This window comes from Uloborus diversus, chromosome 4 (assembly GCF_026930045.1).
Source record: "Uloborus diversus isolate 005 chromosome 4, Udiv.v.3.1, whole genome shotgun sequence".
Lineage (NCBI taxonomy): Eukaryota > Metazoa > Arthropoda > Arachnida > Araneae > Uloboridae > Uloborus > Uloborus diversus.
This window is the reverse complement of record NC_072734.1, coordinates 160909209-161053387: the sequence shown is the minus strand read 5'-3', so window position 1 is coordinate 161053387 and position 144179 is coordinate 160909209. Positions and strand designations below refer to the sequence as shown.

The 144179-nt window shown below is 32.3% G+C and overlaps 3 protein-coding genes across 3 annotated transcripts; 1 reads left to right on the top strand and 2 right to left on the bottom strand.

Moving 5' to 3' along the window:
- The first annotated feature begins 14007 nt into the window (after positions 1–14007).
- LOC129221395 (zinc finger protein 347-like) lies at positions 14008–17380 on the top strand. The gene is made up of 2 exons (XM_054855866.1): positions 14008–16003; positions 16163–17380. Exons 1-2 carry the CDS (start codon positions 14008–14010, stop codon positions 16954–16956), a joined length of 2790 nt encoding a protein of 929 aa, XP_054711841.1. The 3' UTR covers positions 16957–17380.
- Positions 17381–28828: 11448 nt separating this feature from the next.
- LOC129219871 (RING-type E3 ubiquitin-protein ligase PPIL2-like) lies at positions 28829–91293 on the bottom strand. The gene is made up of 16 exons (XM_054854182.1): positions 91081–91293; positions 81856–81905; positions 80852–80966; positions 80011–80062; positions 77749–77892; positions 76156–76245; positions 75970–76042; positions 73887–73993; positions 66959–67079; positions 63513–63709; positions 55317–55468; positions 51750–51806; positions 43330–43399; positions 33858–33920; positions 33619–33746; positions 28829–28979 (listed from the first exon to the last, which is right to left on the bottom strand). Exons 1-16 carry the CDS (start codon positions 91110–91112, stop codon positions 28889–28891), a joined length of 1542 nt encoding a protein of 513 aa, XP_054710157.1. The 5' UTR covers positions 91113–91293; the 3' UTR covers positions 28829–28888.
- A 19420-nt stretch (positions 91294–110713) lies between these two features.
- Positions 110714–142458, bottom strand: LOC129219962 (phosphatidylinositol transfer protein alpha isoform-like). Its single transcript, XM_054854280.1, has 11 exons — positions 142320–142458; positions 142068–142098; positions 139651–139814; positions 135423–135514; positions 129312–129319; positions 125508–125585; positions 122355–122435; positions 118378–118455; positions 114794–114889; positions 111578–111700; positions 110714–111494 (listed from the first exon to the last, which is right to left on the bottom strand). Exons 1-11 carry the CDS (start codon positions 142334–142336, stop codon positions 111450–111452), a joined length of 813 nt encoding a protein of 270 aa, XP_054710255.1. The 5' UTR covers positions 142337–142458; the 3' UTR covers positions 110714–111449.
- Positions 142459–144179: the final 1721 nt, after the last annotated feature.

Genomic DNA, 144179 nt, shown 5'->3' with positions numbered 1-144179 from the left:
CTAGAAGTATAAGTATCTTGCCAACCCGTAAGAAACTTCTGTGTTTATTTATCTCTATATATTTTTTTAAACTGAGGCTTGCATGGGTTTCTGTGTATTTCTTTTACTTACAAAAGTTTGGAAGTTGCATTTGGGCGTGCTTTAGTGAGGTAATCTTAATTATAGGCGGCTGGTGCACCAAAAAAGGGGGAGCTGAGGGAGATGCATGTAAAGTGGGGGCTGTCCCTACAGATATCCTTTTTTTATAAATTGAAGTTTAACTTTATTATTGATTAAATGACCTCTAAAACATTCGGGCATGACATCAAAAATCTAGACAGGTGGAAACAGTAGACTCCTTTCTTCCAATCAAAACTCCATTTTACTTTTTAGGAACTTGAGAAAAATACAAAACCCACCTTATTAAGTTAGTTTTCATCCTTTAAACATGTGAATCAATATATTTTTTTTTTTTTTTTTTGATTGATCATTAATTTTGGAACTTTTTTTAAGAGGGAGGGGCACTTGCAAGTATGAGCAGTTTATGATTTTAACAGCAGTGTAGTGTATGTCTCAAAACAGGGAGCACTGAGACATGATCCAAGCAAAGCAGTACTTAAACATATCCTATATGTTATAATATATAAACAGATTTCACTATGAAAAAATGTTTTTTTTAAATATTTAGGATTATAAACAACCCCTAACATTCCATGTTTGGTGTTGCTTTGTATTTAAAGAAACGTGTTTCTTTGCTTTTTTGATAAAATTGCTTAAATCTGGTGTTGCATACTTACACTTTTGTTGTATTATCTTTTCCTCCATATACAAGTGAACATAACAAAATATTATTTCATTTCTTACTAAAACCAACAATCCACTTATGTTTTTGGAACAACTCCGATCATGGCCAGGTTCATGTGGAGCCTTTGGCGTGCACATTTAGTATTCAAATAGGACGTTCCTCTCTTTGCTTTTCATTCTGCAATTCCTTCATTCATTACATTAATGAATTTTGCAAAAAAAATCAATAATTCACCTATCATCACTATGCGTTCGTCTCAAACATCAACAATCAAAATTCAATGAAAATTTTGAAGCACAGTAAAATGCAAACAGTTGAAACTGTCAGCTGTATCATTAAAACAAAAAATTGGAACTGTATGCTGCCATTAACGCAAGGCAATTTTTGATTTTCAGCTTCTTGAGAGGACATGCCCAGTGCCAGGCTCGGTTCTATACATTTTGAGGCCCCTGCAACAAAATCTGTAGGCCCTCTCCCCAGAGACAAGCAGTGTATATTTGCAACACTAGTAAGTCAACATCCAAGTCCTTATAAGCGGCTCTGTGTAGGCCCGATACTGTGTACCCTCAGACCATGCAGTTAGGGGGGGGGGGGCGGTAGATCTCCTTAAGGGCCTAAGAAATTAGAAGAAAAAAACTCGTCTGAGTAAATCACTGTGATAGGAACAGGGTATCCTCATTAGTGTATATTTGCAACATTAATAAGTCTTACGGCTAGGTTTTTTTTTTTTTTTTTTTTCAATTTCTTGGGCCATTAAGGAGGTTTCCCCCCCCCCCCACCCCCACTGCGTGGTCTGAGGCTACACAGATCTAGGCCTACACAAAGCCGCTTATTAGAACTTGGATGTTTGCCAGTTCACATGTGAAACTGGCCTTGATTTTTATGTTGAACAATTTATGTTAAACCTAAATTTTAAGGCCTGGGTTAACATAACATTTTTTGATTTTTTTTTTAACCATAAAAACACAAAATAATACACTATGCCTATTCTTATAGCAGGGGTGCCCACCTAGGGGGTGGAGGGTGGGTCATAATGCAGACTTGCTCCGTTGAAATTTTTAGGGGGTGTTTTGAAGGCTATTTTTCTCTTTTATAGTGAGCTCCCAGTTAAAATAGCTTGTTTTTACAACAAAAAAAAGCTATTTTAAGAATCGAAGAACAAGAAAGCGTCTTAAAAAAACTTTAAAACGTGATAGCACATAGTCAAAGGTGCATAGTGTGTAACATGTGCCGACTTGAACACTTAGATACTGTAAATTATGATTGAATCTTGATTACTGAAATGTAGTCTGTTATCTAGATTAATGTTAAATAATGGAGTTGGTGGTTTATTAATAAAATTTAACTCCTTTATGTGTTAATTTATTTATTTGGAAGATTGTCTTAAAATATTATGGAACATTATGGTTTTTGTGAACCAATTTATTTCTTTGGCAGAATTTTCATATTTTTATGTAACTTTTGAAATGAGGCGCAAGGATTTTTGAAAGTTTGCCTGGATCACGTTACTGTTACTCTGCCAACTTTTGAAAAATTGTAATTCATAACAGGGTTGGGGAATTTTTAAAAACTTTACTAGTCAAGAATATTATTAGCCATTCAACAATATACAACATATTATAATCTTGGCAAAAAAAGAATTTTGTAAGGTGGATTTGAAGTCCTTAAAAACATTTTTTTAAAAACTCTCTTAATCAAACAAAAATTTTATCCTATTCTTTCTTTCATAACTTTTATTAAAAACTTGTATGTTAAAAGAAGTCAAAGTGCAATACTTGTTAGTTAACAATTCCCATTACACTATGAAAAAATGATGTTAGAAAATGTTTTTATAAAAAGTCACAATGACAAATATAATTATGTATATTTAAGTGAAAAAAGAAGAAATAATAATAATAAATAAATAATAAATAAACGCACTAAAATGACTGTAAAAGTGCCATAAACTAAAAAGTTCTGATTTAAAAGAATCAAATTTTTGGGGTTCAAATTAAAAACCAGAATGTTTTAAATGATTGATTAACCAACATTTGAATGCACAAAAACTGCAAATTACTGGAGTTGCAACGAACTCCTTTTTCAATGCAAAGAAGTGTGAGCTTTTGGATGAAAAGTCGTCTGAGGAAAGCAACACAGTGGAACTTGAAAAAGGTGCTCCTTGCAACCACGTCCTTGCAACACGTCCTCCCACACATGTCTGCAGTAATTTTTGTGCATCAAAACATTGGAAATTCATTTATTTAATATTCAAGCCCAAAGGTATTTATTTGTTACTTAATTAGAATGTTTTACTTCTGTTGTTTGTAAATTATGTATTAAGAATTTTTTATTAGTCCTTAATCCATATGGGTTAAATGCCACTATTTATGCTTTATACTTTCAAATATGGCAATTGTGATTTATATGCAAATGTCCATAATACGTATACTTTTTTTTTTTTTTTAAGAAAAAACAACTGATTAACTTAAAGTACACTCGACACGTCTGAAAAAACTCTCCCCAGTGGTGAGTAAATCGTACAATGCTACGACTTTGCTCATTAGTATTCTCAATGCATGATATTTAGTATGAACAAAAAATCTGAAAAAGCAAACTGACCTTTATGCAGAATTATAACTTTTAGAAACACAAAGTAATCAAAACCTGACTGCAAGCAGAACCAGATTAAGGCACAGGCCCAGGACACCAAATTAGTAGCCAAAGTTTTTTTTTTTTTAACTGTAGTAATTTTATATGGCACTGTAGCAAAATATAAATTTAAACCTAGGGGAAGAAAAACTCAATATTCTAATCTCTTTGGTAAATCCCAAAGCTGAATAGGCTTAAATAGAAATTTACAACAAAGGTCAGAGTTGTAATTCTCCTAAAATACCTTTTTTTTTCAACTGTTCTAAATATCCTAAAATGTTTATTATTTTACCCCACATCTCTTGTGTAAATAAAAAAAGGTCCTTTTAAATGGATTTGATCCACACCTTTTAAATGGATTTGATAAAACAATTTGAGTGCATGAAAAGACAAACAGTACATTTAAGCCCCTTTTTTCATTAGTAGCTATTTTATCCAGGAATTATTCTTTTTTCTGAAACAATTAAGACTATCTTAAAGGATTACATTAAAAGGTGTGTGGAGGAAATATAAAATGGAAAAAGAAAGTTTAAAAATAAAAATTGCCTCAATCATCAATTCTTGAAAAAACAATGAGGCTTATACACACATATATTTATTATGTGAAAAAGTAAGATGTTTAAACACTACTTATATAATGTATTTTCTTACTACTATTATATATGCGGAAGTTTGTCTGTATGGATGTTTGTTACTCTTTCACGCAAAAACTACTGAATGGACTTTGATGAAACTTTACAATAATATAGCTTATGCATCAGAATAACACATAGGGTAGTTTTCACCCCGTTATGGGGGAGGGGGCAAAACCTCCCTAGGGGCGATAAAAACCAATTTTCGTATAAATTCTCTAAATGAGGATGAAAAAATACTTGCACATATTAATATTATATGTCTATCGAAAGCTCTGATTTTTCTTCTGAAGATGGCACCTGTTCCAAATTTCTAAGTAGAATAAAAAACGAGTTATGAGCTTTTTAGTTCCATGTTCGAAGGCTTTCCTCAGCACAATATAGTATTTAGGGTATCATCTCAACTCCCTGTCGATAGCGACAATTGTATTGTTGACTATTTTTACTTTTTGTCTGACTGTTCAAGGCTTTTCTCAAGTTAAAATTTAAAGTAAGGTTTTTTGTACAAGATAGGCAAATAATGCATGGATTTGGCTGATTATTTTCCTGCTTTACACGCAACTTTGAAGCAATTAATATATTTTTTTTAATTTGTGTTGACTGGGTGCTTGATCGAGCAGCAGGAATCTCGCCAAACTTTTTTTGTGGAATCATTTCAATAGCTAAGGCGTGTGGTAATTTTTTCAATTGACGCTGTTTTTGAAGCTAAAAACTACGCGAATACTGTTTCTCGGTTTTCCCCATGTAACCAAAATATCGCCCTTTCTTTATTATTTCTTTCTTTATATTATTTGTTGACATGTAAAATGATCCTGCAGCTAAATTAATCAAATCCATAAAGAGCACAAGTTTGCGTACAATTTCAAACACAATTGCCAAACTTTACTACTTATTTTGGAAACATTTCGGATAGCATCATTTCATGGTCACCAGAAGTATATCAGTATTTGGCGACACTATCTCTTCTATAAAATTACTAACACACAGTTTTACAAAATAGCGAGGGGGAGACTTATCCAAGGTATCCCAAAACGATTACCGCAAATTTCGTAACATTTTAAATCGCAGTAAGGGATTACGGGCGGCTACATTTTTTAAAAGTTTGTACTTCTATAGCAATATAGAGACGATTTTAGAATATGTTTAAATCAATTAGTTTGAATTCTGACATTTTGAATTCAAATTATGTATTTCGCAATCACGAGTTGCAACAGGACCCTATTCATTAGAGTTATTGTTTCTAGAAACGGCTCCTGTCCCCCAAGCTTGCCCCTCCTCCTTGGTGGTTACGTGTGTATAGTTGTGTGTGCGTAGGCATGCGTGCATGCATGTGTAGGCTTGTGTGTCTGCATAGACCTGTGTGTATGCACGTAAACATGTGTGTACCGGACATGGATTCCTCCGACCAGGAAAAGCGGATAGCTCACGACCGGGGGACAACCGCTGCGCCGCCTGCAGAGGCCGGTGGGCGGTGGTGCTGCAGAGCTGCTGATCTAAGCTGAAAAAGGAACCACAACATCAAGAACGGTCAAGTGAGAACAATAAGCAAGCGTGATTGCTCAAAAAAAAAAGGTAAATCATTTTAAACAAGTGAAGTTTAATTCCATATTTTGGAAATTCCTCAAATTTGTAGATTCTCAAATGTCGTTTTTTCGTTTCTAAAAGAGAGCTACTATTTTGTCCTTCGTATTTATTCCCATTTAACTTTTATGGGTAAGGAAAAAGCTCGATTTTTAATCACGACAAAGTGGTGTGTTTTGAGTTATTTCAGTTACAGAAGAAAACGAATAAAAATAACTATATTGTTTCTCACAATTATTACACACCCAGACAACACCAGGTATTTTTGTTATGTACAACAATCTGGTAACTAAATAAAGAAAGTTATTAAATAGAGTCTGCCCCCCTACCCCCAGTTACCATCGAAAAAATATTTATTTTTACCAGGAAAGGCCAAATACATGCAAAACATTTTCTTTGTAGCATCTTCTGTTCGGAATTAAAATTCCTTTTTTTATGAATATAGATTAAGCAAATATTTTACGCAGTTTCATAAACTTGGCAAGTCTCTGGCGAATGTATGGCACTGTGGTCCTTTTTCCGATAAATAATGGATTTAGATTATTTTACATTTTTACGCTGCTTTTAATCGCAAAAATAGATAATGAATCAGATTGCATTCGTTGAAGAAAATGAATTTAATTGCAGAAAAAATGACATTTTAAAAACTTATTCGATGGGCAGAGTTTTGATAGCGCAATCGGGACGAGTGTTCCAACATCTTGGCGCTACAGCCAATACAAAATTTGCATTAAAATGTAAAAACTTCGCCAAACTAATTTTGGTAAAAATATCATTAAATACTATGTATAGGGTATTGCAGTAAAAATTAATTCACCAAATTAGTGAAACAACATGCTCAATTAACATTAAAACTGCTATTAAAATGTAAATTAATCCACCAAATCCATTTTATATCTCCTCACCAGGCAACTACGCTAGCGCATTGGCCAATTTTTCAAAATTTTAAAGAAACTTTTAATTTTATTTTTTATTTATTTATTTTGTGTGTGTGTGTGTGTGTGTTTAAGAATTAATGGTGCTAATTAGAATTTTGTGGAATTAATATCCCTACCTTAATAGCGACAATAGAAAGTATTGTTCTTTCATTCTTTCTTTTTTTTTAATTTGTTTTTCATGCTATCGGGCCTGTACTGATGAAGATTTTTGGAATTAATCATGAAGTAGATCTTCAGAGGTAGATGTTATTTGAAAACGCTGATATCACCATTCTAATAGAGACTTTAAGGAATGTTTCTCTTTCCGAAATGAGAAGTTTTTTGTACTATTGTCCTCATTTAAATGGGAACTTTAAAAAAAAAAAAAAAACTGTTGTGCTTACTCTGATTTTAATGGTATTTTTATTCTGAATTTTTTTGGTATTTTAATCAGGACTGTTTGCGTTGTTAAGAAACAGTTGATTTCCTTCATATGGGGGATTTTAAAGGTTTGATGTTCTCACTCTAAAGGGACATTATTAGAATCTGGATTTGTAGTGACTGTTGACCCTATTTTGAGATGATTTCTCCGGTAAGAAGCTATACGATAATTTAGATAGCAGGTGTAGCGCTGGACACCATTTGACGGGGATGTGGATTATAAGGGATTGACTTTATTTAAGAATTGTTGACCTCACTCGAAATGGAATTTTTGAGAATTGCCCAAACTAACTTCTTTGCAACTCCTAAACGCTTTCCTGATTTCTCTTGTGTGATTTTTTGGGTGTCTTCCCAGTTTCGTCGACATTTCATTCCCTCCCCCTCCCTTGATTTTCAGTTTTCATCATATCTTTTGATATATTAAAGGGGGGAGGCCATTTTAAATGTCGGCGAAACTGGGGAGAAACCATTTTTTGGTAACTATTTGACCTCTCCCTGTGTTGACCATTAACTTGAGCAAAGCCACGGGTTAAAGCTAGTTATACATACAGTGGCGTAGCTAGACCCGACTTTCGGGGGGGGTTACTTCTTTTATATATATATATATATATATATATATATATACACTGGTGTCCAAAAGTTAAGCATAATTCATAAATTGCGAGAAAAATCTGTAAATTTTCATAAAATTAGATAAAGTTACTTATGGAGATTCATTGGTTGAAGAAGAAACAATATATTTATACAAAATAGTATAGTCAATGGTGCCATGCGCGAATTAGGTGCGCGTTTCGGAATGTGGATAAAAGAGCTCGCACGCTTCAGAGAGTTCAGGCGCGTTTCATGCAATTGCTGTACCAAGAAACATTAGATCTGGTGAAACAGAACTAATAATGGCACAAAGACACCAATTGGACATTTTTGCGAAAGGAAGAATCGTTGGAATGCTAGAATCTGGACGATCACAAACTGAAGTGTCTCGTATTCTTAATGTGCCTCAGTGTGTAATCTTGAGACTGTGGCAGATATTTTCAAATACGGGAGATGTTAACCGCCGACCAGTAACAGGTCGACCAAGAGTCACAACCGCAAGCCGAGATCGTTTTCTGGCAACTTCTGCACGACGTCATAGGGACAGCTGTGCCAGAGAACTGGGTTCGGCGCTCAGTGCCGTCACAGGAATAACAATTTCGAGGCAAACTGTTTACAGGAGACTCAATCATATCGGTCTGTATGACAGAAGACCAGCAGTTTGCATTCCTCTCACATCAGCGCACAAACGCGCTCGTTTAAACTGGAGCTTGCAACATCGGCATTACACAGTGATTCTCGTCAGGTAACAATCTGGAGAGAAAAGGGGACTCGTTTCTAACCTCAAAAAAAGAGAAAGACATCACTTTGCGTCAGCAGAAGTAATGGTGTGGACGGGCATTATGTTGGATGGCCGCACCGACCTCCATATTTTTGATACAGGCTCAGTCACTGGTCAAAGCTACAGAGACGAGGTTCTTGAGCCTTATGTTCGCTTGTTTCGCGGTGCTGTTGGTCCTGAGTTCATATTCATGGACGATAACGCGCCATGTCACCGAACAGCTGTGGTCGATGACTTCCTCGAATCAGAAAATATCCAGCGTATGACGTGGCCTGCGAACTCCCCTGATCTGAACCCTATCGAGCATGTCTGGGATATGCTCGGGAGACAACTTGCAGCCCGTTCGCCCCCGCCAAGCTCCGCTCCGGAGCTAAAAAGAGCTCTCCAGCATGCTTGGAACTGTTTAAGCCCACAACTCATCCACCACCTCATAGAAAGTATGATTAATCGTTGTGCAGCGTGCCTGGCAGTTAGAGGTGGCCATACACACTACTGAACTTCAGCATCATCTTTTAAAGAAAAATTTTTGTGCAAAGAGTAAACTCCTCATATGCCTAATTTTCATTTAAACTATTTTTTGGGATGATAAAAGTAAATATTACCGTTTTTTTGAGTAGTTTCCTTATTTTGTAGCCGTGTTGTACTCGCATATCACGTTTCCCCCTATTTCGATGTATATTTCTCACATTACTCACATAAATAACAATTATGCTTAACTTTTGGACACCAGTGTATGTATAATCGCTTGGAATTTTTCCCGTTTCTTCTTTTTTTTCTTTCTCTTCTCTCTTCTTTTTCTCATTTTTTTTTGAGACTAACTTTTCGGGGGGGGGTTTTGTCCCCAAAACCCCCCCCTTAGCTACGCCCCTGTATACATAAATGGCTACTTCTGTATGTATGTATGTATGCCCGGGGTAATCTTCAGAACTAATGGACCGATTTTAACCATTTTTTCACCATAGATAGCTCAGGGGCGGATCTAGAGGGGGGCCATAGGTGCCTTGGCCCCTCACAAAGCCTTGTGATTATAGGAATTTTTTTAAGAAAAAAAAGAAATAAATATTATGAGAAGATAACAAAATTTAACACATGTGTTTTACTGAAAAAGAAGTGTAAGCGGTAATTGGGAGATAAATTATATCTCTATCCTCAAAACAAAACTTTTATTTCCAAAATTTTTCTCTATCTTTTACATCATTTCTTGATTCCAACTACAGACACTTGGACGATCTCTAAATGCTGCTGTTCTCAGAGTATACCTATTGTTCACAAGACCAAAGAGAGCCTAAATTTTCGTTTTTATGGCTTTAATTTCGAAACTAGGGGGAGAACCCTCTTTTCCCACGCCCTTTCACAAATGCCTTGATATGTAGCAAAAAATTGCATTTTAAGTCTTATATTTGGAAAAAATGTCAACGGAAACTAGCTTATCCAGCCCTTATCGCTTAAAAGCAACTTAAATGAAATTTTTTGGGACTTCAATTACAAACGATTTTTGATAGGAACCCCTCCCTCCCTAGTTTATATCGTAATGCTAGCTTTAAAAGGAGGTTTTTGGTGGAGCTCACGAATCTTCCATCCCTTTCTAAAATATGTATAAATATAGTTAAATTTCGAATTTTTAGAGCCTCAAAGGCAAAATATTTCCAGGAAGGAAGGATTCTACGCATCTTCACACTTCCTTTAATGTAAGCAAACATTACCTAAAGGTGCATTTTTGGGCTGGACAGCTGAAGAGCTAGAAGAGCACCCCTCCTCTTCTAACTTCTCAGTGTATAATGCCAGAATATTTTGGTTTCTAAGTTTTATTTTCAAAAAGTATTTTGGGGCCAGCGCCCGAAACCTGACCTCTTTTTCCGTACATGTTCAAAAACAGACAAAATGCGTTTTTAGTTTCCTAATTTTCAAAAATTACTCGGAAATTTAAATTTTGAAACATATTTGAGGGAGATCCCTAAATCCACCCCCTCACCTAATGTCTTGATACCCCGAAAATTGAGTTTTTAAAACTTCATTTTAATAAAATTTCTGGGGAGTTCGGAGTTTGTTCAAAAATTTCGGATGGCCCCTCCCAAAACAATCGGCTGGATCCGCCACTGAGATAGCTACATTATCAGGGAGCAATTTAGGCTATAATTTATTCCTAAAAAACTTAGTTTTAAAACATTATGATGGAAAACAGTAAATATCATGTAATTTCCCCGTTAAATGATTAAATATAAAACCCATTGTTACGAAAATTCGTTGCCTTGCAACAGCAATATTAAAAGTAATCATAACGAAAATTTTGAATCAAGGCTTCTCCAGAGCAAACATAAGTTTAAAGTCATTTAAACATTTGGAAACTCTTCTTTTTGCACACTTAGGGAAACATAGTACAGAGTTTTTTTTTTTCTTTTTGTGTGTGTAAGTACTATTTAATTAAATAAAGCGCATGTTTTTTTAGTGATCTTTGTTTTTGTTAGTTCATATTTTGGAAATTCTTTAAATATTGATATGCTTCAATTTGTGCTTTCGTTTCTAAATGAATACTCGCTGGTTCTTTATATTTATTGCTATTTTACTTTTATGGGTAAGGAAGAAGCTCGATTTTTAATCACCTCAAAGCAGTGTGTTTTGAGTTCTTTCAGTTAAAACAGAAAACAAAAGAAAGTAGTGATTGTTTCTCACAATTATTACTGACCCAGGCAACGCCGAGTATTTTTGCTAGTATTGTATAATTGTACAAATCAGTAAATACATATAGACTGAAGGCAAAAAAGCATGCTTCTGTTTAGAATGTTCCCTCAAAAATTCTTAGGGGGAAGGGGAATACATTTCTTAACCTCATAACTACCTGCTTGAAAATAATTTATTAAGTTTTTAATGTTTTTTTAAAATAACCTTTTTTATTTATTTTCCTTTTTTTTTTTAAAGAAAATTATTAACCTTTTTTTACGAGGCAAGTCAGCTAATGAAAGAAAAGTGAGCCTTTAGGCGCTCGAAAAAATGTCCCGTGCGTAACGCTAAGTTTTTTATTTTATCCAAGTAACTATTAATTAAATATGGGATTAACTGTTATGCTTTGATAGTATTTTAAAACATGTATTATTCCCCAACAGCATCCTTTTTTGAAGGCTTTGGTTAGCTGGAAAAAATAAAAAACTTAGCGTTACGCGCGGGATATTTCTTCAAGAATCGCCCCTTTGTCTGTTTTTAGGGGACTTTTTTCCCCGAAAAAAAAATTAAAAGAAGAAAAAATCTCATCCATATGATAACGTTTTGTAAAATTTGAATTGAGGGGGGGGGGGGCAGCAAGAGTTCAAAACTAGTGGTTTGTTATACTCATGAATTTCTATCTGATGAACAAGTGTGTCTGCTTTCTTTTTTTTTCATCATATTAAAAGAGAAAATTCTGCGTTGAAACGCAAAAAGGGGGTAGGGGATTATTACAACACCTTAAGGAACAACACCTGATTTTCGTTTAAGGAAGAGAAATGTTATGTAACTTTTTTTTTTCTTTCAAAACAAAACGCCGAACCCTGTTTTATAGTATTATTACAAATTTGTCCTCCCAACTTGCACATAATCCCCCCTCGTCCCTCAAAAAAAAAAAAAAAAGCCTTTGTACGAGGAGTTTTAGTTTTTTTGTTGACAGTTTGTAAATGAAGCCATTAGATGGCAGCACATAACATTTCGAAGGGTTTTTCATATCGAATGCCAACCATATTTGCCAAATGGTCACGTGATGGAGGGCCCGAAACGTTTTTATGCTGCTAGAGTCCCTATGAAAACGTAGCTTCAATATCTGTGACATGATATAAGGGACTTGCGATTATTTTTGTTCCTTTTGCCTTAGATGCATTTCGCACGTGCTATTGTTACTGAACAGCATATTTGTTCTTTATGGTTTAATAATTTAAAACTTCACAATTATATTTACTTTCACAAGTTACTTTTGTAGAGAATACAAGAAGAAAAAAAGACTTTCAAGAAATTTCATCTTTACCGTGGTGTAGCCATATGAGTACAAAACTCCCCGCCCCCCCCCCCCCCGTAGCGCAACAAAATTACATGTATGAACACATATGAGGTAGTGAGAAACAAAGGGATGCAAGTGGCAAAATTAAAAATTTGGAGATAACTAGTACAAATAATATAGAACTCCTCCTCTGTCTTGTGGCAAGAGATTGTACTAGTAGCACTGATAGGTGCTGCTGTATAGCATGATCTAGAAAAAAATTTTTAATGAAAGCCTACCTAGGATCTGATCTTTAAACGCGTTTTACTCAAAACTTGAAGATGTCCACTTGCATCTCTTTGCTTCTCACTGCCTCATATGTAATTGCGCTTTTCAGCCTCATTGAATTTCAAAATTTTCATATAACCGGGCAGGGGGGGGGGGAATAGTGAGGGGGTACCACATCCATAAAAATTTCCCTCTACGTTTGCATCTTATATTCCTACTTTTCGTCTCTTTGTTCAAATTTCAGTGTAGTTTGACTGAAACCTACACCACCACACACGAACCGCTTTTCCTTATCAGAGTCTAAACATTTTCAAAATGACTATTAAGCCGAGAATAATTTGTAATCGTGTCAAAAAAAAGTTCTTCTATCAGAGTATACAATATAGAAAACATTCCACGCTTCTAAAAACGAACCTTCATATTATTAAGGAAAAATATGTCATTTTTGTAACAAACAAAAAGAAAAAGGAATGAATTTAAAATAAATTGAAAAGTAATTTTCCTCCTAAATATATATCCTTTTCATTAATTTATTTTTTTTTAATCGCGCTCTTACTCACAGTGAGTTTTAAATTGTAATTATTAATCAATGGTAAATATTCTGCGAATAATATTCTGGTTTTGAAAAAAAATTCTCATTCGAGATTTGTAAACAATTAGAGTGAGATGTCTACAGTGCGCACTCGCCAGACCAAGCTGGAGTTTAAAAACATATGTAAGTATTTGCATTCTTTTTATTCGAGGTGTCTTGGCCATTTAATTCCTTTCTTATTTTTTTATCATTTTTACTACGGAGCATAAAATAGCTTGAAAGTAAAACCAACCAATCACCGAAGAGGAAAAACTATCGAAAGCGCCATTAACATAAGTGTTAAGCCTAATAATTAAAATGTCAAAAAATAATTTTTGTAGATTTTTGTCACAAATAAATTTTTTATCTTCACACAAACACAAATATTTAAAAAAAAATCTCCTTTGCCTTTTCTTTTTCCTTAAAACATGTTTTGAACGCATTTAAAGTGGCATTAGCTTCAGTGAACAAGCGAACCAGCTAGTTTTTTTCAAAGCGTTTTTTTTGCCCATTTGATGGCTTTTATCGATATGGTGGTGTAGGGTGCCATTGGTTTTGTTTATGTGTAGTGGCTGTTATTTTTGTTCATTATGTGACTGAAATGTTTGTAAACACTGTTTTCAACATGTTTTTTAAAACAATAATGCGTTTTTTAAACTTTGAAATGTGCAAAAAAAGGAAATTACCGACGATCAAGTGTCTTGAGACTTAGGATTCTTTCACCCATTGTTTATTGTGTATCGCGGAATTCGCGAAAAAAGTTTTTTTGTGCTTTCATGTTTGCCTGTGTGCTGAAGAGTAATGATTATCGGTTTAGAATTCCTAAAATAGAATTTTTAAGAAAGAAATCAATATGGAACATAACTTTTTACCTTCGGATTTGCCGACCCAAGTACCTAGCTTGGCTGCCGCTATTGCGATGAGCTCATGTGCTTATGCTTATAGCATATTCAGTGATCATCCGATGATGGAAAAACCCCCTATGCTCTCTATACCTAGCAGTACAACACGCACAGAAGGTGAAGTACCAAACCAAAATTCTTACCTCATCACTACTGCCCCTTCCAATGGCAATATTACTCGTGTGACTCAAGGTTCCAATAGCGGTGGTCCATCAGATAGAGAAGACAGTAAAAAAGCGAAAATATTTCCCTGCGAAGTTTGCGGGAAAAAATTTTCGCAGAAAGGAAATTTGAAGAATCACATGTTCTGTCACTCAAAAATCAAGCCATTTAATTGCGAAGTTTGTGGGAAAGGTTTTACCCAGAAATCAACAATGGATTATCATCGAAGTATTCATCAAGGATTGAAACCTTTCAGTTGTGAAATGTGTGGAAAAAGCTTCACTCAGAAAGGTAATCTTAAAACCCACCTTATTTCTCATTCTGGTACAAAACCATATTCTTGCGAAATTTGTGGTCGAGGTTTCGCTCAAAGAGGGAACATGAAAACCCATTTAAGAACTCATTATGGTGAAAAACCTTTTGAATGTGAAGTTTGTGGGAAGCGTTTCACGTTGAAAGGTAATCTGAATACACACATATTATCTCATAAAGGTATAAAGCCTTTTTCATGTGAGATTTGTGGGAAGACTTTTGCACAAAAATTGAGTATGGAATATCATATGAATAGTCACACGGGGAATAAGCCATATAAATGTGCTATATGTGGGAAATGTTTTACTCAGAAAGGAAACATGAAAACTCACATGCGATCACACAGTGGAGAAAAACACCATGCGTGCCAAATATGTGGTAAATGTTTCACCCAGAAAGGTAACATGAAGACCCACATGAAGTTGCATTGCCGTCCGCCTGATGTTGATAAGCCTTATCAATGTGGTATATGTTGTAAATCCTTTGTTACACGATCTAGTTTAGAGTGTCACATGGCAAATCATGTGAATAGAGGAATTACTGGTCCTAACAAAGCTGCAATTGGTACTACTACGACAATATCTGTTAATAGACGCGGCAGGCCACCGAACGATCTTTCTATTAAGCAGTTGAACGAACACTTAGCTAAGCAGGCAAATGATCTATCAATGAGACAGATGAATGAAACAATATATAAACAAGAGAATGACATTGGGTCTAAGCAAATAAACGATCTTTCAGTTAGACAAATCAGTGAACAAATTTGTAAAACTGAGAACCCTGTATCCTTAAGGACTATTAATGATCATTTAATAAAAGCAGGAAATTCAACCTTCAGCAAGCCAAATGATCATTTTAAGCAAGGTAATGAATTATTAGGTAGAACTTTAAATGACCATTTTAGTAGATCTGGAAATGAAGCTTTGTATCGTTCTTTACATGAGCACATGGGAAGACCTGGGCATGATTTCTTAAGAAATTCTCTAAATGGTCATTTGGGAAGACTTGGCAATGAACATTTAGAAAGATCTTTAAGTGGTCAGTTGGGAAGATTGAGTAACAATTATTTGAGTAGTCCTACCAGTGAAGCTATGTCACGTTTGAATAATGAACAAATTTTAAAGCAAAATGAATACATGAGACGGCATGTAAATGAGCAAATGTTGAGGCCTAATGCGGATCACTTGAATAGACTTAGTAATGAGCATCTTGGTCGTCCAAATAATGAACATATGATAAGATCTGTAGAACATCTTGGTAGACCTAGTAATGATCATATGGGAAGACCTACAAATGAGCATATAAGTCGACCTAATCATGAGCATATGAATAGAACCAACAGTGAACATTTAGTTCGGCAAAATAATGAACATATTGCAAGACAAAATAGCGACCATCTCGGGAGACAAAATAATGATCATTTAGGGCGGCAAAGTGCTGATCATTTAGGAAGACAGAGTGCTGATCATTTAAGTAGGCAAAGTGCTGATCATTTAGTAGGAAGACAAAACGCTGATCATTTATTAGGGAGACAAAGTGCTGATCATTTATTAGGGAGACAAAGTGCTGATCATTTATTAGGGAGACAAAGTGCTGATCATTTAGTAGGAAGACAAAGTGCTGATCATTTAGGAAGACAAAGTGCTGATCATGTGATGAATAGACATGAACACCTGGCAAGGCACAACAGTGAACATTTAGGTAGGCCTTCAAACGAACAGATGACTCGACAGAATAATGAGCACATGAGTAGAACATCTCTTATTGAAGATCATCTGGGAAGACAAGGAGAACATCTAGGAAGACAAAATAATGATCATTTAGGTCAAACAGGAAATGATCATCTTGGCAGCTTGAGTAGCGATCATATAGTAAACGACATGAGCAGGCAAAATGGTGAATTACTAAGTCGATCAAATGAGCACCTTGTCCAATCTAATGATCATTTAGGAAGATCTAATGGTGAACATTTGTCAAATAGGTCAAGCATCGATCATATGGGTAGGCCTAATCATGAACATTTAAATAAGACTCCAAATGAACTAATGGTTAGCCCTAATCACGATCATTTCAACAGCACGAGAAACGAACATTTTGATCAAGTCAGTAGTGATCATATAGATACAAGTACAACAGAGCATATGGCAAGTGTAACGAAAGATCACTTTCCTAGACCAAGTCCTGATCATCACAATAGAAATGAACTACTTAATAGCCCCCATAACGAGCATTTAGTACGACCGAGTAGTGCACATCTTGTCATGACGGACAATGAACATGCTTGTAGCAACGGTAGTGATCACTTAGATAGGCCATCAAGGAATGCATCTGTTGATACCTCAGTGAATGAAAACATGTCTGAAAATGAAAATGAACTCATGAGGAACCAAGAAAATGAACTACCTGTGCAACTATCTCAAAATTGAGCTGTATAATATTAGATTTATTAATTCACGCTTTTCGTATCTCATTGCCTGAAATTTAAATTAGAAATCTTCCATCTGAGATAGGTTAACGTCTTTTATCCTGTATGTGTTTGTGTAAGTCTTCTGCTAACAAAAGCTGAATTTAAACTCTCAACTCAACAGATGCAAATACGGAAATCATTGCCACTACACATAACACCAAGAGCCACAGGGACTAATAGAACTTGTAGTTAACAGCCATTTAACTAAAATCCTGTTTTGTCATTCAGATACAATTTTTTATACAGAGCTTATCACACTAGATAATGATATGCAATAATTCATAAGCAACATACATTATTTTATTTACTTCTATTTTAAAATAATGTATTGCATAGTTCCATGATTATTCATAAATACCAACAAGCCGAATATACATTTGTAGAATAGCTCATGTCTTTTAGTGCTGACTAATCATTTATTTTGGAAGCCATAATAAAATAAGTTTCCTATACTCCAGCTTCTAAAATACATGATTGAATCAGTATTTACTTTTGTAATATAGATAACTACTTGTTAAAACGATGGCTCAATGTGAAAGGACTCAGCTTGCAGTGGAAAAATTGGTTTCCTTAAAAATTCAAACCAGTGATTTTAAGTTTTATTCTTTTAAACCTTTTTTTTTTTTAAAGGAGGGGGGTGGGGTGATAAATATTCATTTATAATTATGCTGTAAAATTTTTTGCAAGGATTTTAAGGAATCTGTTTTCAAATATACTTAAAATCATACTTTACATTTGAAAATGTATAGAGCCGCAGGAATAAATTTTAAAGCATTTATTTTATATTGTATGGGTGTCCATAGTAGCTATACATTATTAAAAATAAGCATCATAATCACTAAGTTGGAAGAAGTTCTTTTAATTTTTTTTCTGCTCTCTGTTGAAAAAAAAAGATGTTTTGTTTTAAAAAAATATTCTTTGTTTGAAAATACTTGATTTTTTAAAATTTTCTATAAATTATGTGAATTTGTTTATGCAGAAATATTTTTTTGAAAAATATTGATTTTTCTACTGTACTTTTTGTTTTTCATTTCCTGTGAAAGTTTTAAAAAATTGGGATATTTTCTCCCGGGTTGTGTTTGACGACCCTAACCGGTCGACCAGTGAGTAACCAGTTACTAACCGAGCATCCTATCATCTACCGGTTACCGTTTTAAGCTGTTGATTGGTTCTAAAAAAGCAGTCGAAAACTTTGTACTATGGAATGAGTAAAACGGCAACAACATGCATAAAGTACAAATATCTGTTGATTGGTTGATTGAAGCACATGATCATTAGCTGTCACGTGATCGGTTAACTGGTTGCTACCGGTTGAGCTTGTCGAACGCAAGCCAGGTTAATTATGTCAGTTACTGTAATACCAGTAAATACTGTATTTTAGGATTTGCATGGTACCAGAGAATTTACATGGCATTTTATTTGGGCTTTAGATAGGCCCGGATCTGAGTACCGGCTAATCCCGCTGTGCGGGGGGCCCAACAACCCAGGAAATTGATAAAAAAAATTGAAAAAGAGCTAGCGCTAAGACTTGTTAATGTTACAAATATACACTGCTGGCCTCTAGAGAGGGGCCCTACAGATTTTGTCACATGGGGGCCCAAAATAGATCAGACATACCGTGCCAGTTCTAGGATTTTTCTGACCCAAGGATAAAATCTTGGTACTGCCTTTGACCCTGCCCAACCCATCTGCAGTTTGTTGTTTTTTATATATTAAAAGTTTTTATATTGAGTTCAAATTAAAAAAAAAAAACACAGAAATGGGATGAATTTGCAACCCTACAGCAGTCAAAGCCCATTGCAAAAGCCCGGCCTGCTCCTCTCCAGATTCTCCCCATCACTGTTTGTATAGTTCAGAATCAAACAAGGGACAAGCTTTTATTTCAAGTTTTGTTGATAGCTCTATACTTTAGGAACTGTATATAACCAGTGGTGCCCGCCTAAGGGAAAGGGGGTGTTGTGGTACAGACTGTGTCATTGAAAGGGGGGGGGGGCAGATTGATGGGTATTATTCTTTTTAGGGGGCTTTTTGGTAATGGGGGGAGTGCACCTTTGCTCTTAAAGTGGAATGGGCACCCCTGATATAATGTAATAAAGTGTAATTTTATTACATTAATTGTGATACTAAAAACTATAACAATTAATTGCTAAACTGTTTTATAATTACTAAACTTTTGTATTGTCACCACTTAAAGGTAAATATTCAAAATAACCATTTGCAGTGTCTTTATAAATTAAATTTAGATATATTTAACTGCTTTTTACAAAAGCGTTAAAATCCTACTGCTTAGATAAAAAGCTAGTATGTTGTGGCCATCACGAAACTTTCTTCTATATTTTTCTTTTTTTTTCTGATCCCTCCCCATGCTTGACGAGGAAGCAATATCCCCAACAAAAACAAAATTACACATGCAAAAACTTAAGGACCATCTCAATGTCTGAATTATTACAAAAGCTAAGCAAAGAGCGAAAATTGAAAGTTATTTTAAAAGCCTTGCTTGAATTATTTCCAAATATTTTATTTGTTAACAAACATAAAATGGCAACAGTTAAAAATTTTAAATCATTGAGATAATATTTCCGATCATTTCCATACAATTAAAATCACGAGAAATACGCAGACGACAATCCATTACGATTTATCTTTCTTATTGTTGCATTAATAAAGCTATTTTTATTCGCCAAAAAAAAAAAAAAAAAAAAATCAACACCTCTAGGAGCGATTGGCGTCAAAATTGAACCAAAGCCTGTTTACATATGGATTCACATATATTCCAAATTTCAACCAGAACGTAGCATTACTTCTTGAGATAGGGCACTCACAATGGAAAAAAAGAACGGGCGATTGCGCTACCCCCTTTTTAGCTGTTGACACCAAAATAAAATCAGTTCTTATACCCACTAAGGGCTACTTGCCGATAAATTTTTTCTTTCATTCCGTTCATTATTTCTTGAGATACAGCAGTCAGAATTGACGACAAAAACGTTCTATAGCTCAACCCCCGTTTGAGTTATTGACACCAAAATTGAATCAGCACCTGTTCCTGTTACTGGCAACATATGGACCAAATTTTGTTTGATTCCGCCAGTTACTTCCTGAGGAATAGCAATCACGCGTAACTCAAAAAACGTCCCATTGCTCCACCCTCCTTGGAGGAATTCGCGCCAAAAACCAATGGGCACAAGTTCACATAGGAGCACATATGTGTACCAAATTTCGTTCGATTTCATGCGGTAGTTTTTGCTGTAGAGCGGCCACAAAAAACTGGTCACACACAGACGTGACACACACACATACACACACACAGACAGACAGACATTTTCCAAAAATAGTCGAAATGCACTCAGCACACCTCAAAACGTTCGAATCCGTCAAAATTCGGAATTCGAAAATTTGCACGAATCCAATACTTTCTTCTATATATTAGATATAGAAGAAAGTAAAAATTTGAAATGTATTAAACATCTTTTTTTTTTTATATCAAGTATTTTTTGTTGAAACAAAGATAAAAATTTAGTGATGCCAAAAATCAATAGTAGCTAAGTTGACACCCATGAGAAACAAAAATAGATTGATCAGAGTGGATTCAGTTTGATGCCCCCCCCCCCTCCCTTTAAGTGACAAAAATTAACCTAAAACTGGGTTTTGAGGATCTCTATTTCAAAAACTTTGCCCACGAACCCCCATTTTTGCTCTAAAATGACACTTATGACCCCCTCCCCTTGAAACCAGCCGCTGTATTTATTTTTGTACTATAATTTTGCCATGGGCAGTTAAAGAGCAGTAACTTCATGTCATCTATTGTACATTAGTTTTACTGTACTTTTCTTTGAAATATATGGTATTAGTTCCACGGGATTCTTTTCTTTTTGGAATTGTTTCATTTGATGCAGTGCAGAAGAAATAGTTCCCCCCCCCCCCCTCCCCGAGCAAATATTGATGTAACTTTGCATAAAAGTAACATATGACTTATTCTTCCAGAACTGTGTGCTCTGCTCAGGAAATAACACTTATATTCCCGGATATTATTTAATACATTTTTCACTTATTTTAATCTGCATTAATAATCTTGTGAATATTCAATCATTTTTTATTTTGGTCTAAAATAATTGTGTGGTTATGAGAGTGTTTATTGTTTTTTTAATTAAAGATGGTTTATCAATTAAAATCAATTTAATAATGAGGAACAGTGGTCTTAAAACTTCATATTCTTCATTCTACACAAAAAAAAAAGTTGGATATAGTAATTGGAGAATATTTATCACTAAAATTATAACAGAACTTGTTTGCGTTATGCGGTTCAACAATCCTTGCTAGGCAGACCAACATTTCCCGTGCATAGGGCACGTTGGTCCACTTTATGAGGTTCGATTAAAAATTAACGATGAAAAAAACTTAGTAAATTCGACATTTTCAAAAAAATCAGAGATGACCAGAAATGTCCAGTAAAACTTTTAGTTAAAAATTGAACTATATGCATTAAATTGTTTGATGAGATAACAAAATTAAAAGTAAAAAAGCATACCAACATCTTTCCCTATATGCCATGACCCCCGCCCCGCCAGTGTGAGTAGTGGCAGCAGGCCTGTTTATGGAGTTCAGAAAGGAGAAAAAATTGAAATGATGAGCCAGATTGGCTGATCTGAAAAATTTGAAAAACAAAGTATGATATTGATTTAAAATCTGAATTTAATGTTCTTCCTTGCCAGAAAGTAAGTTTGCATACAATGTCGCTGATGATCAACATATCAATTCAAAGACTGCTGAATAAAATGGCTATCAACAATTTAAATAATGTTTTATGAATAATCTAAAATTTAAAAGAAATATTCAAACCATTTGATTATGTTATGTAGAATTAATCCTCTTTCTGAAGTAAATTCTGATTTTGCTCTTCATTTGTTTGCTATTGTGTCTATATTTATATATTACATGTGTATGTGCCCAATTTCACGACATTTTTACTTTTTCCTTTTCAAAGTTCTTTTTCATTAGCTCAGCATCAAAAAGTCTAGCATTGGTTAATATTTTCTTATTTTACATACTTTTATACAAAACAGTCATAAGCACAATATAATTATTCTCCGATTTTATAATTCATTATTAATTTTATAAAAGTTGTGTGACAACTGAAATCTCAAACTGTCACACACTTTACAAGCTCTATAAAACTAATAATTAATTATAAAAAAACTGAGAATAACTATATTGTGTGTGTAATTATTTTATAAAAGTATGTAAAGTAAGATAATATGAATTGATGCTTGATTTTTTTAATGCTGAACAAATGAAAAAGAACTTTGAAAAGAAAAAATAGTGTAAAAATGTATACAATAAACGTTATGGTGGAATAGCCTATATTGGTCCTTTTTTCTTCTCTAAACTACAATGGACACCCATAAAAGTTCTTACATGCATTTTGTTAATACATTATAATGTGGTGATTTTGTTATGATAGGCAAATATTGATTATCTCAATGAAATTTGAACAAATTGTTTTATGACATATTTATTTGTTTCTGTTGTTTAGTTAGTTCATTACATCATTCTGTTGTCTATCTGTGTTGCTTCTATTTATATCTAACATTTGAATTTTATTATTGGAGGTGCTGCAAATGTTAATTTTTGATTTATGTTGACTATGCTGTTTAATTGTTCTCAACCTTTATACGACATTGTATAATTTTGTGTGATTAAGTAATTATATATGGTTAGTAACTAAATGACTGCTAACATTTGCTATGCAAAGTTGTTGTAGTGTGCCATTATTAGATTGTCAGTTTCTACAGGGTAGTTAATGTTATATGGAAATAGATGTGTTAGTAGTTTACTTGCTGCCGGTGTACTGTATATATTATGTGTATTTGTCATAGCAACATACGTTCAAAGTATTCTACTATAATACTCATTACATTTTGGTGAAATTGAAACGCAAATCCTTTGTAAAGTACAACTTTTCTCAACTATTTATTTCATTTACTTTCCTATTCTGTAGCGAAAAGTTTTAAACTGTTATTTTTATTACTATTTTCCTGTTGTAAAATGTATGTATTTTATCTTTCTTCAAATTAACATTTATATTATTTAAATAACAACTTGTTTCTGTAAAATGTGTTCAAATTGTAAAATTTGAGAGTATTTTATAAATTTTTCATCTTTGTTTCAATTTACAGTATGTTAAATGTTAATACAATATGTATTTCTTTCATACTTATTTTATTATCAAAAGTATCAATATTAATGCTGGCAATACTTACTGATACTGTATTGTAAAATGTTATATTTGTAATATTTCATTATTTCTTAAGTTTTTAGAACTGAAGATACAATTTAAGATTTAATTAAATTGGCATATCTTGTGAAAGTTTGTAGTTATGTATAGTCTAACATCTAAAAATAGCTCTTAAAATCATTTTTAGAGAGTAGCTCATTTTGGGACACGATATGCAAAGCAAATTTTTTATTGCTAAATCAAATAAATTCTTTGAAGATGATTTGGTAATTTGGCATCAATTACATGCAATTGCTAAATCAGTACATGTGATTAGCACATTTTTAAAATTTTCTTGCAGAAAAGGTCATTTTTAAAGCCTTTCATTTTACTTTACATTGACAAATAAAGGAATTTTTGCCGGCAATCGTGTACATATGGCTAATAACAAAGTGCTTATTATTTTACATTATCAAAAAATTTTGAGCAAGTTTAAGAGAATTGAACTATAGTTTAAATTGATAAATATTTAAATTGGCCTTTTTTTTTCAACTTTATTTTGAAAAACAATATTTTTACTCAAATCCATACAAAAAACGTACATCCAAATTAATAACGGAACTTAAATTTAGGTTCTTGGAACAAAAGAAAAACTTGTAAGTAAGACGGTGAAATCTCACACTCAAATTTCATGAAGAAATTTTTTGAATAAGGTTTTTAGCAATTGATAAAATATTTACCAGAAAAAAAATGATTGAAACCTGCTTTATCAAAAATGAGTTTCTTAGATATAAATTATACAAGAATAGTTTTCTCTTTATTTCCAAATCTATTCCTATGTTTCTTTTGATTTTTAGTACTTTCGGTGGGGGGGGGGGGGGGGGGTCTGAAATTTCTCAGATCCCCCTTTTTGAAAATAGTTCTCAGATCCAACTTTTTGAAAATAGTTGGAGACTCCAGGAAAATTGGAAAGTCTTCCATGAAAACTGACAATTGTAAAGATGTATGGAAAAAACACATCATGTCATACAAACTCTTACAGTGTGGGAATTACACAAAAGGCTGTAACAGCCATTCAGTATTGTTGCTTTTGTCGCTCGCAAATATCAAATTCTTGTAAACATGTATAGAAAAAACACAACATGTCATGCAAATTTTTACAGTGTTATTACACAACAGGCTGTAACAGCCATTCAATATTGTTGCTTTTGACCCTCTCAAACATCAAATTCTTGATGAAATTTTGCCCATCAATGTCAATTTATTTTATCTTTAAAGTGATACTTTCAGATGCCCAATCTTTATTTCTTTTACTGTGATTTATATTGTTTTTTTTTTAACTTTTCAATCAACCATTTTAATTCACAAGACCTAAATGTTTACACTTCTGTGTGAAAGAAATTGTGAGAACCTGAAGTGTAAAATATAATGAATGCTTGGTGCTGGGGGTTCCAGAAGCTGCTCTTTCAGCAAGAAATGCTCTGAGCTTTATAGTGCTAGATAGCAGTCACGGTAAAGCAGTTAATCTCAAATACCAATTGATAATTTATTGTGACTGTTATTTACTGCCCTGAAGCTCAAAACATTTCTACTTTGAAAAGAGTTAAATGCAAACTAGAATATGCATTTTTATATCTTTTTTTATTTTCACTTATCAGAATAATTGCTGCAAAATCACAATTTTTTACTGTAAAATTTTAAAGTGAATAAATGAAAATAGAAATAATTACATATCTTGAGTCTGATATAGACTTTAAAATTTTTGTAAAATGTTCCTATTTTTAAGTCAAATCTTCCTAATTTTTATTCTTATGGTTGGCATGTGTCGGCTTCTCTTTTATTAAACAGGAAAAGGTCACCATTATATTTCTCAAATATTTAAGTCGAGGGCAACTCAGGCTCATTTTGAAAAAGTAAGATAGAATCTTACTAAAAGGCACTATGCTGGAAATACAGTTATAAAAGCATTTATATCTGACCGTTATTTCATACAAAACATTTCTTCATTTTTATGTTCAAACCTTCCAAACTCGCTCGATTATTTTTCACTTAAGAATAATTTCTTTCAGCGCATATTAGAATCAGGAGGAGGAGAGGGGATTGGTCCTGTGGTCTTGGAAATACCTTGCTGTTTTACATTTGGTACTGAACATATATTCCCTAGTATATTAATTACTAATCTTAGTGAGACTGATTGGAAGAAAGAAAGCACATATTGCATCCTGGCGAAAGAAGTGACACAACTCTAAATTTTGGATAAAAGTCCTAACTGTTGGTTTTAAATTTAAATTCAATGCTTTTTCTTGCTACAAAACTCACATAAAGTTAGCTTACATGATATGCTACTACTAAGCTATATCAGCTTAAATGCAATGGTTTACTAATGTAGTTTAATGGTCTAAAACTATCAAAACAAACAAACTGAAACGTTGCCTCTGGTGAATACGTCAGGTGAACACTGGAGTTCAGCACTTCTGGCGCCCAATATGGGCGATGTATGTAGTTTTCCCAGTTACATTGATTAACAGGGAAATTTCATTAATAGCTACATCCAAACAAAGGTAAGCATTATCTAGTACGGCCATATAGTTCAGATTGTGATAGAAAGTACTTTATTCATTCAATAAAAAAATATTCCTTCAATTTATGTGTTACGCCATTTACCTAATCATATGAGTGCTACTTTCTGAATTTCTCGAGTTACTTTTTTGAAAGTTGTTACTTTTGTTACTTTTTTATTGCAATTTTTCCTGTGGCAACCCTGTCCAAGAAACATTTACCAAATCTGAGACAAGTACAAAATTTATTGTATTAAAAAATAATTGTTTACTTTTAGTGAGATAATGGTTAGCAGTTGTTGAGAATTTGAATAAAGGCATGGGGGGAGCAAATCAGCAAATGAAAAATTTTCAGAATGATGGAACATTCAACAGAACATTAAAAAAATATTAGACTTTCTCAAAAGTACATACTTTTTTTTTATAAAAAGGGAAAATGATGTGTGACTAACTTTTTTCTGTTTAATTACTTAATCGGAAAGAGATTTCGACTTGTTTCCACCACTTTGCCAAGTTTTATGATTTATGTCTTTTGATTTTGTATATATTGTTCTTATATGTATATTATTTCTGTGTTTATAAAAATTTGGTGAAAACACCCTCCATAAAATTGCGATGTCACATGCTTCCATCCCCCCCCCCTTAAAGCATATAACTGCAATCTTTCTGTTTAAAATAAAACCTATAAAATATAATGAAAGTTTACTAGTTATAATTAAATAATTTTTAATTTAATTTGTCACATATATTCCCTCAGAAACTTTTTTCATAGGGAAATGCACCAACTATTCACTTTACAGTAATCAAAATTATTCTATAATTCTGTTTGACTTTTGATAATAAAGGGCCATTTCACAGAGAAATTGATCTCCTGCATGTGCAAGCTCATATGTTTCATTAAAAATAATACTGTAAAAGCAGGGGTCTGGCCAGAGGATATTTGGGTCCGTTAACGGACCCTTCACAAAAATCCGATCAACCAAAACGGACCTTTCACAAAATCCCGATCAAACAAAACGGACCCTTCACAAAATTCTGATAAACAAGATCGGATCTGTCACAAATTGTTTATTGCAAGAGCAGATCTGAAAGCAAAATAACGCATATTTCTGTGTATAAACCGATAATTTTTGGAACCTTTTTTTAAGTCAAATTAGAGGGATCAGCTTAAACAAAATTCGCTAATTTTGAAAAAAAAAAAAAAAATCAGCACTCTTGGGATACTCCTGCAAGCAATAAATAATTGCTACTGCCAAATATAATGGTTGTTTGTTTTATCACAGCTAATTAGCAGCGGTGTTGTTGTAAACTTTTCTGAAAAGGCATAAGTCTCTTTATTTCTGTTAGAACTCCCATTTCAAGTTTTTAAAGCAAAATTCCATTTTCTGTTATGAGTCAAAAATTAAAATGCTGAATAGATGGTTTATTTTATTTTTTGGGTCAACTGTGTCCACAGATATTAATGATATGTTTATCATAGGACTCTAAAATGCAATTTTAAAATAATTTTATCAAAAATATTTCTTTTAACAAGCCGTTTTTATACTTTTGATGTCTTCACTTGATCACAGAATTGCGATCTCTTTGCATCCGCTATGGGAATCAGATTTTTCGAATTTTTGATGATTATTACGCTTTGTTAAGAGGTAAACAATTGAAATGTCTTTTTAGTTTTGTTAAAATCACGGAATTTATAAGTTTTAAACGAAATTCTCTGCCTTTTAAGAGTGTCTTGGGTCAAAAAGTTGAATGCTGAACCCTATTCTGAATTTTATTTTATTTATTTATATTTTTGTTACAATTATTTTAAATACTGTACAGAAATATATCTAGTATAATTCAACATAATGTAGAATGGTAGATAAATATTGATACTTGAAAGAGCGATGCCCCCCCCCCCTTGCCAAATATCAGAAAAAAAATTCAGAATGATTTTCTCGACGCAGAAGAGGAAAACGCTCAACTTTAAGTTTAATTGATGCAGTTTGTGCCATCTCTAAATTCGAAAATTTCGTTTTAACAAAAAAAAATTTTTTTTTTTTTTTTTTTTTTTTTTTTTTTTTTTTTTGCGAAATTTTTTGATTTTTCACAAAATTAATTCATTTTTCACAAAAAAATTTTTTTTTTCACAAAAAACGGACCCCGTGAAAAATCCTGGACAGACCCCTGAAAAGGGATATTGAACAAAAGTTTGTTGCTTAAGAAATCACAAACGTGATTTCATAAGCAAAAAATTTTTGATTGTTATGCAAAATTGCTTAAACTGAAATATCTCTTTACATGAAATACTTGCTTAATCCCACGAGTGAGTTAACAATCACTTAATAATTTATCCTATAAGATGAAATCCGGTTAACGTAATTTATCGTGGTCCGATGAATTTTGTGTTAACAAGGCTTGACGGTACTACTTTTTAATGAAATGGATGAGTTGTATGTGCTGAACGAAATGGCAACTTTTGTGTGGAATGGCCCTAAAAAATTCGCCCGAATTCGTAGAATATTTCAAAGTATAAATTGTCTTTAAAGTTTTGTAGGAAGCTTTGCATAACGTGCCTCCTTTTCTGTGTATTTGCTTCACGTGCATGGAAAGCAATTTATTGTGCTTGTAAATATCCTTGTCTGTGTGGTTTTTTGTACAATGTTCATTAACAAAAATCAACTTTTTTTCCATTGTTTCACAGCAGTATTGTAGTTCAATAATTTTGTTTAGTAAGTGAGTAAACAAGGTGTAGTTTTTATATTTAAATTTGACATTTGGTTATTTGGGTTGTTATGTTATTAAAATTGTTTTGCTTTGCATTTTCAAGATTCCTTTTTTCTTTTTTTTTACCGAATGCACATTTTAACTTCTTTATAAAAAATATTTGAAGTCCTTATAAATATGATAAAAGTTAAAATTTAGTAAAGAGCTATCTGGGATTAAAGTGCAGATGGAAGCATATAAGATACCTTTTTTTGCACTTGACTGTAATGAAGTTATTTTGAAAGTCAGAATTTAGAAGTTTGAAAAGGTTTAGTGCAATACAAACACCACAAAAAGGAATGAAATTAATAAGTACTTAACACACCAAGAAAAATGAATAAACATGTTTTATTAAATATGTACAATTTACATAGAATTTACCAAGAACTAAAATCCCCAAAGGAACTTCCTGTGATATTCTTTTTCTTTTTCACTTGGTTTGATGGTTCAGCATCTTTTGCAGCTTGCCTGTTAAGGGGGGAAAATAATAAGAGTATAATTATTTTTTAAATGCATTTTTTATTTTAGAGTCACTGAGATCAAATAAAATTCTTTCTCATTGTTAAGCTTGTAATTTTAAAAGATTTTTTTTTTTTTTTTTTTTTGAGAAAATAACAATGAACGCAGATCATATGTAACTGAAACAATGCTTTCTTAAGCAGATGTGTACATATAAAATCATTGCTGTTAAATTTTAATTTTGTAACTCTTAGAATATTCTTTAATGCAAGAAAGATTTTTTTCAATCTGATGAATTATTTTCTAAGTTATGTCATTTTCTTTTTAAACAATATCACTTAAGTAATGCCTTGAGTTCATTTAATAAATAGTAAAGAAAAAATAATTGGTTATTTTTAAACTATTAAATTTTTTGTTTAATATTTTAATAAATCATAGCAGTGGTGAGACCTAGAGCTGTTTTTTTTTTCCTTTATTTGTACTGTTAACTGTGAATCTCCCCCCCCCCCCCGTTCTTTAGCGGTACTCGGAACCAGACCCATCACCCAGCTTTAAAATGTAAGGTTTTTATGTATAAGAGGTGGTTTTATTTTTTTTCTGATTTAATTTGCATTGAATGCATACCCTTTGCCTCCTCACACCCTTGAAAAAATTCAATACTATTGGCCTGCTTGGAACTAACTACACAAAAAGAACTACCAGCAATCTGTAGATGAACAGGGTTAAATAGGATGCCTAGTATAAAATCCAGTTTGAATGAAAAGAAAATACATAATTTATTAAACCCATATACATATGTGCATAATTACACTGTTATGACTATAAGATGAGGTGTGTAAAAACAGGTCAGAGTGGGGATTAAAAAAGAAAAAGAATTTTAGGACAACGAAGTTTAAAATATTTAACGAAAACAAACCTCTATTTGAAGCATAAAAACTGCCCCCCCCCCCCTTCCGCCCCCAATAAAAGCTATATGTAGTTCATTTATTTATTTATTTATTTTCGTAAAGGAAAATCCGGAGCGATTCGATTCGCAAGTTTGTTTTATCATAAAATAAGTACATTTCAAAAGTTTCCAAGATCAAAAAAAATGTCAAACATAAAAGTCTTTGTGAAATTAAAATTATGGGGCCTAAATTAAGATTACAATCGCTAGTTTTGAACTGTAGCTGCCATACTTGCAAATTCTAATTCAATAAAATATCATGAGGATTGAATATATATATTTTTAGGTATAAAATTTCATTTAAAATCAGACAGTTGCTCCCTTTTACGAGCCCACTTTCCTGTTCTAAAAGAAGGGAGGTTTAATAGCTTGTAAAATAAAGCTAAAAAAAAACCACTCTAATTAAAAAATATAAACTTATAATACAAATTTTTTAAAAATGCATAAAACGAGTTCTTTCAATAAAAATTCAAAAACATAAGATTTTAACTGAAGATTTTAAACTTGTTTTTAACACTTAATTTAAAATGTACTTTTTATGCCTTTTAATTAGCTTCAATATGAAGATATACCTGTGATTCTGAGTTTAAATTTGAATAATGAGCTATTTCTATCGGGGAGGAGGAGAGGATTGGCCGACAACTCTTGAGAAATTTTCATATATGGCTCTTTGGACTGAAAGTTTGGAGACCCTGGTGTAGATGATGGAGTGTTTATAATAGAAGCTTTTATGTCTTTTCAGTGAAAACCTATACTTGACTCGTCTTGTCCCCACATTGAAGGAAACAGCCTCACTTGTTAAGATCATAGATGTTGATTCCAGTGCCTCAGCTGCTTTGTTTGAAATCAGTTTTGTAGCTTGCTTTTCTAAGATGCGTTTGCCCCAAATTTCTTTCTTTGGAGAAAACGAGACCCTTTTGCGGAACTCTCCAGCAACATTTCCTGAAGGGAGTTCTTCAAACAATAAGCCAGCATTCTTAATTTTGGCTTCTTTATTTAATTAACAAAGCAATAAAAAGCCTATTTAGTACATACATATAAAAAGCAAAAATTGCATTAGCTATATAATATCCTAAGCTAATGCAAAACACAACCTAATTTACCCCAAAAAATTATTTTTTGCAGTTTTTACTTCAAATTTTAGGAAATTATGTTGAAAATGTGCTCTATATAGTAGGTTAAAAAATATCGTGCGCCTGAATTTTCTTGAAATCAAAAGTTTTTTGTGATGAACACATTTAAACTTCTATTGAAGAAAACATTAAATTGCAAAAATTCTGTAACTTCAAAGTACAAGTTGCAGCTAATTTTACATATAAAATGATGCCTGATGTCAATAATACATAAAAGTGACAACACTGAAAGAAAATATTACTTCTTTTTTTTTCCAATGACTCTTCTACTAAAACTTCAAATTTTAGTCTACTATTTGCCATTTCATACACTCAGATAATGGTGACAAAACCACTAAATTTCTTGACAAATTATTTCAACCACACACGAATGCCGTAGGTAGTTTAATTTGAATTGCATGATGTTAACATTAAGTGAACAAGAAAGAGTAGTAGAAAAAGCTTGAAATGATTCCAGGAGAAACATTCTTTCTTTCTTCTTTTAACATTGGGGTAAAAAAGGAAAATTTCAGGATATTTAGGAGAAAGTTCAAAATATTAGGTAGTTTAGGACAGCTTTCAAAAAAATTAGGACAACTCTGGCCCACCAAGTGTCAACAATTCACATTATTGCTAGTTCAAGCTAAATCTTAATGCCTAAGTAATGAGGTTTTCATGCAAGCTCACTTGCTGCATGACCCCTACATGGAAAGAACTAGGAAATAGTACAACCAGGATGAAAAAGACATGGTACGATCTGGCAAATAGGCTTGTAATAAATGAGGGTTCAAGCAAATACAAAGGTAACAACCTGCAACAGGCAGGCAAATCCAAACATATTTGAATCAATTTTATTTCAGAAAGGGCATAGGTGCCCTTTTTTGCAAAACCAATTTTTTTGCAAAATTGAGTTAGCTGTGGTTTTACCATATTTGTATGAAGAGAAATTGACTAGTGTAGAAGGGAAATAATTCCTTGTACAACAAAGCACTTTATGGAGAGGCCACATTTTTTGTTTAGTGCAGAAAAATCTGCACTAAATGCGAATGAACAGTAAGATGCAAAGTGAATATATAGCAAGATCATAGACGAACAAGATTTTTTGGTGTAATGAAATAAAAACAAATAACTCCTCTAATCCAGCATTATTACGGTAATGGTAGGTCTTGTGGGGGGGGGGAGTGATTGCACCTTCCCTCGACTTTGAAAAGTAAATGATTTTTCGCTAAGTGGGCGTGGTTTTCATTACCTTCTAATAAATTTTGCATTGACTATACACCCTTTACACCTCCCCCCCCCCCCCCCCCCGGGGAAATTAGAAATCAGGACCTGAATAGAGATACGACAGAAAAGTATCTAAATGAGAAGGTATTTTATTAACATCATTCTAAGAACTGCAAAAAACTACGCTTTCAGTGAGGTATACGGCTGGTCAAAATAAGAATAACACTGCGGAAGACTTTTTCTAGAAATAATACTGAAGACATTTAATAAGCTTGCTCATGACTTTCCTCTGAGAGGACATTCGTTTGTCCTTTGCGACTGGAATTTCGGATAGTAAAACGAAAGTTAAATAGCTATGACAGGTATGTGAAATCCAATCTCTTATAAGTGAAATTCTGAAATTTCATCAAGATTCACTGTCAAATCTGTTGAAAACAATGAAATCTGTAACTGCCAAAACAGGTGCCCTTTTTTTTATGAGGACATATCTCTCAAACTGACATTTTGGAAAAAGATTCTACTGGGCGACAAATGTTTTCAATTCTCAACATTCATGATGTTTAAATATTTGATTGAACACCAAAGGAATGGTTTCAAGCTAGCTTTTTCATAGATGGTTTTCAAGAGCATACTGCAAAGTAGCGCTAGTTGGCTGAACTTACTTTGCCAATATTGAGTACAAAGGGAAAATTTTCATAATGTAGGTAGAAATAACAGATATCAAGATGATTATTCTGGGCAATTTTGAACACAATCATATTAATATGTACATCGAATTTGGTACACAAAACTAGATAAGAAGGATAGAAGATTTCCATGGAGGATGTATTTGATGAATATGAATAGTTTTATACACATGTGAACTTTTTTCTCAGTTTGTTAGTTTTCATTTTTTTTAAAAATTTTTTACATCTTACTTTATTATTTCACAAAAACAAGACGAGAGAAAGAGGACAATACAAGATGAATTTTCTTAAGAAAATTAATTTATGCATACAGACATTACTAATTATTTTCTTATACTATTTTTAAGTAGCACAAATTAGTTTGAACTAAATCTTTCACTTGATTTACGTTTTCATCACTCAGCCTTTCAGGTTTTTGATTGCAGAAAGGGCAAAAGTCCAATTTTTTTTAATTTTAATTAATTTCAGTGACGAAGTGAAATGTAATTTAAGGTTGCAAGTAATGATTCTACTTGCAACTAGATTACTCAAAAATTCTTATAGAATTTAGTTTATTAATGAATGAAATAAACACTTTTTATGGAATACTAAGTTTCAGTAGTGGGACTTATGCCCTTTTTGAAATAATCTATTCATTTATATTGTGTCAGTAACATAAGGTAAAAAGTAACATTTCTTACATTTGTGATGTACCTATGTACTTTCCAATGCCATTATGATAGACTTTTAGTTTCTTGGTCTCTGGCTGTGTATTTTTTTCCTGCTTTTTGGTTAATTCCTCAGCTTCTTTTTCTCTTAACTTTTCAAGCTGTAAAATTTTTTAAAACATAATATCAACAAAATCTCTTAAATTAGTAAATTAGTATTGAAGGATGAAAAGCATTTCCATCTATCAATAGTTTAAGAAGTGTAAGGTTACCTGGTCATCTGCCTCTTGAAATGGATCCACAAAAACATGAATTTTGAGGATTTTAATTTCTTCCTAGGAAAATAATTAAACATTATTATTTACAAAAAATCAAAATTGTTCAAACATTACTAGATAAATACTTAACATTTCAAATAGCAGATACTTTAGGGTCATTCCATACAGATTCAACGGATGAGTGTGCTCGACCATTTTTAATTTTTTTGAAACTCATATCCCAAAAAGATGCATATGAATGATGTTTAAAACCACTTTTATTTTTTCTCTAATCTTAACCCTTGATTTTTTAGTGGTCATCAAAAGACATTTTCGTAGTCAAAAATGGGACTTTTAGACCTTTGCATTTTGGCCCAAATCAAATTTAATAGCAATCATGGCAGAACATTTTACATGTTGATGCTAAAGTACATAAGATAGTAGTCTCACACACTGAGTTATGTAGCTGTAACTTAATAATTAAAATAATGACAGCAGGCCAAAGTTCAAGGTCAAATGTAAAATTTTTACTCATTTCAAAGGGTTATAACTTGCTTAAGGGATAAAAACACAAAGTGAAATATGGCAAAAACTAATCACTGGAGTCACACTAATGAGAAAATATAGCTGTAATTGTGTGTTTGTTTACCCTTTACAAATTACAGCCCCTCAAAGATCAGAAAATTTAGAAAAATGACATTTTTAGACCCCTGTAAACCAAAAGGGGGTGGAATTAAAAATAAATTTTTTTTGCCAATTAAATATTCAATTCAAGTACTATACATGTTCTACGTATTGTTTTGTGTATTTGGTTTGTAAAAACGATGCAGGTCTTTGAAATTGAGCACTTTTACTAGTTAGTTCACAGACTAAAACATAAAAAAAAAGTGAAAACTTCATTGCACCTTCTTAAATTACATATATTGTCCTCTATATAATATATTATACTGAAGAAACATATTGTAAGTATAAAAATAATTATTTTAGTTTGACAACTTAAAAATATTTGGACATGAATAAGTAGTTCAGATTTGATTGACAGCTTAAGTAGTTAACTTATAGACTAGACTGATAATCAACACACACAAAGTTTCAATACATACAAATATACGCTCTGTATATTAACAGATCCAAATTGCCTTAAACATATGCAAAAACATTATATATACAAAATTTAAATTTTAAAAAGTGCATTTTTTATTTTTTGTTTGAGTGTAGTTTTGAAAAAATGAACTCATCTAGTAGTCCTATAGCTGTAATGGTGACTCAAGTATATGACGTTTTGGAATGCATTACCAATGCACATTCATAATTTGATACTTTGAAACTGAACCAGGACCAAGACAATGACAGGGGTTCTAAATTTAGTGATCAACACAAGCTATATAATAATCTTTTTGACAATAATGGGCATCTTCTTTTGATAGTCTTTTTAGTAACACACTATTTTTCATACCTATTGCTAGGGGACAATAATATTACTGTGATAATATTTAAATAGGGTGGCATAAAGCAGTGATTAGATGTTGTATAGGGAAGTTTATTTGCATAGTCAAACCTTTCTTGCAGCATTTTTTTCAGCTAGTTTAATATACAGAGTGATCACAAGAATACATACAATGTTTAGTAGCAAAAATGCAGAAGGTATACATTTCTGTAGGAATTAAAATGACTTCTAGTAGTTCTCCTTGCAAGCTAGTCTTAGTAGCATCAATTCTTTTTACGATTCCTCTGATTCCCTTACATTGTCCATTACCATGTGATATTGCATAGAAATGCCATTTAGCTCTCAAGTTGACATCCGTTTCGTGATTACATAAATTAACAAAGTTCTTTCTATTTTTGTTGTGTATTTGAGTAAAGTATACGCCACATACTGTGTCATCATCAGAACTATAGTACTACTGAGTGAGTTCATTTTCTTAAAACTGCACCGACGCAAGAAATGAAAAACGCACTATTTTTTCCTTTCAACTATGTAGATAATGTTTTTGAATGTGTTTAGGCAAGTTACATAAGTTAATGTACAGTTACATAAGTTAATGAGTATGTTTGTATGCATTGAAAATGTGTGTGTGTATGTGTAGATTATCAGTATAGTCTATGAATTAACTACTTAAGCTGTAAATCAAGTATGAACTACTCATTCATGTTCAAATATTTCTAAGTTATCAAATTAAAATATTTTTTTTATACTTACAATATGTTTTTTTAGTATAATATACAGTAAAACCTCTCAAGTTGACCACCTTTGACGTTGACCACCTGTCTAAGTTGACCGCTTTTGTCAGGAACGGAATTAGTCCTATCTCATATAATGAAGGAAAACCTCTGTAACTTGGCCACCTCTCTATCTTGACCACTTGTCTATCTTGACTATTAATGAACACCAAATTTGATTTGGAGTATTGTAAAAAACCCTTTGTAAATTGACCACTAGGCAAATGCATTAGATTGTACTAAAAGTTTCATCAGTTATGCCTCAAATAAGTAACCAAACATTTTAGAAAAACCTATGAATATTTATGTTTCCATCGAAAAACATTGGACTAATGTTATGTCCCAGAAAATGCGCCAAACTTCAATAAGGAGTTATTTTGTTACAAAGTAGATTACCATGGACACAAATGTACAAGAAAAAAATCAAATGAAGAATTTGAGTCACTTTTGACTTGTTATGAATCTTTAGTAATTGTTAGTATCAAGTAAGTAGTTTTTCATAAGCAATGGGGCAATTTATTTATTTATTTATTTATTTATTTATTTTATTTATTTATTTATTTATTATTTTTTTTTGGATCTATTTGCAGAAATTTTAAATTTGTATGATACTTTACGCGTCATTCTGGTAAATAATCTCTAAAAATATTTAAACAACTTTTTTTCTTATTGTTTTAAAGTAATGTTAAACGATGAAAGTGAGTTTAAAGTATATTCCAATTAGTTAAAAAATGAATGCATGGACAAGAAATGACAAAAAAAAAGTTTTCATTACTAAACTCTATAAGTTGAACACCTGTCTAAGTTGACCGCCAAAGTACTGCACTCCAAGTAGTCAACTTACACAGGTTTCACTGTATTATATAGAGAACAATTTACGTAATTTAAGAAGGTGCAATGAAGTTTTCACTTTTTATTTCTGTTTTAGTGTGTGAATTAACTAGTAAAAGTGCTCAATTTCAAAGACCAGTATCTTTTTTACAAACCAAATACACAAAACAATACATAGAACATGTATAGTACTTGAATAGAATATTTAATTGGCACAGTTATTTTTAATTTCATCCTCTTTTGGTCTACAAGGGTCTAAAAACGTCATTTTTGTCATTTTTCCGATTTTTGAGAAACTAATCTGTAAAGGGTGAAAAAACACACAGAAACAGTTACATATTCTTATTAGCATAGTTCCAGTGATTAGTTTTTGCCGTATTTCATTTTGTGTTTCAGTCCCCTACGCGAGTTATTCCATTTTGAAATGAGTAAAATTTTTACATTTGACCTTGAAATTTAATTAAATTATTTTAAATATTAAGTTACAGCCACATAACTGAGCTTGTAAGACTACAGGGTTCGTACGCTCCTTACAAACTCCTGCTTTTTAAGAAAAGAAAATAAGGGCCCTTAAAACTCCTGAATTTTGCAATTATCTCCTTACAAACTCCTTATTTCTTGATGCTACATGACCTTAAAGATTTTTTTTCTATCTTCTATCCTATACGAGTGATTACGTTATACCGAATTTTACTGGAATTCTGCTATTTTTCCGTCTGTTAATACCGGAAATCCGATTTTTTTGTTAGACTCATGGTTGCCACACTTCCGTCCAAGGGACGGAATTCCGTCTTTTCAAAAATTTCGGCCATCGGATTTTTTTTTCCATGTTCAAAATGATTTTTATAGATGAAACAAATCTTTACTTTTGAATCTCTCACTCTCAAAAAAGGTCTTATTCTTCTGAGGACAACTGGACCATCTGCTAAAGTTAAAAAGATAAGCTGTTTTTTTCCCCAAAAAAATAATTAAAAAAGTCACTCAATCTGTTGATTTCAACAATTCTTATCTTAATCTGGAAAATTTTATTAAAGTTTTTATCACAATGCATCTTATAGCCAAGAATCTCATACCTGAATTTTTTTTAATTACTATTTCTTTGTATGAAATATGAACTATTTATGTAACATGAACTATAAAATCTAAAGCTTTTTTTCTGCAGTATCAAATAGTAAGATTTTTTAATGTATTTTATTATTAAGTTCTTTTTCTGCTTTTACCTCCAAAAAATCTTCGACAATGATATGTTATTTTTTTATTTAGGTTTTAATTTTTACTTAATCTTACAATTTGGTTTTTACTATATAGTTACTCCATCAAAAATTAGCATTATATATGTCTAAAACATCAAACTAAGCGCTAACATTTTGGTGTCGCGAAATGGAGCCACGCGCTTTTCAGTCCTGGCCAATTTTTAGAGTGGCAGCCATGGTTAGACTATTTTCTTCCCCACATCAGAATTTTTTTCCAAATTTCTGACAATTATGCTGTTAAGTATTAACAATATAACACCTTGTAGACTTGTTAAAGTACCATTCTAAATTTTTTTGCTTTAATAAATTCTTTTATTTGCCGTTTTTAGACTTTTGATGCTTTCATTTTGATTAATGCAATCTCTTTGCATCCGATATGAGAACCGATTTTTTTTATTTTTGATGCTAATTATGCTTTTTTGGAGGGCAAATAAATGAATCCTACGAAAATCATGAAGTTAAATTTTCAAGCCAAATTCTGTGTCCATTATGAGAGTCTAAAAGTTAAAATCCAAATCGCTGGTTTAATTTGATTGTTATTAATAATACGTTTATTGTAGAGCTACAAAATGCAATTCTAAAATAATTAACGTAAATAAATTCCTTTATGTGCCGTTCTTTATACTTTTATCATATTCACTTTGAAAATCGCTATCTCTTTGCATTTGCCACGGGTATAAGATTTTTTTACATTTATGATGCTTACTACGCCTTGTGAAGAAGCAAAAAAATTAAGTTCATTTTTATTTTTATTAAAATTATTAAATTCAAAAGTTTTTAACGAAATTCATGCTCTTTAAGAGAGTCAAATGTCAGAAAGTTAAGAACGGAATCACTGGCTGAAATTTATTTTTGTTTCAACTTCTTTAAGTGTTTTAATACATACATAACATCTGTAGTTGGCAGGGTTTGTAATTTTTTTTTATTTAAAAAAAGGACTTTTTTATTTAAATTGTTTGTTTTATTTTAAAAATTTGTAGATATTAATTACTTAACATGAATAAACATAACATATTTTATATAATAGATGAAAGAGTAACTTAATAGCTGAACAGTGACACCACTATTTCCTAGAATTATAATTTTCATACTTTTTAGAAGAAAAACTCTTAAAATTTGTCAGTTTTCTATGTTTATCAGTGCAGAGTCACACAAAAGTTTTGAAATGGTCCACAAAATTTTGATCTATTTTGAAGATTAAAGTAATCTGCACATTTTTTTTTCAAAAGGATCCATAATATTTTAATTGAATTTTCAGTATTTCAATCTTGTATGAGTAACCTTATGTTTCTATGCCAAAATCAAACACAAGCTTCGCCGAAAATTGTTTGTTTTTTTGGCCTCTATTACTTTCAGTTGGCTTATTATAATTCTTATTTTAGCAATTATTTTATTTTTTAAAGTCTTTTTTTTTTTGGTTAAGAAATAGTTAGTACCTGTTTTGTTTTTGAGCAAATACTCATTTTCTAGCAATATCACTTATTTTGATTAATTTTCAAAATAAAACATATTTTGATGGTTAGCCCCCCCCCCTCCCCCGTTCTTGAATTTGTTTCGGAGACGTCTAAGAAGCAGTAAATGCATATTTTACTATAAATTTAGTATTTTTGTGCATTATTTCAATATATTGTATGAAAGCAAAAATAAATAATATTAGAGTTGTGCATATTTTTTCTGTAATATGTTTTAAAAAATGCATCTTTAAACAGGAAACTAGTCCTTAAAAAATGAACTCCTGCAAAACTCCTTACTTTTAATTTTCAAAGTAGAGTATGAACCCTGGACTATCATCTTATGCACTTTAACATCAAAGCATAAAATTAACTGCCATAAATGTAATTCAAATAGATTTTGGTCAAAATGCAAAGGTCTAAAAGTCCCATTTTTGACTACGAAAATGACTTTTGATGACCTCTAAAAAATCAAGGGTTAAGGTTAGAGAAAAAATAAAAGTGGTTTTAAACATCATTCATATGCATCTTTTTGGGATATGAGTTTCAAAAAATTGAAAATGGTCGAGCGCACTCATTCGTTAAATCTGTATGGAATGACCCTTTAAAGTAGTAAATTCAAATTATTATGAAATAATCCAAATCAAAGTTAGAAACAAAAATAGAGGTTTTGCTTTGCAAATTCAGTAAAATTTGCATTAACTGGTCAGTTGATATTTTCTTGTAAATATCAAAGCAGATCCACTGTGATACATTGAATTGTTGATTGCAGCAAATGTAATTTTAACAAAAAAAAAAAAATTAATTAACCTGAAGGTCTAACTCTGAGAATTTCAGCGAATTTCTAACTGGTAATATTAAACAATAGCACATGAAGACTAATTTATCAAAAGGGAACATATCCAACATTCATTTTCCAAAAATGTTCAGGAGGTGAAAAAAAAATGAATTAAACAAAATATAGTTTTATTATATTTTCTGTGCATATAATTGAGTGCAAAGGCATAGCGGATTATGTCTTTGTGTAAGAAGTTTTCATACGTAAAAATAAAGGAGATACCTCCTTTTTAATTTTGGATATGTGCCCCTTTGAACGAAAACCTGAGTGTTGATAGCTGCAACTTCACCAAAACCCAAAAACATCACCACCTAATGTTCTCATATCGAAGTACTTGAATCTAAAATTAGTGGATCAAGTGTTCGTGAGCCTAATAGAACAATTGAGGTAGTGAGAAGCAAAGGGATGTAAGTGGCAAAATTAAAAATTTGGAGATAACCAGAACAAATGGAAGATGAGCCCCTCCTCTGCCTTAGGGCAAGAAATAGTATTAGTCGCCCTGGTGGGTCCTACTGTATAGCATGATTTGGAAAAAAAATTCAATGAAAGCCTACCTAAGATGTAATCTTTAAACGTGTTTTACTCAAAACTTGAAAATGTGCACTTGCATCCCTTTGCTTCTTACTGCCTCAATTGAAGTTTTAATTGTCATAAATTAATGAACTTCATTCGTGGGATTGGAAAGTAAGAATTTTTCTTAGTTTTTTACTTCATTAGTGTTCATAACTGTACTCTTTCATACAATCTAGGATGTAGTAAAATAGAACAACGATAAAAAGGTAACAAAAGTAAGAAGTCTACCCCTGAAACACCGATTAAAAAAAATTCAGAACATTCACATTATTTTTGGTAAAATTCTCAATGCTGAAAAAATTTCATTTTCTAAAACACTAAAATAATAAAGGTAGACTATATTTTTTATGAGGAAAACTTTCCGATTTGTGAAAACCCGGTTCTGGTTAAATTAAACATGTATATCAATGACTTAGTCAATACATTTTCCATCAAGTTCATGGTCTTCAGAGCTTTTTTGATGACACGTTTGCCGAAGAACACTAAGTAGGGATTCAGATTTTGGATATGTGCTCCTTTGAAGAAAAAAGTTTTCATTCAACGGGAAGGATTTTTTTAGTCAACATATGTTCCTTTTTTGTTTGAAATGGCTTGAAAAAATTGTAAGGGACGGATTTGTTACCTTTTGATTGAAAAACCAAATTTTATTTTTTTTTTGTCAACTATGGATTTGTCCCACTTTTAATTCTAGAGAATAGGGGATTTGATTGAGTTCATCTGAAAGATATAGAAAATGCCAAAAAATAAAAAGAAAGAAAAACGAGTTTTTTTTAGAAAATGGATAAGTTGACCTTTTGATAAATTTCTCCTTATATATAATACTCATACCTATATAATAATTCTAATACCGAATGAGCAGTTGAATGCAAAAGGTGAGAGATTACGTTTTAAAGGATTTAAATACTACATAATACAATAAGTAAATTATTCAATAACGAAATTTTAAAAATTCCTCATGATTACTAAAATACTTTTATTAACAAGATGTCTCAAAAAGTAAATGAACCTAATTTCCCATACACTACAATGGATATTTTGACATTAGCTCTTTCCCTCTCACTGACTCTTTCGATTTACTCTCCAACTTAGTTCAAATCTTTTACTTTAAAACAATTTTCATACATAATAAATCTCCAATCTTTTTTTAAACAAAGACAAACAAAACAAAAACAGCTGCTATAAAAATTAAGTGAGAGTGTCTCAGGAATTTGAAAAAATGAATGTTCAAAGCTGCCTAAAAAATAGTAAAACACACCATATAATTTTTACATTGTAGTTATGCATTGCAATAAAGTTTTAAGAAATATTGCAAAAACAATATAACAAAGTAAGAACTTTGAGAAAGAAAAATTGTGTGTGTGGTTTTTTTTCCAGGGGGGAGGGATATACTCATTATTCTTTTCTTTTTTTTCAATGAAAAAATGTCTTGTAAGAAGCCTTTCAGCAATAGTAGTTGCAAATTCATCCATCAAGGATTAATTACTGATATCTTTTTGTGCATAATACGTTTTGCATTCAGCATTTGCATTGAAATTTCAAAATGCATAACTAAGATTGTTATTCCAAAATGTACTTAAAAAAATTTCTCTGAGAAGAAATACTAAGTTTTGTGCTTTGTGTTGAGTTTTTTATCTAACGATTTTTTTTAAATACATATTTTTTGTCACTTATTTTGTGCAAATCGAAATTTGTGGAATATTTTACTTTTATGCAGCATTTTTTCTACCAGTATAAACTACTTCAACCGCAACCCCCTTAAAAAGGCTTACGGCTCCTCTATTTTCATATTTTTTCATGTGGCCGCCTAGATTTTTTCTATAGCACACAAGGGAGGCCACATGGGCCTTTTTGAGAAACCTTGCCTTAGATATATGGTTCAGCTCAAGATTGTTGGCGCTCGGCTTTGGACGAGTACAACTCAAAATTGGTTGAAAATGAGATAAGCATGGGTTACTGTAATTGAGTATTGGCAAAACAAGTTTTTCTTGTGAAGCATTGTTGTTTGTTTATAATAAGAAATAAAATTTAAATGAAAACGCACTAAACTTCCTGATAAGGAGCACACTGAGGAAGTCTTGATTCCATTATCGCATTTACTGCCTCCTCATTTTCTATGAATTCAATGTTTTTGATTCTTCCACTGAGCGCCATGAATGCCAAGCCCCACTATTGATATATTTTAACGTAGCTCAATGTAATTCTTTTAGCCATTGCTCATTAATACTACTATGTAGATAATAAACAAATATCCATGATGCATTAAAGTAATAAAACACAAATACATCAGTAAAAATTGAGTAGAAGAGGGTTAAAAATATTACCAACGGTTTATCATTTTTATCTGTTAGAATTTTCTCCATTTTACTCAGTGTTTCTAATCCACCAACAACCCTGGAAAACAAATTGGAAAACAGTTAGTGCAATTTCAAAGTACATTCACAGTAATGTAGTATATTATATTTAAAAAAAGCATCACTACAAGTAGCATGTTTGTGTTTAGCAGGGGCGGATACAGACTAGCATTTTAGGGGGGGTGCCATAAAAATTTTGTTGGATGAATTAGCCGACTAAACTGCAATATTCGGCAAAGAGTCGACAGAAGCTTGGATGAAACACATGATGACTCGCAGTGCGTTTAGTGGCTCAAGTTTTTGAACGTCTCTTTTAAGTGAGAGGTAAAATTAGCGAAGTTATATGAAAACTTTTGCTATAAGACAGTGATTTGGTGAAACCAGTTAGCACTCACTTCCTGCTGTAATGAATCAAATACACTGATACATTGACCAACCGTTAATGTAGTTAAATTGGATACCGCAATACACAAATCAAAGACATTGTCTTTTGTCCGAAATTTGCAGTTCTTGAGCAAAAGCCAAGCATGACACCCATAAGAAAAGAAAAATATTAGAAAAATGATTAGAAGGTCATGAGGTTTGAGGAGATCTTTTGCTAAATGTCCACAATTACCTAAACTGTGTAAAACTAACTGCTCTAGAGCCATAGCCTGCGTTTCCATCAATCTCATTACTTTTGGGCAAAACCCCCTTCCCAACCCATACAAACCAAAGGGCACACTTTTGTGTACCAAACGATAATTTCTTATTATTATGTGACTTTGCAGTACAATGGTGCACTGAAAAAGCCGCCAGCAAAACTCACGCATCCTTTTAGAGCTGTTGAAAGACTTGATAGTCTATGATAAAACACTTAATATTCTACAGATGTTTTGGTGGTTAGTTTTTTATATTTAATTCTTGTAATAACATACTTCTGTGTAATGAAGTGAAAACAATGTTTGCAAGACTGTTTTATAACCTTTAATCTTTTTAGAAACTTCACAAAACTAATCTTACAATATAATCAGAAAATAAATTCAAATAATTTTTACCTACTATAAAACAAAAAATAAACGTAACAAAAACTCTTTAAACCAACATTTGCAAAAAAATATTTTAAAAGCTAATACGTTTATATTGAAAACTCTAACTTGAAAGTTTAAAGAATCTTTATTTTTGCGTATTATTTCGGAAACTTAAATGCCGCAGGAGAGCAAAACCTTTATTTGACGATTATTTCTGGCTATACTACTCACAATTTTCAACTTGAAATAATTTTAACATTTTTTGAAGAAAATTATAAACTTTAGGCTTCGTGCAAGACACCTAAATATTTTTTGATTCGGATAAATTTTTTTATGTAAGATGTGGGTCAGTAGGAGCAACTTTTTATCAACATGACAAATTGAATTTCGAAAAAAAGTTTTTTTCGATACGCCCTAACCAACACACGAACGCCATTTGAAGAAAACTTTTAAGCACTCATTTGAGTTTATAGACAGTTTTAAATTTTATCTAGGTCAGGTATTCATAAAAGGCAATTACATGTGAAAATGACAATTAATATCTCAAACCTAATGTGTTAATACATACTTTTATCATACATAAAAACTTATCATAACGATTCATATATATTTTTACAAGAAAGTGAGCAAATTGAAAGTAGGTAATTATGCTGAAAAAAAAACATCTTTATGCATAAAGAATAGAAAAGCTTATTTTTTAATAAAAATATTTTTGAAAAAAAAAATAGAACAGACTTCAAAACTGCAGATAAAAATTGCTTTTATTCCAAAAAATCATTTAAAGTTAGGAAGAAAATATTTATACCACTACACAAATATGCTGTTGTCAATGTGCAATGTATGCACTTAAATTTATAGCTGTACATGAATTAAATCTACAAATGATTTTATCTATCATTTTTGCGCCATTTTCAAAAATTATGTTTAAAAGTACTATCAATGGTGTTTGAAGAATAAAATTATTTTTCAGTTTTTACGCCACTTTTGATCTACTAAATAAATTACTCATAAAAATCAATCATATTTTTTTCAAAAATAAATAATACTATTGGAATGTAATTAAGAGGTAAGGACAGCCATAAGGGTGGGAAGAGGAATTTCGAGAAGAAGTTGGATGGGAGTCCTGCATGCCAGTATTTTACCCCAGGGCCAGGTATAGGTTTCAATGTCCCGGCCGAAGAGCAACTGTCTTAAGGCAGGAGATACTTTTGATTGAATTACCGATATCCATTAGGTAATCCAGTATGCCCAGAGTCATATTTGTGAATCAGGATCCAGGGTTCATACTCTATTTGGATGAAAAAATTCCATGACTTTTCCAAGACTTTTTCATGACTTCAATGAAAATTTTCATGACCTCGTTATACGAAGAGAATAGCACTATTTAATCTCAAACTTGATAATATTTGGAAATGAGCATTAGCAAAACGTCTATATGAATGCCACAACCTCATTGAAGCACTTACTCGTAATGGAAAAAATATAAGTGCACACTTAAAAAACTAAACTATTCTTTTTTGTCTTCATCATATAAATTTAAGTAAAGTAAAAATGCAGCGAGGCGAATATGACGATGCTTAAATGTCTGATATTTTTTTTTAAAAACAGGCAGAATGATATTGAATGGGACAAAGGTTGAATGAGTCATCACTAAGTTTCAATAAATTTGCTTCAAAAGTTACCTTTTAGTGTCAACCTTTATATTATATTTATATTTAGTGTCCTTAGCCTTTAATCATCCACGTAACTTGACAGTATTTTGGTTCTTTGAATAAAGCCACATAGTTTGGTCCTTTATGTTTCTAAACTAGAACTTTTTTTGAAAAAACCATTCATTAATGAATCAATCTTCTGATTCAAAAGTATATTTGTTTTAATTACAAATTTGCATATTTTCAAATGTATATAAATTAATAGGTTCAGAAATTCCAGAACACATTTAATTCCCGACATTGAAGGTAGCAGTGGGTCGTATGGATTAGTTTTGTGTGCCGTATGTTGGGCACTACTGTTTTAGAGCATTAGAATTCCTTTTTTTCTGTATTCTATCGCCTGACTTAAGATCTTTATTTTCTAAAACATTCAACAAATTAAGATAAACTCTGATAAATTTAATAATAAAGTCCTTACGAGTGATGGAATCGAACTCGCATGCAATTGAATTGCTTTTTTTTTTTTTGAGTGGGCATGGCAAAACTAAGAACGTGAAATTTTGCTACTACAGAATATGAAACATAAGAAGTGTTTAAAATAACAGTAAATTCAATATAAGTGATGTCCAGGCAGTAAAATCACATCGCAAAAAATGGCAAGCAGCTGCGACAGGAGTGGATGCAATGAGATTTCTAAATTCAGATTTGATTTTTGGATCGTTCAATTTTCGACTTTTAATAGCTTTTATGTGCTATACTGTTAAATCACTCAAGATTTCTAATGCTCCTTTAGCTGCTGTTCTTTTCTCTTTGTCCAGGAAATTTTTCCATGACTTGAAATAAATTTCCATGACTTTCAATGAAAATTTCAATTTTCCATGACTTTTCCAGGTCTGAAATTCTGTTATTTTTTTCCATGACTTTCCAGGATTTCCATGACCCGTACGAACCCTGAGGATCTGACATTGGTGATGATGTTTATTTGCTTGGATGGAGCCAGACATAATTACTGCTTTGTTGGAATCAATATAAGATAACCACTTTGAAGTTTTTTCAGTGATGTATAATAGGAAGGATCATTAGAGACGGAAATGTTCATAACCCTGTAGTTGTAGTGCCCAGGGCCGTCTGAAGAGGGAGACGAGCGCGGCAAACGTCCCCGGCGCCACAAAATGAGGGGGCACTGCAAGGCACCCATCATTTTATATATCACAGATGCACACTCATAGACACACAAAATAGAGAATCATTGCAATGCTTCTCTATTTTTTTCCTAGGGTATGAAAATAGTCCTCTCTTTCCATCTCCAAAACATTCGTTTCCTTTGTATCATTGAAACAGATACAATTTATGAGAATATAACTGTTTATAATCAAACAAAAGACCCTTCTCCTTCATCTAATTCCAAAGAAATTTCTTGGAATTCTGCCCCTGCATGCAATGATGTAACCAGAAAAAAGTTTTAGGAAGGCACATTGATTAAAAAAAAAGAAAGAATTTTTTTTTTTTTTTTTTGATCTGATAGGAAAGAGAGGGGGATAGAGGGGTCTCAGCAAAAGTTTCTAGAAATTGAAGCCCCTTAAAACGCGATTGTAGGCCATGTTCATTGACGCTAGGGTAAGGAGACTGTTTCCAATCTTTTTTTCTTTTTTTTAAATAAATAAATTGAAATCAACTTCTTCTTCCCCTCTGCTAGTTTTCGAAATTAGAGTATCAAAAACGCAACTTTAAACAAACTCTGAAGGTTTTATGAAAAGGAGGGGCTGGAGTCTCACTCGGAAAAAATTTTAAAATTAGTCCAAGAACTTAAGCAATGTTTTATATTAAGGGGCTATTCCACTTAAAAAAATTTAAGTGTCATTCAAAAAACCCATTGCTTGTGATATTAAAGAAAAGTGGTATGGGAAATCTATCCCGAATATTTTCTTAAAACTCAAGTTTTAAAATGCAATTTTGTTAAATGCCATATTTTGGAATATTAGGGCCAGTAATGTTTTGAATTTAAAGCTCCAAAAACGCAATTATGAGCGATTTTTGATGTTGTTGAGTATTTGGGAGTTTTCTCATAAAACTTACAACTATTTGATCAAATGAATTTTATCTTTGTTTTTAACGTACGTATATGAAAGCTGGTATTAAATTGGTACAAGTTAACTAAAAAACTCTTGAAAAGAATCATTGGATGAGTCCAGATTGAAGTTTAATTTTGATGTAATTTACTTTGATAAATACATTTTCTATTTATATTATTAATTATTTATTCGTGTTCCTAGTTTGATCAGTATGAGTAACTAATTCAACTTTAATTGATAATTTTTTATCTTGTGGGATAACATTTTACTAGATAAATATTTGAATTTTGGCAATTTCCATTATTCAAATTTTTTTTTTTTTTTTTTTGGATTATTAATGTTTCAAATATTAGAAACAAATTCATTATTTGTGTTTTAATTTGTATTATGCATAGCCATCTGATTGTTCTGTCAATTAATATGTAGAAAATGCAAGTACGTGTTCACATGTGTGATGCACTAATGTTATAACTAACTTGATTTTTCTGTGTGTATAGGGGAGAGGGGCGCCAGAAAACTTTTGCCCCAGGCACCGCCAGCTCTTCGAAGGGCCCTGGTAGTGCCCTGTAATTTCTGTGCAAAATTTCAAACCCTGGGAAAATAAATATTTTCTATTTTTACAAAAGCTATAATTATGAAAATTTGGTTAATCCTTTTTAAAGAAAATCAGTATTTTTGGCTTAAAAAGAAATGTATAACATAGCATTTTAAAGATTGAATACTGAGCAGTAACAATTTCATATAATAAAAATTATGTAGCTTGCTTTTCAACTCTTTAAATATACATATATATATTGAACTTTAGATAAATTTCTTCAGTTTATTAAAGTTTTTTTTTTTTTTTTTCACTATCATTTTATGCCTTCACCAGTAAGAAAATCAGATTGAGCAGATTCCAGTTAAAATTATTCTCTGTATCAAACTTGCCTGAATACATATGCAAAATACATAAACTTACTCTTGGCTATAGGGGAAAAGAAGGCAATGCAATGAATCACTTACTACCAGGGCCGTATCCAGAGGGGGGGCCTGACGGGCCCGCCCCCCCCCCCCCCGAAACCCGAAACGTTTTGTACCGTGAAACAGAAGGTTTTTTTTTTAAATTCCTAATGTCAGAAAAGGAAAATAACAAAGTTTTTTTAATTCTTAATTTTGCTACTGTTCAAAATTTATAATATTTTGCAGAAATACAGAAAAAGCAGTTCTAGTTCTCATTAGCTTCAAGACATACTTCAAATTTAGACCTTTAATTAGGACTTCCTGCTCTCTTTCCCAATTCAATTCAGGGCAGTACAGGGTTAAAGCAGGCCCTTTGTCAGTTCGGTAGACTTTTCAGTTTGGTAGACTTTTCAAGTCTACCAAAGTCTTTTTTTGGGGGGAGGGGGCCCTCCGTATTGTTTACCCATATTTTCAACCCTAGGTTTAAAAATATTGGGCCCTATTTAAGCTCGGGCCCGGGCGAACAGGTGTTCCTTCTCCCCTCTGTGCACGACCCTGCCCTCCTCCCCCTAAAACTCTTATAAAACTTACACTGTACTGATTTCGAGCCGGGGACTCCCCAAAGGCTAGGCCCCTAGTTTCCGATTAGGAGAGTATCTTGTTACCAAGATGTACCAGATTCAGCTCCTTGATACATCCTGAGTAAAAAATGCAAAAATCACGATTCTCGCGTTTTCGTAGCATAATTTTCAAGATCATTTTTGTGACTGATATGTTTCTTGTATTTATTTAATGCCGAATTCAGTATCATGGAAGTTCTTTTGTTATTGCTTGTTTTTTTTCTTACTTCTACTGCATACTGTTAATACAGTAAAACCTTTGAAGTTGACCACCTGTCTAAGTTGACCACTTTTGTCAGGAACGGAATTAGTCCTATCCTACATAATGGAGGAAAACCTCTGTAACTTGACCACCTCTCTATATTGACCACCTGTCTATCTTGACCACTAATATACACCAGCTTTGATTTGGAGTATTGTAAAAAACCCTTTGTAAGTTGACCACTTGGCAAAAGCATTAGATTGTACTAAAAGTTTATTCAGTTATGCGTCAAATAAGCACAAATAGACATTTAAGAAAAACCTATGAATATTTATGTTTCCATCGAAATACATTGGGCTAATCTTAAGTAATGCGCCTAACTTGAATAAGGAGTTATTTTGTTGATAAGTAGATTACCACGGTTACAAATGTACAAGAAAAAATCAAATGAAGAATTTGAGTCACTTTTAACTTGTTATGAATTTTTAGGAATTGTTAATTTCAAGTAAGTAGTTTTTCATAAGCAATTAGGCAATTTTTTTTTTTTTTTGATCGATTTACAGAAATTTTAAATTTGTATGATACCTTACACGTCATTCTGGCAAATAATCTCTAAAAATATTTAAATAACATTTTTTCTTATTGTTTTGAAGTAATGTTAAATAATGAAAGTGAGTTAAAAATATTCCAATTAGTTAAAAAATGAATGCATGGGGCAAGAAATGACAAAAAAAAAGTTTTCAGTACTACCATGTACCCTCTATAAGTTGACCACCAAAGTACTGCACTGCAAGCGGTCAACTTACACAGGTTTCACTGTAAATTTAGTATAAGAAAAAAAAAACACTTACTCTACTCTCTTTCATTTTCTGCACTACTTGTGATTGAAAAAAAAAAGTTTGTTTCGAGAAATATTTCGTTGCATTTATTTTCAACTTAAAACGGGTGTGTCTTACAAAGTTATAATCATTTTGTAAGACTGTGCAACCAACTTTTGAAAAGTGTGAATAAAGAGCTTCAAATAATTTCACCTGTTCGAGAGTCTTTGAAAATTATTTAAGTTTTTGAAATTCCATGAAAAGTTCTTCCATTTTGTATCTTATCAAGAAAATAAAGTATGAATTGTCCAAATGGCCAGATTATTACTCTTCCGTTCTTATTTTCTGAATGTCTACACCATTTCTTTTAAACTGTTTTGTACAATTTTCATACTGTAGGGCATTTAATGAAAAAAAAATGGGGGTAGGGAGAGTGATCAAAAACAAACTTCACTAAAAGTCGATATGAGCAGATGACGAAGTGCTTCTCTTTTCTCCTCTCTCGTTTTTCCTCTCTGTCTATTAAGTTCCATGATTTGTCGAGCAAGCAATTTTTATTTTGTTTGATCTTGATTTGCAAAAGAATGTATAACTTTTAAAAGACTTTGTTTGCCTAGTTTTTTTTTTTCATATTTTTGTGGTCTCAATTACCTAATATAAGGCCTCAAAATACAGATTTTTTTTTCGAAAATTTCTCGGGGGGAAACCCCCCCCCCCCCCACGGACCCCCTGAAATCATGGATGTTCTACATCCGACTTAAAGGGATACTCTCCTGTTATCCTTACCACTACAAGGTGAATAAGAAAAATGATAAGAAATTAAAATAACAACATCCAAACAGTGGAATCATTAAAAATCGAGACAAAAAGTCTTCTATGTTAACATTTTTATGCGTTTGTTGTGTCTATATATACTATATGTGTGTGTGTGTTAGGACAATGTGCTAATCCGGGCCCCTCCCGAAAAAAAATTCTGGATACGGCCTTGCTTACTACATCAAACAATATGAAAGGTTTGCAAGGCTTAATAAATGACAACTATTCCATAGCAAAAAGTGATACAAATTAAGTTCTTACCTTCCAAAAATAGAGTGTTTTTTATCCAAATGCTGACAAGATCGATATGTAATAAAACTGGAAAAGAAATAAAATTAGTTCACAATCCATTTTTAAAACTTAATTTGTTATTGAATGGAGAATGTATTTAATTAATGATACTCATTAGGCAACACATTAACGGCTTTTGTACTGATTTTCACATATATGAAATTCATTTACATATAATGCAGTACTTAGAGATGCAACATAGATGCAAAAACATCAATACTCAAAATTAAAAGGTTAATGGTATTGATGCTCTAACCACAAAACATAGATGATTTGAAACATCAATGTTCAGAAACGTTACATTTTAACTATACATTCATGCACAGTAACTATGCTTTTATAGGAGAACTGAGCTTGCAACCTGTAGAGTAAGGTCACCAGTAACAGACAGCTATAAGTTTGGATTTAAATAATAAGAGTTTTAGGCGGATAAAACTGATGTTGCTGTGGTCCATAAATACGGTGCAACCATCTAGTGTTATCAGAGTGAATTTTATGAGCCAGTTGGTATTTACAAGGCAGTGGTGGAAGGTTTTGAACAGACACCACCAGGTCAAATAGTGTTTCACGTTCATTTGAATTTAATAAGGCTTTAGTCCTAAAAATAAAAAACTTTGCACATTTTGAAGAGAAAAGGGAATTTTGTCCATTACTCATCCTTTCCTCATCCGATCTGTAACTGGGTATCATCAAATTTGTCGGTGTCTGTCATTGAGGTTCGGATCTTTTTTCAAAATCCAGCAAATAAAAATAGAATTAACTAATTCAGAGGATCCAGAAGCAGCCAAACGTTAGATGCAATGTAGTTGCATAAGAGAAAAATAATTTTAAAATTCTAAATACATTAAAAGGCTCAAAAAATTGAGTTAACCCAGGAGCAATGTCTTAAGTACGTATGTTACTGGTGCCGTTATCCTATAGGAGGGTTAAACTGATGTTGCTGTGGCCCATCAATACGGTGCAGACATCTAGTGTCATCAGAGTGAATTTTATGAGCCAGTTGGTATTCACAAGGCAGTGGTGGAAGGTTATGAACAGCTAATGCAAGGTCAGCTGGGTGCTTTATGTTCATTTGAATTTAACACGGTTTTAGATCTAAAAATAAAGAACTTTTGCCCATTTTGAAGAGAAATGGGGAATTTTGTTTATTACTCATCCTTTCCTCATCCTGTCTGTTACTGAGCATCATTAGATTTTTCGGTGTCTGTCACTGAGGGTCGGATCTTTTTTCGAAATCCAGCAAATAAAAATAGAATTAACTAGTTCAGAGGATCTAGAAGCAGCCAAATGTTAGATGAGATGTTGTTGCATGAGAAAAAAATAGTTTAAAAAGTCTAAAATACATTAAAAGTCTCAGAAAATTGAGTTAACCTGAGAGCGATGTCTGAAGCATGTCTGTGACTGGTGCTGTTACCCTATTTATTGATTTATTACTAAGATTTTCGAAAAATCAAAGCAGAGTTCCAAATGATAATAATAATAAATGAATTATTTGGACTTCAAATTTAGCAATGCAAGATACACTGTAAATAATACAAGATAACGCATGAGTAAATAAGTAACTCATGAAAGTATTTAAAATACAAAACATTGAAACATCTAACACAAATTAAAAAAATTATTATTATTTTTATTTATTATTATTATTATTATTATTTATTATTATTATTATTATTTATTTATTTATTTATTTATTTTTTTGTGTGTTCTGACAGATTTACTGGTTGACCCGGAAAGCTGATTTCATGAAGTCGGTGATTAATGGGGTGAGTTTCATATACGATCAGCTACATGGCTAACTGAGTAAACCAGTCGCTCTACTCAAACAGGCCCAAATTTTCATCTGAGTAATAATTTAAAAAATATATAATTATTTAAGGATTATACAGATAAGAGGCTTAAAAAGTTTTTTATTTATTTATTTTTATTTGCTTTTAATTTTTGTATACTGCCGTGCTAAGCACAGATGTGGTATCTGCAGTAGAGATCAAAATGAGAAATTGATGATTAAAGTTTTACAACTCGTTTCTTTGATTTATGACTTAATTAAATGCTCAACTTGCGGTAGTTGTTTCGTAAATAACTTATCTAAAAACCGTAAGAGAGTATTTTTGTAAAAATCTTAATTTAAAATTAAGAAATGTAGTTACCACAAATTTTCTTTTCAAAACCATTTCATATGCTAAGCTATTTTCACCGTAAGTTACAATTACTAGGCATTTTTAGGGGTATCTGCACAGATACTACAAAAGTAGCTTAGAAAAACGTCCTCAATGTATCATTAAATAATAGTGAAAACATCTGCTTTCTTTGGACGTAGCTGTTTCCCTTTATTTTGTTAATACAAATCTAACAGAATCTACCTTTTGAAAGATACCATTTTCAAAACTCTGAACAGTTCTGTAATCCATAACAATTTTCTGTTTTTTATATTCAAAGAATGTGTTTTTTTTTTATAATGTTTTATTTTCTAGATTCATTTTTACCGAGCATAGAGATAATTTTGGCAGCAGACAATACTTAAATAAAAATATTACTGGCCGTAGAATGAAATGAGTTTTTTTTTGCTTGAAAGAATTAGATATGAATATTTTACATGCATTTCATTTTTAGAATTTGCATTTTAAAAAAACATTGAAATAGAAAAAGCTTAATATTTACTTTAACAATTATGCAAAGTTGTATTAGTTTTTATTATCAACCTGTATCAACTATTCAACGGTAAACTAATTTTAATATTCTATGTTACAATAAAATGCTACATTACTAAATATGCTGCTTTACTAAGGTATAAAGGACGTATCTACAAATTACTAAGGAAAAAAGTGGTAACTGCGCAGATACCACTTTAAAGGCTTAGTATTAGTCACTTACGTTCAAATTGTCTTAGCAAACTAAGCAAATTTGCAGTTACGACTTTTTTCTTAAGGCTTTTTTTTTATTATTTCGCGTTCAAAAATCGCCAAAAAACTTGAGATTTAGATAAATTAAATTACTAACGACCACCTGGTGACAATAACTCAATTTTGATAAAATGTGCAGATACCACATCTGTGCTTAGCACGGCAGTATAGTCATAAATGAAGGAGACATAATCCAATTATTTAAATGAATTGAATAGAGGATGCTGATGAACTAGGACTAGCCTAGCTGTGCTTAGAGCCAGTTGCTGGTTGTCACTTTTGTATTTGTATATTTATAATGTAAATAAATGCTAGCAACAGTAACACTTATGTACTATCAATATGATGTTATAAATATTTTGAATAAATAAGAAGTATTAAAGTGCTGAAAATAAAACAAAAACAAAGTAAACAAACAAAAAAATACCTATGAAATGGCAAACATTATTGTAACAAGTAAAGTTGAAGTATTATGGATCAGACTGCTGGAAAGTATCAGAATTTTTTGAACATATTATAGACCCTCAATAAAACATGTAAGATATAAATTTAGAATTCCTTAGAATAATAAAGATATACTGAGTACAACTGTATGCATTAAATATTTTTAAAGATTTGGCTGAAAGTAACTTACAACTGAGATTTGTTGGTATTAGGGCCAGAATTGGCCATGCTTAAAATTCCTCTACCTTGATGGCTCAAATTGGGAGCAAATTCATCTTCGAAGGGTTTCTTCCAAACAGATTCTCCTCCTGTACCAGTGCCAGTAGGGTCTCCTCCTTGTATCTATAAAGACATAAATTTTTTATTTAAGAGGACTCATCAGACAGAAAATTTCTAGCTTTCGGAAGAGAGAGAGAGAAAGCTGTAGCGTTTTCCTTCCCCTCTACGTGGAGCGGCTGACAGGTTTTGGGGGACGTCTTCCCCTCTATGCTGTCACCGCTCAAAATTTATTGGCAGGGGAAGAGGGTCCGTGTATAGTATTGGATGACCACATACAATTTTTGCGTTGACTCTTTTAGCGCATTTTAGTTTCGACCGAAATCTTCTACACAATCGGTGTTTTGTGCCTAAATTTCCTTTCCTTATGCACTGAAACACGAAATTTTGTTAATTTTATATTCGTTATTTGTTTTCTAAATTTGATTTATTAAAATGCTTTCACATGCTACTTTTTATGCACAAGAAGGATATGCAGTAGGATCATTAACATTTCGTTTTCCTTCGAAACGCAGCATTATCAATCTGCAAATCAAAAGCATTTGCAGGATTGATAAAACAAATTATGGATCACGTTGCGATTCGAATTTGGCGCTCTTGTTCATCAAATATTACCGCATCATTACCGCCAGCACCAGGCAAATGGGCGCGAAATTCCTGCAGTCTGGCTGAACTCACCAAAATGAAACAATTATTCAAAATTTGAGGAATGTGCCAAAACAAGGCCCCCACCCCCCTCCCAATTTTAAAGAAACGACTTAGACTTGAAATGATATTTTCGAATAAAAGCAAAACTGTTACTTTTGAAAACAGTTATATTCCAGTACTAGCTCTTACCCGCGGCTTCGCTCACGTTGATGTAGTTTTTTTTCAATTGATTTAAGTTAATGGTCATTACAGGCAGAGGTCAAATAGTTACCAAAAAATTGTTTGTCTCTAGTTTCGTCGACATTTCAAATTGTCTGTCCCCTTAAATGTATCAAAAGGTATGATTAAAACTGAAAATTAGGGGGAAGGGGAGTAAATGAAATGTCGGCAAAACTGAGAAGACACCCAAAAATCACAAAAAATAAATCACGAAAACGTTCAGGTGTTGCAAAGAAGTCATGGGTAATTCCCAAAACAAAACCTATTCGAGTGAGGTCAACTATTCTTAAATAAAGTGAAACAGTTCCCTTATAATCCCGATCTCCATCAAATGCATAATATCCAGCGCTACACCGGCAATCTAAATTATTGTATAATGTATAACTTCTTACCGTAGAAATCGTCCCAAAATGGGATCAACAATGATGCTACCCGAAATGTTTCCAATAAACAGTAAAAACTTGGCAATAGGGAAGTATTCGATTTTCTAATTTTATTTTTATTTGATAGAGTAACATACATGAACATCATCTGCGAAAAAAATTTTACGATACGACTAATACTTTTTTTTTAAATAATTTTTTAAAGTTCACGCGCGAGTGACGTCATTTGCTTGTAAGTCCTTTGACTGACGTCACTGCCGCGCTACGAGGCGGCGGGGTTGGCTAGGACAAAGAAGTGCTTGGCGATCTTTGGGGGAAGGCGCGGGAAAACAAGAGCCTTCTAACAGCAGCGCGCATAAAAGGCTAGTGAAAATCCTTTGCTGTCTGTAGGGTTTAATGCATTCTGCGATTGTTTTTAATTTGATTTTCTTTGTCATGGCTAGTAGAATCAATTACAAGTATTGCTTCATTCCTGGATGCGTATCTACATCTAAAAAAACTCCTCACAAGCGATTTGTTATTGTTCCGTCCCAGCAGGATCTTCGAAAGAAGTGTTTTCAAGTGTGTTTATTAATTAAAATTTGAAAATGAAAATTTGCACTTCATTTTAATTAAAAACTATGTCAAGTGAGAAATGCAATTTGAAATATATGTTCACAACTGTTCATAAATAAATGTTTAATAAGCATATGAGATATTTTTTAAAAAAATGCAAGTAAACAAAGGAATTTAAACCCTGCACAATAAACTTAAATAGAAAGTAATAGATGCATTACTATTTCCATTTTAATAACAATGCAAAAACTATTAATACTTTCTTTTTAACATTCAAACTATCTTCAAATTTTAACTATTGCAAATTTATAATTTAAAAATACATTTTCAGTTTATCACCAGAAGCGTTTCTATACATACAAGACCTTTCTCACCTGCAAAAAGGTACTTATTTTATGAAATGAACACCATTTTCAAATTTATTATTTTTATCAAAAGAGCAAAAAAATATTTTTTTCCTTTTTTTGCTAAGTTGCACAAAAACTCAAGGATAATTAACATGTATTAGTGGATTTAAAACAATTTTCCACAAAAAAAAAAAGCAGATCAACTTTTATTGCCAACAAAGCGAAAAATTTTCATGCAAAAACTGCTCTAAAACTTAGTACTGGAATCACTTGCAGTAGGGTTGTTACAAAATGCGCGCCTCATTAAAAGCCGCCAAGTAAGAACTGGAATAGCACTCTTACATTGTAATTTATATATTCAGATAAAAAAAAACATCGACACACAAATGGAAATGATCAATCTTGATAAGGGAAACTAATGCGAATAATATGAACTGCAAACATAGACGGATATGTACGTACAATTTTAAAGAATAACAATGGTGAAACTTTGTTGTCTCACTCCCCGTACTTCTAGGACATTAAATCTCTCGTCCCTTCGAAAAAAGTCAAACACCATGAATGACTTTACTTGAGGAAGGTTATTGGATTGACCTTTCGTGAATCCTAGCCCCATGATGGAAAAAATGCTGGTTAAATGCTTTAAAAAGGCTGAAAAAGACAGTACTATTCACCTCCTGGTAGGCGCAACACGGCATGGAAATGGAGCTCTGATCGGAACAGGGAAATGACGTCAGCTGCTGACGTTTTAGGCCACACCTCTTTTTTGCGCATCGCTCTTTAAAAAATTCATAAAAAAATCAATCGTTGGTTTTAAAAATCCGGCCATAGTGAATTTTTGTGTTTTGTAAGCCTGTCAACATTGTGCAATAGTTAAAATTGGAATATTTGATAGGTTGATACTTCCCTATTGTATGAAATTGTGTGCAAAGACAAAGTAATGGAAGTTTTTGCGCTGTTTATGAATTTGCGAATTAGTTGGCGAATTATTTTACGTGTTAACAAATTTAAAGAAATGGCGATATTCGGTTACATGGTGAAAACCGAGAAACACAGTACTGCGTAGTCTTTAGCTTCAAAAACAGCGACAGTTGAAAAAAATGCCAAATGCCTTAGCTACTGAAATGATTCCACAAAAAAAGTTTGGCTAGATTCCAGCTGATCGATTAAATATACCCAGTCAATACAAATAAATAAAAAAAAACTATTAATTGCCTCAAAGTTGCATTAAAATGGGAAAAAAATCAGCCAAATCCATGTATTATTTGCCAATCTTGTGCAAAAATCTTACTTCAAGATTTGACTTGAGAAAAGCCTTGAACAGTCACGAAAAGCAAAGATAGTCAACAATACAATAGTCGCTATCGACAGGGAGTTGAGATGATACACTAAATATTGTATTGAGTTAAGGAAAGCCTTCGAACATGGAACTAAAAAGCTCATAACTCGTTTTTTATTCTACTTAGAAATTTCGAAAAGGTGCCATCTTCAGCAGAAAAATCAGAGCTTTCGATGGACATATAATGTTAATATGTGCAAGTATTTTTTCATCCCCATATTAGAGAATTTATACTAAAATTGTGTTTTATTGTCTCCCAAAGGGGGTTTTGCCCCCCATAATGGGACGAAAACTACCCTATGTGTTATTCTGATGCATAAGCTAAATTATTGTGAAGTTTCATCAAAATCCATTTAGTAGTTTTTGCGTGAAAGAGTAACAAACATCCATACATCCATACATCCATACAGACAAACTTTCGCATATATAATAGTAGTAAGATTATTTTAATCTTTTGCAATCTATATTCTGTAGCATTTGATCTATTTCAGCCTCTGCTTCACATTTTAAAAGTCGATTATGAAAATTACGTTTAAGAACTTCATTGGCCGCTGCGACACCATCGTTAACTTTCTAACCAGAAGTCAGTAAATTTAATAATCAATTAAATTTATCCTGATTTAATTAAACACACTGGTATGATAAATTATAAATTCATTTGTAGAAACGTGAATCGAAATAAAAGTAACGGAAAAAGAATGATTATGAAAATTTTTCCGCATTAATTTCCATATTTGTCAAGCTGTATGGGAATGACAGAATCCTTACCCCCCCCCCCCCCACACGCCACTTATTGAATTATCAGGGAACGTATTTTTCAGACTTGAAACATACTGTTTTAATTCATAGGGTAAATTTTAGAATTAGTAAAGCGTTCGAAAAAGAAAATCAAATTTGTTTCTGAAGTTTTTTAATCAGAGATTGCAATCTTGAATCATTACTTACCTTTTTTTTTCAATGTCCTTTTTTTCTCTTTTCGAATTTGTGCGTAGTAGTTGATTTATGTATGTTTTTAAAAGCAAGAGTTTTGAATAAATTTCAGGTTTTATTTTCAGATTTTTTGTTTACGCTAAATGTTTCACGAAAAGAATACTAATGAATCGAAACAGTGTAAAAGTTATACCATAAGAACAGTGGCACCCAACCTGCGGCTCGAGGGACACATACGATCTGTGAAGTTGATACGTGTGGCCCGTGGTCTTCTTTAAACTCAACAAATCGAAAAGCACGTTTAATGAGAACGTCAAAAATTGAGCTAAATATTCAGAATTGGTTTCTGATAAACTGATGCAATTAAAAAAAGATGCATCAAGTAATGATTACATCAATCATTGGTTTTTAATTTTCATTCCTTTTTTCTCGTTTTCACACGTAATTAAAAAAAATGTTGAACATTTTCAAATTTTTGTTATTTCCTGAACCGCTAGAATCATTTTAATATGAGGTGTGGTCTCAAGTAGAAAAATGTTTGGCACCACTGCCATAAGAGATCAAAAAATCATCAAAAATATTTTTTATTTCAGTATGAAGTATGAGTTTAATAACTTTATTTCTGGAAACACTTCTGAAAACAATTGCAAAAAAATGTCCCCTGTGGCCCAAGCTCGCTTATTATAACTCCAGTTTATTACGTTTTATCTGAAGTTTGGATTTTTAAAAATTGGAAAGTTTTGTGTATTTGCATGAAATGAAATTACATACCTTTCCTAGCATCCGTTTTATTTCTACCTACATTCGTAGCATAAGATGGGAAAACGCAGAACTTCGAGGCTGTTAAGAAACCTCTCTCTAAATGTTAAAATTATGTGCTCAAACTTCACAATCATTATTTTTTACATAGGTGAAACCAAATGGGAGAGTAAAACCAATAAAATAAAAAATAATAAAAAGGCTTATTTTGGACCACTCTAATTTACCATGCTGTTTCGTATAAGCTGAAAAAGATGCCATCATAAACAGGGGCGGATACAGAAAAATCTTTTGGAGGAGACCCGAAAATTGAATCCCCTCCCCCCGCCTTTTCGATGTTTAACAACAGAGTTTTGATGACTTTATTTTTAATGGTTTTGCGGTCAATGACTCTACTTCTAAATATAGGAATATTATGCACTAATATATTTTGAATGTGGACGGAAAACATCTTCAACGTTTCAAGCTAATTAAATACTAAACCCAATTTAATATCACCGAGATGCTATACAATGAGCGGTTTTAATTAGGAACATTGAGGGAAATGTTATTAAATAAACCCATCTCTCATTTGAGTTTTATAAATTAATTTATATTTTAACTACAAAATATTATTTTAGTAAGAAAATCATAACTTCATAAAACATAAGTTTTATTGAAGAATTCAGAAACTATTTTTGTGTGAATTTCAAAGCAGTTACTGATTGTTTTTAAAGTCATGACACAGTTGAGATAACACATTGTATTCTACATGCCGTTTCCATTAATAATCATGATTTTTCCAAGAAACTACCATCATGTGATTTCTATCATTTTGCATTTTTTATGAGCTGAAAATGAAATCTATTATTTGGCAAATAACTGCCTGGATCAAAATGACTTTTTTAGGCGAACCTGCACATTTTTTTTTTTTTAATGTTAATTATTGATTCCATAAAAGAAGAATTAGTAGATGAATGGTGATAAACATTCCCTAGAATTCGAAACCAGTGAGTTAAATGTATTCTGCCACTCTGGACCTCTGACTCTAGTATTACTTCTTTAGCAAACAAGAATGCTTTTATTCGAAATATGCTGTGTGTGTTTTGTGCCAATAACCTATATAAGAAATGCAAAAAAGAATTCAATTAAAAATAATTAATAAAATAGTTAAATTAATTCATCCCTTTGGGGGGGGGCACCCCTAAAATCCGCTACTGATCATAAACTTATGATTTGCTTTCTGACCCGCCATAACTCTTCTAGGTAAGCATATACATATGTATTTTTTTTTAATGTTAATTACTAATTCAATGAAAAAAGAAGTAATAGACAAATCGCGATAATATATAACCCTTGGGTTTAAAACCAATGAGTTACATATCTTTTTTCTTACTATCCTTAAATTCCAATAATACTCGAAAAGCAAACAAAAGTGATAAGGGTAAGTTCAAATTTTCTTCTAGGTATATTCAAATATTCTTTCCTTTTTATATAATGTAATAATTTTAAAAAATATATAGTTACATTGTGACAAAATTAATTGAAAATTATTTAATGGGTGAGTTCAATTAATTTTATCCCTTCGAGAGAAGCACGTAAACTCTCAATCTCCTCCCCCCCCCCCCCCCCCCCGAAGATTTGCAACTGCATTAAAATCGTGATGTAAATACTTTTAAAGCTTAAATTTTGTGTTTATATTATAATTTTACAAAAAAAAAAAAAAACCCGCAATTATTTATTAAAAAATAAGCAAAATTAAATTTATGTAAGAGCGTCATTTTTGCCAGGTTTTTTCCTCGCAATTCTCAAGCGAAGGAAAAAATCTTTCCAGACAGCTCTTTAGGACAGTCGATCTGTGGAGAAGCAGGTGGAGAAGAAACACGCCCACAAGTGGGGTGCTGACCGTTTCCCCGAAAAGACCATAAATCACTTGCATAGAGACGAATCTCGTACCTTCGTAAAGGGGGATGGAAATTTTTAGTTTGTGAATTGGAATAGGCTCACCATTTATTTGATTACTGTTGTTCTATTAAAGCTATCGAAAATATTTTAACATCTTTAGAAAGCTGAGATTATACACTATGCTTCTATTTTTTTAAAAATCCGAATACTCCTCCTGGTTCGTCAAAAATTCACCTTTTCTCAAAGTTCAACTTCAAGTTTGTATAAAAAAATTTTGAATTATTTTAATGAAAAACCGCAAAAATAGAAGCACTCTATAGTCGTCACAGATTAAGTCAAAAAAAAGAAAAGTTTGAAAATCTCAATTTCCCGATGAGCTATCGCAAGAATGAGAAGACATTCTGTCCCGTAGGTTAACATAGGGATTCGAAAACCGGGAATCTATCTGATGCGGCCTCTTAAGGAGTTATACCATTTTAAAGAAAAAAAAATTAATATGCATTTTAACCAGCAATAATTTCAACAGTTATTTTACTTCTATAAAACATAATAACAAGTTCATAATGGAAATTATGTTTGTAGCTGAATATGTAATAGCAGAAAGTCTAGTTTTGTAATTTTAAAGAAACAAGTTTCTTACTTTCTTGAAACATATAAGATAACAGGTTTTTGTACAATAGGGATTAGAAAATATTTAAAAACTAAATGAACTTTTTGCAATACCATACTGCTTTCAGAATAGAATACTCACATGTCAATAGCATCATTCAGTAGCTCAGATAAAAATATTTAAGGTACCAATATTTTAAAATATTTCATAAGTCTATGCAGAATTTACAGTAATAAAGAATCCCTTCTTGCATCAAAGATGTTTAGAACTTATATTTGTATGAAATAAAAACGTATTTTTTTTCAATCACACAGATAATATTTTGAAAGTTAGTTATTTGATTTATATTTGGGTTTTACCTTATAGCATACATAACACTTCAACAAGCAATTATTTTTAATTACTGAAGCAAAAGCAAATCCGAATATATACTCACCATAAAGTTCTTTATAGAACGGTGGAAAATTGTTCCTTCATAATAGCCTGATTTCGCTAACTTAATAAAGTTTTCACAAGCTTTTGGTGTAATATCACAGTGTAACTCCAAGTTCAATGGTCCCAAGTTTGTAAGAATTTGAGAATAACCCTTTTTCTTCACACGAGCATATCTTACCACAGCATCATCAAGAACAGCTAAAGATGAAAAAAATATTTTACAGTAAAGAAATAAAATGAATGTAACTACAAGCTCACCCATAAACCAATTGGGGGGGGGGGGGAGTGTGCAGCAGCGGAGCCCCTGAAGTCCCGTCCCTGTTTACCAACTCTATCATTAACTATACTGCATTCATGGGAACAAGAGACTCGACAAGGACAAGAACCTATTGCTGCCAAGCAGATGGTGAATGCCAATTAAAACTTTTTTTTATTCCAGAGAAAATCTCTAAAATGTACCAATTGCAAAACTTCTGGCAACCTATTTGTTTAATTTCCTTCTATCTTTTTCGTGAATAGGGTTTAGTTCATAGATCTCAATTTTTGAAAAATGACACCTAATGAATAAATAAAATGTTTCAAAACTTACTTCCAGGCATGAAAAAAATACTTGCTGCTAATTCAGATGAAAAAATATTTCTATTGACTAATCAGTGCTAATAAAGGGTGTCCCAAAATTAACGCAAGATTTGAATTTGCCGCCATTTTTGCAATAAATGGTTGGCAACCCTGAAAAAAGAACAATTTGACAGCTGAAAGTTTAGGGTAATCAAAAATGGAGCGTTATACAATACAATAACGCGCTTTCATTATTGAACAATTGTTTCAAAAATAATGAAAGTTGAGGCTGGTCAAGCAGTTACTGTTATTGGCGCTCGATATCGCAACACGGTAATGCACGGGTGGTTGTGGGCTTGTTGACATACACCTTTGAATTCAAATAACCCCATAAGAAGAAATTGAAAAATGTTAAATCACACAATCTAGGGTGCCAATCAGGGGCGGCAAATAGGGGGTGCGAGAGGGGGCGGTTGCACCCCCAAATTTTTCACTAAGAATAATATAAAATGGTAAAATTCAATTTAGATAACTTAGAAAATCATTTGCCTGAATTTTCAGAACAAAAAAAACTGATGGAGGATAAGTGTTTGCTTTAACTAAAGAAGTAATCTCTTCATATGGGTTAAATATTTCAAAATTGAGTAATCTATGTTATGATGGAGCATCTTGTATGAAATACCCGTACAGTGTAGAGTCTGTGCAATTTTTACGCGTAAATTCCATGTCATTTTACATAAATTTTTATGCTCATATTTTAACTTAATGTTCAGCTAGTAAGTGTTCATTGACGCCATGTACTAGAAACACATTTTAGCAACTCGGTGTATCATATGCTTTCATGGGAACATTTTGTAAAGATATGCTATTTTTGAAAAACATCTCACATCAAAAAATACTTTCACATCAACAAATGTATCTTGATGCTCTTTACTTGACAATCTCTGAGTGGCACAAGATGGTCTTCAAGAGTTATAAAAGCCCCTTGGAAGAATTACTGGAAAGCGACCTTCTCATTGATAAAAAATTTGATGTCATTTTAATATGTATGCCTTGGTCCTGAATTTTTTGTTGACTTTATTTATACTGCAGAGCGTTTTTTTGATAAATGCTACTCTATCATAAAAATTTTAATTCTCTAATCTTAATTCTTGGATTGACAATTGAAACTCTTAGTAATTTTCGCATTAATGCATACTTGAACCAGGTGTGGAACTTTGTGACAGAACTTTTCGTAACAGTTTTTAATGTATGCCAATGTGGAAGAGGTGACAAAACCCAGATGAAGTTTTAGTCAAAATATTAAATCAATATTTTGAATAAACTGATCAATTCAGTTTCTCAAGAAATTGAGACAGGATATAATGAAATATATTTATTATTGGTCTTAACTTCAATATTATGTAGGTCGGTTATAGAAAGCGAAAAAGAAAATAGTACACTTATAAGTAATAGCATGAGGGAAGAGGAATTGTTTTGTGAATTGTGATTATACTTTTTAATGACACAAAATAAATACTAGCCTATTTAAAAAGCTTTCTTGGTTATTTTAAAGAGAGGAATCTAAAGGAAATGTGCTTTTTTGACATAACTTTCTTGCTTCCATTGTTTTTTGACTGTTTCAATCAGGTCAGTCATTTGAAAGATGACTTCCATGATTAAATTGAAAAACCGATGTAAATAAAGCACAAATTTACACGAAAATACAGCATATAGCTATTTCAAGGCTACAATAATGGAGCCTCTTCATCGGTGTAAGAAACTACGCACACAACCAGAAAGTTGTAGGAGAACTGAACGTCAACCAATTTTGACTTGCGTGTCTCAGGAGGTTAGAGAATTGCCTTTGAAGCGCAATGAGGCAAAGCAAGACCTTCCTCTTTAGCTATACTGGCAATAAATTAAGTCATTGGGTATTGATTAACTATAGTTACAAAATTTTCTGTTCTTCCTGGCTCCAAAAATAGCAGATTAAAACTTTACTAAAAAATAAAAACTAGTACCGAGATATTTTGTGAGAAAACTTATAACAAAATAAATTTAAAGCTTCGGTCGAAAAAATTTTAATTGTTCTTTACAAACCTAATTATTCTTAATATTAAAACCATTTAATTATCAGTTCTTGTTAAACAATATGTATTTTATACCGTTCTGAGGAAATTCATGTTCAAGAAACTCGACCCCCCAAACGAAATGCTGAAATGCCGCCCTGGTGCCAATTCTGATCACCGAAATGAGAGAGTACGCGACTAGGAAATGCCTTATGCAGTAATTGAAATGTTTCACTCTCTCTAGCTGTATGGTACAATAACATCCCATTTTTACTAAACCTAAACTCTCAACTGTCAAATTTTTCTTTTTTCATGGCTGCAAACAATTTATGGAAAAAATGGTGGCAAATTCAAATCTTGTGTTAATTTTGGAACACCCTTTAGTATGCCAAAATATTTTTAGTAAAGGGCTCAGACAGCTGTAAGCAATCTGCTTTGCTTACATAATTAAGTAACTGATTCATTGCAAATACGTTGAAACATATCCAAAACTTGAGGGATTTAGAATCAAGCATATCTTAGGATTCTGTAGGGGGGGGGGGGGAACAATGTGCATATTTTCTTGAAATTTATCATGGAAAATTGCAAACTGAATTTAATTTCTGAATGGCTAATAGCAAAATTTTAAACAGTGGACTTCTGTAACAAATGTAAAACAATTAAGTAAAACAAATGTTAATACATAGTATGCACACTTATCTAAGAATTTCTATTAAATAGTGATAGCTTTAGCAAAATAGCTGCATTAGGTTTCCCCTGAAATTAATAGCCAAACTCAGTTCCCTAAACATTGAAATCCGAACAAGTTTAATCTTAGCATTGAAAATTAAAATATTACCAGGTTCCTGAAAGGTTGATGGATCAACGGCGGTACTTGTACTACTGGCTGCAACAGCACCTGTAGAATAATGTGCAGCATTGAACTTATCTGCTTTTACTTTTTCTTCAAGCTTTTGCTCCTGTAAACAATAAAGTTTTGATTCAAAACAGTATATGCTATGTGAAAGGAAAAACGGCACATTTTGGAAATGACCAAATAAAAAACAAAGTTTGGCATAAAAAAAAATAAAAAAAAAGGTGTTCTGCAACATATCTGGACATTCAAAAGCATCTAAAAAGTTATGCTTCTTTCTAGTAGATGTGAAGGATTATCATTTTTTAAATTTTGTGCCAGCTGATTTTAACCACTTAATAACCTAATATCTTTTGCAAAATATATCTTTTTTACTAAACACTAGAACAGCAAGTCTTTAGATATACTGAGAACCGCGAAAGAGGTCATTTTAACCTCAGATTCTAAAACAATAAAATATGCACAAGCGATTAATTTTGTTAATTGAAACATTCTTTTAAAAACTAGTAATAATTGATACTTATCAGCAGTTCCATTAAATAATTTGTACAAAGCAATAAAAGTCAATTTTTACAAAATTTTATTAAAGTAGAACTTTATTTATCCAAGCTAATTTGGACCGCTAGTGCCTCGGATGTCGAAAATCTTGGTTAATAGAAAGAAACTTGGGATAAAAACTTGCCGGGATTGCAAGTTTTAAAAATATATCATGTAATAAAAAATACAATAGAATATTTTTAAGAGATGAAAATAAACATATAAAAAGTAATGTTATACAATTAAAAAACTGAAATATAAAAGTAACTTGTAGTTAGTTCAAAAAGTTATTTTTTTTTACCATGCCAAGCTAAATACTGAAAGGTAGCTTTAAAAAAAAAAAAACTAAAAATTATTTTTATTTTCAAATTGGAAATTCATCGGTTTATTAAATGTACGTTATTTTTTTTAATATAGACTTCATTATTGGCTCGGTTAACAGAAACTTCAGTTAATCGAAGCTCGGTTAATTGAGGTTCTACTCTATTTAAAAAGTCATACTTTTGGATGTAGTAACATGTGTCTATAACAAAATATAGCATACATTTCCTATTTTAATGCATATACAGAGTATCTTGTTCAATGTGTTAGACATATATTTTTTAAAAAAAGCTATCAGTAATTCATTTTACAAATTATCTAACCCAAGTTATTGAATGCATATGAAGTTTTGAACAATTCACAAAAATGAGTTCACAAAAATGATGATGATTTGTTATTTTGAACAAATATATTTATAGTTTTATTCGTTGTTATTCTGTGGTATCAGATCCATTTACTTTTAATGTGTCACTATCTGTCATTTTCATTTGCTGTGTCACACGTTCTTTTGCCCTTTTCTTTGTTGGGAGAGGCAAAAAATGTCTTGCTGTTCTTCGAGAAATTCTTCAGTGAACTACCTGCCGCCTACTAATAAATTTTCTAGTTACAGTTTTACATAAAACCTGGGCATTAATTATCAGCACAGTGCAAAATATTACAAAAAGCTGGAGCTGATTTTATGTCAAAGCATAATAATGTTATTATTTCATGAACTCGGCCTCTTTAGAATTATAATTCTGGAAAAGCGATGGTCCATAGTCCTTTGACCACAAGCTACGCAGTTGAAGTTCTTTTGCATAATATATGTCACGCCTATGTAAAACTGATATACCTAATATCTTTCTTGAATCTGCCCCGATATGTTTTCTCTTCAGAATATTTCCTTATGAGTATCAATATTCATTCAAACAAATCTTCAAGCACTTGAAGAACTGTTGTGGGTAGCACTGCATTTAGTATGTGATATTGAGCTTCCAACTTCTTTCAAAAGTCATATACATTGTTCCTGTTTGAGGAAACTCCAAATATCCTTACCCTTAGCAGCTTCATAATTTCCAACTTTGAATGTTATCGCAGATTACTTTTTCTTTTAATTTTTTTTCATTTCCTACCATAATTATTTCTTTTCTTGGAACATTTTTTTTTAAATCTGATAGATCATCATCATTTTTGAGATGGGAAGGACCAATGTTTGTCAGAGTGTTATTAGTAATATTCTCTTTCAACCACTTGGAATCAAAACACTTTCATCATTATCATCACCTTCTGAATCATTTTTAGATAATTGTTTTAACTATTTTAAAACTTCCTGGTGTAGTCTTTTTCAGGAATTAAAGGGTGAGGAAGAAGTATTCCACAGTTATTTTTAAGAAAATATATGTTTATCGTTGTTTGTACATTAGCATTTCTTACGGGTCGAATTGACTCACATTGCAGTTGTAGGTATAAGTGCTAATAATTGGAAAAATATTTATGTTACAAGATTTTAAATCTGGCAAAATAATATTCACCTTAAGTTATTTAATTATTACTTTTTGTTCAATTGCTATTTTTCTTGAGGCAATAAATTAAACATTGTTTTGGGTCAAATTGACCTGTCCATGGTTTTAGTGTTAAATGAATACTTCTTTTTTTATCTTTTCCGCTGAAACAAATAATGTAGCCTTATTTCAATTCACTCAAAACACTCATTTTAAAACATTATTCCTCATATCCCTGATTTTATTACATCTACATAAAAAAGTATGCATATTTTGTGTCTGTGCCTTAGATGATTTTACATTTTACAAGGTAACAACGTTAATGTAAGCATTAAATAAAAGTTTTCTGAAAGAGAAAACATGCTCTTGCTAATGTTTAAAAGAAAACTCTCTTCCTTTGGAATTTCTTGCAACGATATCTGAATAATCTGGGTATTGTAAGCTAACTGAAGTCTACAGCCACAATTTAACTTTAAAAACTTTTCTTTTGAGACTGAAACAAGAGAACATCTATAATAGTATATGGCAGGGGCAGGCTCATAATTTAGGGGGGTCAGGAGGGGTCGATTGCCCCCTTCCCTTGTTAATTAATGTAAATTAACTATAAATAAATAATATAGTAAAATATTGTTGAATAAATAATATTGTAAAATTAATGTATTTACATGCAAGTGGCCATGGTGTTTTGTGATTTCTCAACATAATCTTCATTATGTATGTACTCTTTGAGCCACCTGGGAAAATTTGAAATAAACCGGCCTGGGCAGGAGTTCCCAAAGTGGGTGTCGCAGCAACCAGGGGTCAGGGGTGTCCTGCAGAGTACATTAGGATGGTTCAAAACTACATGTAAAAAAAAAGTTTCGCCTAGATAACAGGACACCCCTCAATATTTTTAGACTTGTAGATAGTAATATACTGGAAGAATTTCAGCTTTCTGATTCAGCTGAAAGAGGGTGCTCAATAGGGTGGATCAAAAAAAAAAAATTTTTCAAATCTGAATTTGGAATACCCACCAAAAGTTGTGCATGTGTAAGAGCAATGCACGTGTAAAATATTATCAAGTTTCAACAGCTCCTTGAGGGTTCTACCAGAGCTTAAATTTCTCCAAAAATAGAAAAAATGGCCAATTTTTCAAAAAATTTTATGAAAATAATAAGGTTCAAAATTTTTGTTCTAATACCATTAAAATGTTTGCTTTAAACACTCTTTCCACGTATCTTCAAAATTATTTACATATTTTGCAGTATTAGATCTGCACTTAAGTTTGTGAAATTTCGTAAAATTAACAATAACTGACTTTTTTTAAGCTTCTTTGCACATTGCAATATTTTTTCTTTTAAAAGCCAGTTTTTTTTTTTTTTTTTTTTTTTTTTTTTTGCAATGACTGCGCAAAATGCAGTTTTAAATGGAAATGAAATTTACTTTATTACATTAACAGCCCCAGCACCTACGATAAGGAGCGTAATTGCTTCAAACTGGACAAGTGGTAAATTGTCACACCTTTCTAGCAATTTACCTATTAGTCCTGATAGTGCACATGGACCAGCAGTTTCAACATCAAGGAATGCGAACAGGTGACACAAAGGCTGCTCGCATGCAGTTCGCAGATTTACCATTGGACAGGATGTCCAATTTTATTCTGTATGGCCGCAATTGCACAGTTCTTTTTTCTGGTATTTGTGGCCGTGTCATCACAGCTAAAAGTTCCTTAAGGCTTAAACAAATTTTTAGTGTGAAAATCACATTGCCGTCACGCCATGTTTTCCCCTTCCAGAAGTTGGTGTCACATGACCCAAATAAATAGAATTGGGGTTTTTCCACAATGGATTCCTCGCTTATGGTTCTTCTATGGTATCTGTCATCAACCATTTCTTTTGTCATAGTTTGTCTTTTCAGCTATTTAAAAATACTTTTCAAACCCTTTCACTTCTAGTTTGTAGATTTTGAAGAGCATCACGTACTTTCTTCCACTGTCTTTGAACTTTATTCCTATCAATGACTTTAAAGCAACCATTATTTGACACAGTACCAAAATCTTGTAACGTTGCAGAAGCAATTGCTGCAGAACATCTGTCAGAAATGCCGCACTGGTCACACACTGTTGATAGAGTTGCCAGAGAAACCATCATTTTGTTCGACTTTTGAAGTGACATCAACACCAAAAGATGTTGATGGCTATGTTGGCGAGAGTATAGCCGTTGCAAATTTTTCTTCTTCTGGAAATGAAACAAAGTTTTTGCAGCATCATCAGTGTTATTACAACATCTTGTTACCTAAGTGAAAATCTGAAAAAAATTATTGATCCTGTCATTCAATGAAATGCCTATTTTTGCCACCCGGAGAATATTCTCAATTAACAATGATCACTGATGAACGAAAGCACATCAGAGAACTCGCCTTGCGAAGAATTTTGAAGGCCAGACAAGTGGCTTCTGTTCATGAAGAAATAAGAGAATTCTATTATCCAAAGATTAACTTTAATCCATCAGACTACTCTGAAGTTATCAATCGGCAAGAATGTGCAATAAATGCCACCCCCTATTTTAGTTGGCATATCTAATGAAAGTCTTCAACAATCGATTGAAAACATCAACGCCGATTTTGCGTTCATTTTAGTTCCCGTGTCACACTCTGGTGATGGAACGCTATGTTAAGAAGGTGACAGAAGCTTCTTTATTTGTGATTAGTCAATTGGCAAGAGATGGCTTCAAAAATCAAAGTATCATGTCATCGTTTGAATCAAAACAAGATTTCAAAGAGGTTTCATGAATGGATGTGATGAACTGATTATTTTCTGTGGCTTTGACTCTGATACTTTTCAAGTCCTTCATTTTGTGAAATATTGATGCTTATATGTTTGAGCGACTGTGTGTGCGTAAATATACATTCTTCGTACACAGTGCCCTTCTCTCTATGTTTTTTTTTTAAATTAATGCAACTAAATCATTTTGATAGTTTACTTCTAATGTAAAATGAATAATACATTTATACATAATAGATGTGACTCGGCAGATGGGAAAGGTAGAATGGAACTCAAAATGCTGCCACCTCTTTTTAGTGGGTACTGGGCTGTTAATGTAATAAAGTTTAACTTCAATCCACTTAAAATTGCATTCTGTGTAGGCGTTGCAATAAAAAAAAAAAGGACTTTAAAAGAAGAAATCTTGCAATAAGCAAAAAGGTTTAAAAAATGGCAGTTTTTGGTTAATTTCGGGAAACTTTACGGCTTATGTGTGAATTTAATGCTGCAAAGACTGTAAATAATTTTGAAGATACATGAAAAGAGTGTTCAAAGGAAGCATTTTAACCGTATTAGAACAAAAATTTTAAACACTAGTATTTTCATAAAAATTTTGGAATATTAATCTTTTTTTACTATTTTTGGAGAAATTCAAGCCTTGGTAGGACCCTCAAAGAGGTGCTTAAACTTGATAATATTTTACATATGTATTGTACTTACACATGCACAGCTTTTGGCAGGTATTCCAAATTAAGATTCTAAATTTCGTTTTTTTCGATGCACTCTAGTGCTCAACCACCTCCCCCAAGTGTGATAAGTATGGGGAGGGGGGGTTAACAAACTACATTGAACTGAAAAAAGAATACTACACATTATCATATACACTAGTATGCATATACATTGCAATAAAATAATTATTTACAAAAAAACAACTGGGGAAATTAAATATTTCTAATTTGTGGCATTTTCTATGCTACGGCTAATGTTAAATTAAGGGGTCATTGAGCACCCTCTTAAAATTTGAGTAAGAAGCTAAAACTTTTACAGCATAATACTATTAGTAAGTCTAAAAAAATAAGGGGTGTCCTGGACTCTAGCTGAAAAAAAGTTTTTTTGAACCACCCTAGAGTACATAGTGTCAATCAATACAGATACAGTTGAAATCTCTTCATATGATCACGTTTAATACGAAATCACGGTTAAAATGAACATTTTATTTGTTAAGTTTGGTTTGCTATTTAATTACATTAAAAATTTCACGTACAATACCTACATTAAACTGAAAGTCCCAGCTAAGACAAACAAAAATGTCTGACCTCTTTACTCAAAATGTTCGTGGTTGAATAACAATCTTCTTTTTCAGAAATTATTCATCATTTTGTTAGGCAGTAGAAGTCCTATTGTGTATCAACAAGAAAATATTAAATATTCTGCACAGAAAATAAAGCCCATACAATTGTTTACCTGTGGACATTTCAACTTACACGGAGAAAAAACTGTTCATCTTCCATTCTGTAATTGTTGATTATCATGTTTCCTTTTCAATTGTTTCCAAAAACATTCATTTATAAGAAATAAGTGATTTATTTCTGAATGTACTAATATTTAGATTATAATGTGTGTATAGTAGTAAAAAAATATTATTTAAATATAGGTAAGCATTTCTTCATTTTTTCACAGTATCACTCATTCTTAGTTGTTTGGAATAATGGCTGATACAAACCAATTCACAGATTTTTGACATTACTCATTGACCAAGTCCAACTACATATAATAGAGATAGACTTGGGGTTTTAAAAATACATTGTGATCCAAGAAAGAAAAGGACACCAACCGCTGTCTTTTTTGCTGCTTCTCTCTTAATTTCATCTAAGACATCTTTTGTAACAGAATTAACACTCTTCAAATTACGATATTCACCGTTCTGTTGTTTTTCAGAATCTGAAAGAAATAACTGTAAATTATAGTTGCAGTCCAGAACACTAACAATCAAAGACTTTCACGATCTTTTAAGAAAAAAAGGGGGGGGGGGGACTGGTAAATAATGACCACAGTAAACTCCTGATTATCCACGAGTCACACAACAATTGGGAACAAGTATTTTGCAGTAAAAAGAAAATGCTAATGACAGGGTTTTTTTTTCTTTTGTCAAAAATGTTTTAATTTAAACTCTTTTTTTTTTTTTTGTGTTTTCTTCATCATACATACACTTGCTCTTTGTTGATGTTAAGTTCTGTATGAAGAAAATATCATGCATCAATACAGCTAAGTTTTTGAAGAAACAACTTTTACCTCATTTTAGCTTTTTTGGGGTTTATCTGCGATTTTTATTATCTGCAGCACTTGTGCTACCCAATTCGGTGGAGAATCAGAAGTTTACTGTACATAATAAAGAACATAAACATTACCTGTTTTTAGAAAAAAAATTAACAAAGTAATAAATAAAAGATATAAACAAATAAAAAGGATATAGACATCTTTTAGAAAGATGATGCAACGCAAGCACTATACGAATCATTTGTAAAATGATAATATTAAAAAATGTGCAAGAGGTCAGTTATGACATTAACCTTTTGAAAACCATTAAGCACGGAGGTAAAATATTTGGGGGGGGGGGGGAATCAGCATACAGTGATTTCCACGTCTTTGAATCATGTTTGTTCTACAGTTTTAGTTCAATAAAGCGGCAAATTCAATAAAGCAAAATAGTGTAATTATTTTTTTTAATGGGGAATTCTTCATACAATTTAAGAGGACTTTAATTAAATTTTAGTCAAACGAGATAAAGTATCTTTAAAAGTATGCTGTTCAATCAAAATATTTATTCTTCGACTATTTAAGGAATTTTATCATGAAACGCTATGAAAAAGCAATAACAAAATTCAAATATTAACTTATCAGCTAGAAAAATGTAATTATTAAATGTTCAAATAGGTAGTAATTAATTTTTGACCCTCTTTTCTCAATGTCATAAAACTACCTATAGTCCTCAGAACTTGTACATATGTTGCTCCAATGCGAACGTTACCGGTGGCAAAGCCTTGAGCGCAGAAGTCCAGCGACACCACGCATCTCTGCGTCTCACTGGTTTTGTTCGACTTTCTTGAGAAAACTGTCACTTAAAGTGAGCAACACCCTGCTGCTCCCCTCTTTTCACACTCTATTTACGAAAAAAAAAAAAATCTCATATTGCTAAAAGAAAGCAAAGAAAAAAAAAAAGACTGCACTGAGACACCACATGTTTGTGGGAAATCAGATGTTGTGTGGTTAGTCACATATGCTTGATTCATTCAAGCAGATTGATTCAAATATCTAGCAGTTTTTTAATGTAAAAGCCGGATTTTGTTCTGGTTTTAAGGATTTGATTCAAAGTGACTGATTCAATTAACCACTGATTCAGTTATCCAGCATTCACTCTATTTTTTTAAGTAATACCTTTTCTTTTACTGAAGGGAGGGGGATAAAGGTTTTGAATGTCTTGACAACATGAAAAAAATATATTAATGATTTGTAATCAATGATTCATAAAATAAACTAGAACTTAGGGGACAAACACATCCCATAATGGTCCTAACAAAATACAAATCATGCTAAAGTATTTTTCTGTAATTAAATCATTTATAGTTATAAAAAATAAGACATTTATAAAATAAACTAGAACTTAGGGGACATACACATCCCATAATGGTCCTAGCGAAATACAAATTGTGTTAAGCTATTTTTCTGTAATTAAATCATTTTTAGATATAAAAAATAAGACATTAATGAAAAAGTTAAAAAAGAGTCAAAAAAAATTTAAGCACGAATTTTTTTTCAACTCAAATTGTAACAAGAAATATGACAAAGCTGAAAGAAATTCATAAAGCAATCAAAAGCTCAACTTAACATTAAAAGCAAAACATGTTTCCAAAACTTACCATCATCAAGAGTCATTTTGTTTTTCAAGTGATGAAAATTGTTAAAGTTGAACTTCTCCAAGTTAGTAGGATCCTAGGAGATATTTTGTTGAACTTTTAACACCCCAAATTTGCAAATACTTTTTCTTAAAAAAATAAACAAAATAAATAAATTAAATTAATATCAACTGATGAAAGGGAACTTACTTGAATTGTAATAATATCATCTCTAGTAAACGGTTCATCTGTGAGCAGATCTTTAAAATTTTTAGTTTTCAAGTTAAGCTGTTCAACAGCCTTAAAATAGATGCAAAAGAAAGAGTAAACGCAAGTGAAAATAACATTTTAAATAACAATGAATGTACTTTGACCAAACATAAATGATTTTTTAAATACATTTTTATTCAAAGTAAGATCTGAATTAATGACTCCACTTACATAATGCAGAGTGTGAACATATATTTGCTTGTGGTGCACAGATATGATATAAACTATAGCGCCTACAGTAATGAAGTTACACAAAAAATTACTTTGGACCTGGTGTGTGAATTCAGAGTGACCTTTTTTTAAATTTGGCTTTATACTCTTTTATTATCCCTAGGGCTATGCCTCCTGCTTACCAACCCCATTTGCCACCTAGGGTGGCTCAATATCACCTGCGGTGAGTGACAATTGATGATTTTGAGGCTTTTAGCCCTGGATAATTTGAGGACATCCATGGCAAGGATGGGGGGGGGGGGGGGCACCGGATATATAATCCAAATATCCGGAGATATTTGGATTAGTACTGTAAAAATGATGAAATTTAATGCAAATTGGTTTCAAATTACCCCCACCCCCTCTTTTTACTTCCTTTTACAAAGTAAAGGAAGTACAAAAAAATTTTGACCCAAAAATTGGCCTTAATTTCCATTTTGCTCGTCCCCAAATGAATGTTAAATTCTTTTTTCAACTTGACCACACATGGATATGTGTCTAGGAACGTATAGACACCCGACATATCCATTTCGACGATCCCTGTATTAATTACAGCGAGTTTTCTCGTGACATTTGCATGTACATATGTATCTCGCATTACTCGAATCGGTATGTCCTAGAAAGTTGAAATTTGGTACGTAAACTCCAAGTGGGATCTAGTTGTGCACCTCCTCTTTTGGTTACATTCGGATGTACCTAAAGGGGGTTTTGCACCTTTTTTTGGGGGGGGGAGGAAATCATTGTTAATATCAATGCAAACTCAGGTAGTGTTATAATTTGGCAAGCACTTGGCGACATATCCCCAAGCTTTTGGTCACCAAGTTTTTTCGACAACTTGGCAACAAAAAATTTGGTTTCATTTTGGCCACTATTGGCGATATTTGGAGAGTTTACCATTCAATCACATTAAAATGTCCAATATTGGGAAAATTAATCTGCATAAAATGTTTTTTTGCTTCAGCTGGCAACATTTGGGGACTTCCCATAATTTGAACTACCAATAATTCGAAGGTTTTATCTAGTCCCTTGGAACTTTGTGTTATTGAGAGTTGATTGTAGTTATCGATTGTTTGCTTGATTTTGATAGAAAATCTGAACAGAAAGTCTCATTAAGCAATAAATTTAAAATTGCAAAATTTGCCAAAATATACAATATCTAAAGATTTTTACCAAATAATTAGGATATTCTTTCATCAACACATTATGGGTACACAACAATCATAAATAAAGATTTTACAAGTAAAGATCAAATTAGAATTTAAACAAGCATATATTTATTAAATAGTATTAAACTCGTATTAAATCTATAAAACAAAAGATTACCTCATAGGAAAACACATTCCCAGTTGTTTTTATTGCCACAATATGGGAATTTTCATTATAAACTTTAAACAGCACAGGGCAGTGATATTTCCCATCAGCATTTTTAGTAAAATTCAATTTTATAAGTGATTTAGAGTCCAGGGGCTAAAGAATATCAAAACACTCTGGTTAACGAGAAAGATACGTATCCAAGTCTTATATAACAATGTTTCAAATGCACAAATTACAATAAGAACTGCAAGGCACAAGTTTTGGGGCCACAAGAATTCCTCTTGGGGAAAAAAAAGCGTATGGATGAAGAGACATCCGACAAGAAAAGAATGTCGGAGTGAAAACAAAATTTTGAACAGTGAAAGAACTGTTAAGAATACTATAGTTGGGGCAAACTTAACCCGGCAGTGTTGTAATGCTGGGTTGGGACCTGGGTAGCCTTCTCAACTCTGCCAGGTTATGTTTGATCCAACTATAGTTTAAGGCATATCAGAAAGTATTTTAAAAATAGAATTCACAAAAGTAATCAGACAGTCTCTATTAGTAGTCACAGCTGTTAGCAAGTTAGATTCAGCCATAAGAAGTTCTGAAGAAAAACAGATACAGTGGAACCTCAGTAACTTGACACTCCAAGGGATCGTGAAAACATGTCGACTTAAGTGGATGTCAACTTACTGAGGTTCTGTAATTTTCATTCCTAAAGAGTTTCTGTATCACTTACTCACTAATGCTTAACGTTCACATTTATGAAAATTAATTCCAGTACATGAGTTTTTTTTCTTAAAATAAATTTTCTTTTTTAAATGAAAAGTACATAATAAAATCACTAATATTATTTGAATACCACATAGGGAATAAATCCATATTTTTTGAAAAGAGATAAAAGCTTCATGTCAGTCAGGTCTGTTAAAGATAAAAAGTTCTGCTCACACTTGTTTGAATAATATGTTATGTGTTGCTTCTTTCTCTAGAGCACTCTCCCCTCTGTACATTTACCCTACTTTTTCTTAGCCTGTTCGAATAGTAACTAACAGCAGAGAGTGTGGTGGCTGACTCCCCTGAATAAGATTTCCAAAAAAGGATTGATTGACCAAGAAACCACAGTGTAAAATTCTGAAAAAAAGTCAATATGAAAGAATGCTGGTAGCGAAAATTGGACTAGTATAGTAATTGGATGTCGACTTATAGGGGTTCCTGCAAATGTGTGTTATGTTACAGAGGTTTACCCACATTGAAATCAACATTGGGCCAACCATAAGAAGAAATGTTGAGTTATTGGGGTAGTCGAGTTATCCCTGTGTCAAGTGACCAAAGTTCCACTGTATTAATAGAGTGATTAAAAAAAGAGTGTAAGAGTGTTTAAGCAAGATATTTTTAATTAGGCGGGTGAGATGACTGTGAGGAGGCAAAGAAACAGTAGAAGGTTTGCAGGAAACAGTAATTTTGAAATCTAACTGAAAACAAGAAAAAAGAGCAACTAGAAAGGGAAGGTAATTATTGTTCTCCCAACAGAACAATCAACTGGCATTAACAAAGTGAACATTGAAAAAGACAACAAACAAGCATAGTGAAGTTCTTTCTTAAAAGTTGCCAAAATTCTTAAGTGCTTTCAATTCCAAGTTGCATTCTCTCCTATTAATAAATTGTTGTGTTCTTCCCTTAAAGATTCAATTTATCCACTTTATTGTGTGGGAGTCATAAAACACATGATTGATTTTTTAATGGAGCAATTGGCACTTTTTTTTCTTTTTCTTTTAAAAGCCTTGTTTTTTTTTTTCTTTTTTTTTTCTACTTTACTCTAGTTTTCTTTTTTTCTTTAAATCAGTTTCTTCTCTTTATGATCACAGTTTATAGAAACTTTTGTTTTAGCTTATCAGTTTTATCTAACCACCAAAAAGTATATTTTTGCTTTTTCCCATCCAATTGGAATTATTCTCGCTTTTATTTTTGCTTAAACCCTGTACTTATGAGAACGCTGTTCTTAAGATTGTTAGCATTCTCATTAGTTCTTTTGCATTAGGTTTAAAATTTTCTCATTGGTTATAAGCTCAATTTTCTTTACTATTTAAACAACTTCTTGTTTTCCCTTTTGTCAGATCTCTTTTAATGTATTCAAGCTCTTTTTTTTCCCACTGCTGTCTTTGTAACCCTTAAAAACATGTCTGCAATTCTTATTGCTATTTGTAAGTTTTTACTGCCTTTTTTTTTAAATTTATTGCGCAAAAGTAAACAATTTCATTAGTCAAATATTTTACTTATTTTCATTTTTACCTTTCCAGTAGCAGGATCAATGTGATACTTTTTAAGAAAAGGAACAATGTGCCTAAAAAAATACATTTGATTAGCATGGAAATATAAAACAATGGAATACAAAACACAATCATGAACTTAAAACAACACATGAATGCTTTTCTACAAATGGACATAAATTTATAAAAATAGATAAACAGAAGTATTTTTTTAAAAAATTGGACTTTTAAGGATAGATTACAGAGTTGTTAAAAGAAATAATTTTGAATGACTTGAGGATTAACAAATTGATTTCTTATGTGTGGTACCTTTCTTTAAGAATTAACATTAACTATGCAAAGCTGTACAAGCAAAATATTAAGAAAAAATTAATTAATTCAATCAAATTTAATTATAGCTTGCGTTTGCATACTTCAACCGGTTAACCAGTGACTATTCGTAGCGTTTTATGATAGCTACCGGTTAACTGGTTGCTACCGATGTCATCCTATTAGTCTCACCAGTTGATCTACCGGTCGACCACAATTTAAGCTGGTTGATTGGTTGATTGAAACATGTGGCATTTTTGACCACTAATAAGTATTTTTTCACTGCATGTTATTTATCTGCACCATGTGATCAACCAAAAATGTTCGATGAAGCATTGGTTGGTGAAAAACCAGTGAGTAACCGCTGACATCATTTTCTGTCATGTGATCAAACGACCAGCAGCTACTGGTCGAGGTATGTGAACACAACCATAATTAGCTAATTCATGCAAATAAAAATCATGTATCACTGAACTCAGAAAAAAATATCACTACAGGCAGTTGATCAAAGAAAAAAAAATTATAATAACATCTGCTATGTCTTGATTACTTACATTAGCTCATATATTATACCTTCTTTGGTACAAAGAGGATGTTCAAAGGGTTGCAGTGATAGTGAACAATGATCAAATGGAAGACGTCTAAACTCAGCTCCACTAGAATTGGCAACTAATGCAAGAATGAACAGAGTAAAAATTTATTAGCAGCATTATTTAAATGTTCAAGAGAATAGAAATGGAATTACAGTAAGGAACCCCAAATCCGGACTGTTCCGGACTATGACCTTTCTGAGTTTCAGAATTTTCTGGACTTTAGAACTTAAGAAATAGAGAACACTCTCCTGTCGTGCAGTATTTGTCACATTTTTCCTGTTTTTGTCTAATGTTTGCGATAAATTTCTTTTATTTTGTGATCAATCTGAATGAAAGTGTATTTCATTATTTTAAAGCAATAGTCGGAGATGATTTGCAGCAGCATATAATCCGTGGATGCTGCTTTTTTATTGCTATGCGATGTGCAGATCAAAATAAAAAATATCATTCTTTTACGGGAAAAATTTTTTGTACTTTTGTTCAATAGACTTCGTACTGCTTACTTATGAGAAGATAAAAAGAATTATTGTTTACCAAAAGTAGATGTTAAAAGATTGTTGCATAATTACAGCAAAATGCTTTTTAAGCATAACACATGACATTGAGAAAATGTTTAAAAGGAAACGTTGAACTGAAAGTACTCTGTTTTCAACAAGTGATCATCGACCGATATCATTCTTAAACTTTTAAAACTGAAAAAATATATATATATATTTTTTGATTTTTCAATTTTTTTTTTTTTTTTTTTTTTGAGTTCCGGATTTCGAAATTCTGAATTTGGGGTCTAATACTGTATAGTAAAATCAATTTTTATTATAACGTGTTAATAACTTCACATAACATGAAAGAAAAAAAATCTAGCTTAACAGTTTTATATGTAATTGCATAAATCCCTAATTCTTATTAAATGTTGTTTTTTTCCCCCTTGCAATGAAATTTTTTAAAAAGTAAGGTATTGTGCTTACCAACTTTTTTTCCACCATAGAACTGATTCCATTCAGTGGCAGTCAGATACCTGCAAAATAGAATTTATTTTTTCTCATTAAAAGAGAAAATACACAATATAAAATCTCAGTATAAAAGTCTAGCTGGTCATGATGCATTAAAATAATTTAAGACATTTTCATATCTATATATATAATTCTCTTACGTGCCGGCAAATGAAGGGGTGAATTTCTAAACCTCTGTTGGCAACACTTCGCCGATAAATCATGTAAACAAACTTCTACGTTGTTTTGAAATCTTGAATCACAGAATACTCAACGAACTTTTTTTTTTTTTGAGATGAGTTTGAGTCGGGCTGTGGCCCATTTCAACCTTAATCAGCAAAGAAAAGCTCAAAGAAGGCAGGAAACCGTTCTTGAATCCAATTTAAGACGAGCCATTTCCAGAGTTGTATTCTCTGATTCGCTGCCGATAATTTTTAGCGGCTGGGGAATTTTCAGTCAGCAGTTCCTTCAACAGATCAGGTGCGTCACACAATGCCGGTAACCGCACCTTTCCGTCATGGCAACATTTAGTATATTTATTTGCAGTATTACGCTCTTTCTGCCAATAAAGAGCACCACAAAATTCGCATTCTTCACACATTGCTCCACAATCATGTTCATCGGCAATGTTGTTTTGAACGCGTAGGCGCTTTGAGCGTCGTCTATTCTCTGCTTCAGTACGACAGTTCAGTTCAAAATGAATAACCGAGAAAGAATTTACTTTATTCCTTTTATTCTCAGCTGAAAGGTTTCGCCAAATTTGTTTAGGGTTATAGTAGTTTTAGTATTGTGCAAGCAAAGTAGCCTTGGCGAGTTTTCGCGTTTTTAGTTAAACCATTTTTTGTTCGTGACGTGGCAAGGATTCAGAATAACAACAAGAAGGACAAACGTTTGAGAAAATATGTTTGGTGCTCTCTGAGCCTGTTTTTAGTCATGGCCAGCTCTATGTGGCATTATCAAGAACAAGATCTTTTGAAGCAGTGTCAGTTGTGGCTCCCAAACGGGACATTTTTAATTGTGTATATGAGGAAGTTTTCTCAGATTAGAATATATAAGAGTGTAAATATGTAAATATATAAGAGTGTAAATAATGTAAATACATCCCTCGGGGGAGCCTGTAACCCCTAGAGGGCGCGTCCCCAGGTGGCGGATAGGGGAATGCCTTCATTGGTTTTCCAATGGGTGGTAGAAGGGAAATAAAATACCTTCCGCGGACCAACAGGTAGAAGTGCAATCTCTCCAAAGCAATGACAGACACTTTTGTATCTATAATGGTAAAGTTGTGCACATTGCCAAGGCAGTCATCTTACATACAGCAAAGTTAAACTGTCGAAAATCTGGCTAAAGCAGACAAATTAACATTATGAACGTAATTTTCATATTGGTTAAATGGATGGTGACCTAAATGCAATTACCAACTTTAATTTTTACGGAAAATTTTAGCTAGGCTAATGTATTGGCATACAGCGAGCGAGCGAAGCGAGCATGGATCGCGAAGCGAGCATGGATCGCGAAGCGATCCACAGGGAACTGCGTAAGCAGTTCCGGGGGTTGGCGAGCGATAGCGAGCAGGGGGCGATAGCCCCCTAGTTTTATATAAGAGTTTTAAGATCCGTACCGTATTGGGAATAACAGTATGCAGCTTGAGCGTTTTCTTAGATTAAGTTCAATTTGAAACTTAACCATAGGTTGTTTAAAATATAGTAGGATCTCATTTTATATGGATTTGATTCTGCATGGTTTAAGATTTCATGTCTTTATTTTGTTTTACGCAGATAAGTTTTGATTTTACTCGTATGAGACATTGCAAACAGATAAAAAATTTTTCCTTTCTCAAAATCCAAACTCCTGTGACTGCAGACAACATGATGCAGTGAACTGGATTTTGGTACGTTAATAAGCAAGCTTGGGCCACTGGGAACATTTTTTTTTAAATTGGTTTCAGAGCTCTATCTCAAAAGCTAAGTTTTTTAAACAAGAGCCAGAGATCCCCGCACCCTCCAACTTTCTTGAATTAACCGATTTCGGTTGGGTCAGTAGCGGATTTTAGGGGGGCCATGCCCTCCACCCCAAGGATGAATTAATTTAAGTATTTTATTTATTATTAATTAATTGACTTCTCTATAGCATTTTTTTTTAAATAGTTAGTTAAAAATAACACAAACCATATTTTGAATAAAAACATTTCTGTTTGCTAAAGAAGTAATACTGGAGTTAGAGAGCAGAGTGGCAGAATACATTTAACTCGCTGGTTTCGAATTCAAGGGAACGTAATGTCGCAGTTCGTCCATTAATTCTTCTTTGATAGAACCAACAATTAACATTTTTAAAGAAATGTATAGGAGTGCCTAAAAGAGTCATTTCGATCCAGGAAATTATTCACAATAAAATCATTTTTTTCTCAGCTTATAAAAAATTCAAAATAAAAGAAATAATATGGTAGTTTATTTGTAAAACCATGATATTAATGGAAATGACATGCGGTATCAATGTTATCTCAACTGCATCATGGCTTTAAGAACAAATCAGCAACAGCTTTGAAACTCACACAAGAATAGTTTCTAAATTCTTCATTAAAACATAAATGTTATGAAGCTATGTTTTTCTCTAAATTATAAAATATTTTGTAGGCATAAAATGAATTAACTTATAAAAACTCAAATGAGGTATGGGTTTTTTTTAAAGAACCTTACCCTTGTGTTAAAATATTTATGACAATGTTTCTAATTAAAACTGTTTATTGTATAGCATCTGCATCTCAGTGACATTATGTTGGGTTTAGTATTTAATTGGCTTGAAACATTAAAGATATTTTGTGTTCACATTCAAAGTGTATTTTAGTGCTCAATATATTAATGTATTTAAAATAGATTCATTGGCCGAAAGGGATCTTTAAAAAAAAAGTCATGAAAACTTTGTGATAAAACAGTGTGTATGGGGGGGGGGAATTCAATTTTTCCGGGCCAGCTCCAAAAGATTTTTCTGTGTCCGCCCCTGGGGTGGGTCTGTGGAAAATTTATTTATATAGAACAAAATGCAATTTTTTTTTTTTTTTTTTAATAAACAATTTTGAAGTTAAGGTTACACATAGACTGAAACACAGTTCCATAACATTTGAAGCATACATAGATTGGTACAAAACATATGTACATTAGGTTAATTCCATGAATATGTGGACATAGTTGCTAATTTTTAAATTTCATCAAAACTTTTAGTTTTGGATCATAATGTGTAGGAAATAAAACAAATTTTTTGAAATTAATAAAATTCACTGCTATTATTATATCTTAATATTTTTTATGAAGTATTTTTTAGAGTGAATTCTGTGACCGAAACTACAAGCTTTATATTCACAACTTTGATTTTCCTTTAAATTACAAATTTGAAATGGATCCCTTTCAAAAGTTTTATTAGTCAAGAAAAATGATTCATGAGCACTTGAAAAACATCAAAGTTATTAATAAAAAATATTTTTGAATTTTTTAAAGATTTTAGAATAATATCTCTGAAACCTGTAATGTCTGTCACAAAAAACATAATTTTTTTAAGTTTTAACAATTATATGTTTATATCTTCTACTTTTATTTATATTTCCTCTTATTCTGTGTTATAAGAAACATGTCCATGTAGTTAATTTTAAAAAACCTAAAAGATTGAATTATATAGAGGGTTTTTAACTTTAATGGATCTGGATATGGTCTCCGGATAACTTTGTAATGTCTGTCACATATGTAATGTCTGTCACATGTGTAATGTCTGTCACAATAGTTTATTTAAATATGCAAGCATCAAATTGTAACAATTTCTAAGTTGATTTTGGCAACAACAGCTAGGACGATCGACCCAAGAACTGCTTTTGAATTTGCTGAAGCAGAAAAAAGGGTTTGTCCTGAAATAAATGTATTGTTCATGTCAGAAAAAAAACATTCAAGCCATGAAAGCAGATTGGGATACTTTGTAGAGAATAGATGATGAAGAAATCAAGGGAATTCCAAATACCAGGAAAGCACACTGTTTCCGTTCTTGCTCTGAAGGGAAAATATTTTATAGTTCAATATCAGACAGCAAAAAGGGAATAATTTTTAATTTTAAAACTGGAGAATGCGTGGAACGCTCTTTACCATTACCTCCAGGTAGTGAAGAATTTCAATGCGGTCAGTGGGTCACTGCAACATATGACAATGAAAAGTTTATTAATATAATAATTAAACCAGAGGGAGAACACTACCAAATAAAGTGTCTCGTGCCAGCCAAAATAAAAGGACTATTTAAATTTGAGTCAGAAGACCATGCTGTTTGGTATAATAAAACACAAATAGTAGCGACCACAGTTGCTCCAACTTTGGTCAACTCTCGTGGGTTTTACAAACTTTAATAATGTAGTTAAACAATTTTTCATCTTCCAAATCATTTAAGTATTCAATTTGTAACATTTAATGTCATAAGAAATAAATATTTTTCATTTACTGATAGAAATTTAAATAAAATTTTTGCACGTGTAATGTCTGTCACAAAATCTTGTAATGTCTCACACAGTTGAAATATTTAAAAAAAAAACATTTTTTGAAATTTTTACTTTTTTTACTTAAATATTGTAGAAAACATTCTTTGTTTACTTACAACTTTTTTTGAACCCATAACATAAATCAATTCAGAGCAATTGGTTAACAACGAGGCATCGGCTCAATTTCATGTCCATTTTTACTTTCTTCTATATCTAATATATAGAAGAAAGTATTGGATTCGTGCAAATTTTCGAATTTCGAATTTTGACGGATTCGAACGTTTTGAGGTGTGCTGAGTCCATTTCGACCATTTTTGGAAAATGTCTGTCTGTCTGTGTGTGTGTATGTATGTGTGTGTGTGTGTGTGTATGTATGTGTGTGTGTGTGTGTGTATGTATGTGTGTCACGTCTGTGTGTGACCAGTTTTTTGTGGCCGCTCTACAACAAAAACTACCGCATGAAATCGAACGAAATTTAGTACACATATGTGCCCCTATGTGAACTTGTGCCCATTAGTTTTTGGCGCGAATTCCTCCAAGGGGGGTGGAGCAATGGGACGTTTTTCGAGTTACGCGTGCTTGCTATTCCTCAGGAAGTTACTGGCGGAATCAAACAAAATTTGGTCCATATGTTGGTATTAACAGGAACAGGTGCTGATTCAATTTTGGTGTCAATAACTCAAACGGGGGTTGAGCTATAGAAAGTTTTTTGTCGTCAATTGTGACTGCTGTATCTCAAGAAATAATGAACGGAATGAAAGAAAAATTTATCGGCAAGTAGCCCTTAGTGGGTATAAGAACTGATTTTATTTTTGTGTCAACAGCTAAAAAGGGGGTAGCGCAATCACCCGTTCTTTTTTTCCATTTTGAGTGCCCTATCTCAAGAAGTAATGCTACGTTCTGGTTGAAATTTGGAATAAATGTGAATCCATATGTAAACAGGCTTTGGTTCTATTTTGACGCCGATCGCTCCAAGAGGTGTTGATTTTTTTTTTTTTTTTTTGCGAATAAAAATATTTTTATTAATGCAACAATAAGAAAGATAAATCGTAATAGATTGTCGTCTGCGTATTTCTCGTGATTTTAATTGTATGGAAATGATAGGAAATATTATCTCAATGATTTAAAATTTTTAACTGTTGCCATCTTATGTTTGTTAACAAATAAAATATTTGTAATTCATTCAAGCAAGGCTTTTAAAATAACTTTCAATTTTCGCTCTTTGCTTGGCTTTTGCAATAATTCAGACATTGGGATAGTCGTCAAGTTTTTGCATGTGTCATTTTGTTTTTGTTGGGAATATTGCTTCCTCGTCAAACATGGGGAGGGATCGAAAAAAAAAAAAAAAAAACTGTGACCCTCTTCCTCCAATCAACTCTAATTTGAATTCTGAAAGTTTGAATTCAAATTATGTTTTTCGCAATCACGAGTTGCGACAAGACCCTACTCATTAGAGTTATTGTTTCTAGAAATGGATCCCCCCCCCCAGCATGTCCCTCCTCCTGGGTGGTTATGTGTGTGTGCAGGCTTACGTGTGTGCACGTAGGCGTGTGTATGTGTGTAAAGGCGTGCGCGCGTAGGCGAGTGTGTATGAGCATGCGTGTGTAGGACATGGACGCCACCGCCCAGCAAAAGTGGATTCCGGGGGACAGTGCTCAGGACCAGCCGCGCCGGTGGACGGTGGAGCTGCTGGTCCAAGCTGAAAAAGGAACCACAACGTCAAGGACTGTCAAATGAGAACAATAAGCAATCGTGATTGCTCAAAAAAAAAAGAAAAATATAGAAGAAAGTTTCGTGATGGCCACAACATACTAGTTTGTAATGTCTGTCACAGTGTTTTATTACTTTATAACTCAAATATTTAATTCAACAAAATATTTTTTTTTTATTTGTATGTAATAAGGGCATAAAAATGTCTTAGTACATCAAAATTTATCAACATATTTTAATATTTGGTACCTGAAACTAAGAAAAATAGTTGTCTGATGTAATGTCTGTCACATATGGAATTAACCATTATACATAACAAGAAAAGACAATATAATGAACTATAGAGAAAAATAATCAATGACTGTCAAATGACTATCACAACTCAGTGGCATTGGTACAGGGGGGGAGTGGGTCGGCCCCGGGTATCACCCATTGGGGAGGGGGGACGCCTAAAGTAGAATTTCAAGTTTCTGAAAAATATGAAGCTAAATTGCATTTTTAAGAATACAAATTTGAAAAATTTCCGGAGAGAAAACCTCTGAACCCCCTCTTTCCCACCCCACATAATGAAGTAAATACTATACTAAGGATTAGGTTCATATTGCAATACTTAGACCTATAGTAGTAACTTCTTATACCAAAAAACTGAACCTCATTATATTTCCTTGTGTTTAAGATACGTTTGAAATAATTAAGGGGACATAAATTTCATGCACCCCCTTACTTTTTTGAACTCTCAACGGGCATTTGTGCCTGGAGCCCATTTAAATATCGTTATAACACAAAAATGTAGTTTCTGAAAATTGAATGAATTTCACGTTTTCATGTAGTTTATACAGAGTATGTCGCATAGATTATGACACATCAGTAGTCATATAAAATATGATTTTTTCCTCTTGCATTTTTAGGGGGGGGGGAGAGTGATACCACAAATTACCGCCACAAGCATCACGCATGCTAGGTACGCTACTGCATTAACCAGCTCTTTCTTGTAAACACTAAGTTTATTCATGCTTCTATACACACGTTGTACATACGTATGGAAATAAGTAGATTATTAACTACTTATCTATCACTAGAACGAAGCTTTTTTTAAATATATTGAACCTATCCCTATTTTCAGGGGCGTGCAAAGTGGGGGAGGGGAGAAGGAGCACCTGTTGTCCCAGGCCTTACAGCAGCCCAATATTTTTTAAACTGGGGGTGAAATATAGGGATAAATAATAAGGACGGACCCGGAAAAGGAAATGTCATTTGTAACAGGCTACAAAAAATTTCTGTGCACTCCTGCCTATTTTAACACTACAAATAAGTCTCAGTTCATTCGATTTTGATTTACACAGCATTTTTGTGGGCTATAGTTGTTGAAACACACAACAAATACACTGCTAAATTTTGCGTTGTATTTATGTAACAGGTGAAGTTTTTCTAAACTTTTATGTTCATATGATGTAGTCAAATTTTTTAAGTCAAGCAATAGTAAATGATTGTATAAATACTTTTTCGGAAACAAACACCCTCCGAAATTTTTTGAAGATTACTAAAAAATGCTCTTGGTGACGTATTTTTTTCAGAAACATTCATTACTAGTACAGTCGAATTCGCTTATAACAAGCACAAAGGGACCACGATTTTTGCTCATTATATATCTGACTGCTCGTAAAAAAGGAGTTGTTTTTTTCTTATTTTTAATCACTATACATTACCAAAGAATTAGTTACTTTGCTTTGAAATGTCTGAATGTCTCTTGTGTCATTGTTTTTGAGGAATGTACATAAACACAACTACATAATTTTAAATGTTTCTTTACTCAACAATTTTTTTTAAAAAAACTTATCTGTTGCTTTCAGGTTTTATAATTTATTACTAACTTTGGTTGTCTCTGGAACTTTGGAATTTACCAAAAAGGTTAAGCATAGCTGGAAGTCAATAGAAGTTTTATAAATCACAAAAATATGGCTCGCTTTGAGCGAGGTTGCTCACGACGAGTTACACTTCCATAGACGAAACATTGTACCAACGAAATATTTTTTGATTTCCCCACTAAATTGAGGTTCTTGTTATTAGCGAGTTTAACTGCATTATGATTTTTTTTTTAGTTTCATTTGCATAACTATAATTAGTATTATTGAAAACTTGTCCAAACTCAACTGCATAACAATACAGCGTTTCAGATTTTCAAAGCGTGCCGATGACATCATCAACATTCAAATGTAAAAAACTCAACCATTTAGATAACTGCTTCCTCTTGAACTCCTTAAATGCGCTTTCAGCCTTGTGGAAAATATTGACTGCCGTTGATTGTAAAGTATTAACTGGACTGGCAATGGTGTCAAAATTTGAAGAAGCTAGTGAATAACTTGGAAGATAAGTTTTGTTGAATTTGAAAGGAAAATAATAATAACTGTAATAGAAAGGTCTGATTTTTTCTATGCTATTTACCACGTTAAACATTTGACCCCAATACCTGTGCAAAGAATGCTTTTTCTTCGCATACGTAAACAAAGAGTAGGAAAATATCTATTTGTATACGGCTACTTTAAAGCAACAGGGTTATCAAAATAAAAATGCTCAAGCCAAAAATTTGATAACCACCCCCCAATTTCCCAAATATCGAAACATTCCCTTCTCACCCATCGAGTGGGAAAAAAACATCATTCTTGTGGTTGAACTTCACAAGATTTTAAGGTGCAACGTAAGTTATACCATTTTAAAACACTAGATTCTAACGAATAAAGATGCTAACCCAACGTTTACTTTTGAGTTTAACTCAAGAAACAACAGCATTTGACAATGTTTGCATTTAATTTCAAGGGGCTCTAGGGAAAAATTGTTCAAGTCTAATTTTCATCATGACCCATTATTGAGTAAAAAGTGAGATGCATAAATATGTTTGTGACAGAAGTAACAGCACAAAGCAAAAGCTAAATGAAATTTTACGTATTTTTTAATTGAAAAAAGAAGGTGTTTCAAAGTTCAAAACTTACATTTTATCTTTTTGATGCTGTTTTTTACCCATGTTGAATGTGCTAAATTTAGACTTCAAACAAAAATGTGAGGTTTTCTTTGCTTCAAAGTTGCATTAGAAAGAGTAGTGAAATCAAAGTTATTAAAAAGGATATTTTATTTACAATTTATATGCAAAGAAATATTCATTAATCATATCTGTACTGCAATGACACCACGAACTCACTCTCAAATCGCGAATTGTTTTGTAAACTTAGTTAAAGCGTTGCCATGCTTTTTATCAGTAACCTCAAAAGTACGGATTTTACGGATCATGATCAACTACTGATCTTGGTCAGTGGCACAGAGGTTACGTTCGCATAGTTTAACCGGTGATTATCCAAGGTTGCGTTCGACGAACATAACCGGTAGCTAACCGAAAGCGTTCTATCATCTACCGGTTATCATTTAAAGCTGTTGATCGTTTGATTGAAGCACGTGATCGGTTAACCGGTAACTACCAGTTGAGTTTGTCGAAGGCAAGCATAGGTTGTATTTGATGAGGCATGCCGGTCTGTCGACCACAATTGAAGCAGGTTGGTTGAATGAACCACATGACATTTTCTGGTCATGTGATCAACCAACCGCAGTTGACCAGTAGCTCTACGCGAACGAAACCAAACTGATCACATTACCATTAATAATAAGAGTAGACCGAGCTATGGCAACCCTTTTGCTGCTCATAAACCAAACCATGTGACTGGTGGATATCCTAGCAACAGCGGGCGTTGATCGTAGCAGACGATCAACAACCGCTATGCGAGAAATAAAATAAATAAAAATGGTGGAACACGGAAGAATGATCTTTTATGGAGTTGGATTTGTAAATTTGTTATTCTAAGTTGTAAATATTTTGTTAATATAGTGAGATTTTCGTTTAGATAGTACTGTGCATTTTCTTTAGTCAATTTTAATAACTCTCTATACAATTAAAGATCCAAGAGCGCAATAAAAAATCGGCAAACGGTAAGATTTTTACCTACAATTTCAATTTAAGATACCGATTAGTACATTTTAGCGTTAACGCAAAACGTTTACGCCATTGCGTTCACGCCAACGCTGACGTAGCAGTTCCGAATGAAATAAAAGTTACTGAAAACTGTGATCAAAAACTAATTACTAATGTCAAAATAATGCATAACTAAAAGAAAAACAATTCAATCTCTGCACCTGGAAAAAAAAATTATAATGCAAATACATTACGTCTTAAAATACATGTCGAGTGCCAAACTATAGATAATGTTTACATAAAAAGTAGTCGAAAACTTTGTACTGCATAGTGAATAAAATATAACAACGTATATAAAGTACAAATTCAAAATGAAAAAAGGTTAAAAAACCAGCAAACAGCTGTTTCGGCACTCTAAAATACAAATGCCATCCAGTGGCGTAGCTAGACCCGACTTTCGGGGGGGGTTACTTCTTATATATATATATATATATATATATATATATATATATATATATATATATATATATATATATATATATATATATATATATATATATATATATATATATATATATATAACATATACATATATACATATATATATATATATACATATATATATATATATATAACATATATATATATATATATATACATATATATATATATATATATATAACATATATATATATATATATATATATATATATATATATATATATATATATACATATCAGGCTTGGAGTTGATTACGAGAAAATGTAATCGATTACGATCAAGGCCGTATCCAGAAATTGTTTTCGGGAGGGGCCCGGATTAGCACATTGCCCTAACACACACACACATATAGTATATATAGACACAACAAACGCATAAAAATGTTAACATAGAAGACTTTTTGTCTCGATTTTTAATGATTCCACTGTTTGGACGTTGTTATTTTAATTTCTTATTATTTTTCTTATTCACCTTTAGTGGTAAGGATAACAGGAGAGTGTCCCTTTAAGTCGGATGTAGAACACCCATAATTTCAGGGGGCCCGGGGGTTTTTCCCCCGAGAAATTTTCGAAAAAAAAAATCTGTATTTTGAGCCCTTATATTAGGTAATTGAGACAACAAAAATATGAAAAAAACTAGGCATACAAAGTCTTTTAAAAGTTACCTTCTTTTGCAAATCAAGATCAAACAAAATAAAAATTGCTTGCTCGACAAATCATGGAACTTAATGGACAGAGAGGAAAAATGAGAGAGGAGAAAAGAGAAGCACCCAGTCATCTGCTCACATCGGCTTTTAGTGAAGTTTGTTTTTGATCACTAACCCTACTCCCATTTTTTTTCATTAAATGCCATACAGTATGAAAATTGTACAAAATAGTTTAAAAGAAATGGTGTAGACATTCAGAAAATAAGAACGGAAGAGTAATATTCTGGCCATTTGGACAATTCATACTTTATTTTCTTGATAAGATACAAAATTGAAGAACTTTTCAAGGAATTTCAAAAACTTAAATAATTTTCAAAGACTCTCGAACAGTTGAAATTATTTGAAGCTCTTTATTTATACTTTTCAGAAGTTGATTGCACAGTCTTACAAAATGATTATAACTTTGTAAGACACACTCGTTTTAAGTTAAAAATAAATGCAACGAAATATTTCTCGAAACAAACTTTTTTTTTCATCACAAGTAGTGCAGAAAATGAAAGAGAGTAGAGTAAGTGTTTTTTTCCCCCTCATACTAAAGGTATTAACAGTATGCAGTAGAAGTAAGAGAAAAAACAAGCAATAACAAAAGAACTTCCACGATACTGAATTCGGCATTAAATAAATGCAAGACAAGAAACATATCAGTCACAAGAATGATCTTGAAAATTATTCTACAAAAACGCGAGAATCGTGATTTTTGCATTTTTTACTCAGGATGTATCAAGGAGTTGAATTTGGCACATCTTGGTAACAAGATACTCGCCTAATCGGAAACTAGGGGCCCAGCCTTTGGGGAGTCCCCGGCTCGAAATCAGTACAGTGTAAGTTTTATAAGAGTTTTAGGGGGAGGAGGGCAGGGTCGTGCACAACACCTGTTGGCCCGGGCCCGAGCTTAAATGGGGCCTAATATTTTTAAACCTAGGGTTGAAAATATGGGTAAACAACATGGAGAGGGCCCAAAAGAAGCATTTGTGACAGCCCCAAAATTTCTGTGCAAGCCCCTGGAGGAGGAAGTGCACAGAAGTCAGTTTGGTAGACTTGAAAAGTCTACCGAACTGACAAAGGGCCTGCTTTAACCCTGGACTTCCCTGAACTGAATTGGGAAAGAAAGCAGGAAGTCCTAATTAAAGGTCTAAATTTCAAGTGTGCCTTGCAGCTAATGAGAACTAGAACTGCTTTTTCTGCATTTCTGCAAAATATTATAAATTTTGAATAGTAGCAAAATTAAGAATAAAAAAAACTTTATTTTCCTTTTCTGACATTAGGAATTTAAAGAAAAAAAACCCCTTCTGTTTTACGGTACAAAACATTTCGGGTTTCGGGGAGGGCCCGGGCCCGTCAGGCCCCCCCTCTGGATACGGCCCTGATTACGATTATGATTACCAGCTCGAAAAATAGGAGATTACAATTATGATTACGATTATAATCCTCTGCCAAAACGTAATTACGATTACAGCAACGATTAGATTATGTCAAAAATGTAATCGATTACAATTACGATGTGCCGATTACGATTTTGATTACGATTACAGACTCGTGAGAGGAAAATACATGCGCACATATACTATATTATTCTCATTATTATTTTGCGGCAACAATGTCATAGTTAAAAAATTATGATTTTTGATTGTGCTTTTAAATGCTACATAACTATTTTGACCATATATCCTGCACAGGTAATTAGGTGTCCCATATCCAAATGACTTGCCACATTATAATGCATTTTGTACATGATTTAAATTTCATTATTATTTTTCATACAACCAATACAGTTTCTAAAATTTATGTACTGTATTTCTACATTCTATTCTCTACAATTTGCTATAATATTATTTAATTCAACCTATTTTTTGAAGAAAAAAAAAAACCCTTTGTATTTAATTTTGCAAAAACATGCATAGTATTAAAATATATTCAAATAGTATAAATAAATGATAAGAAAATAAATGTTCAAAATAAATACTGCAATCAAGACAATTTTTTATTGCATTTTAATAATACCAATGCTTTAAATGTATCATGTTTCATCCTCTTTCTCTGTGAGGTAAAAAACTTTCAGGCAATACTGAATAGCCGCTCAACAGGTGCAGATGATGCACAAATTGACAAGTACTTGGGAGCAATTTTGTTCAGTAATGAGTACACATGAATATTGGATCCCCAGTATTCTAGGGGATCAATATTATGCCCATTTGGTGCGCTAGTTTCATACGCATTTATTTCGCTTTCGATTTTCTCCTGTATTAAATAATTATTATTTTTCTAAATGCTGGCTGGTTTTTCTAAAAATGCGAAAAATTTCCCTTTTTTTTGCAGGCTGTTTTGGTGACACATCTTTTGTGTCCTTATCTTCTGATTCAGTGCAAATGTTATGACAGTCTTTGTTAGACATTATTTCTTCCTTGATAATTTCTTTTATTTTATTTTTTGTGCTTGAATCGTACCAGTTGCATTTGAGCCTTGGGTCTAAAAATGAAGCCACTTGAAATGCTTCCGATTCTTCATAGTGACTCATTCTAGAAGTTAGTGCTGACAACAGCTTTTTTACTGTCGGTATTAGAGTATTGCAAATTTTTGGTCAGGAGGTCCTCAAGCTGGTACTTTAACACTCTCAAAGCAATATAATTGGAAAGCACTTTAAAAAGTAAAAATGAGTATAATAAGTTTTGCTATGATTTCCAGGCATTTTTTTCCCCCCACATGCATAAGCATTTTATAATGATATTTTTATATCTCAGTTTCAAAAAAAAATGTTTTTACAAAGGTTGAAACAAATGTTTTTAAAATCATACCTTTTAAAAAGTATCAGCATTGAAATATAAAGCATAAATTTAAGATTAAATTAGATGTGAAAATATTTTGAAAAATCACTTACCAGAGTGATGTTATCACAAAAATCAAAGAACCGCTAAGATAGTGCGTGTGAATGAGCAATGAAGTGCAAATCCAAATTCGCTCTTTTTTTGACAAAATTCCTCCTCTTCCGCCAATGAAAGTTAAAAAAAAACACCAAAGGCATAAAACTGTTTTTTTAGAACTTTGTCGAAACGAAAACATGTGTTCGTACAGCACTGTTGATATTGTTCTCTTTCCGAGGCGGTAGCTCCGCTTGTTTGTCTGTCATTCACAGATGAAAAGGAAAATTGATGACCAATCCAACTTGGGGACGCGTTCCTGACAATGACACCTACAGGGTACAAAACCCACTAAGATGCGGCATGTTTATGACCCTTCGCCAACGAGCCCTTTTAACAGCAGGGCCTAAAGGCTCTGCTGCCTAGTCCTTTGTACGTTTCTATTGAAGTCTTATCTTTTCCTCAGTCCAGATCCCATTATCTGCATAGCATTGTAGAAACGCAACTTGAAAGTTTTCACTTTCAGCAAGTCGGGATTACACGATTATGGAACAAAATTACGATTATCTAAACTTAGATTACAATTACGATTATGCAAGAAACACTTGATTAAACCAAGCCTGATACATATATATATATATATATATATATATATATATATATATATATATATATAATATATATATATACATATATAATATATATATACATATATATATATATATATATATATATATATATATATATATATATATATATATATATATATATATATAATCGCTTGGAATTTTTCCCTTTTCTTCTTTTTTTTTCTTTCTCTTCTCTCTTCTTTTTCTCTTTTTTTTTTGAGACTAACTTTTCGGGGGGGTTTTTGTCCCCAAAACCCCCCCCTTAGCTACGCCCCTGATGCCATCATCAGTGCAATTAAAAACAGAAGACAGGTTCAACTCGACTAAAACACAGTCGAGGCGAACATTGGAATGAGAGACGAGTTGTAAAAGATATGAGAGCAGTACCGGAAACGATGACGTCAAGGTTACGTCAGAAATACAGAGGACAGTTGCACTCAGGAGAAAACGTCACGGACAAAAAGTAAATCAAATAACAGACTTCCAAACATTAGGAAAAGGGGGAGTGCTAGACAAATCATTGACGATTAAATTAGCATTTTTCCATATGTAATATGACTCCCAAAAATCTAAATCATGAATGGACGAACACTCGTGAATAACCTTGGCGGAAGAAAAAATAAAATTGTTGTTATACATAACAACAAGCTATATAATGGAACTCGTACCGTAAGAGATTTATGTGCTAACTCTGATTTAGTCATTACAAACGCTGATAAGGGGGGCCAAATTGTTGTTCTAAACAAAAAAGATTATATCAACAAATGCAATAACTTAATTTTAGACGGGCCATATGAAAAAATCAAACAAGATCCTTGTGGTAAAGAATTAAAAACTATCAGTAACGCCATTAAGTCATCTCCGTTGATTCCAGATTTTCACAAAAAACGCTTGATTCCTTCTGTTGCACAATGTTCCAGATTCTACGCTTTGCCTAAAAAGTGCATAAACCACTCATTCCTCTCCGTCCCATTGTTTCTAACATTGGTAGTGCTTCTTACAAATTGGCCAAATTTTTAGTTTCCGTTTTTTCACCTCTTCTTTCTAGCAATTGTTTTACTGTTCGGAACTCTCTTGACTTTGTTCGCAAACTTCGAATTTTTCAGCTAAATAACCATAGAATGGCCTCTTTTGATGTGAAATCACTCTTCACTAACGTGCCTGTTGAAGGTGCGTTAGACTGCCTTAAAATGAGATTAACTGAACATCACTTTTCCGATTTTGAGATCAATGAATTATGCAATTTAACACGTTCTTGCTTAAAACTAAACACGTTTGTTTTCGACGGTAATTTTTTCCGTATGACTGAAGGTCTTGCTATGGGCAACCCTTTGAGTCCAATTCTAAGTGATTTGTACATGCACTATTTCGAAATTAAATTATTTAAAATTATACAATTTGATTTTTACGTCAGGTACGTTGACGATATTTTTGTGCTTTTGGACTCGTCTGTCAGTGACCTTGATAACCTTTTATCCATCCTAAATACTATTGACCCACATATTCAATTTACTGTTGAATTGGAATCTGGAAATCATCTTTCTTTTCTTGATGTGTCCATCACTCGTCATAACAATATGTTTACAACTACTGTTTTCCGTAAACCCTTTGCTGTTTCTCTTCCCCCCCACAAGTTATCCGTTCACCCTCCTAAACAAAAATTGGCTGCTTTTCGATCTTTTATTTACCGTGCTTTAGCCATTTGTTCAAATTCCAATTTACTTTCATCAGAACTGAATTACCTACGAGGTATTGCGGTTGATCGGGGATTCACATCAGATATTATTGATACCATTTATAAGAAGCTATGTAGTTCAGCTAACAAAAATCAAACACTTGCTCCTGTGAACTATTCGAGTTCCGTTGTCTTACCCTTTTTTCCTAAAATCAGTATACAAATTGCCAAAATCTTAAAAAAGTTTCATTTTTCCGTCACCTTTTCTCCTGTTAATAAATTAAAATTTTCACAGCTTAAACACCCTGTTCAGAACCTTGACAAATGGGGCATTTATAGTGTTTCCTGCCAGTGCAAATTGGCCTACATTGGGCAGACTCGACGATCCCTCAAATTCCGGATAAAAGAACACGAAAACTACGTCAAAAAACAGGATCTCAAACGCTCCTCTATTGCTCAACATTGTTGGTCTTGTGGCCATAATTTTATTTTTTCTTCCGCCAAGGTTATTCACGAGTGTTCGTCCATTCATGATTTAGATTTTTGGGAGTCATATTACATGTGGAAAAATGCTAATTTAATCGTCAATGATTTGTCTAGCACTCCCCCTTTTCCTAATGTTTGGAAGTCTGTTATTTGATTTATTTTTTGTCCGTGACGTTTTCTCCTGAGTGCAACTGTCCTCTGTATTTCTGACGTAACCTTGACGTCATCGTTTCCGGTACTGCTCTCATATCTTTTACAACTCGTCTCTCATTCCAATGTTCGCCTCGACTGTGTTTTAGTCGGGTTGAACCTGTCTTCTGTTTTTAATTGCACTGATGATGGCATTTGTATTTTAGAGTGCCGAAACAGCTGTTTGCTGGTTTTTTAACCTTTTTTCATTTTGAATTTGTACTTTATATACGTTGTTATATTTTATTCACTATAGATAATGTTGCTATCTAGCAACCGTGCTGCCAAAGTTTTCGCCAAGCCTTCCACCAGTCACATGATGTATCCATGAACCATTACTTCAGTTTGGCTGCGTTCGACGACCTCAACCGGTGACTAGCCGTAGCATTCTATAATCTATCGGTCGACCGCAATTTAAGTTGTTGATTTGTTGCTTGAAACACGTGACATTTTTGACCAATCATAAGTATTCTTTCACTGCGTGTTATTCGTGTGACGTCATTAGCTGTCATGTAATCAACCTCCAGGTGGCTACCGGTCGAGGCAGTCAGACGCAAGCTTTTTAAGTTCAAGAAGAAAAAATTTAATTGCAATCATGGAAAGCACAGGAGAAGGGGAAGAGAGAAATAAATATCGTGATGTTACTGTGGGGTATGTGAAAGTAGCAGGGGCGGCTCCAGGGCCGTGCACTACTGACTTCTATTTAAAATCGGTTTTTCTGATTATTTTACGTCTTTTTAGAACAAGTTTGACCGAGTGAACCTTCAGTTGAATGTGGAGCCAAATTATAAAAGCAAAACAAGGACGAACAGGGTCCGTCGGCAGGCCCTCTCGGTCTAGGAAGATTGAGCGCCGAGAACATTGGGCCCAATGTTCCCGGTGCTCAAATTGCTTGGCACTCAATCTTCCTAGACCGAGAGGCGGAGAGTCTTGAAGAATTTGACTGCGGCAGAAGTGGGGCAGCTGCTTTTATAAGTTGAAATAAAGTGTAAAAAATTATGTAGCAGTATGTCTGTTTTGTTCAGTAGATGTTGCAGACGCAGAGTAGAGACAAGCGAGAGTCTAAAGCTGCTACAACTGCCGGACTAGATAGAAATTAATTTTTCTCACTTTACTTCGGCTTATTAATGCAGCTGTCCCATTCCTCATGACTCGCCACCCCTCTACCGCATTTCTCTCTAAATTAACGTATTGATGTAAACAAACAAACAAACCACTGACGTAGACCGGAAGTAGCGAGTCTTATTTCCGGTTAAGCGCCAAACTCCATTGCTAGAGATAGGTGTTCATAGCGAAAGCGATTTTGTTGTGCTTCTTTAAAAAGCAGAATAATGTCTTCTGCGTATTTCAATGCATTAAATAAGAAAGACAAACTTAGTTATTGTTAAAAATTATCTTTCAATGGCTGTGACCTTACCGATCCTTTAATAGATGGATGGCGAATCTATTGCTAACGACTGATGTTTACAGTGTTCAGGCAATTTTGTTTTCTTTCAGTTCTAGATAGAATCATGTCTTTTGCGTATTTAATAGGCTTTGCAATTCTCAAAAATCGTCGATCAACGGATCTGATTTTCATGATCCTTTAACCGTTTACCCGCCAATGTTCCAAAAATGGAACATCATATTTAAGTGAAAATTTTCCCAAGAAATAACGTTAAAATAAACAAGTTTTTTTTAACACATTTTAGTCTTATTTCAAAGTATTTTTTGATTTCCTGCTTGATTGTTTATATGTTTTCAATTATTTATTGCGATTTTTCAAAGATGAGTGTTTTTTTTAGCTTTTTGCAACTTTTTCTTATAAAATTTACCAAAAATTGGTTTTTTCAGAAAATGTGATGATATTTATTATAGTTGTGAAAAATACTTCAATATATGATTTTAAAATGCTTGTAGAAATGTACAATGATATTTCCGAAAGGTGTACCCCTTCAAAATAGCATGTTCCAATTTTGGAACATTGACGCTTTTAGGGAGTCAAATTTCCAAGAAGTAAATCGTTCGACTTCCAAGGGGAAATTTCATTTTTCGTAATATATGTTTCTTTTTTTTTTCTCATTTTGAATGTACTCTGATGTATATGTTGGCAAAACCAAGTAAGTTTATATTTTGAAAGGATATGACGTTTCGTTAGCAAAGAAAATAATAACAGTCTTCTGTTTGACGGACTATATGGCTCCGAATCCAAACCTGCTCGGACAGCTGCATTGTCACGTAATAATAAAAAATAATATTAGTGAGAGTTCTATTCTTCATATTTTAAATGCAGTTCAATAATTCGCTAGCTTTGTTTTCAGGCGAAAGGAAATTCTGTTTGACGTATACCAACTGTTCATAAATGTTAAAAAATGTCTACAAGATTTCTTACTGTAGAACAAGCTGTGGCTTATTTAGAGACATTTTCAGATTCGGATTTGTCAGATGTAGATATATGCCAATTACCCCCTGATGAACTAGGCAATATCACTGAGGAAGAATAGATGTTGACAGAGATGAAATCCTACAATTTTTTGGTTTGTTGCTATTGAGTGGGTACCATTCTGTTCCTTCTGAAGATATGTATTGGAGCAGTGCAGAAGATACATCTGTGCCAATTGTACTAACAGTTATGCCTCAAAATCGTTTTTGAAAAATAAAAAACAACTTTCATTTGATGGACAACCATGAATTAAAACAAAATGACAAGCTAAGAAAAGTTTTCCTTATTTATGAAGAACTAGCAAAAATACCCGGCGTTGCCTGGGTCAGTAATAATTATTAGAAAAAATCGTTACTTGCTTTTGTTTTCTGTTTTGAGTGAAAGAATTCAAAACACATCTTTTTGACGTGATTAAAAATCGAGTTTCTTCCTTACCCATAAAACTAAAATAGCAATAAGTATAAAGAACAAAGTAGTATTGATTTAGAAACGAATGCACTATATTTAAGCATATACAAATTTAAAAAACATGAAATTAATCTTCTCCTATTTAAAAAGATTAATTTGTTGATACTTTTTTTTTAACATGGAGTCTAAAACCTTCTCTATATGGCTAATGAAGTACGAAGTGATTAAAAAAAAGTAGCTGCGCTCGTAATCCCCTTATACTTGCTTTAGTTATTTCGGGAAATTTCAATCATTGTGGCTCTTGGTGCGATTTTACCGAATTTGCGAAAGTCGTTTCGGGTTACCTTCGATGATGCTCCCCCATTCTTTCCTTACTTTGTAAAACGATATGATATTAATTTTCGTTACAGAGATGTCGTCGCCAGATGCTGAGATATTTTTGGTCACCATAAAATGGCGCTAAACAGTTTCATCCGAAATGTTACCAAAATAAGTAATACAATTTGGTGATTGTTTGAAATTGTGCAAAAAGGAAAATTAATGAAAGTTTTTGTGCTGCTTATGGATTTGCCTAATTTAGTTGCTGGATTATTTAACACAGTAAAAAAGTCACACAGTCTTTTGAAAATTCTTTGATTGGCGATATTTTGTTTACATGGTGAAAGCTGAGAAACATTATGACGTAGTCTTCGGCTTCAAAAACAGCAACGTTGAAAAAACTGCCAAATGCATCAGCTACGGAAATCTTTCTGCAAAAATTTTGGCGATCTGCTGGTTGTTTGGATAATGAGTAAGTGTTCAATCAGCATAAATAATAATAAAAACCATTAATTACATTAAAGTTCCGTTTAAGTGGAAAATCATCAGCCAAATCATGTATTATTTGCCAATCTTGTGCAAAAATCTTACTTCAAGATTTGACTTGAGAAAAGCCTTGAACAGTCACGAAAAGCAAAGATAGTCAACAATACAACAATTGCCGCTATCGACAGGGAGTTGAGATGATACACTAAATACTGTATTGAGTTGAGGAAAGCCTTCGAACATGGATCTAAAAAGCTCATAACTCGTTTTTTATTCTACCTAGAAATTTCGAACAGGTGCCATCTTCAGCAGAAAAATCAGAGCTTTCGATGGACATATAATGTAAATATGTGCAAGTATTTTTTCATCCCAATATTAGAGAATTTATACAAAAATTGTGTTTTATTGCCCCCCTAAGGGGGTTTTGCCCCCCATAACGGGACGAAAACTACCCTATGTGTTATTCTGATGCATAAGCTATATTATTGTAAAGTTTCATCAAAATCCGTTCAGTAGTTTTTGCGTGAAAGAGTAACAAACATCCATACATCCATCCATACATACATCCATACAGACAAACTTTCGCATATATAATATTAGTAAGATTGTGTAAAAACAGTCAACAATTTGGTGTATTTCATGAAAAATTAAGCATAGATGAATCTATGGTTCCCTACTACGGTCGGCTTTCATGTAAAATGTTTATTAGATGAAAACCAATAAGATTCGGCTTCAAAATTTGGATGCTGTGCTCTTCAACTGGATACCCATATTCCATGGAGATTTATTCAGGCAAAAAAGAAGGATCCCCTGATCTGCAATTAGGATCCAGAGTTGTAAATGATCTATTATCAGTTTTGACTGACACGTCTAAGCATGAAGTATACTTTGAAAACTTTTTTACATCATATGACTTAATTTCTCAGCTATCAAAAAAAAAAGTGTACGAGCAACAGGAACAATTCGTGAAAACCGAACTGGCCATTGTCCACGGAAATCCAAAAAAGCCCTTTCTAAAGAAGATCGCGGAAATTTTGACTATCGATCTGATGGATCAGTGTACATGTGCAGCTGGAAAGATAATGCAGTGGTTACAGTAGCATCTAATTGTTATACACATGAGCCACTTGCATCTGTAAAATGTTACTCAAATGCGCAGAAATGCAAGATAGATGTGCCACAACCTCATCTTATCAAGAGATACAATGAAGAAATGGGGGGTGTGGACGTCTTGGATAAACTTTTAGGGAGCTACAGACCTCATTTGAGGAGTAAAAAATGGTGGTGGAATCTTTTTAGTAATGCGCTGAATATTTCAGTTGTAGCTAGTTGGTTACTTCATTGTGATTTACACGAAGTCAAGATGAAGCATCTAGAGTTCCGAAGAGAAATAACAACTCGCCTCCTAAGAAGAAAAGTACGAGTGGAAAGTCCTCCAGGGCCTCGTTGTCATTTACATAAACGGTTAAGAATGTCTGACGGACATTATATTGTATCTGCATCCCAAGGACGTTGCGCGGTGTGCAAAAAAATACGACTAAGAAATGTTTCCATTGCGACAAACGACTTCACCAGCAACGCTTCCTTTCATATGATGGGCATTAGATATTTCTGTATTGGATTTTCTGAATTCTGATATGTACACAAATGCAATTTCAAATATTATTTTTTCCGCAATAAAGTATGCTAAGATAAAAACCACATTCAAAACCTCTTAGTTTAAAAAAATTCTCTGAAAAAAAAAAAAAAAACTTCATGCAAAACGCCAATGTTCCAAAAATGGAACACACTGAAAATCATAGTAAAAAAACTTTTTCTGGGAATTTTATTTTATTTCTGTATTTACTAGACATAAATAGACATAATTTCAAAAAATTACTCAAATTTGATCATCCCTCAATAGTTTGGCGGTTAAACGGTTAAATACAGAAATAAGAAAAAAAAAGAAAAAAAAACGAGTCTTCGTTTGTCGATCATTACCGCGATTTCAATGATAAGCATTTATGAATACCTCTAAACAGAAATAAAGTTGATACAAAGTCTGCTTTCAAGAATCACAAATCTACTGGATTGCAAGTACGTTGTGAATTGTAATCCCTATTCTTAAGTTGAAGCTATTTTTTCAAAGATGGAAGCTTTTCTGCACTGTGTTCACACAGAATGGCTATGACAGGGAGTTTTGGTGTCATATTCAATCAATTCTCCTGTTGTAGCTTTTCAGTTCACACACACTTATTACAGTTGCTACCTAATTTTCAGGTTTGATATTTAATATATTTTATTACATATTTGTTCATCACTTTTTTTTTTTTTTTTTTTTGTTTAATCAACTTGCTTCTGCAGCAAGATTGATAGGCATAAAAAAAAATTGAAAGATAACAAAATTTAAATTTAATCTCCGAGTGCTTTTCTCCTGCGTCAAAATTGCTTTGAATGTAATACCAATAGCTATACTATGATACTATACTATAACTTTAATTAATGTGTTTGTTTACCGATTGTCGAATATCTAAATTTGTTTACAATTAGAGCGCCTAATATTAAAGTACCGTCAATAACTCGAAGTCCCAAGAGACGGGCTAAATGGTTCGAGTTATTGATAGTTCGAGCTATGGGAAGTTTTTTTCTCATGAGGTAATGAATAGTGGTTCTTTATTTTAATCACACAAATCAAACTGTTTTGAAACCCGTCAAAACACTGGAAACTTTCAGCTTTGCAGGAAGCAAATAAAAAATTGTTCAGGTTGTGTTTTTCTAATAATCAATTTAATATAGATCAATATAGATCTTCACACATTACAGTAAAAATTCAAAGCTGATGAAATTAAGGTGAATGTTTCCAGCTCGTAAATACCTCACACAAAGTGTGTTTACTACATAATATTCATTAAGATTCAATCCTTTCGCTTTAAAGCATTGGCTTTCATTCGACGATCAGGACCTTTAGAAATTTGAACATCTTTATTTCTGACATCTTATTTGCTCCTGTCCTCATGCTGTACCCGAAAGCAGAACAACATCCCCTCTTTTTACGAAAATTTTGCGGCTTTGAAATTCATGATTAATTTTAAAAAATCAATCAAATTACAGATACGTAAACAGAGCAATTCGTCGTAAGAAGCAATACAAATAAGACTTCCGCCAGAAGTTTTGAGTGACCCCGTGCAGCCCTGCCACCTAGTGTTCAAAAGAGTAAGCGTGGCTTGGAATTTGGTGAATAGGTTAGAGACCCTGCATTGTTGAGGACCTCCAACTCCCGAAAAACTTTACGATTCGTTCCTAAAAAAATGAGAAGTTTGGAAAAAAAACTTATTTTCAAGTGCTTGGAAAACCTTCAACATTTAGAAAATTTAGTTACAAACCTTGAATTTTAAAATTTCATATCTTGTTAATTATTTGATCCCAAATTCAGTACTTTGGAAGTTCTGTTGTTGCTTGCTTTTTTTTGTTTTAATGTTTAATGCATACTGCTAATCTGTTTAGCACAAGAAAAAAATATTGCTCTACCTCTAATCTTTTTTGTTTTCCACATTACGTGTATTCAAAAAATATTATTATAAACTGAAATCTATGGTATTTAAAAAAAAAAACTGAAGTGCTTTAAATAAATTTAATTGTTATGAGTCCTTGAAAATATTTAAATGAGTCTTTAAGTCTACTTAAAATATGCTTTTTTCCCCCCTTATCTTATGTAAACTAAATTATTTTCATGACAAAGACGTTACTCTCTCGATACCCATCTTCTAAATCTCCACACCGTTTCTTTTAAGAGTTTAATGCATTTTTTATTAGTGATCATTTTATCTGTCGAAGGATTGGGAAGATGATCAAAAATCAACTTTACCAAAAGTTATGTGAGCAAGTGACAATGCATCGTCTTTTCTTATGTGTCGACAATTTGTCGAATCAAGGAGTGTGAAACTTATAAAAAGTTTTGGTTTGCCTATTCCCCCCCCCCCCTATTTTGTAGTTTGAAATATGCTCAAAACGCAGAATTTTATACCTATACTTAAATTTTTCCTGGAAGAGAAACCCCCGGATCCCCTCAAACTATGGATATTCCCTATCACATTTAAGTTGGTCCTTGATGCCAGGTGGAAAGGCATGGCTAAAACGGAGTCGTTGAAATCTTTAAAAAGCCGCTTCTAGGGATTTTTTTTTCACTTTTTTCAGGAGTCTTGTTCGTAGTGGAGGATTGGTGGGACATTACTTTGCAGTGGGCATTCCGGTAATTAATACAATCAATAATAATTTTTAACTGGGTGCCCGCAAAAAGTCTTTGCCCAGGCCTCACAAAACCTAGGGCCCCCACTGGAAAGTAGCAGACATACGCTTGCGTTTGTTTATCAATCAATAGCTACCAGTCGTTGATCACATGACACATGTCAGCTCCAATGCTTTTGTATGCATTGACGTCATTAGTTGTCATGTGATCAACTGATCGGTTGCAACCGGTCAAGTTCGGCAAACGTAGCCGTAGCAGATGGAAATCTGATTCATCTCTACTATAAATCGCATAAAATTGTGATTTTAAGCAAATTTCTTCATATTTACAAAAGACATTTATCGAAAAATTTTCTCTTTGTCACGTGATCAATGGACCGGTCTCTACCAAGGAAGCTTGTTGAATGCAAGCTATTTAAAAAACTGAAATATTTTACCTATAACTATTAAATAAAATATAATTTTGCAACAAATTTCTTAAGGATGCCCATTATTTGGTCTGCCCTCGTATATGAATAACATCACTACTGCTATAAGTTTCAAGGCTAAAAATATTTGAAAAATGTTTAATTTGAGTATATTTATGTAGCTTTATTTTAAACCTTAAGTTTCTTTTACAAAATAAAAAATAAATATAACGAAATGTAACATTTAATAGAATACATTATTACTGTATTGAAAGTTGCATTACATAATATATTAATAAACATTTTATTGTTGAATGAATTCTGGCTCCAAGGGCTTAATACACAAATCTTAAAATTAAATATACATTTGTGATATGATCTATCATAAGGTAAAATTTTGAATTTAAAAGACAATATATTATATAGAAATAATTGTAAAAGAAAATTCGCAACATAAATTGTTGCAGCTCGCAAATATCCAAGTAATGCTTGAAACAATGCAGCGTCATATTAGGTATATTATGTTTATTCTCCTCCCATCAGCTTACTTCCTTTTTTAGTTTATTTTTAAAGGAAAGCCCTGAATCCCCCCCCCCCTTCTCATATAATAAGAGGGCTGGAAACTTGGAAGGTAGACGATTCAAACATGAGCAGTGGTGGCGATTCAGGGGGGGGGGTGGGGGCGTGGTCAATTTATTTATTTTATTTTCCAATTTAGGAACCAAAAAAAAAGAAAAGAAAAGAAAAAAAAAATATTAAAAAAAGCAGAAATGCCAAAATTTTCAGAGCATACTTTTTTGTTTTACTTCATATTTCTGTTTACAAAATGTTATTTAGCACAAGCAATAACTTTTACTTTATGTTTTCATTGTTTAGATATTAGTACATTTTTTATTTTACTCAAACAAGCCATACTTGAAATACATTTTTTATTTTACGTCAGCTCAGTCAATTCCAGCCGAGGACTGCAGTTTCATGCTTATTAGCACTCATCAGCCTGGCATAGGAGTGACTGAGCTGGAGGTGGAAACCCTCTTAAGGAAACCTAGAGTGCCAAACAAACTGGTAGCTAATACAGAATTAGCACTGACCAGACGAGTGACCAAAGCAATGGTTCGGTTCAACTCGAATATTGAAGGCAAGGCAGCCTCCAGCTCAGTCACTCCTATTCCGGGCTGATGAGTGCTAATAAGAATGAAACTGCAGTCCTCGGCTGGAATTGCCTGAGCTGGCAGTGTATTTCATGTATTTCTGCCTTAACGCTGGCTATAGGGTGGTAACTTATTGAATAAGCCATACTTGTTTAATTAAAATTAGAGAAATCCCCTTACAATAAATGCCAATACAAAGAAACATTCTTTACAACAGACAAAACGTGCGGTCCCATTTTAAAACTCATTAAGATAATGCATAAAAAAAATCTCGTTTTAACGAAACAAACTTCTTCAAAAATTTGTTACAATGCAGCTTTTTCTCAACATCAGTTTGAATATTTTTTGCTAAATGCTGTTTTAAGAAATTACTCACAATTCGTAACTTAAAACTACGTTTGTACTTTCGAAACAGAGCCATTCAAGGTGGAAATCAGCTCATGCTGAAACGTTAGCTGATGTGAGACTGCAAAAACCAGGGTGTAGCCTTTCGTAGTCAATTTCTCCACACCAAACCGGTACCCTATGAATTTGCAAGGGGGTCAGCAAGATTTCCACTTATTTTGAGGTCTTCATAAATTAAAATCTTTTATCATGCCCTCTGGGACCAAACCTCTAGTAAAAAAAAGGAAATAACACTTTTCGTGAAGACTTCCAATGAATAAAGGTCAGTGTTTAATATTTTTTCTCTTTGCTTCTATAGGATAAATAAGAGTTTTATAATGTCTTAACTCATTAGTAACGGTAAATGTTGTAGATTTAACTATAATAAAGTGTAGATTTGCAAATTTAAAAGTTTGAAAATACAGAAAACGATTCCGTTAAAATGAATATTTCGTTACAATGAAATTTTTTATTGCACATTTCACTGCATTGCCAAGTGTTTGTGACACTTCAAAGTACTTCGAAGTAAAAATGTAAGTCTAATTCATGTCTAAGTGGCTCTTCAGGGAAAGTTATTGCATACGAAATTCATCAAAATATTAAGAAAAATGCGAGTCAAGTTGTCTTACATTAATTTTTGTTTATCTGCTTCAATATTTTCAAAATCAGCCCCAACAAAATTGTGTGCTTTTTTTTCCCATTTTTTGCTGCCGCTAAAAGTCTCATGGCTTTTAGTTGTCCCCCCCCCCCCCAATAAACCCCAATCGCCATTAACTGAAATTCTGGATTAAAAACCGAATTCCTAATTTTGTTCTCTAGAAGTAGAAGGATCAAACTTTTAAGCGAGTACACAGATATTAAATTTTAAACTAACATATTCCCAGTGTAGCATTCAAAAAACCAATTGGTGGAAAATCACGTGATCATGTTTGCGGTAAAAGCCAATACTATTGATTGTCATAATTTCCAGAGTCAATCACAAATTTCCCTGTTTTCCAGTGCTATTTCAAAATTCCCTGAGAATTCCTTGTTTTCCAGAGAATGTGATCACCCTGTTTTATTTTAAAAGATTAATTTTTCAAAGCCAGGGGGGAGAGGGGCAATTGAGCTCCTTAAATGGCGGGCCTGTCCACCTGCCAGCCATAAATGTCATTGCTGTCAATATTTTTCAAATTGCTTCCAGCAAGTAGCTCATTATCAACAAAATGCTTCCAGGTGATTCTCAGTCGAATTTTGCTTGAAGATAATCGCACTTTAAAGGTTTAAATACTACTTAATACAATAGTTAGATTCTTGAAATATAGTTCAGTGGCAAAAACTTCAGGCTCACATTGCTCAGCTGAAGGATTTTGTGTGATGCAGTATTATCTTCTCCTTCATGTGCTTCAATCATTGTGATAAAATTATGACTGCATTTCAGGTTTTCTAATTTGATTCGTAGGAATTCCTGAATACTGATTGTAAACATGTTCAGTAAGTACATAGAGGTTATAAATGAACACGGTTAAAAATAGTGGTCATAATACTAGGGTGTTCAGAGTACAGAGAGGTCAGCCTGTGTTAAGTCTATGATGTTTCCCCAGGACCATCAAAAATGTGTTCAGAATGTCATGGTGTTCAGATAGAGAGAGTTCACTGCATACAGTTTAATGTTAAAAATATTCAACTTTCATAAAACTCCAAATCTCACTGAAAAATTTTCTTACTTTAAAAACTTACTGCATTATTTTCTTCATTTGTTCATAAAATAAGTAAATGAATATCATAAAATTGCAAAAAAAAAAAAAAAAAAGGCAATAACAGTAATTTTTTAAATAACTTCAGCATTTATTTTTTTCTGTATATATTTAGATCAAAGTATACAATACATTCCTATTTATATAAACATATCACTAGTTTAAAAAGTGTTGGATTAATTTATCAAAAAGATCTTGTTCATTAAAAGATGCGTAAAAAATATTCTGTTAAACAAGCAAAGTGATAGCTGTGCAAATATATGATAATGTTACATTAAAAACATATAATACATTCTATAAATAATAATGATATAGTCAAAACATATCATTTTTACATGATGACGATTAAATTAGACAATTCTGAATTTTTGTTGATTTTTAATTTTGGGGAAAATTTATTATGAAATGTAAGATTTGGCATTTAATTTCCACCTGAAAAGGCTTACCCTTGAAATGCTTTGAAACTCAGCTATCACTTTCAGCAGTTTAATTTTTTGCATACAACTGAAGAATCCATGTTACCATACAACTAATTATAATGGCATGGAAAAATATTTTGTACAGCATATTTTTCACACAAACAGAGCAAAAATAATTTCCATAAAAAAGACAAACACTAAACAACTTTTTTTTCTTGTTTTATAAACAAACCATCAAAAAAATAAAATTCATTTTCATTGATCAACTTTTAACAAATTGACACAAGTGGAATCTTTGGTAAAGAAATAACCATTAATAAAATTCATTATTTAATGCAAAAGTTATAAATTTGTTGGTACAAAACTCTATAAAATATGATCTCCAAAAAATAATTTGAATTAATATTATTCATCAACAATAGTTCCCCGTACTTCTCCTTGAGATATTTGCTGGAAGAAAGGATAAAAAAGATGAAAATTTAGGGAGAAAAAACTTAACAGTTTAAGAAATTAAAGCACTATTTAGGACTTACATTAGCTAATTCAGTTTTGGTTTCTTCTTCCATTCGTCGGATGTCAGCCATGGTTAAGCCGTACCATAGGTCTATCCAACAGAATACTTCTCGATGAAATTTCAAAAATAATCTTTGCTCTGTCTAAAGAGATATATGACTTTCAGTTTCATAAAATACAATTCATTTAATGAAATTTAAAAGGCTAGTTTCAAACCAATTAAATTGATAATGAAACCTAATAATCCATCATTTTTCTATCAATTATATTAGGCTTGCCTCAAAAATCACATTTTGTCACTAAACTTGAAATTTTCCATTTAATTGCTAATTGCAAGTATCAGTTTATATCAGAACTATGCGGAATTGAAGGAGTGGACTTAACACATAGCCAAATTTATAGGTGAGGCTAATTACTTTTGTGAGAGGGGGAAAAAAGCAAATGACCCAAAATTCAAAAAAAAACAAAAATTGGAATAACTGAAGTTTGGAAGATTGAAATCCGTAATGAGTCACTTGTAGTCCGATATATATCTTGTTTTACTAGATAGTATTGATTTTTCAACACCTCTTCGATTCATCCTGATTCACTAAACTCGATTGATCCCTCTTTAGAGCATTTGGATAATACATTTTCCATTCCATGCTTAGCACCGACTAAGGGAGCAATTGCAATCTTTTTATGCTAATTCACTTTTGGCTTCACACTCGCCTTTCCAATTTACTATAGCAGGGGTCTCCAACCTTTTTCACTCGTGGGTCACATTATAAATTTTTGGTGACGAGGCGGGCCGGTCCAACAATATTTTAGCTCAGATGGTCTTTTTATCGTTACCCCCGCCCCTTCGTTATATATATATATATATATATATATGGCTGACTTTGAAACTGGCTTTTACGGGGGTTCGTTTTGTTGAGATTGCTTCATAAAGATTTGTTTCTGAGTTGAAAGGGAATGAATTTTTCAATGAAGCAATTTTATCCTCTCGTAGTTTACCAGTTAAGTTGTAAAATTTGCTCTTGTGTTTTGTATCATAAGGTCTACGAATATTAAATTCTTTCAGAACAACAACAGTCTCTTTGTAAAAAAGACACAATGCTTTATTATTTTCGTCGATCATAAAATAATCGTGTGTCCACTGTTTATTAAAAGTACGGCATTCTACTTTCCGTTTTTTAAACAAAGTCATTGCAATACTAAAAAACACTAAAAATAAAAGACACTGTCTACGATGGCTACGCACTTCATGAGGCGTGTGAAACATCAATTTACATTTCTACACCAGGATTGACAAATAAAAATTTAGAAAAAAGAGCCAAACCGCTCGTGATATTAGCAAATAAAAAAGCCAACCTGAGCGAAAACCGTCCTCTCTTCTAGATAGATTTTTTAAGGGGTTGGGAATCCACTTTCCTATTTAACGGTAAAAAATAACTAAAAAACAATTTAAATTAACGGTAAAAGGATTTCAAATAATTATTTGTAATTAAAAATAATGTCTCAATTATATTTCAAACGAGACTGTCTCTGTTCCAAAAAAAAAGTTCGTAAACTTCCCGCGGGCCGGACAAAATCTGTTCGCGGGCCGGATCTGGCCTGCGGAAACATAGGTTGGAGAACCCTGTACTATAGCATTAATCTTTAAGAACACGGACAGCGTACTGAATACGCCACTCACCAGGAAAGCAGCTGTGAATTTCAGAATAGTCACTTGACTAACATCAGGCCATTATTTGCCCTTTTCCCAAGATCCTTTCAGTGACGTACTTTAGTTTTAAGTCGAATGTTGCTTATTTGTCTTGTTCTTTTTGATTATTTTTCATAGAAACCACACGTGAATGTTACCATAACAAAATACAATTGTGAGAGCAGCAATAAGTGTTCACCAAATGCCAACGAGTTGCCTTAATGACTAAAATATCCTTTACATGTATAAATTAAAATATTTCTTTTAATTTTATATTCGTGAAATTCGCAAGTTAAACGTTATTATTTTTACCATATTGTGATCTTATAGTATAAGACCGTTATAACGCACACCTTGGGACCAGAGCTTTTGTGTTATATAGATCATTTCACAAATTTTGAAACTAATATTCATAATATATCTATATATTAGCATTTCAGAATGAGCTCAATCTGCAATGAGTATTAAAGCACCAATATTACAATTAGTTGTTCACAAATAAATATGTTTCTTTATTACAAGAAAGTGCATCATCCTGCGCTTCTGCTAGCTTCATGGTTTGCATAACAGCTGCATTTTCAATAGCCATCTGGTATTTTCTATTTACTGTAAGTACTAATTTTCCTTTAAAAGCTTTGAATTGAGATGGAAAGATAAAAAACTGTTTCAAAATTTAATTTGCCTTACAATTTTTATGCTTGCAAAGCAAAACAGAGGGATTTTTTAAACTTCAAAACATATCGTTTACTTCTGAAAAGTTGTGCGTTTTATAGAGAATTGCATTATATAGGTCGGCGTTGTAATGGTCTTCTACTGTATTTATTTTAACTGTGTTTGTCTGTTCGTTCAATTAGTTCTTTGCTCCTTCTATAACATTACTAGACATTAAACAGGGAAATCTTTAAAAACTGATAGTTGAGCATCAAAAAACGTTGGCGTACAGAGTACGCCACCTGTGCTCTTATGTTACTTCAAACTGTCCAGTGTTCTTAAAGGTTAACAAAAGTTATTTAAGAAGCCTGTTGAACAAAGTCTTAATAAATACAGAACAATAACTCTTGAGACTTTGATTTTGTGGGTAACTGCCGATTTTAGTGTGGCATTCAGCACACAAAGGTTCCCCTCCTGAGGGAAAAAAGATGATTACCATTGGTTTGCGTGATTTACAACAAATTTTAGCACTATTTTAAATTTTTTCATTGAAAAAAATTTGTTTTGTATTAAAATTTTTTACCTTTTATAAAAGACAAGTTTTACATGAAACTTACTTAAAAATGACATAAAAGAATTTTGGAAGAAATTTATCTTTTATGCACATTATCAAGTATACAGCAAAAATAAACAAGATACCTAATGTAATATCCCCCTTTAGTCTTTCACTTGACTAAAAATATTATAAAGCTGCAAGATGAAAATCAGGCCTTTTCTTCAAATTCAAACTTAAACATTCTGTGACCAGACATTTTGGAAAATTCATGTTGAAGCATAATAACAAACCTAAGCCAAAAAATGAGCAGTTAGAACACAAAGAATAATGAGCAGTACATACCCGTTGAATAAATGATTCAACTCTTGTTTGTAGACCAAGCCATTTGAATTCTACTGTTACTAATTTGTATGCACACATTGCAGGACTACAAGTTTCCTATAAAATAGCATAAAGGAAATGAAAGCAAGTGATAGAAATCTTAAGATTGCCAAATGTTCAGCAAATTTTAAGAAACTTTATACCAAACTTCTAAATGAAAAAACCCCTTCAGATAATTATACATTCATCATTGCTTTATATACAAACCAATAGCTCAAACTGCTCATGTGATTGCATAAGTCTTCTAACCAATAAAATGACTTAAATTAAGAAAATTATTTAGATTTTTAGCCCACAGACATTTGTTTTCATTACGGCAAAATTTTCTGATTTTAGCATCTAATCATAATAGATCTGAGCCAGGTTCACTTGCAAAACATTTTTTAAAACACGGACTGCATTTAAATGTTAACTGTTGCACAATATTTCAAAAATTATAATAAAATACATAAAACAATGAATGCAAACTGATTAATTATGCGGTTAAACTCTTTTATGTTTCACATCATCAGGTCATTTTATAAATTTTACAACATAAAAACTTACTCATTACAAAGTTATATATTGAAAAAACAGCACACAAAAGCAATATTCAATACTTCAGAAAGAAACTTGATACAAAAATTATACCAAAAACACAATGAACGACATATTTGTCAGCAAAGCAGTCAATTGTCAACTTTCTTATAAAAAAAATCTATGTCATTAGATAAAAAGTTAAAAATTTTAAAACTCAAGAGAATATGGATGTTTTATGTTTGCAAAAAAAAATATTGATGCTGTGATGAAATATATTTTCATGACTTTAACATAGTTTAATAAATTTATTTTTATATTTAACATATTTTAAAAACTTGAAAACAGATTAAATAAATATTACTTGACTATTAACTTTTATTCAGTTTGTAAATGAATAATTCTTCGAAAAGAATTTGCAAAGGCACAATAAAAGCACTTTTAAACTAATTTTTGTAGCCTTTTCATGGACGTTTCTACAGATGATTTGTAGCATTTGCTATCAACTCTGCATACTGAGCACATACATGCATGATGTCAATAGATGGGTCTTTAAATATAATAAAATTAGGTTTCAGGAAATTGACCAAATTTTCGTGTTATGAGGAAATTTTAGCCAAGAAAGTAATCTGCACTGTGTGTCAGAGAGTATATTTCAGATGAACAATAATTTTATCAGTGAAAAGACATTTATTCTTAAAGTATATGATTTTCATTTGCAACTAACTAAAAAACGTAGAGGAACGGGGAGAACACCTGAACAATTCTTTTCATTTCTATAATTTCCAAAAAATATTTTCTATTTCTCAGAGCAAAAGTGTCCCCTTGATTAAATAGTTCCAAGGGTTATGACATTTTTTGAGATTAAAAACATATATATTTCTCTATTTTTTTTGGTATTAAAAAAAAATATGTTTTCAATTGTTCACATGTGCCCTTATAGGAGGCACATATGAACAAACCTGGGGCACATAGAAACAAGATTCTAAAAACAAGACAATCAATAGATTTCAAAGAATGAATCTTTAATGTTAAACATATAGGTGTATACCAGTTACTTTGACAAATATGTAACCCATACTATGTCACTTGAAATTGTACAGTTATGTGTCAATATGATTTTTTTTTTTTTTTTTTTTGAAATATATAACCTTGCTCACAGTTAAATTTAAAATTTTTGTCGCATGTTTTCAAAGTTTTGTAATATGTTCTCATCACTGGATAGACATGAAAAAACTTGTAAAACAACATAGTACCAAGAATATTTTATTACGCAAATATTGTTCTTACTACATATTGCTCTCAAGCTTCATACAGTGTATGATTATGTATTTCAAAAGATTTTAAACTTAATTTTTTAAATAAATTAAAATATTTCATTCCTTCTTATTTCCATTACTGCTCTATAACATTAAATTATTATTAAACTAGCAACAAAAAATAAATATGTAAATAAATATATATTGTTTAAAAAAAATAGGAATACTTTTTAGAAAAATAATTATAAATGTTCAAACATTCTTCAAAAACTTATAATATCCAAATCACATTTTCTAGCCTATTGGCACATTTTAGGAGCTGCCCCGAAACATGATTTTTTTTTTTTTGTTCACTATATATCTTGTGATCACCCTTGTACACACATATATGTGTACGTATATATTGCACATATGAGCATCATAAGTGAGCTTGCTCCCGTAAAGAAATTTAGAACAAAAGAAATAGATTTTGCAAAAAGTAAAAACTACAGTAGACCCTTGTTTTAGGTGGTTTATTTTATGTGATTTGAGTATAAGCAGTTAAAGATTTGACACCTTTATTTTGTTGTATGTGGATGAATTTTGATTTCCCACGGCGATGCCGCATTGAAACAGATAATTTTTTCACCTCTTTCAAAATCTTAATTCCTGAAATCGTAGATAACCTGCAATAAACTGCTTTTTGGAGTGCTAATAATCAAGCTTGGGCCATTGGAGACATTTTTTACAATTGGTTCCAGAGCTCTGTCCAGAAATAAAGTTATTAAACTTACACAATGCAGAACTCACAGGATGAAGAGATTTTAAAAGTGACACAACAGAATGAAACCAACGAGGATACCTACATGGACGACACACAACAAAAAGCTTTCACAATAAAAATTTGGAGCCATTCCTTGACAAAGGCAAATGATCTTTCTGATTTGTTAGTCAAAGGAGATCTTATCATGGAAGTGAGGCCACTGATTTCGAAAGTGTTAATGCCCCATAAAGATAATTAATGACTGTCAACAGAATATAACCAATTCACTTTTATAAACACTAAGTCAGTTTATATTTTCTTTATTCATGTTCTGCATATGTATCAGAATTAGTACACATTAAACCTTTTATTTATGTAAAAAGTTTAATGTGTACTAATGTGTGTTAACTATCACTAGAATGACATATTTTTTTCATCTATGGAACATAAAACCTATTTTAACACTACTATTAAGTTTTAATTTAAGTGGCATTTCTGTGATTGTAACCCCCACGTAAAACAAGGGTCTATTGTAGTTTTGTCAAGGATCTACAGAGCATTCCTCTTTTAAAAAGGGATGTCCTGTTTGAAAATATTTCACTCTGTGTGCACATGCTTTGGTCACTATTTTAGTGAGTAATTTAGTGAATATTAAATTTATGTGACAACATTGAATTATTTATCTATAAACAAGAAATCAAATTCAGAGAAAACTACCAATGCATGAATTTAGTCTATGAAAAATATAGAACATAAGAATTATGGCATTTGAGATCTTTCAAAAAGAAAACTTAAAAAGAGCTTTCTCTGAAACCTATAACATTTCTTAAATGCAAAAAAGGCTTTAACTGTGTAAATCCATGCATAACTATACAAAATAAATGTATTCAGCAATCAGCAACTCATCTTTTGCATTGAATCGTTACTGTGACATGCACATGATAAGTCTGAATGCGAAAACATGGTTTATGCAAACAAACGTAAACTGAATTCAAACTTGATTCAACTCAAATAACAGATAAACTTACACGCCAATTTCCTGTCAATGGACCTCTGCCTGTTTTTTCACTTTTAAATTTACTAGGATCTTCTTCTTCTTTGTAATCCTAAAAAAAAGTTGAGCAACAAGATTTTAAGTACATACATGTATATTTAAAGGTGGTGGTGAACTAATAAGAGGATTAACACAAAGAAAATTAAAAAGTTGAAAACAGGAGAAATTAAAAAAAAAAAAGCCAAATAAAAAGAAAAAGCTGCTTTGAGATCAATCTCTTCAGCATATGTATATATCTATATATCAGTGACTTGCAGTAGCCCAAGCAGAGCTTGCACTCCAAAATTATTTTCATGTCTCATATGAATGCTGATCAATGATAGGATGAAGGAAAAGAAAAGATTTTTCTTGTCTTGACTTTTACTCCAAATAAATTAAAAAAACTTTCATGCAGTTTCACAACAGTGATTTCCTGGGAGTACTTATTCCCAGGCGAAGGAAAAAGAAAATCACACTGCAAAAAGTCTGAAGGAGTGTTGACACAATAACAGTGTCATCATGGCTTATATCCAATGATAAGAGACTGCTGTTGGTGCTTCTTCAGATGTGAAACCAAGCAAGCAGTCCCAAAAGCATGGGGAGATTGCAGAGTTGCCAGATTGGCTTTTTTTTTTTTTTTGAAATTCTCTGGCTCTTAAGGTTTTTTTTTTTTACTTCCTTTTACAAAAAAAGGAAACATTGTATTCGCAAAAAAAAATTCACTCAAAAATAGACTTTAATTTCCATTTTACTCACCCCCGAATGATTGTTAAGTTTTTTTTGACTCGATTACATGTGGATAAGTGCCTAAGAACGTATAGACATGCGAAATATCCATTTTGACGGTTCCCGAGTTAACTACGAGTTTTCTTGTGAGGTCTGTATGTACGTATGTATGTTGCATAACTCAAGAACGGTATGTTCCAGAAAGTTGAAATTTGGTATGTAGACTCTTAGTGGGTTCTAGTTGTGCACCTCCCTTTTGGTTGAATTCAGGTGTTTCTAAAGGGGTCTTTTGCCCTTTTTTTGGGGAGAAATCATTGTTAATTTCGATGTAAACTCAAGTGGTGTTAAAATTTGTAGGACACTTGACGATATATCGCCAGTATTTTGTTCGTCAAATTTTTTCGCCAACTTGGCGACAAATTTGGCGATTTTTTTAATTATTTTTTTTTAATCTGGTTTTAATTTGGCCACTGTTGGTGATATTTAGAGAGCAAACTATTGAATCACATTAAAAATGCTAATAATGAGGAAATGACGTTTAAATTGTAGTAAAAGTAAGTCATGTGATGCACACATCAGCTCGTTTTTTTTTTTTTTTTTTTTTTTTGGCTTTTGACAGGACAAAGCAGCTTTTCAAAATTTGGTTGATTTTGATTGAATGTGTACTGTTAAATGCTCTGAGAGAAACAAGTTTTTCCATTCTGTAATTGAATATTTTGCTGCTAATGAGCAAAGAATCTAATTATTTAAAATTGGAACTGTTGAATTAAATGCAGCATTTGCTTCTAAAAATCCTAAACTTGGTGGTATTTAGTAGTGAATTCGACTCTCCATAACTCAAAGTTTTATAGCTTGAATAATTCCTTTACCTTGAACTTTTCATTCAGTCCCAAAAGAATTAAGTGTTTACAATACAAAGTCGCCTTTATATCTTGAACATATCCCTTTCAAGTTGGAAGTTTTCAGGAAAGTTTCATTTCCATTTCAAGGATAAAAATGCAGCCAAAACAAGAAAAAAAAAATGCCTTTCCCCTCCCTCTTTAACACAATGCTTTGTTTATCAGCTTGTGTGAAGGGAATAATTTATTTACAATAGTAGATGTGCATATATTGAGTGAACATAGCAGATGAAATGAATATGAAATCAAAGAAAGGGGGGTTCAACCGAATCAAGCACTGCGACCAGAGGTTTATTGTACTAGTCCCCAAACAGAAGTCTTAAAACAGACCAGCAGCTGAAGTAAAATTCAGCAAACACTCAATAGGAATATCATGAATTTTCCATGGTTTAAGCAAACGATGACCAAGGTGTTCTAACCTATAGGCAGAAAACACTTCGCAATCACACAGGGTGTGAGTAATAGCTTCCTCATTAAAGAGGTAAACTCGGCAAATTGGATTGCTACTGATAACCATTATAGCACCCTGCTGTTTTAAGTTGTAAATACCAGTAAGAAGACTAAAAGTCTTCCCAATACTATTTTTGTTAAGAAGCCAGTATTTTTGGCATATGATTCCCAGAGAGAATCGGGTCGGTCCTTCTTAAAAGATGACAAGCTGAATATGTTCAATGTCATCGCGAGATAGTCTCTCCAACGGGATGGTTTCGCTCACAACAGCCATCTTAAACATACTCACTGCTTGAGCATAGATAGGACTGTGGCTGACTTGTCCATACTCGTTAAGATACAGCAGTTTGTGCAGGGGAAGGAGTTGAAAGCTCCGACTGAAGACGTTTGGTTTTTCCTGCCATCTAAGGAATGGTTCTAACAGTTGCTTTTGCCTCCCATACCAGCCACTTCCTCTCCTGCCTGCGCCAGCGCCTGTTACATTTTTGTGCACAAATGAACGTAGCAGATAAAACTACTGTTTGCCTTGGCTGAAGACCTAAAATTTTGTTGTTGGTTCATCTTTGAGAAACAAAAAAGTTGATACTTTTGTCAAAAACTGGAAAAAGCACCCTTTATTTCTGGATGATTCAAATAATCATGCTTTGACAACAGAAACTGCCTTAGAGAAAAATAGTAGTAGTTAAAACTGCTTTAAGAGCTGTTGGTTTCATAAACAGCAATCATAATGACGCTATAGTGACCGACATTTTAAGATGTGATAAAAAGAATGTAAGCAGTCAAAAATATTGTCTTGCTTCGAAGCATCTTAATAACATTGACTAGCAGTAAATATATTTTTTGGAAGTACTAATAATTAATTTGATCCAAACAATAAGAAGTGTTGAGTAAAAAAAGTTGAGTAATAAGTAGTGTTATAGAAAATAAAAATCATTCTTGAGAAGGATGGGAAAATATTTTTGAACCCAATTTCAGTCATTTTTGTTTTCTTAATGTATTGCTAATATGCATTTCTAACGTAATTGTAATTAATCAGTGTTATGTATTACATATTAGTGTTTGCAGCATAAAAAATGTTCTATTCAACATAGCAGTCACTAGAATTAACACGCTTTACTCAGAAAACACAGATATACTACAAACAAATATTATAAAGTACAAGTAATAATATGAAGCTAATTGGATATATTACACACTGACTTCACTGAAAATTTCAGTATGTATCTTTCAGCATTGAAAGGTTTAGAGAACATTTTGAAAAAGGTTTAGCAGGTAATTTTTTATTTAAATCTTAATTTAAGAAACAATTTTTACATGAATTCCCTAATATGAGGGTGAAAAAATATATGCACATAACACTGATCAAAAGAGTAGAATTTTTTTGCATAAAATGGGTGTTTTCTAATCTTTTAACATAATTAGAACAAGAGTTGTAAGCATTTTTAACTCAATCTTTTTAAAGACTATACTAGATTACAGTCACTAAGCTAAGCAATTTGAATTAGTTGAGCTTTAAATCTGATTAAATATTTGTGATTTTCCTCAATTAATGCAAGAAGCATACCACTCGACTTAAATTGACTTCAGACTAGTAACTTTATGCAGCTTATTTTGCTATATTTTTCGTAACTTTTTTAAAAAATTGAGATCAACAATAACATATACTTTTTATGCTTACATTTAGCAATAAAAAGTCATTAAGAACAAAATATAATACAACAATGTACTTCAAAACTTAAGTTGCATCAAATTTAAATGGATTTTATGCAACCTATTTGACAGAATTTTTAACCCATTAAGAGTTTGTGAGCTGACAACAAGAGTATTCTAAATCAGTAAGTTTGCATGAAAAATTGTATAAATATAATAAAACCAAAATATATAGAAACCATCTTACTTTAGATGCTACAGGGTCATTTCCAATATCAATATACTCTACTTCCCTCATTCTTAGTTTTTCAAGTGGTAGCTCATGTACCTAAAATATCAAGTCACAAACATTAGAAGTATAACATAAAATGCAATTGCAGTATTATTTGTAAAGTAAAACTTCCATTGAATTTGTGTGGAAAATATCAGATATACATATATTTATACATACGCTCAACTGCTATATATATGGCATATTTATTGGTCTAATTACTTTATTGTTATTATTATATGAGCATACTTAAGGGTCATTCACAGATGATGTTATGCTTTGAGGGGAATGTGTGAAGTTGTCAGTTTGTGGCAAGGGGGAAAGAGAGGATAACAAGAAGTGTGACAGCACACATTTTTTTAAAAATAAGAATGTTTATGAAAAACAGTGTGATATGTGACAAAGGTTCAAGTTTGCTGAAAAAAATGTGACATTTATATGGATAGCACCCTATTGATGTACATTCAACCAATACCAACAACAAAAGCAGGGGTGCAGAATATGTCTGAGCAACCAAACCCAACTACGTGTGAGAGAAATGTTTGTTACTTTCTGCATTTTTTAAAACAAATTACAAGTTTAATTTTCATAGAATGGCTTTTCACACAAGAAATTTGGTAACTGATATTAATTCGGCATGTCTAACACAGCTGTGCTGTTTAACACATTAAATTGCTAAAAAGTAGCTTTCATATTAATTCTTTAAATATGATGCAAAATATATTTAGGGGAAATTCTATGTAAAAATTTTCTTGGTTTGACAAGGTTTGGGAAATCTTTTGCACTCCAAAGTACACGTAGCTCATAGACTGAATCACAGCCTTCTATATATCAGGCCTACGCGCTGTATTGCGCAATCGATGTTACGTGACCTCAAGGAGGCTTTGAGCGGGAAAACCCCTTTAGTTCAAACAGTGTTGTGGACTTCAAGTAGCTGCTCGTTGCGGATGCAATATTGTATTTCATCTTACAACTTTAGTATCAAATAGCAAAGTAATATTTATTCCAAATGTGTGAATACGTTATCAACTGTCTTTATGGAGACTTGAAATGATGTTTTCTTTTTTGCTCTTTGTATTTGACTGTGCGTTTCGTCAAGTTTACATTATAAGCCGTTGGGATACTTTGGTGGTGAAAATTTAACGTATCAAATGTTTAACATCTCCAAATATGTTTGAAGCTACTATTGTTGGATTAAAAAATGTTAAGAAGGTAAGTGTGGTTACCAATGGTTATTTTTAAGCAGAATTGATAATAAAAATAAATACAGTAAAATCCCTCCTAACGGATACCCCTCCTATGTGGACAGTATTTAATTCCTCGATTCTAAGGTAAAATTAAAAGGTATTAAACCTTTGTCATGCGGACACCCCTCTATTGCGAACAAAAAATTTTGTCTTGTTAGTGTCCGCATTAGAGGAGTTTTACTGTACTTGTTAAATAATATTTTATGGATTTTTTACTTGTAAGGGACGAATTTTTATGTATGTTTTTTCATGCTACATATTTTTATCACTTTCGATTTTAATGACGAAGCTTTTTTGCACTCAATTTGTGTAATGATTATTTTTTGTAACTATTGTTTCAAGGAACTTTTTAACATGAATTGGCTGAAGAGTGCTGTTTAATATATACATTAGATCGCGGTTCATTAAAAAGAGCAACTGTTTTAACTTTTAAAGCAGTTTCTATTTCTGTAAGGTACTGTACTCTATTATTGAAAGGTACACATTTTTATTTATGTTTTTTTTTTCATGTAATACACATTTATTACTTTCGATTTTAATGACGAAGCTTTTTGCCCTCACTTTGGTAAATGATTATTTTTTGTAACTAAAATTTCAAGGAGCTTTTTAATATGAATTCTCTGAAGAGTGCAGTTTAATAGATACATGAAATCGTGACTTTTGAAAAACACCAACTTTTTCTTTTAAACGCAACTTCTATTTGTATAAATGTATTTTAAAATGTTGTGGATTTTTTTTTTTTTTTTGAGGAATTCATAGCAAATGAAAATGAATTAAAGCTTTTAACAACTATTAGCGAGCCATGCATTAGAAATGTGGTACATGACCATTACAAGCTTAGCTCTCACACCATTTTCTTGATTTTGAGAAATATTATGCAAACCATTTATAACATACTGTTAAATAACTTCTCCAAAAAAAAAAAAAATCTCACAGATAACTCATGATAAATCTAATTATATTTTTTACTCTGAAATATATGCATCAGTATTGTCCTTTATACCAATTGTTTAGTTTGTTTCAATTGTTCAGATGTTTTGTAATTATTATTGGGTATTGGAGTGATTTTTCTCTCAAAAATGTATACTGTTTCTTTTGTTTGTAACAGTTAGAAATATGGCTAAATATTGGTTTATTTTATTCCATCTTATTTTTTTTTTTTTTTTCATTTGTCTGTATTTTTGTCAAAGGAAATCAATACTACTGTAAATCATTCGTGTGAAAAATGCAAAATATTTATTAGTTTATGAATAAGAAATATGCACTTCCCGTTTATCTTCCCCGTCTGTCTTAATCATTTTACAATTTACATTAAGCAAAATTTATTTCGTACTTTCTTTTGCATTATGATTTGAAGTTGAAGTGTATTTTCTTTTTACCCATTAAAATTTTCATTTTTATTCATTATCTATATATTTATTACGAATATAATATGTAATGTGTCATGCATTAATTTTAATTTAGTTTACTATTTAAGAACTATTTGTGTCGATATTAAAACTCGAACGATATAAATTTTTAATTTAGAGATGTATCGGAGTATTTCATGTAAAAATTAACTGTTTTTTTTAATGGATTATAAAAAAATCTAAATTTTTATTCACGGTAGAGCTATTATGAAATGTAAACAAACCGCCTTCACTGGCGGCCATGTTGAATGAGCGCGCAGGCCTTGTGTTAAGATGGCTGTGACTGAATGCATATTTTCATCTTATCAAATTTTTCAAATAACATAAATATCAAATTAAACCATTCGAAATTGGCCAAACATTGATCCAAATTATGAGAAACAAAGCGATTATTTATACATAAAAAGGTTTAAAAGTTTGATTTCTAAAGCTTTAGAAGTTAGCTAACAACTAAAATTTGTAAAGCAACATACATTCTCTTGATCTCCTCGGTCTGGACAATGCATGGTTTCTATGCTGATAAAAAATGCATCTTTCATATAGCCTGGATTCTAGAAAATAAAATAAAAAACTGTAATATGATAAAATTAGCACAAGTTCTTTAAACATATCATACATGCCAACTTTAGGAAATGAACACCAGTCAAACTTTGATGACTATACCTTGCTCAAATTTAATTAATAGCGCACAAAAATAAAAATGAGTAAAGTCTAAGATATATATCAAGCAAATTAACTGGTCTGCTCACCAAAATTTTAAAAAATTCTCAAAATGATTTTTTAAAGTTTTTGAATTCTACTATTTCGACTTATGCATAATTTTACCATCAAAAGACCCAGATTTTCATTTTATTCCATTGCCATCCTGAATGACCACATTTCATAGTCTAATTTTATTTTTTTTTTAAATAAACCAAAGATAGTTATGTTAGGATTATAAGATTTTAGAAAAAATGAATTAACATGGTTCCAAATTTTTACGAGTGGCATTTGATTGAACCAACTCTGATGCAGCTGGAATTGAATGTTCAAGTGGGAAAGGCAAAATGACAAGCGTGGAAACCAGGGTTGTTTGGTTTAAACCAATTGATTTTTTTTAAAAAAAACATGCGGTTTTTTTAAAAAATGGTTTTTTTTTTTTTTAAAGAAAAAAAAATCCATTTTACAGGTTTACATTGATTTTCCCACACATATTGAAAAATGTAAAATTCCATATGCTAAGTTCCTATAGCTAAGTTGCAGAGATAAATACTAAAATTGCAAAGTTGCTTCTTCAAAATGTATTACAAGCTTTAATCGAAAAAAAATATTAATATATTTTTTATTTCATATATGTGCCATAAAGCAGATTTCAGTCAACTTCCATCATTATGCTTAATTTGCATGATTAGTTAAGATTTACTAAGGATTGAATCTTTTATTGTAGATGCAATCCATTATATTGATCACTCCTGTTGCAGGGGTGTGACATTTTTGCCCATTTATTTGCACTTTCCTGGAATTTTAACTTTGACTTGTAAGGTAATCAACAGTCTAACTTAATTGTTTGCACCTAAAAATTAAGATTTGTTCTGCAGGTGAACACAAATAATATTTTTTGAATCTAATTTTAAAAAAAAGTTTATACTTCATATTATGATACATAATAGTTCCTTATATTATAATATAGGAAGATTAAAAGACAAATTTTTAAATTCCCAGAACAAAATGCAAATGTATGTGTAAAAATTGATTGAGAAATATATAAATCTTCACATATAAACTACACTCTCCATTGGTGTTGATTTTTTTTTTTTTTTTGGATTTTGTGTGCTCAAAAGATTTTGATTGGCTATACACCTATGCTGCTGCTTTATGACTATTGGGTGCAGATAATTCTTAGTCCCCTCCCCCCTCCCTTTTGTTCATTGGATTTGGGATTTTGGTATTTGCTTTGCCTTAGCTAACCTGTACAGTTTACAAAAGTTACTTACTTATATTGTTTTAAAAAGAATGTCTAATTCTGGTAGAAAAAAAGACCTAATCTGGCTTTCATTTGATGAAATCAAAAATGAAGCCAGTATTCCGTATCATAAAGGGTCTATATATACATGCATACTAATATGTTAATCAAGTCAAACATTTCAATCAATATTACCCCGCAGAAAGCTATTTTAATTATTTAATTTAGTTACAAGATTTTGTTCTAATCTCTTTAATTAATCAAGAAATTAGGTATAACGTGACTATTGAATAACTGTTAATTACATGGAACCTTAATTACCTTCCGAAAATTGTTTTTCTCGCAAATAGTATTTAAACCAAAAAAAACCTGGTTTAAACCAAAAAAACCTGGTTTAAACCAAAAAAAACGTTTTTTTTTTTGGTTTTTTTGAAAAACACCGGTTTTTTTTACCAACCCTGGTGGAAACCCTCTCCAACAGAATATGAAATAAGTAAAGGTAAAAATAAGGGTTAACAAAAAATTAGTTACATCAAAAAAGTAGAATGACATTATAAACAAATCCGGGAGAATTTCAGAGGCGGATGCAACTGGATTTTGAAATGTGTAAAAAAGTATTTCAAACTCGCAAAAGCATAAAAAACAGCTGAAATGCGTAAATTTTAAGCTAAATTTATAAAACTTTGCAAGCATGACATACTTAGTAATAACAAAAAATATGCAGTTGCTGAAAGTAAATGTTGTAAAAATAGTCATGTAATAAAATGAAATATAATAAAATCTCGAATTTATTTTGTAATACTCATTATATATCTTCTTTTAAAAATCCCAATAATAAAGAAACCTCTTCTACACCATTCACGGAAGAGATTTCCTTATCATTTGAGCTGTGGGAGAATTAGCGTTAAGTACTTATTCATACACTGACATTTCCATAATTCTTTGCATGGTAAAATATCCTAAGTAAAAAAATTTTACATCAATATATAGCTTGAAATTTTGGACAATTTATGATTTGACAGACCAGTTACATTGATTTTAAATGAGGTTTGGTTTCTGAAAACTAACACACAAATTGCTTTAATTCTAATATTAACGTTGACTGTTGTAAAAGCACATGTTTTTGACAGCCGTAATGTTTTCAAAAACAAAGATATCAGTAATTTTGCCAGCTAAAAATGTCGCGAATTTTATACCAACAGAAAAAAAAAGCTGTTTTGAAAAATATTTTGCAAAGTTAAAATATTTGTGATTAAGATAGGCATGCGAAAATGAGTGCTTTCATAGTAAGCGAAGGTTTGTAAGCATATTACAAAAATTAGGCACATCAGCTAGTCTTTGGTAGTAATATTCTATGTAATGCTGAAATTTTAAAAGTTTCAGCTTTTTCTAGTTGAGAGGAGAAATATTGGCAGCCTGTCGTCAAATCGTCTATCGGTCAAACAACAAGAACTTGATAAATATAGCTAATGAACTTTATAAATTAACCTTTTCTGAATGTAGCAGATTTAAAATTGTTTCCAGAAGTTTTTCTTTTTTTAAAAAGACAATAGCTAAAAAAGCGACTTTTAATGAACCTGCTGGTAAAATTTTGATCACTCCCATTTCTTTTCTTTTACAGCTTTCTCAACACCTTCTTTGGCACATTTCTATGAATGATATTACTCTGTGGCCAGCCGTGATACAATTTGAAAGGCCATCAAAAATTTAGTCTGATAAGTGGCAGTTTAATCTGTTAAAGAATAATATTTCTGCCTAACATTTAACATTTTAAGAAAGCATTTAAGTTAACAGTTGAAACAACAAGCAGTATTGTTTTTTTCACTGACACCCTGGAAATGTTTTCTAGTCAACAAAATGCTGAGTGCTGCTGACAAATACTTTAGTAGTAGCATTAGAGCTTTTCCAAGACTTTTGTAGATAAGCAAAAGTAGATAGCTTTGGAAAATGAAGAAAACCTCCTGCAGTTTAAGGTTTACTAATATACAGTGGACGTCGTTTAATTGAATCAGTGGGAAATTGAACCAACCATTTTAATTAATCAAATTGTCAAAAACAGAACAAAATCCAGCTTCATTGAATTAGCCGTATTATGGAATCAAAACTGTTAAGAGTAAACGTGATTCAAATAAGCAGCAACCACAGTAATATCTATCAATTAATATTTAATTGTTCAAAAGTGCTTCATTCATTTTGCAAAAGTAATTCAAATAATATTTTGAACGTAACCCAAACTTATCGTCCAATCCAATTGATAAAATCCAAGTTAATATGGAAACTATAAATACAAATATAGGTAAGCGTAGAGCATAAAAGACAAACATGGAATACTTACTGTTATAACTAGCAAGCAGCAACAAACATAAAAAAAGAAATAAAAATACATTAAAATTTGTCTAGGTAAAATACGTTATATACATAAAGAATATGATTTAGAATGAAACATTGAGGGTACACAATTTTGAAAAGGGGAAAAACTTCTATTGTCTAAAGTTACACTACACTGTCAAAACTATGGGTGCCTTTGACAAGCTATTTGGCTCCCTGGGGTGAAAACACGGAGCCTCAGGGAGCAATGGAAGGTAGGAAATGTGATCAAGGTGAACGACGCTAATGAATGTGAAGACGGACCTCCTAAATGCATGGGTGAAACGTTGGCGCATGCGCTCTACGTTCTGACATCATTCAACCACAATCAATGGCAGATGCAAGAATAACTACGCACATGCACTTTCCCATTGAATGAAGTACGAAATTGGATTAAAACTCAGAAGTTTCTGCGATTTACTCTTCAAAATTTCGTGTAAGTACAGGCATTTGATCATAGTGTAGCTTTTAAGGCTTTTGCGCACATTTAAGCGTTTCAAAGGTACGTTGATTCTTCAGTAAGCCGTTATGTACATTTGCTATTTCTATCATGCATAAATTTTACCTAAAAATAGCAATAAGCACTGGATAAGTAACATTTAATAATCAAAATGCTTAAATTAGATTATACTTGAAAAGTTATTTCAACAATTAATTTTGAATATGTGGTTTTACTTGCTTGTATTGTCAGCGATCTTGTAGATTTTTAACTAAGAGATTTATTGTTAGCAATGTGATGCACTCAGCAAGTGAACGGAAACTCTAATTACGATGATGCGAATATTAAAACATATAAGCACGAAAAAAAACGAAATTCCTTCTCCGTCTCGATTTTTTAAAATTTATTATCTCGTGTCTAAGTTAACTAGCTTTCCTCACCGTTATTGCTTGAAGTGAATGACTGAGCTTTTTTCGTCACTCTAGTAATAGTAAGAATGAATAACTCGTTAGAATTTGTTTTGGCTTTTAATTTATCGAAAAACTTGTGCTCTTTTATATTCTATACGGATATTCAAATGTCGAATCATATATACGTTGCTCTTGATTAAAATTTTGAACGTTTATGAAACGATTTTATTTTTCCATGATTGCAATATAATTGAATATTTATTGTTCGTGTAAATGATTTACAAATAGTACCTACGCTCTTCATTTTCGGAACGGTCGTGCTGCAGTAAATATCAATAACATATTAAAACTACCGAGTAATCCAAGTGGATAAACGAAAATTAGTGCACGGCAGACAAATTTCAGTCATGAACACTTTTAAACCATGTTCGAAAGTTGAAATGTGATCAAATGCCTTAAAGTGCAAGTTTTAATCACTTTTTGAACTATTCAATGTGGAAAATGTACCAACACTTAGTTTTTTATAACTCAAAATAATAAATAAGAATGTACACAATTGTTTACGGAAATGCACACAAAACCGAAGGGGGGGGGGGGCTCAGCCAACAGGAAACAGAGGGTGCCATTGTTCTGCCATAGTGTTCCATTTTTCACCGCGGTGCACGCTGGGTGAAGGGTGCCAGTTTTTCGCCCGTGTTAAGGGAGCAATTTCGGTACCGTATAGAGTGCCACTGGTGAACAAGCTTTTCACCCTTGAAAATTGCCAAATGCAACCTGTAGTTTTAACAGTGTATCAATCTTGGGTAAAATATCAACAAACTTTTAAACCCAAAACATTTGTTATTAAATTCTGTCATCAGACTAAAATCAACGCAAGTATTTTTTTCCAACGGTAGTCTTTTGCACTAACAAAACTTTTCGAAAGCATAAAACACGGCTTCACTTGATTGTATACTTGTGAAGTCTGACCACGGAGGGATGGCGCATGATCTTGAAGCGGAAACATCAATTTGTATCCTTTGTAACAGTTAGAAATGAGGATGATTGCAATCAAATGTTGCAAATGAAGTCTCTGCTGTCAGGTCATCCCCCATCTCCACGTGGTCAGGCTTTAGCAACTACAACAACCATCAAAATATGTATTTAAATCTACTATGTACTTAGAATTATTGGTGCTTAACTATATCATGTCATAAGTAATATACTGCTTTCATTTTGAAGAATAAAAGTGATAAAACCTCACAAAAATAAACGGTAGACAACAATCATCTATAAAATGTGCTAGGTAACATTCGTTTACTTACATTCTAGATACATGATTGGACACATCTTCTATTGAATTATAGAAGGTGTTCCTATAAATGCCTCCACATAGTCTCACATGATGTTAATATAACAATTTATGCAAGAAATCAATTAGAAAGCACTGGTAAGGAAAAACATTAATATTCTACACCAAGTAAGATTTTGCAATCTACACAGAAGAGAGATTTCATCGAGAGTGTCCTCAGCTAGGTCTCGTCTTTCTACGACTTTAATTTCACAAAAAAACTAATTAAAAATCTTGAAAATTAGCATTTTTTTTTTTTTTGAAAACTTGGTATTGAAAACATTTGCATTATACATAGTACTACCAATTGAAAGAATGAATTTGTCTGTGTCCGATGGAATTTGGAACTGCCAAGTTATCTAGAACTGGAATTACAACCTTTTTAGTGGAATTTAAATGCAATCTAAGCTTTTATTCATGAGATTGGCAACAATGTTATTGTCGGCCAACAAAGAAAGAAAGTGTAATGATTTGAAACTTTTATCTGTTGCCAGTTTTTATTCATAAATAAAAAAAATATTTAATTCATTTAAGCATGTAAAAAGAAAAAGACTTTAAAAGGTTTTTTCAATTTTTCCTCATGATTCTGCTTTTGAGACAAGGAAATTTTACTAGATGGACAAGCTTTCTTTCTCTGTGTTTCATATTCAATCCAGAAAAAAATTAAATGTTTTCAAATTTTATGTTCTGACTGACCAGTAAAGTTCATTTTAATATAATTTTGGCAGTACACTTTACGTAGAATAATTACACTTTAACGTAGATAAATTTAGGATTGTAACTGGAAATTAATTTAGATTTCACAAAAGATATAAATAGATAGAACATTTATTTTAAAATTGCATAAAATAAAAAGAAATACAGTGAAATCTTGTTACAACGAAATTCAAGGGACCAATAAAAAATTTCTTTGTAACAGAATGGTCAAAGTTTTTTTTTTTTTGCAGATCTCTACACTAATATAATTAAATCTGCAACATTTACAATTACAAACGATAAAAAAAATAATAAACATATTATTTATCTTGAAAACACAATGAGAAAATATTGAGCATTGAACTTTTATTCATTGGTCATCTTCACAAAAAGTTATTTTATACGAGATTCGGTCCCAGAAGATATTATAAAAAATTCTTAATTTGTGAATGTTACATACACCACAAGAAAAGTTGAAAACTTGCTGGCCTCTTTGCGAATTTGCCAGGTGCCTTATCCTTAGTTCACAGAAATAGACAGCGCTCGGCTAGACACTGGCTTTTGTTGTCACACATAAAACTTTCGAAAGTACAAACGGAGTTTTCAAGTTACGACTTGTGAAAGTCGTTTCTTAGATTTTGAAAACAGCATTGAAGAAAAATATTCTAACTGATGTTCAAAAATATTTCAGTGTACGAATTTTTGAAAAAAAAAAATCGCTTCATTAAAACTACATTTTCTAAACATTATTGCAATGGGTTTTAAAACAGGACCAAATGTTTTGTTTTTTGTAATGAATCTTTTGTTCCATCAGTATTTGTTGTAACGAGATTTCACTGGATTACATGCAAAAATTCTGAACCAGATATTAGGTATTAGGGCAACTTAATCGGTTAAAATTTTAACCAAATATTCTACCCGGGCATCTCTAATAAAAATCATACATAAAATCATATCACAGCTGCCAATATTAAAAGATGAAAATTCGTTAGACTTATGCCTAAAAACTAGAGACTTTGCATGAATAAATTTACTGACACAAGTTTGAGCATCAAAGGGATTTTTAAAATATAATTAGGAATTCCTAAATTAGATTAGCATAGGGGCCAAAATTTGAAAACTGAAGTTACTATTTTAAACATTCCTTGCAACAGATTACAGTTTAGAAAAGTTCAGAGAAATATCGAAGCCATTTTAGCAGGATTTTTTAGGAAATAAAACTTTTTTTTAAAAAAATGAAATAAACGTACAGTCAAACCCTGATTTAGTGTACACCATTTAAAGCGCCAATCCTGTTATATCACCATAATTGTGTCTAATCAAATCTTCCATGTAGGAATTTTAATGTAATCTATTTGTTAAGGCTCAAATCATGGCCCCACTAAATACGCTTACGGGCCTTGACAATTTTTGACTTTTCTGTGTTAAACCGATGCATCTCATGCATCCACCAATCATAATTAATGTTTCAAAGTTTGTTTATATTTTTTAATTGGACGTCGTCCATTTTGACCGCAAGAGGTGCCAGTGGGAACCCCTGCATTCACCAATTAATGGCAAAGTAATGGAAACAGGGGTGCCCTGTAGCGATTGTAGTGTCAATTGTTGGGGACATGAAGGTTTAGTGGAAGGTGAGAAACATCATGTGCAAAGTTATGTAAAAACGAAAGAGATTCAGGATAACTGACAAAATGACAGTTTTACAACATCTTCTTACAGCAAATAAATACATTGATGCCGACAAAATCAGTTTCAGTTTTTAAAGATTCGACTCATGGGGAAATTATTGGGTCAGCAACTCCCGATAAACAATCTGATTCATCTGAAGCAGAACCTTAAAATGATGACATGCACATCAAGTCTGAATGTGCAAAATATTGCAATTAGAGACTAACAAGATTCTTAGCGAAATATACGATTGATTGAAAAGTGATGTGCTATTTTCTTGCATTAGAAAAGGACATAGAAAGAATTATTTTGAAACAAAATGTCCAAGTAGCATTTTAAAATATTTTGTACCATAGAACAAATCGTTAGAATAAGAAAAAATGTTGGAACACAGAAATCTCTCTCAATATTATTTTTTAACTTTTTGAATTAATACAGGTAAGAACACTTTAATTTGATCACATTTTTTTACATTAACATTCGAAATTTTTAAGGAATCTTATACTTTACAATTCCAATATACTGCCAAACTCGATATAACGCCACCACACAATCGGATCCAACAGTGGGGCTATATCGTAGTTTGGCTGTATTTCAAAAATGATCGGACATACAGCTTTCATACACATGTATGAAAAGTTTTTATCCCTTAAAAATCCCTTTTTGAGGAATCATTGTTTCGATGAAAATTCAAGAGATATTTACTTCATTAGGGTGTTCGGGAGAAGGCATCAAAATACGAGATTCTCCCAAATAAATTGAGAAAGTTGGCAGCTGTGCTATATGTAACCATAAGTTACAGCATATATTTTACTGCTTCTGCTCCCTCAGGTGTATTAATTCCTTCTACAGTTAAATAATCTTTGTATACTTTAAATCACCAAGAACATATTGGTGTAATTTGTAATAGTACTGTCATTTTATTCATACATCTGCAAGAAATTCAAATTTTATGTTTTAAAGCAATACTGACGTTGCTTAAAAAACAAGATTGTTTCGTTTGTGACATTTATTGCTACATGAATGACGAAATTAGACCCCCTCCCACCCTCAATTATGTGATGGAAGGTTTTTTTTTTACCAAGATCAATTGTTGCAGTTTGAGACCGAGTGACAGAAGGGGGATTCATTTCCAAAAATATTTGGTAAGCAGTTGAAAAAATATTGCAAATAAAGAGTAAACTGATGGCAAAAAAAAAAAAAAAAAATCCTTTATTTTTTTCTTCTTAATGTTTTTTTTTTTTTTTTCATTTATTAAATTGGCTAAGTAAATGAAACTGAATTACTCTTTCGGTCTAGCAGAAATCTGTCAATTATGACATCTATATATATTTATATATGTAATTGGTTCTCCCATTTATCTTTTTTAAATTTTAAACTACAGCACTGTCTACTAGAAAAAAAGTTTTAAAAAAAAATCTTCAGGAATATGCATAAATGGAAAAACATTTTGATCTAATAAACAAATTTAGCCAGTTAAAAAAATGAAAGATTCTAATTTTTAAAAGAAAATTATCCAAAAAGAGAAAAATCTACCTGTTCGACAATAAGGGTATGCATTCCATGCTTCTTCATGGACTTCAAGAGCGCCTCTGGGTGCTAAATATCTAATGTAGGCAGGAACACGACTACAAAGAAGAAAGTAAAAGCTTGTTTATGCATGAATTAAAATAAATCATAGTACTCTACTAGACTACAGAATTGAAATGAATTAGAAAATTCAACACAAAACTCTTAATATCTTCTGTGTGTGATGTAGGCTGTTGACTGGAAACCCAGGGCTTGAAATTAAACAACAGACATTTCCATTTTGCACCTTTAAACCACCCTATTTTGATCCCTAACTTTTCATAAAAATGTTAGCTGATGACCAATTTTAATGGTTAAGGCTTTTACCCAGTATTTTGTTTCAGCATAAAGGAAAATAGGCATTAGTCAGGGCTGGCTTTCTGCCGGCAGAAACTGGTTTCTGCCCTGCCGGTGGCAAAAACTGGTTATAACCGGTAAAAACCGGCAGAAACTGGCAAAAATTAAAAAGCATCTTTATTAATTCAAGTAATTACAAAATGATAATTGTTTAAGTAAACTAAAAAATGTAATTCCATTTTATCATTGTAAAAAATAAAACTCATTGCCCTTGATTTAGTTTGATCAGAAAGAGAACTGTTTAACTGCAGATGCTCGTAACATTTGGATTAATCTAAAGGACAAGAATCTTAAGGGCACTTAAGAAAAAGAAGTGTCATACAGATTTAAACAGGCAGTTACTGGTTGTCATTTGCTAGCTTATACGCATCATCTAAAATGCTTGGGATTAAAATTATCATGTGTTCAAGAAGAAAATGCCAGAATTTTACTTGCCGAAAGTAACATCGATTTTATACCTAATATCACAGCTTTACAAAACAAATTGACTCTATTTCCCAAAACTTATTTTTCCAATCAAGTTTTAAAACCACCCCAGTTACTACATAGTGGACCAATTTAAAAAATGTATACAATTGATGAAAGTTCCATGAACCTTTGCTGGATCCTTGATGGCATGCCATCTAGTTCTTCTGTTGCGAGAGTATTCTGTAATTTCTCCTCTATTCATATTAAATTAAGAAATCATTTACATTTTCAATCCACCTTTTTTTAGAGACAGCTGCAGAGTGCAAAAAAACATAATGTTTGATTTTTAATGATATTGTAATTAAATTGTGCTTTGGCTAACATTTCATTATTTTCCTGTGCTAAATTCATATTGGGTATCAAAGATATCTTTGATGTCATTTTTTGAGTTTTTGCCAGTTTCTGCCATAAATGTGGCAGAAAGGGGTTTTTGCCATGCCGGTTTTAACCGGTTTCTACCAGTGGTTTTAACCACCTCGGCAGAAACTTGCCAACCCTGGCATTAGTACAACCCTGGCATTAGTGCCAGTGATTCCAATAGCTTGGGAGCAGAAAAATTGCCGTTTTAGAGCAGACAAAAATGCTTTCACAGCAGCTCTATAAACAATTATTGATCAACAAAAATCAATAATTGGATAAACTTTAACAACTTGCAGTTAATATTACATAGGCTTGCCAGCTGTCCCAGTTTGACCGGGACAGTCCCGGTTTTTAACCAAAATCTCAGTGTTCCGGCCAGTTTACTTCCATGGGTCTGTCCAGGGTTTTTCACAGAGTCCGTTTTTTGTGAAAAATAAAATAAGTTTGTGAAAAACAGAATAATTTCGTGAAAAATGAAACATTTTTGTGAAAAATCAAAAAAAATTTCTGAAAGATTGTTTTTTTTTTTTTTTTGTGAAAAATAAAATTATTTTGTAAAAAGAAAAATTTTAAATTTATAAACATTAATAAATGTGTTGAGGCAGAGGGAAGGCTCATCGCGCAAACTGCGGAATTGAACTAATTTGTTGGGAGTTCTGTGGTATTCTTTCTCTTTTCTAGTGCATTTTTGAAAGTTTTCATAGCAATAGAGAGGCATCATTCTCCAGAGGATGGTCAACCTTGATGTATCAGTATCTATATACCGTTCCACATCTTGTTAAATTGTACTAAAAATCTTTTCTGAAGATGTATGGGAAGTAAAAGCTTAAAATAATTGAAACCAAATTAAATTCAGGCAGCGGTTCAGTATTTAGCTTTTTGGCGCATGACATTTTTACAGAGCACGGAATTTCGTTTAAAACTTTTAAAATTTGCAATTTTAACAAAAATAAGTATAAATTTTATTGGCTTACCTCTGAATAAAGCGTAGTAAGCATCAAAAATGCGAAATATTCAATTCCCATAGCGGACGCAAAAAGATTGAAATTTTTGAAGGGAAGGCATCAAAAGTATAAAAACGGCATATAAAATCTATATCTTCAAACTGCATATTAAAGGTTAATGATAAACATATTGTTAATGTCTATCGACATAGTTGAAGCAAAAATAAAATTAAACCATCGAACCTTCTAGACACTTTTAAAAGAACGCAGAATTCCGCTTAAACTAATGATTTCACTAAAAAAGAGAATTTTCATTTGTTTGCCTCGTAACAAAGCGTAGTTAGCATTAAAAATGAGTAAGATTCCATTGTCATATCGGATGAAAAGAGATCGCATTTTTCAAAATGAAGGCATCAAAAGTAAAAAAAAAAACAGCAAATAAAAGAGTTTATTTAAGTAAAACAATTTTAGAATTGCATTTTAATAGGTTTACATGATGAATATTATTAACAACCACCAATCTTTTCGCCGAAAATTCGGAGAACGAAAAAAAAGGAGGTGGGGGAGGTGTAACACAACGGACAATACCAGATTCCCGATATTAACATAGGAAAAAATACAGGAATTCCGGTTTATAACCGGTACCCAAGCACCCCTGTTATCATAAAAAATTCATAACTAATATAATTTCTTCTCAAGATAACGTTAAAACATCACACCATAAAAGCTGTGTTATGCTGTGATGAAAATGTTAGGAACATTTTCCAAGCCCCTGTAAAAGGTTTACAAGACGTTTATTTATCGTTAATGTTAATTTTATAGTTGGTAACCATATCTGAAGCGATTACATTTTTTCCCCACCCTATAGCTGTTCTATTCATTAACAGTACCAAGTTCAATTCGCTGAAATGTGTTATTATTGTTTAGATTGAGAGCAGAGGGAGAAACGTGCTGAGGCAGCAATATCAAGCTGCAGGTCAGATAATATTTTCAGAGAAACCTATAACAACAACATTGTTGCTGGCTATTTTGATTCTGCTGTGATAAAAGAAACAGTAAGCATCACAGAAATATTCTTTTGAAAAATTAGCCATTATTTTGATTTTAGATTTGCTTTTACAATAAATGATTTGTGAAAGATCCGTTTTTGTTGATTAGAATTTTGTGAAGGGTCCGTTTTGGTTGATCGGAATTTTGTGCAGGATCCGTTTTGAGTGAACATATTTTTTTGATTACAAATGACCAAAAAGGTCTAGCGACTTGGGGGGGGGGGTGCATTCCGGTGTCCCGGTTGAACATTTCAGAAATCTGGCAAGCCTAATATTACATACAAAGAATTTCATTTGAAATTTTGAAAATATTCACTTTTAGCCCAAGCAGTTATTGACCTTAAAAGTCATGTAAGTTTGAGACTTCTGCATTTTTAGAGTCTAATATTTCAGTGCTCCAAAAGTTGACCACACATATCTTACTCTTTTTCGGTTCTACTTTTTGATACATATTTACTGAAATAGATACTTTTGTAGTTCAGTGCTGAAGCAAGCAGATTTCAACGGTCAAAAATGGAAGAAAAAAAAAAACTTTGTTTCAGAAACTTTTGAGTGACTTTTGAGCTCAAGAGTTAACCACAAGTATCTTTGCCCTAACAGTTAGTGCAGATGTAATGTTTCACTGTACCATGGTATTGGTGAATGCAAATTGGTATATTTAAAAAAGAAAAAAATAATGTTCACCTCCCAAAAGTTTTTTTTTTTGCAAAATATAAAAACACATTACGAATAATTTCACTAAAACAACAAATCCAGAAAATTTTAGCAAAATCAAAAATGCCAGCTATTCAACTACCCAATTCTTTTAAGATCTAGCTCATGAGAACATCAAGTGCAACAATCGGGTAAAAAATTCTGTACCCTTAGTACATCAGGGAAAAACATTGCTTTCTCATTCATAACCAAAAGAATAATAATCGCAACAAATACAAAGTATTGACAATAGCTTACTCAAATAATAATAATAATACAAAAGAAACAAAAAAGGAAAAGTTAAAAATTGACAAGTAAACATACCTTGCTAAATGATATATTTTGTATGTATATTGACCACTGGTAAATTTTCCTCCCAGTAAAGGAAAATTTTCAAAGGGTTCATTTTTTCTAACTTCAACTCCTTCACCACCACCTGTTTCATTTTTACTGACTTGTGCAACAGAATACAGCTGACCAACTTGATACTAAATTGATTAAATATAATAAAATTGTGTAGAAAATACTTGCACGTACATTTAAAAATCAACCAGCAAAACAAGCATGATACCTATAATAAGCAATTAATAAATTATAAACTGCATTTTCGAATAGTTGGTCACATCCAAAATATTTTATAAACAGGCCAGTCATTAAGGAGGTCAATTGCCTTTCTGGCTTTGAAAAATCAACATTTTTACGTATATGGGCATGGTTTCTGCTGTTTTCCAATAAAATTTGCCTTGAGTATATATTTTCATCTTTTGCAGAGCCCTAACCAGACTTTTATTTTGGAGAAGGTTTTACCAAACATTTCTTGTGAAATCTATATGATCATTAAAATTTGATTTCATTTCTATATTCCATTACTTTCAGTTAAAATAGGTTATTTTAAAGAGTAGGTGCTACTTTAAGGACATTAACATGAGCTAGTGTAAAAAATGACGCACCAATTAAATGAAGTGAAAAAATCTGATGTGTACACAACATAACTTTTAACAACTCATAAGATAATATGCATATACTTCAAATTAAAGACTTATAAAATGTAACGAATCACTCAGACAATTACAGTAGAATTCTGCTATACCATGGACTGGGGTACATATTGGCGCTCAGGGCGATTACCCCACTCACCCCAGGGCTGTATGCAAAGGAGGAGGTTTATAAGGTTCAAACCCCCTTCAAAATGTTTCATCCAAAGAAATGCTTTCCATTTATTTATTTTTATTTATTTATAGTTTGGTGACAAAAATAACATTGTTATTATTATTATTTCAATTTTATTTGAGAAATGAAATTAGTATGACTGAAAAATTATACAATCTCATTGTGTGTTTATGGTAGTTATTGAGAAATTCATTTATTATGTAACATTTATTATGTGTATGTTTTGTTAGAACATCCCCTCCATTTAGATAATCTATTGAAACAAAAATAAATAGAATACACATGAAACCAAACATAATAGATCATATAAATGTTTCAAAAAATATGTTTGGAAAACCCCCCTTTAAAACAAAAGTCTGGTTACGACCCTGGCTCACCCCCATCTTTGGATGGCCCTGGGTGAACCCTTGGAATATCCCTCCAGAATGAGAGCAGCCTCGAAAAAAGAAATTCTAATTCCAAAATCTGCATCAATCTCTCACAGACACCTCTGCAATGGGGGTTGAGGTACCCACAGTATAACATTACCACCGTGATATAATCAGGCCCGTCATTTCAAAGCAAAAGGGTATGAAATCAAAGTACTTTGTAGGAAAAGAGCATTAAAATGTGAGCAAAAATGTATAGTTGCAATATGCTTTCAAAAAGCAAAATTGAAATCCATAAACTAGCTGATGAATGATAAAACATTTCCTTAAGGTTCAACCAGAATGAGCAGGAAGCTTTTGAAGAATCTTAATTCGTTTCTTTTTTAACTTTAGATTCCTTGGCTGAACTCGGTACAACTAGTTTTGTATGCGTTTTCAATTTCCATATCCGTCTGTTTTTTTTTTATCATTTACTCACTGCCCTCTTGAGAAGTCAAATTGCCCATTTAGGGCTGATTGCCCTCCCCCTAGGTTATATCACTGATATAACCAATTTTGTAGCATCTCAAGGTCTGGTATAAAAGGATTTCATTGCATATATACTCTAAAAACAACGAAGTGTAGTTCAGAATTGATAACTCCTGTTCCAATATAGAAAAAAAGATCAATAGCAGGAACTGTTTTATTAGATAAACAATACTAAAATAAATTTTCAAGCAAAATAAACAGTTCCTCATTTGAAAATAAAGTATAATAACCAAGGGTTTATAAATTTCTCAGCATAGAAAAAACTTTAGTATGTAAATTAATTTCAAAATAGAAACTACAACAGTTTTCTACAGAAATATCTAGGAAAAAAAGATTTTTTTTAGAAAGAAATAACATTTAATCTTAGTAATTTTATCGTCTTCCTTCTTTGCATCTCAACCAATGAAATTCCAAATTTAATCAATTGAAAATGAGACACTAGAACACTTTTAAAACACACACACACACACACATGCGCCCAACAAATTAAAAATTTGAATTGTGAGTGACAACATAAAATCATTAATAAAACTTCAAATAGAAATGATACAATTTATTTCTTTTGCAAAATTGTCAACTATCACACACAATGTCAGAACAGAATTTACATTGAATTAATGTATATGGATTTAAAGGAAGTTTTTAGACACAGGATTAAATCAAATTTGTATTTACCTCTTCGACTGTAATAGGTAAAACAACCCTACTAAAAGAGAAAAAAAAATATCAATTAGTGCTCATAAATTATAACATTATCCGAATGAAATAAAAGAATGCATTATCCAAATAAAACATCATATACATAGCAATGACTCATCCCGGTTGAAAGTATATAATTGTTTTTTCCAACATCTTACATATGTTACCAAATAAGTACTTTCCGCACTTTGACATGCACAATTGAAAAATAAAAATAAACCAACTTACTACTCTTTAATCAACATATTATAATTTAAATATCCAGGAAAACAATACCAGTCAAAACTTCCTGACCGAGGAGCTCAACAAATTTAGCGTAAAAATTAGACGAAAAAGAGAAGTTGCCAACTTTGAATGGACAACCCGTATCGACAGAAATAATTCCTTTCATTAACGCATGCACACAAAGTGAGTCCTAGAGCAGGAACATACTGGAGTGACCCTTAGCTTTGATTACAGCACTGAGTGGATTTGGAGAATATAATCGAATAGTCAAGCCGAAAATCGGTTTTCATCAGCACCAAAAACTATAGAATTCAAGATTATTTTTTTCAAAACACTCTACACAAAAATGTCCTCTTAGAAATTAATATTAATTAGTCATAAATGGTCTGTAGAAAGACCCTGAAAAGGAATTAGCTGCGTAAACCTGCGAACTTTGGACATTGAGCCCAAACAAATCCAAAAAACTCGTTAATTACATGCCTGTGTAAGCAAACAAACGAGAGAGGTTGAAAAACATTTTTAAGCGCTTTTTGCCGTTTTCACCCTACTGTGCGCTTGTTATTGCGCCCTCCTATTTGCGCTTCCTGTGCCTTCATTTTTGAGCAATCACGATTGCTTATTGCTTTCATTTGACTGTTTTGATGTCCTATGATTTTATTTTCCCGCCAGCACCCTCTGCAGCATCACCGTCGACCGGCCGCCTCACGACGCTGCTCCTCTAGCGAAAACAGTCTCCAGGTTGCGGCAATATCCTACACTTACACGCATACACGCACGTACACACACACACAAACACATACACACACAACTACCCACACACTCACACCTGCACACAGACACAAACACACATGCCTACACACACATATACATACCCCTACACACAAACACACATGCCCCCCCCCACACACACACACAAACACACACGCCTACATACACACACTCGTGATTGAGAAAAACATGATTTGAATTCAAGTAATCAAAATTCAATTTTTTTTTTTTTTAAGAAATTACATTGCTTATTGTTCTCATTTGGCGGTTTTGATGCTCCTATGATTTTATTCCCCCTCCCCCCGCCTCCCTCTGCAGCACCACTGTCGACCGGCCCCTGCCGATGCTGCTCCTCTAGCGAAAACCAAAACCAGGTTGCGTCCATATAATACACACACACACACACACACACACCTACACACACATATACATACACACCTACCCACCCACACACACATATACAAACACGTACCCATACACACACGTACCCACACACTCATGCCTGCACACAGACACAAACACACACTCCTACATACACATGATTGCGAAAAACAAAATTTGAATTCCAGATGCCGAAATTCAAATTATTTTTTTTTTAATGTTTGAAGCGATTCACATGTTTGCTGTTGTTCTCAGTTAATACTTAATTACAATGAATCAGATATCTATATTGAATCAGAGCACCTTGGATGTTATAGGTAAGGTGTGGGGGGTGGGGGTTGAACCCGAGTCAAAGTGAACGCCCTCCGGTGCATGCGCATTCGATGTGAGTGTGTGTGTGTGTGTGTGTGTGTGTTTATATTTTTTTTAACGTTCAAAGCGTGTGAAGCAATTGATAAAAGTTTGCTGAAAAAATTTACAATCAATAGTATTTTATAATTAACTATGAATTCATATCATCTCAGAAGATGTAGGTAAGGAGGGGGAGGGGGCGGATCTTTAGCCAGACTTAACGCTCTCCTCCTCTTCCTAGGCACTGTCGAACCTGTTGTGCGCCTTCTTTTTTTTTTTTTTTATTGTGCCTTCAATTTATTTATTTATTTTTGGTTTCACAAACTTTTTTTTTGTACTCCCCCCCCCCCACACACACGAGGT

Coding starts and splice junctions, on each gene's coding strand:
- LOC129221395 (XM_054855866.1), top strand. CDS start 14,008: ATGGAACATAACTTTTTACCTTCGGATTTGCCGACCCAAGTACCTAGC. Junction 16,004..16,162: donor ACAGAGTGCTGATCATTTAA/GTAGGCAAAGTG, acceptor CTGATCATTTAG/GAAGACAAAGTGCTGATCAT.
- LOC129219871 (XM_054854182.1), bottom strand. CDS start 91,112: ATGGGTAAAAAACAGCATCAAAAAGATAAAAT. Junction 76,246..77,748: donor GGAATGTGTTTTCCTATGAG/GTAATCTTTTGT, acceptor ATCTATTTTAAG/GCTGTTGAACAGCTTAACTT. Junction 63,710..66,958: donor ATCAACCTTTCAGGAACCTG/GTAATATTTTAA, acceptor TTTCATCTTTAG/CTGTTCTTGATGATGCTGTG.
- LOC129219962 (XM_054854280.1), bottom strand. Junction 111,701..114,793: donor TTGAATCATTTATTCAACGG/GTATGTACTGCT, acceptor ATATCTCTTTAG/ACAGAGCAAAGATTATTTTT. Junction 111,495..111,577: donor CCAAAACTGAATTAGCTAAT/GTAAGTCCTAAA, acceptor CCTTTCTTCCAG/CAAATATCTCAAGGAGAAGT.